The sequence below is a fragment of the Simochromis diagramma genome, unplaced genomic scaffold (genome assembly GCF_900408965.1).
Source record: "Simochromis diagramma unplaced genomic scaffold, fSimDia1.1 OVJJ01000150.1, whole genome shotgun sequence".
In the NCBI taxonomy this organism is placed as follows: domain Eukaryota; kingdom Metazoa; phylum Chordata; class Actinopteri; order Cichliformes; family Cichlidae; genus Simochromis; species Simochromis diagramma.
This window is the reverse complement of record NW_024387083.1, coordinates 1833841-1955833: the sequence shown is the minus strand read 5'-3', so window position 1 is coordinate 1955833 and position 121993 is coordinate 1833841. Positions and strand designations below refer to the sequence as shown.

The following is a 121993-nucleotide window of genomic DNA, read 5'->3' as shown; positions in this document are numbered from 1 at the left end:
AAGGAGAAACATGAAAAATATTCCAGATATTACAATCAACAGGTCTGAAATTCACTGAAGGTTTTTGAATTCTTGATGCAACAGTAGCACCGAGGGCAGACAATGCAGGCAACTTGATGCATGGGGTGCAGCAGTAATGTGTGTGTGTGTGTGTGTGTGAGAGAGAGAGAGAGAGCGTGCATGAGTGTGTGTGTTCAGTCGAGCATGGAGAATGGAAGAAAAGGGTCTGAGGGGCCTAGAGGGAGGGCAACAGACAGCCACGAGAAACTCGGATAAGAGAGTAGGGTGACTTGCAAGAGGTGACATCATCCTTTATTTGAATAATCCCCCAGCCTGGGAGGTGATTGGCTCCTCTTAGAGAAAGCAGAGCTCCTCTGCTGCTATTCACCCTTTTCAATTTCAGTATGGCGCGCTGTCCTGGTCAATGCTGCCTTCAAGGACTCATAGCGAGCTCCTGTTTCTGAGGACGAAAAGAAAGACGTACTGGGAGTGTAAGTTCCTCTTTTCCCTCAGTGAACATGTGGTGTCGGGATGTGCTAGATGTTGCCATGCAACACAGAAAGACCCAGACTCACAGAACGATAGAGAGTAGTACTTTTTTTTTAACATGATGCAGTTTACAATTGATCTTCTTCTTCTTTCAGCTGTTCCCTTTATGGGTCGTCACAGTGAAGCATCTATATCCCTAGCAACCTCCTATGAAGTTTTCCTCTTTTCTTCCTGCCTGGGAGATCCATCTTCAACATCCTGACTTTGTCTCCAAACTGCTCAACAAGAGCTGTCTCTGCGATGTACTGATTTCTAATCCTGACTATGATGCTCACTCCCAGGGAAGATCTCACTATCTTCAGGTCTGCCACCTCCAAGTCGTCCTTCTGTCTTTGTATCAGTACCACCGTCTCCAAACCACTCATCATACCAGGTCTCACTACCACTCACTCACTTTTAAACTTCTCCTTTGACTCTTTCTGCTATCCCTCTGTCACAAATCACCCCTGACACTCATCTCCAACTGCTCCACCCTGCCTGGACTCTCTTCTTCACCTCTCTTGTGCGCAGTCCATTGTCTTGGATAGTTGATTCCAGGTATTTAAACTCACCTATGCTCACTATCTCTACTCTTTGCAGCTTCACCTTTCCATCCATCTCCCTCTCATTCACACACATGTATTCTGTCTGGATCCTACCGCCTTTCATCCTTCTTCTCTCCAGTCCAAACCTCCACCTGTCCAGGCTCTCTACCACCTGTTTCGTGTGTTTCACCATGCTTATTTCTCAATAAATGTGGAATTATACAGTTTCAGTGCTAAGAGCAGGCGTGACATGTCTTCTGTGGGTCTGTGGGAGTTTTGTTAATTCTGTTTGATTACTTTATATCTCATCAACATCATTACAGGAAATCTTTTTTTTTTTTGCTTTGCATTTGTTTGCTCTTGAAATAGTCAATCCTCATAATCAAACAATTTAAAGTTTCAAATAATAAAGCCAATATATGTATCAATAATCCCTGTGAGACAACGTGTCAGCCTTCAGTGTCTTTTAAATTCTCCGTTTTAGACAGGCCTTATCTGCTCATGACTCTTTATGATGTCATAGAGAGTGAGTAATCCTAATATTGTCATCTCAGGCAGGCCTCACCCACCTGCTTGTTCAAACCTACTTTTTAACATGAAGCTAAAACTCTTTTTCAGACTGAACTCAAAAGGGATGCCAGGTATAAGAAAAACTGGGTTTATTATCAGATAACTGCATGGTTGCATGGTGGTGCAGTGGTTAACACTGATGCCTCACAGCAAGGTCCTGGGATGGAGTCCTTTCTCTGTGGAGTTCTCCCCTGTGTCAGCATTGGACCCACCTACCTTGTGACAGCTAGGGCAGGCTCCCTGAGGAGGATGGCTGTAATTATGTTGATCTAGTTTTCAAAGAATAAAAACATGGAGTTAAAAATGAGCATAACAAGTAAAATAACATAAACTAGCTCACTTGGGCTGAATCTATGGTTTGATAATGTCCTAGGATTATCTTGAAATTTAAAAAAAAAAAAAATAATAGTGATAATAATAATAATAATAATACGTGTTTATTATTATTGTTTATTTATTTGGTGATGGTTGTGGATTTTGTTACCCATCGTCAAAAATGGTCTACCTGCTAACCTGCTGCAAACTGAAGCTTTATGTAGTTTATTGTTCTTCGAGACATGTAAATGGTATTCATTTTATTAAGTAGCATTAACTGACGGTAAAACGGCAAAAAACGAAACAAAAATTCAACGATCCCTTCACATTATCAGTATCAGTCAAATATTACGAATTGCTCTAGATACGTCAACAGATTTAGTTTTTTTTTTTATAGCGGGTCTCTCATACGGAAGCCTTTCACAATTCCCACTTTTTCCAGGGGCACATGAAGGCGGCGTCAGCCTTCTCCTCAGCCTGTCCATCCATCCGTTCACCGGTCTACTATCGTGTGTGTGTGTGTGAGGAGCAAAGCCTCATTCTCCTCCTTTCTTCCTTTCAGGGAACGCGCATCACTTGTGAAAAACGGCGCTTGAGACCTAGAAGTTTTTTTTGTCTGACGTCTCGGCTCTATTTGCTCAGCTCTCCCGCGATTTTCCGCCCCTCATTCCCGGTTTCGTTTTTAATTCCCATCCTCACTTTCTGTCGTTATTTTTTGCCGGACTCGAGGATCCAGTCTGGGTGTACCGGCTAACACTTGGGCGTAGCTGGAGAGGATTTTGCTAGCTCGTCGCTGCACTAACCGGTAAGGTCGAGATTTCTTTAGCTTTAGCTAGCATGCTATTGTCAGTCAATAAGTCATGTTTAGCTAATTAAAAGCCACAATTTAAAATGATTTTCTGCCGTCCGTTACGGAGTGTCTGCTCTGCTTACTGTGTTATTACTCGTGTTTTTTATATTAACGCTAAGCAGCGCAGTGGAATCCGGCTTGCTCTTTGTGTGACTGGATTTGCGTCGGAAATGTACAAACGGGTTTGTTTTAGTGTCACTTCATCATTTTTGAGGGCGAGCCGCTCCGTTTCAGTCACTTTGATTCCCGTGCAAAGGGGCTTGATGGGGCGGTGGCAGGCTGCATGGTAGCTTCAAGTGCTCATAGGACCTGTTAGACCAAAGCTAAAAAAAAAGGGAAAAAAAGCTAAATGCCTTTAAATCCACGCTATTGTTTATTTTCATAGTGTTTCCTCTCGCTGTGTGACTGTTTATCCACCTTTTTAGCCTCTAAACTTTCTCTTCTTCTGACCTCTCCTTCCTTCTCCATCCTCCATCGCGGTTGCCCATTGTTCTGTGATGAGCCAACTAGTGTGAGTTGCTGAGCAATGTTTCAGCCGTCTCAGTGGGGGGAAAGAAGCTGGCAGATATCGTGCTAATAAATTTGCAGCTTTCGTTTTAACTCAACAGACCAACTTTGGGCGTATTTGGAGCATGTTAAAGCAAATCTCTGCGCAGATCCTGCAGGGAGAGTGTAAATCTCAGAGAGAGTTTGTGCACAGTCTCATGCTGGCATGTAATCAGAGGTGATTAATGTCACCACCATCACCACAACCTCGTCTCCAAAAAGTGATCAGCTATTGTGGCATAAGGCTGGAGGGGCTCCCTCACTGATTCCTTTTTTTTGTTTGGGGGGGGTGAGTGAGTGCAGCAAGACAGATTAAGCCCCCTCTCTGCTGAACAATAGGGAGGAGAAAACACTGACAGTTCCCAAAGCCTTGCCAAGAGCGTTTAATAAACTGCAAACATGCAAGCATTAAAAATCTTTATCCTCAGCCTACAAGTGTATTCTTTCCCCCAGCGGTGGCTCAGACAAGGGACATAAATTGTCTTGAGCTCTGTGGCCTTGGTGGGCACGGCTTGGTCAAATAATGAGCAGCGATCGACCGTGAGGAAACGCCATCCCAGGGCAACTAATACGGACACTTTTCAGGCTTGGGGTTTGGAGACCCTCCAGGACTCTTAAGTCAGGGGGTGGGCTAAGCCATCCGTGAGTCTGCCGCCCCCCCTTGTTCTCTCTCTGGTGCGTGGATGAGAGAATGGCTGACTCATGGAGTCAGTGGGATGAGGCAGGCAAATGGAGGACAGACATGCAGCCTAATGCAATCATGTGAAATTAAATTTATCTGCCATTGAAAACCACACTCAGCTTTATGAAGTTATTTAAGATGTTTCAGAAAGATTATTACTTGGAGGGTGGAGATTAATGCCAGAGGCATTGTGTTTGTGTGTGTGTGTGTGTGTGTGTGTGTGTGTGTGTGTGTGGAGGGAGATTTGTCAGAAGCTAAACAATGAAACCGATCATTGTAATTAGGAAAAATCTGATGGAGTTATCTACTTTCTTTCTAGTTTTATCTTCTCTGTCTTTGTTTGTATTGCATCTTTTAGAAAATTAACATTTATCCCTCTGTCGTTTGTCTACTTTTGGAGCTGGAATCAAGGGTGTGGGTGTCTACAGTGTTAGCGGTGCACGAGGACTAAGCGTCGCTGTCTCAAATAGTCTCCCATAGCCCGCACCGCTACTACTACTATGTGTCCACTAAATGAAATGAAGAGTTGCTTCAGATTTGTACTTAATCACTTTAAAATAAACCTGACCAAAGTTTTAAATGATAAAATCACCATATGTAACACTAATCACAATGTCTCAGACTGTTTTTTTTTCTACTCTCGGCTTTGTATGATGTCAGTGAGAGCAGGTAGTCCTAATATGGTCATGCTCAGGCAAATAAACCACGCCCATCTTATGTTTTGCCAGGTGCAGCCAATCAAAAGACATCTGCGTTTAAGATAGTGGGAAGATGGCTAAAAGAGCTTTTTTCAGACAGTGGATGAACTAAATAAATAAAAATAAATAAAGCAAAATAAATTTGAACTGTGAATGAGCATACTTATACTAGAGCCCCGTTAACAGGAACCATGTGGTAATGAGATTCATTAGCTAACTTAATGGTTGTAACTCATATCTTTTAAAGAAGGATGTTATAAATGCTTTCTTAGGTCTTGCAGATTCACTGAGAGAAACTGTGCAGTAATTGTTTCTCTCCCCCTGCATTTGTCTGTGCAAAACATACCTAAAATATCTGAAATATGCATACCTGTTTGAGTTTTTTCAAAGAAAAGCTCTTTCATAAGCATTTGTTTCAAGGCCATTTAAATTCTAATGACCTATTTTGCCCTAAGCTGGCCTCTCGACCCATGCCTCGGTCTTGAGAGGGGGAGATGGTTGTTGCATTAATAGACCTGTGTGTCAGCTCGCCCTTAGTCAAAGGCCTGGTGTTGGTGGGTGTGTGACTCAGAATGACACCCCCCCCAGCTCTGAACTTCTCAGCAGTGACAAGGACAAAACTGGCCCTCTGGTCATCGAGCTTTTTTTCGGCCTGAACCCATGGCCCTTGCACTTTATGGCCTCATTAGAAATTACCACTATCGCCCCACAGCTCTCTTTTAATCCATGGCAACAGCTGCACAATAGCTTCTTGTTTGGAGATTATCAAAACACCAACAGAAACAGTATGTTTGGCTGCATTTCCTTTTGTTTGCTGGCTGATTGAGGTTTGAGGAAACCGCCGTGGGCACCGCATTGAATTTTCACAGTGAGGACAAAGAAGAGATAAACTTTGCTGTCGTCTGGCTGCTCTAGCCTTGATAGCAGCCTTGGTTGGTGGTGTCGCAGTTGTCAGGGCATGCAGTTGGCAACTGGCGACGTGGTTTTGAGACTGTATTTGCCAGCAGCTGCAGTAATTTGCTGTGTTTGGGCTCTCTGAATTCCTCTGGTGGGAGGCTGGATAATGGACATGGTTCACAGCCCTGTTGCTAGGCTTCAAGACCAGATTTGTCATTGCACATTGTGTTTGTGGCGCCTTGATTTTTTTTTTTTTTTTTTTTTGCGTTTTGGTGCAATCTGGTCACCGATATAGTTTAAAAAATTGGTCCAGACTGATGGTTGCTCTATCCTTAGTCATCCAATCTCCTCTAACAATTTTGGCTCTGAGATAATGGAGTCAATGTCGTCGTCCATACATCGCCATTGCCGTGTGTTTGTGGCTAAACTGGTCAAGATTATATTAGTGTCTAGCCAGCCTACCCTCACCACAGGCTCAACAGGAATGATAGGCATTTGGGCCTGACACTGGTGCTTACCATAAGCAGCTGTAACAGCCAATTTATTTCTCAGTCATATCAGTTTACCCTGTTGACATAAATCTTGCTTTGCCTTTTTCATTCTTTGCTCTAACATAAATCACCAACTTCCTATGAATTGCTCAAATAAGTGTCTCTGTCCTGGACAGATGTGCCGTTTTAAGGCCAGATGTGTGCTTCTCAGAAGGATGTATTTTGTAGGTGCAGATCAGCCTGACCATGCAACCTGTCTGCCATCCTGCAAGAGATCAGATTCCATCTGGAACGTGCCACGTTCCACTTAAAACGTGACGGCATAATCCTCTTAAGGACAGAGACGTTCCGGTTGTACATTGCGTGCGGAAGTCCGTGTCCCCCCTCTGTAAATCTCAAGAGAGCACCAGAGCCTCTTGGGCAGTAGCGTTTCTGCCCTTCTCTCCAGATGCCTCTGTTCTGGTCTCTTCCCCTGTCTCTGTATCTGCTCTATCTGGTGTCATTGATCCAAGCCACCAGCTGGTCCTGGGCTGGCCTGATCTCATTTACCCCCTGAGAGGAGCTTGTTTGTGGGCAGACGGCCCATTATGGAGATGATCCAGCAGCTCTTCAAGTTACAAATTAGCTTTAGATTCTCTGTTAGGTCCCCCGTCTCTCTCTGTGTCTTTCTTTTTTTTTTTTTTTTTTTTTTTTTTTTTTTTAAAAAGCTGTCCTCTCTAAAACCATGTCATCAACATCTCTCTTATCTCCCAGGGGGAAGCGCTAACAGCATCAGAGGAACCTGCCTCACTAATGCACTTCCTCTGTCTGTGTCTGTCTCCTTCACTGCCCTGGCCATCTGTGGAGTTGCCTGCTTGGCTCCCCACTTTCTCCTGTGCGATCGATATCCACACAGTGGAGCTCTGCGCTGCCCTGCTGGTTGCCCCTGCAGGCGGTGGAGCTTAGCCAGACTGTAGTAGGGCCTTCGCCATTGGGGCCGTTGTTTGTAGTTGGGCTCTGTCTCCACCCTTATTGTTGTGGGGCTGATTGCCCCTCTAGCCTTGGCTCCACACAGTATTGTCTACTTTCTGGGACATACTACGGCCCCTTTAACTGCTTCATATTCCTTCCTTGTTCTTTCTTGCCTGCCTTCCTTGCCCCTCTCTCTGTTTCTGTGGACAGTTTGTGGACAGTTGAAGCTAACTGTTCAAGATTAGCATCTCTCTTTGTCCAGGGTTAATGAGCTCTGTCATGTGTTAATCTTCCTGTCCCCAGGGTGCTGAGTTTCCCTGTACCACACCACACTGTGTTTGCATACTGTGTATATGTTTTATCTCTTTTCTTTGGTGTGTGTGTGTGTGTGTGTGTGTGTGTGTGTGTGTGTGTGTGTTTTTTTTTTTTTTTTTTTTTTAAACTATACAGCATGGACATATTGGGCGCATTATTATTATTCTTTACCCTTTGCTTTAAAATTGTTCAGTAGTTGTTATTATATATATATTTTTTATCACATTTACGACATTAACAAAATATTTTTATAGGCTTGTAAACTCTTAATTCAGTTGCTCACTTGATGACATTGTAAAATCTTAGTGCCCCTGAAGAGTCCTAAGGATTAGTGCCAGCCTTTCTGATCACATGTTTCTGTGATCCAGGTGACTGTCACACAATCTGCTGCTCCCTCTCAGCCAAGAAAAGTAGAAAAAAGACTTGCAGGGTATTTCTCATGCCTCACTTTGTCTCACTGAGCAGCCCAGGGAACAACTGGAAATCACTCGGTAGGAATGACTATACTATACACCATTAAGGAGTTCACTTGACAAGGAGCAAAGAAGGCGATAGGTGTTTATGTTCGCTTTGGTCGTGCCATCTATAAGAGGTAGGTCTGGAGAACTGATGGCATCCACGTCCTTAAAATATTTCTCTTTTAATCGTATTTCCATCCATTTGGGTACATTTTCCATGTGATGTCTGGGAGAAAAATGCTAGATATTTTAATGCCTAGCAAGGGTGTAAACATCATCAAAGGAAAGTGGAACGTAAAGATGCCAGGCTACAACATAAATCAGACTTAAGGTAGTAGAGTACATGACTCTTAGATCAAAAGGAAAATGCATAATACTGCTCTCTTGGATCTTGTGTGCACACAGGAAAAGAGTAAGAGTGCTGCCATGAAATGCTAATGAAAGTCAGCAACTTGTAGCAGGTACAAGGGAACTAAATGTTGGAGATGTTAAGTGGGTCAAATTTGAAGCACTTACCACTGACAGCAAAGGATATAAATTTGTTCTGTGAGAGGTTGGTAAATAGAATAAAGGGTTACAGAGCCTGTAATGTCCACAACCAGCTGGACAATCACAATCAAAACACATATAATGTGATCTAGTTTTGGAGTTTTGGGAATACAAAAAATGTTAAAAGAAGAGAGGAGTTAAAAAAGAAACAAAGTTGCATTATCAGCCAGATTTCTCACTTTGCAGAAGACTTTTTTGGAAGCTCACTGTGTCTCCCTCCTCCCGTTTGGCTGTCTCCTCACTCTGTCTCTCTCCCTGCTCACTCATCCCTCCCACGGTCTGTGGGGAATGCCATGGAGAGCGGCAGGCTTTGTTTGCACTTTATTTGTGTGTGGGACAGAGGCGGTTTTCCTGACCTCATGTTGGGGGTGTTTGAGGGGGGAGGGGAGGGGGGGGGGGGGGGGGGGGAGAGAAAGCTGCGATTAGCATTAAGGTAGCGGCGCCACTCACAGCCATCTAGCTGGATTTATCGGCGTCTCACGCAGCCACTACATTGCATACCTATCAGTTTATTTCCTTCATCCTTATGCACATCCTCATCATGCACATGGGGATTTGTTTGGTATTAATCAGTCTCTTATCTCATGGATGAGCTGCCAGCCATTATGTTCAGTGCTGAAGCTGCGGAAGAGGCAGTCACATGCAACAAAACCAGCCCACTAAGTGGCACAGGCGTGAGTCTGTGGCTGCAGCGATGAAGTGATATAAACTTTAACTTCCGTGTGCCAACTGAGTTATAGTCATAAAGGATACTATAGAGTACCTGCTAGTGTATAATTAAGGAAATATCTCATCTCTGGGTCTGAATCAGTGACTGATGCTGCTGTTGTTAGTACTCTGCCAAGACGTGGCTGAGAGTTGATGAAACATTCAGCAGTCAGATGTCTCTGATGTGCATCGCTGCCAGCCTCCTCAGCATCATTGCTATGTATTTGCTCTTCTCCATATCTTAAACCCACATTCTGTATCAGGGCTTTATTTGTACACAATTGAATCCCTGTCTTATGAGGACTCAAATAACGGCTGGTATGATTTGTACCCAACTAATAAATGAGTTCTTCTACCTCTTATTTTGCATTATTATTATTATTTTTCAACAAAGAAACATATACCAGTGTTACCCACACATATAAGCCCAGATATATTTGCAGATTCACTTTAGTATTTTTCTTGCAAGCAAAAGAATGGCCACGCTCTTTTTTTGAATCTTCATTCGCTTCTAGCCAGTAGTTATCCCCTCTTGGCTGAGCAGTCTCTGTTGTGGCGATCCTCTGTGTCATTCAAGGCGCCGCTCCAGATAGTCTCCCCTGGTCAGATTCCAAGTGCATTGTCCTGGGCCGCAGGTGGCAGTGGTAGTCCTCAAGAGCTTAGTGGCCACTCCATTAGAGAACCTGCAGCAGGTGGAGAACTCGTTCACGTGTCCCTACACTGAGCTTACCAAGACTGCAGAGCAAAACGGAGACCGCTGTCTCCAGCTGCAGTCCTGGACTGTGGTACACCTGCAGGATCAGAGGCTTACTGGAGAGGCAGCTGATTATTGGAGATTTGTTTTTTCCATATTTGTAGTTTAGAACTACACTCTACTACAGACACAACCTAAGTCTCTTGAACCACTATAACTTTTAATGGTATAAAAAATGTTTTCTAAAAAAGTTTGGAAAAGCTAGAAAGACATTTATGGGTTTTATGGAGGATCATGCAAATATCCATTTCAAAGATAAATCCAGTAAATGGAGCCCAGTGTTCGTGATTGGGGATGGAGAGCTGACTGAGGCTACTTGTTGTAATTTAGACTAGGTTGAATGGACAATCTGAGGCACCGTGCCAGCGTGTGGCATCTTGAATGTGTCATTCTCCCCCCTTCTTTGTTTTTTCAGAGAGCAGGAGTTATACGTAACCGTAATTCCATGCCTACGGTCAACCTCATTCGATAATTTCTGGTCGCAGTCACAAGTAAAGCTGCGTCAAGTCTGCATCAGCCCGCTCACCCATGAGCAGTGAGGCTGCAGGCAAGTTAGCCGTAAATTATTCAAGCAGCTCTGCAGAGTTGCGCGCTTTGAAGACAGAAGTTTGGAGCTTTTATGCCATTGAATGTGAAATGCAGAACAGAAGACAACGTTAGATTGACAGCCAAACTGTGTGGCATCATTGAAAATATGAATATGAATTTACTTGATTTTATAAATGCAACAGTAAATCTGCAGTGGGCAGAGGCAGGAGGGGTGTTAAAGAGCACACAGCACTCTCCTTTATCTTGTGTTCGCAGTTTATGGAGACAAAAGCAGGTCAAATCCAGGGTCAAAGGCCACCGTATGCTCATTAAAAACTAGCCCTGACCCACCAATGTCCCGTCCTCTCACTGCTCACCAGAGCTGCTTTGCTTTGCCACCAAAATCACATTGAGGATTATTTTGGTTAATGCTGAGACCATAATTCACAATAATTTAATAGTTACTAAACATAAAAACTGCAGATTTCATTGATTGTTTTCTACTTTCTCCAAATCTTTGACTAATAGTTCTCTTACTGCTCTTTAGGCTGTTCTAAATATAAAGTTAAGTAAGCGGCATAAAGCAAAGATACTGAAATTATATTCATCTTCATAGAGAAAGTAAATGCTAAAAATGAAATAAATTAAAAGATTGATTAATCACATAGATTACAGCTTGAACCATCTATCCTCTTAAAGAGACATCAGTTATGCCTCCAATGATTCGATCAAGCTCAGGCAAGTGCGTGTCAGCGTTAGCAGCGTGCTACATCATCCACACAAGCTCGCTTTTTCTTCTTGCATCTTTTCTTGTGTCTCCCCTACCCCACCCCCACTGCACTCATCACCATCACTGCTTCCTCCCCCCACAATCCCTCCCTTTGACTACTATTTAGAGTATACCCCGAGGAGAGAAGAAAGCTCACAGAATGCATATGTGTGTGTACACAGTTGTGCACTGTGAAAGCAGACTTGTCTTTCCACCACAGCTACTCATACACGCTCTCGGGCAGTTGGTCGGCTTTGGTAAAGGTGGGATGGGGAAGGGGGTGGGTGTGGGTGGGGGTGTCACACTTTGATTTTAGTCTTTTTGTGTAGAATAGGCCAAAAGTCTGCAATTAGACGTGAAGGCAGACCACAGTGCTGGAGCACAGTTGACATTCGCTTATCATTTAGCTTATAAGCGACGCTGCATCTTATTAATTTTAATCTGCATAATGAATCAAAGCAACCCTGCTGTGATTAAGAACATCTCTCTCTTTCCCTCTTCAGTCTTTAAATGTAAGCTGCTGTGTTCCCAATAAGCACAGCTGATATATACACACATACACACTGTAGTAGATCGTAGTCGATGGAATAAAAGCACAAAGATAGGGGTGGGGGGTGGGGTTGAAATACCGGGTTTCCGTTTAACTATGCTGATGACCTGATTATTCACAAATGCCATTTTTGTGTCTAGACAGTCAGAAAAGCTTCGATCCCTCAGCAGAGTTGGATGCCTTCCAGTACTGACAGCTTTGGTCTAAACACTGTAGCGTGGCTGGGATACACGCACAAGTGAGAACACACACATATACGCACACCCTCACACACACGTTTTGTTTATGTCCCAGTGTGGGAATTAGGAAGGGATGATGCCTAGGAGGATGATCTCACCTTGCAGAGCTGGCTGGCCCATCATCAGCTTAAGGCTTATTAAGTGTAATAAAAAAACCAAATAAACAACATAAACAAATATCACAGTTTGCATGAAGGCAAACTTGCAAGAGGCTGGGTGTAGACACAAGGCCCCAAAAACGAGATCAGCTTCAAAAACACCAGCTGATAACAGCGTTGGCAACATTCTGTGTTTATATATACACACACTCGCAGTACACAGAAAACTATATGAGGGATTTTGGACTGTAGTAGCTGAACTTTAAACATGGCCATGAATCTGACACAGGGGTTATCACACCGCCTGTATGTGATGGACGGCCAGGGTGGACCCCGCCTCTCGTCCAGTGAATGGTTATCACACAAAGAATGTGAGCTGTGTGTGTGTGAGGGTGACGATGGGAGGGAGGGAAAAAAAGGAGTCCATTTTTGGTCTTTGCTGATTCCACGCTTGAACCAGTGCATTTGTCTTTGTATTTGTGTGGGTTTCTTTTGTTCTCAGTTACTGCGCAGCTCATCATTGAGGCTCGCAGGGAATTCGGTGTAGGACGCCGCTTGGACGCTGCGAGCATATGACCCACTGCAGAGGCCGACAATCACATTTTTACAAAGTCAACAATGCTGAAAACACAGAGGGTGGACATTTAATGTTTGCTGTGAGATAATCACTCAGACATAGAGGGTGGAGATGTATGTTCATCCTCTGTCGGCAGCTGTTAACTTAACTCTTAACCTTTTTTGGTTAACTGTAAAAAAACAAAACCCCAATAGGACATTTTCAGCTTTCTCTTCATCTGTTTCTGTAATTTTACACATTCATTTCTTACAGCTGAAGTCACATTTCTTTCATTTACTGCAGCACTGTTTCTTTTCATGTCGAGAAACTAAGAAACACTGTTGAGATGACATCTTTTTCTTATATTAAGACATCTCAGCTAAATGTGTAGTTAGATTTCTTTACACTGACAGAAAGGGGAGTTCAGCCAGGATGTGGCCCACCGTGTAAAATGGATTTAACATCCCTGCTTCACTGCATATTTGTTTCTTCAGAGGAGCTGTTGTTTCAGCACTGATGAAAAAGGGTCACAAGTGCAACAAGCCAAGCAGCTAAATTAACCCTTTAAAAAGACTCATCCTTGTTTCCTTGTTTAGTCTTTACATTTGAGCATTTGTTGGTTTAAATCTGTTATATTCTAACCCGGTGTGGTCTTCTGCTGCTGTAGCCCATCTGCTTCAAAGCTCGATGTGTTCAGAGATGCTCTTCTGCTCACCTTGTTTATAACAAGTGGTTATTTAAGTTATTGCTGCCTTCCTGTCAGTTCAAAGCAGTCTGTCCATTCTCCTCTGACCTCTGACATCAACGAGGCATTTTTACCCAAAGAACTGCCGGCTGGTTGCTGCAATGTGATTGGATTACTCAGCAGCTGAACAGGTGTACCTAACAAAATCTCCCTTGGGTATATATTACTATCAATTGTAACTGATGCCTTATTTAGGTAAATAAGAAAAATTAACCTTTTATGTAAACAAAGTTAGACTCAGCCAGCAGCTGATCTAACCCACTCTTTGTGAAGGAAGTAGTTCTTCTGCAGCAGATCCCTCGCCCGCACTCGTGTGCTGCTCAGGCCACGGAAGGTCAGGGCAGCTGATAATGTGCAGCTGCTTCTTCTGAGGTAGTTTGACCAGAAAGTCTCCTCAGATTTAACTGTTTTATGGTGTAAACATTTCACACAGTGCACTGTGCCTAATGTGAAACATTTTTGAAATGGAGCTGACAAAGCCATCTGTCTCAAATCTAAAGACATTACATCTCAGGTCATTGAATACATTCTGTCCCATGTGGGATAAAAATGCCTGCTTGTGTATTATGTAAGATTTCACAGACGGTGTGGGTTCTTGGCACAGCAGCACAAGTGTTAGGGGCAGTTTTACCTAGAGAATGCTCTACCTGATAAACTCAACATAGAAGATATAGGTTTAGGACTTACACTGTTTGCAGGAGGGGAAAAAGCAAGTCCGTCATTATATAATGTAAGAGAGATTATTGTAATCTCATTGTAGCTCTCTGAATGTAAAACCATCTCCAGCTGCTATAGTTAAAGTGCCAGTGAAACAAAAAAAATAATTCCTAGTTGCTTTAGTAAGGCTGCTCGGAGAATGCCAGAATTATGCCTCACAGCTGTACAAATGTGTGTCATCGGAGGAAATGTAAAGCATGAAGTTGGAAAGGAGGTGTTCCTAATAAGATCCTCCGTAGATAAATAAAAAAGGACCAGACCGAATGGAAATCAACTATTATACCCAGCTTGCAGAAAACAGCTGTCCAGTGTTTTGTAACATTATTTTACAAGGTCTGAAAAGGCTCATTTATCACGCTTAGCCTTTAAAATGTTGCCCCCACAGCAACAGGAAAAGTATAACTGCTTTTAATTTAATTAGGCTTAATGAAAACCTGTAATAGCATTAGTGCAATGAAGATGTTTCAGTTGGGAAAGACACGTTAATTAAGGTTGAAATTTAGGATAGTAAAGCTGTTGGAACACATTGAGGAAGACTGTATAGCAGAAATGTTTAAGCTCAAGGGCTTAAATATGGGAAAGTGCACACTGTAGTTTATAAATGAGTTCATATTTCTTAAAATAGTCCAAAAACAACCGAAAAAAACTGAAGCCAAGGAGTTTAAGGGGGAGGAACGTGGCAAGAAAAGGCTGATGAAAAGACAGGTCAAATAAAAAGCAAAACACTAACAGGATACTGGAGTATTAAAGGTCCAGGAGGCAATTTCATTTTGGCAGCAAACTAAACATGAACTCTTAAACTTCAGTTCTGTTTATTTAGCTTCTGGAATCACGATAGTGTATTAATGTGGCCTGGATGCCTCACTCCGTCAGTTTCTCTGAGAGCGAATGGGGGAAAAAACATACATTCTTGCATTGGTTTCCAGCCTGTTTATGCCTACCATTGACTGATGGTCCTGATGACGCAGGGAGGGTGTGTGAGCCAAAGAGCCAGATAGCTGTGAGTACAATCTCACAGCTATCTGGAAACTTGCAGGAGAAAGAGAAATGTTCCTGTGGCTGTGAACATGCACTCAGGATTTATCTCCCTCTATAACACGCACACACAATTTGGAGAGGAGCAGTGAATTGAAGATCATGGCCAGATGCTGTAGTCTGCTGTGGGAAGAGCGGCAGTCAAACATAAACTGCACACCAGAGTCTGAGAAACAGAGAGGAGGAGGGAGTAGTGATTAGATACAGTTTTATTTCCTGGTTCACTTTGGTGTCACGTTAGGTCACAGTGTTAATAGCTATTCCAGATTTGTATTAAAGATTAAGGAGTACCAGTGTGGTGAGTTTGAATAAAATGCTAAAGGGATTAGAGTGTCAAGATCCTGCATTGTGGCTTATTGTTTTTACAATATGTTTCTTCTGTCCCTTTATGTTTTATATATTTCTCATCTGTCATTAGTGGGCCAAGAGTGACAATTTTAATTAGAGCCTGACTATATTTTGGAGAAAATATCTTCACCAATTTTGTAGGTGAAAAATTCTAATATCAGTATCTTTTAGGAGGCTGATATTCGCCTAAAGATGTATCGGTCTGGATCTCATTTTAAGTTTATGATTGGATGTTTTTTGCTGATTTGCACTCTTGGGGTCATTTCTCCTTCACCGTAACCCAAGTGGCCGAGCATCGTAACCCTTCCTGAGTCTGGTTCTGTTGGACGTTTCTTCCTTCCCACTTTTGCCAAGTGCTTGCTCATAGCAGGTCATCTGTTTGTTGGGATGTTTTCTGTATTATTTAGGATCTTTACCTCCCAATATACCTTGAGGTGGCTGACTAGAACTCAATTTGAATTGAACAGATTTTTTTATACACAGGCTTTTGTCTTTTACTTTTTTTAAACAAATATTTTGTTACTTTGTTATTAAAATTGTTACTAGGGAGTGTTTTCTTGCTGATTCTTCGTGTAGTATGTCATGTTGTAGGTCACCTACAATCTTAAATTGAAAATAAAATGGTCTAAAATAACTGCTCTCATATAACAATTTAATAAAGAACCTGATGTCATTACCTGAAGACTTAAACATTCACTTGTCTTTGATATGTCTGGTTGTTTTGTCAGACATATCTAAACTAGCTGTGACTACTTTAGCTCTGTACTTACTCATGGACTTAACTCTGAAATGAAGCCTTGACGTTTGGGTAATGAAACTCTAGATATACAAAGCTGATCACATGGCTTTCTGTTAACAAAGGAACTGCCCAAGGTTAGAAGTGGGACAACTTGAATGAGGTTTTGTTTTGTTGTTGAACAAAATGTGGAAGTGTTCAGTGCAAAGTGTATTGTCTTGCTACTCTTAGCCCCACACGTTATATTGCTATAGAACACTCTTCACCTGTGGAGCAGGGTTTGGAATAAATAACATCAGATGGTTGTTTCTTCAAAGAAATAGATGTTAGGTGCCCAGAAGTTTACAGTTCGACGCCCCTAACACCACTTTTGGTTGTAAGGAAATTCCACCGGTCACCTGACTTAATTATTAACACAGACATATTAACAACATATTGCAATCTGTTTTGGCACAGTCTGTGGCTATGAGCGGAACAACTGTAAACTGGTTGCCAACTTGTTGTGTTGTACACTGACTATAAAGCAAGGTTGCCAAGCACATATATTTTTTATGCAGACTCTATTTGTGGTGGGATTTCTGTTTCAAATCTATAGAGTTCTTGCTGGAGTCTGAATAAAAGTTTTAAATGAGAAAGATTGTGTATGCAGATGAGAAAGGATTTGCAATTTTTGCTGATTTAACACAGTTATCACCATATTATTGCAAACAGATTGTGTCCACTTGACTCCGTTCAATTGTAAACTGATAGCAGACTGACTTTTCTGTCTTTTTGTTGTCTTATTGCCATCTTGACGTACCAAAGTCACTTTGAAGATGGAAGCCAACTATGAGTGGTTACAGGCCTGGTCCCCGTCTTCAAAGCAACCATTTCAGAGGCAACAAGATCACAAGTTTATTGCACACGTTTGCAAATATGTTGTTCATGGCTTGGCCCCCCAACCGCCATTGTAGCATAACTCTGACTATCTAACTGGATCTTGCAGCCAGTCTGCTCTATCAGCTTTGCAAAAAAACCCAAAAACTCTTAGCCTGGCATTTGAATACTGCACATCCACATCCACTTTTATGAATCATCCCTAAAATCTAATCTTAGGCAAAAAAGCAGATTAGGGTTTTTCCTAAAATGTTGAATAAGACAAGTGCGGATGATGAAACCCAAATCTTTTGCTTCAGAGCTCCGTTCCCTGTTCATCACCCACCCTGCCCTTCTGGTAAAATCTGTGACCAACCACCCACATTTTGTGGCATTTAAAAACCTTCCTGTGACCATGAGTCCCTCCCAGCAGCTACCCGTCAGCTCCTTCTCAGCCTGTTTGCTTGTTTTGAGCAGTGGCCTGTTGCACTAGCTGTGTGTATCTGTTCTTATGTGTTGTTTGGGATACACGGATCCTTTTCTCCTTCCCCCTCTGGCCTTGCTCAGCTGCTCCGGCCATCTGTGCAAAACCAAACAGAGAACAGAGGGGATGGAGGGAGAGAGGGAGCAGTTGGGGGGAGGAAGGAAATTGAAGGGGAGTGGGTGGATGGGGGGTATGGTTGGGAGAAAGGAAGGATCAATAGAGAAAGAAAGAAGGCCTTTTGACATTTGAGATTGAGTTTAGGGGATGTGTAGTGGATGACCGAAGATGAGGGAAGGAAAGATGAAGTGAGTGAGGGAATTGTTTCCAGGAAGCCATCGGCATAAAGATGAAGTCTGTCCTCTCGTCTCGAAATAGGAGAGTGAGTGTGCGCATACAAGTTTAGATCAGTGGAAACTGGGATGACTACTGATGTCTGGGTCCTAACGTCATACCAGCAAACATAAGCCAATAGTGATCTCATTTTGTCTTGCGTTTTTTTTTCTTTTCTCCCCATCTCTTTTCTCCCTTTCTCTCTCCCACCTTCTCTTTCTGTTCCCATGCTCTACAGGCCGAGCCTCTTCCTCTGGGCCGGCCTCTGTATTGCCTAAGCGTTTGTCTCACTGCTTAGCCTTCCTCGCAGCCGGCTCCTTGCTCTGTTTGTAAACTTCAGCAGGCCAGTTTCCTGCTTTTCCCAACCCACCCCGCTCTTAAACTTGTGAAGGTCTGTCCTTTTCTGCTGATCCATCCCTGCAAAAGTAGCTGGGGAAAAACTAGATATGTGGACCTATTTTATTGTAGATTGTGACCTTTTTCAGGCCTCATATGCTTCATGTTCATTTATGTCTTTGACTGCTCTGTTTGCATACCATCAGTCAAACTGCCGCCTGCCTTTGGGCTTATTGGGTTTATTGTACTTGCCTTGACCCAGTTAGCAAACACATCCAAGTCTTTCTCCCACCTCGTGTTACTTTTCTTTTTATAACCATTTTAGCCCGGTAGCGGGAAGCAGGCTCTGTTGACTTTTCTCCTCCATTATAAAAGTTGACTGTCTTAACATTTATTACAGGTGGCTTGTACATTTGTGTGTGTGCATGCAAATCTGCATGATAAACATTTTTTTTTTTTTGCACTCCCTTAAATGTACTATCCTAGAAAACTAGTCTTCCACACTAGTGACTTTGATGTCTTTTGCAGTAAGAAAAAACCATCACAGCAACACTGGCCAAGTGTGTCACTGAGCTTTTTCGTGCCACAGAGGGGACCGTTTGCAACTGCAGTGCAGCTGCCTTTGAAATGAATGAAGGCTATTAGTAGAATGTGTTGTTTCTGCAGTAAACATGTTGTTCTGTCCTTCCCTCTATAACTCCTGAGACTTCATGCACATTTTGCTATTAGTTGGTACTAATTTTGTCTGTTTTTCATATTCTGTAGAAGTTTAGTCCCCCTTTATATACTTTAATGAGACATACTGTTCTATTTCTGCACATTTACAGTTTTATTCCACCTCTCTGATACTTATGTAAAAGTATTTCTGAATGTGTGGTGCTGAAGCTCTTAGAAGATATAAGCTTATCCTTTATCTGATTCCTGAGGGTACCAACATTCCTGGGCCTCCATCTATTGATAGCAGCGAGAGCTGTTCATGTCTGGTCTTGCTGCTGACTAACTGAGCTTCTCTGTGTATTCTCTCCTTCCAGACTAACCCTTAACATCTGCAGAACGCATCTTGACCTGTGGCCGTCCCGCGCAACTTACCCCAGTCAGCCCTGCCTTGCAGTGTCAGACCACGGCCATTCGAGGGGAGATGAAGCCGGATGGAGTTGCCACGGCAGCGCTGGAGCCAATGGAAACATTGGAATCCAATCCCGTGAATGATGGCGCACCACCCGGGGACCAGGAGCCCAATCAGGCAGCCAGCGGGGTGGCAGAGGTGATGCCACAGCAGCTGGGGGGTGAAGGAGATCAGGAAAAACCACAGGGAGACCAGGCCAAGGAAACCCCAGCTGCCAAGACCAACAACAAGACCTCGGGAGACCCCAAAGCCAAGAGTACCAACAAGACCGCGACCAAGATGAAACCCGGCAACACCACTCAAAGCAAGGCTGCAACCGGCTCACGGCCCAACACATCGCAGAGCCGCGTCGCAAATGGTGTGTCCAAACCTCAGACCAACGGTGTTGCTAAGAAGACCACGCCTGCAGCGGACAAAAAGAGCACCCTGACCTCAGCTTCGTCGAAAAAACCAACAGGAACTGCCGGCGCCCCAGCCTCCAAAACATTGGCTAAAGTGTCTGAGAAGAAAGCCACGGGGGCCGCTCCTGCCACCAACGGCGCAAAGTCAACCACCGGAACGACAGCAGCCAAAAAGACCCCATCCACAAATGCTAATGGTGTCAAATCCAATACCGCTGCAGCAGCAGCAACTAAAAAGCCCCCAGGTTGGTGAAAATGTCATCAAGATCAGCGTGAAAAGACAAATATAATTCTAGCATTCTAGCAAATGTTTTCAAAGCTCTAATGAGGAGTGCTCATTGTAATGTGATGATATGCATATAGCTGCTCATCAGATGAATTCAGCTCACATATTAGACATGCTACAGTGACTCCTGCTAAACTATAAATGTTTTTGCCCTAGATCCTTGTGACACACTGGATAAAAGCTGTCTGCCTGACCTATATCTGAGGAAAATTATTATTATTATAAACTTCTTTACTACAGCATATAATAATGTTCTTATTGTTTTACACTGCTGTCTTTTTCTTTTTCTTTTTTTTGCTTTTTTCCCCTCCTCTGCTCTCCTGTCCTGTCTCCAGCTCCCAAGCCTGCCTCCACCAAGCCCGGCTCTGTTGCCTCACCCAAACCCGATAAGCCCCCCGTTTCCAAGACAACCAGGTAGGTGTGACATTTGCGTTGGATTGAAGCCTCAGCCGTGCTCAAGTGTGTGAATCTGTTTACACATACAAGCACACACAAAGATACTTTCTGTGCGTTTGTAGATAGCACAGGCTGCTATCTATAACGCAGACGCAGACTCCTCCAGGCAAAAATGTTCAGTGTTCTTTTCTTCCTTTTGAAAACTGCTACCAAATTTCAAAATTTGCTTTAGAACAGCTGCAAATGCAACTATATGACCAAACTGATAAGAGTTGCAGGGACTGAGCTAAGCACTACAAATCTCTTCAGTGCCAAGTGAGAAGCAGTTAGTTCAAAAGGCTTTCACTTGGCTACAGGTTCAAAGAGGGCGCTGTTTAAGAAAGAGCACCCTGGGGGAATCGGGGACAATGGTCCCCCACATACAGGCTCACAGGGGCCGGGCATAAGTAGGCCAGCAACGAGGCAATGTCAGAACAAGCCTTAGAGTAATGCCTTGCAGGCTTTCATCATTATACAGCATTATTAATAAAACAAGTTTGGGGAGGGATTTAGAGAGAGGAGGATGAGCGTTGGGAAGATGAAACGAAGAACAAGATATTTTTCTGGGGGTGTTGTTTTTTTTGTTTTTTTTTTTGTTTGTTTTTTTTGCTCTTTCTGTGTGGCAGTGTGTGCTGTGACACTATGTTTATGTGGAAATCAGATCAACATGTGTTCCTCACCTGAGTCACGCTGTATGCATGGTGCCGAATCCTGAGGTGACTTGGCAACAGACCAAGCGAGGAGGCTGAAGGAGGCCTTTGTCTGACGCCGCGATGATCATGATCAGGCAGAGGAGCCTTTGGGACTCAAGCTGCTCTTTGAATAGCTGATCCTTCTGCCTCGTCTTTGACTTTGTTTGTTTTGTTCATGCAAAGCCTCCTTTTTTTTCCCTGTCGTGTTATGTCATCTTGTTGGTATGTCTGTGTGTAGACCCATTGTTGAGTTCGAAACACCATCTCAAAGAGATTGCACTATTTGGAGTAAACAAATAGCCTCTGAGAGATCGACCATGTAAGCATTCCCAGGAAGATGCTAAAAGTTGGAGATTTTAGAAAATAGTAAATTGGAAAGATATCAAATTAAAAGGAAGGAAATAGCTAGCCTAGCTCAGTTTAGAGGTAATAACCATTCTTGGCCACTAACTCCTCTGAAGCTCACTAATTACAGTATCTTGTTATAACATGTTTTTAATCCACCCAAAAAGCAAGTGTCCAAAAATAGCATCTTAAAAGAGTTCAAACTAGACACAAAGTGCTTAGTGGGCTTAGAAAGCATTAGATCAGGTCGGGGTTAGATGTTTCTTTCTCATATTCTTTAGGCTAGGCTAAGCTAGCCCACTACTTTTTGCAACTTTGTGCTAACATGACGGCGGTAACAGTATATTTAGAAAGGTTAATAACAAGAAAGACCAGCTAAGCTACTTCCTCAACAGCAGAAGGGTCTGTTCACTCAACATCCAGATGAACAGAATCAACTTCATTGGATTTCCTTACCTGAATGATCCAGATAAACCTCTTTATTACGTTTCTTCAATACCAAATTAAGGAATTATAAACAGTCAAATATCATAATTGCTGACATTAAAAATGCTTTTCAGACACACATCTGCTGCTGTAACAGAATGGAAGACAGCCTTTTTAAAGCCTTTTCTTTATATTGGACAGCAGAGGGAAAACAAGAAAGCTGGGAGAAAGTGCAGAGCCATAATAGCCTTACGGTGAGCTATACCCGCTCCCGAAGATGGTCCTTATATGACCGAGGAAAGCTCGATTTTGTTTGTAGCTACCTCCCCTGTTCTCTTCCCTATTAAATCACTGACAGTATGTTATATATTGTATTAATACTATTCACTATACTAACATTTTCCTTCCCAGCACACACTGGTTTGCCAACCACTTTCTCCCACCTGACCCGCAAAGTGTTTTAGATCCTCCCCACCCCCCCCCCCGTCCATTCTCTCACTCTCCCTGTGCCACAGGTAACAGTTGGATTGAGGAGATTACACTCAGATTACAGCTTTATGCAATGGTTGATGTACAAACATCTTATTAAAACGAGTTACACAAGGGCACTTTGATAATCTATATTGCGGTGCACAGTACTCATGTGCAGTGTTTATGAACTGCTCTGATGATTTCATTTCTGTTATACTGACTGGCTCCGTCACGTCCCACCATTGTGCATCAGTCTCCACTCCTTGGAAATATAAAACCATTAAACACACATGAGCACTATCAGGGTTAGGGCTGTATTCAGTAGTTAGTTCATTACCAGTGTTTAATCAGCAATTTATCTATGCAGATGAAACTCACTCGCAGGTGTTTTAGTTGTGCATCACATAACACTTTAAAACATGTAATAATAATTTTACATTAGCTTTAGAAATCTGTAACACTCTATATATGCCATGAATAATAAACAGTAAATTGACACACTGATCACAGGACTAACGCCTTGTGGGTATCTCTAACACGCCAGCAGCTTTGACTAACCAGCTAGTGTTTCGTGGCCTGGGTGTGAGGTCAGGCTCACTGATGAATAATGAAACCTTTATCACAAACCAACAACAAACACAGAGTATATCAATACACAGCACAGACAATGTTATATGTCCCAAAGTAATCCGAATCTTGTCGTTCCCTCCTTTTATTGGGCACCAAACATAACATTATATAGAATTTATTGATTGGTAATAGTTAAAGTGAATTAACTATGAATTTAACATTTATTAATTATTGGGCACTGACTAATGATTATTAGATGCTGGATGATTTTTATTTACTCGCTTACACTGCCGGATCCTTCTCAGATTATTGTCTTTGTGGGATTGTGTGTTGCTAGCTGGGACACTGTAAAGTGCCCAAACTATGGGCGAACGATTTATTATCAAGACTCGCAACACAGTTGCACGTATCCCGCCTCTTCTTTACTTTTTAAAATTTCATTTAATGGCTAAAATCTTTTTTTTTTTTTGCTTTTCTAAAATTGAATTTTGCTTGAATTTAGTAACAGGTTAGCTAATCGTTGTTATTAGCCTCCTGTTCCAGTTGAAAGAAATTTTAAAAATGCATCTGTTAAGCTGATATCTCAGGTACACTCAGGTCAGCTAAGTGCTAATTCGTTGCTTTGTAAAAGTAAGGTTACCAATGACTCACTGCTAGAGATTGGAAGTGGAAATAAACTCACCCGTTTCACTCTTTCCTGTCAACCATAGTGCTCGTGCAGACATCCGCTGTTCAGTCTGTGTCACACAATTAGCATTATAGAGGGTGGATATTGTTACATTAATCCAGCACAGCATTATTAGCTAACCGCCCCACCTCCACACACATCAACCATGTCACGGTTTGAGGCCAGATTTGCCATTTCAGACATTTAAAGGCTGCTCTGTTCCCACTTCGCCTCCATCAGTCATTACAAAGGCTTTGTACCGCAGAGCTGGCAGGGTGAAATCCATTTATTATCCAGCGTGACTTCAGTCTTCATGTCAATCCATGTCAATATCCATGTTTTACATTGAATTCTTAACACATTCTCTGTTATTATTATCATTATTATTATTATTATTATTATTATTATTTGTAAGCATGCCAAGCTAAATCTTTAGCTAATAGCCTGAGTAGGTAACGTGAACACTTTGTTCAAAAGACTGAGCTGAGGTTGTAATTATAGGCATCTATAAGATGCAATATTCAGTGCTATTGGTGCATGTGCTCATGCATTGGATGTGTAGTCCAGAGAAGCCTCCTCCTGCAGTAAATCTCCATGAATCCCCATGAGAGAAGTATAACTATTAGTCACGATTGGCTCTTCTGACAGCCCCTTGTACCCTTGTGGGCATGCTTTGTTAAGTGTGTGTATGTGCATGTCTGCTTTAGTAAATGTGATGTGCTTTGACAGGGCCATAAATTTCAGCTTTAATTAGATTTTGCCCTTTTCCTACCTCACTCACTCCGTAATTCAGGCCTACCATCGGCAGAGTGGGGGAGAGCTCAACAGACACATTAACTGCCACATCAGACGCACTCTCCTCCTCCTGTTGCTGCCGCACACACACTCAAACACATTGGGGCTCTCAATTTATGCAGTGTTACTCAGTTGATTTAATTCCATCCAAAGCAGATTTCACTTATCAGACAAACAGCAAATGCTGGTTCACAGAGTGACATCAATCTATGTAATTTGAGGCCACTTATAAATGTTTTCTTTCTCTATTGAGCTGGAGGGTTTGGGGGTTGTTGTTTTTTTTTGCAAAATTGAGTTACAAGAAAGAGTCCCTGCTGTGTTTAATGTAACTCATCCTTTCCGTTCTCTTTAACCTCGTAATCGCACTCTTAAAGTTACCAGAAAGATGGCTTTGTCAATGAAGATGAAGCCTGTTGTGTCAGCAGTACATCACCAGCATCAAGCTTAAACTTAAGCTAAGCATGTTTGCAATGTGCATGAGTATAGCTACCTGCTCACTTTATAGTATGTGCATGTCTCTGTTTTTCATAAAGGTCTTGTGTCTGGACACTCATTAAATTGTGTGTACGTGTTATATGTGCACCTGCTGTTTGATGCTGATTGCATACAGCATGTAGCATGTGAGGGAAAATATTTGTGTCAAAACACAGGAAGTGGAAATCACTGTTGGATCTTTGAACATTATATTACCTACACATGCAGCAGTGTGTGTGCTAGTAGCTTATGTCCCAGGTTGTGTGCATGAATATTTACCAATTTCTTGCCTCTCTCTTGTTTTGCATTGAGACTTGAGTGTTGGTGTCTAGCATGAAAACCGCCCAATAGGAGACTGCAGCACACTGTGCATTCCCCTTATAGGTGCTTTTGTGTGTGCACGGATGATTGCACTGGAGAAACAGCATGTCATTAGAATGCAGAGCATGTGTTCATTTGCCGATATATTGCTGTGTATGATGTGGACTTAAAGGTGGGGGGAAGGGAGGCGTACGCGTGCGCTCGCTGGACACGTAGTACACGGTCACAGTGACGCCGAGCCGGGTTCTCCCGCTTGCTCTGCCGTCTCTAGCTGCGGCGTAGTGAAGACAAAAATGGTGGCGGTGGAGTATGGATGCTTCGCGATCGCATACGTCACTGATGAGCTCCCGTCACTGCTGCCAGAGATGCATGTCGTGTTAGGGCTCTACATGCAGCAAATGAGTGTTTGAGAAAGAGGCACAGAGGTGGAGGAAGGAGGAAGGAGCAGAGGTTAACTCTGCTTGAAGCAAAAGGAAAGAAATTGCCCTGTTGGAAATCAGAGGACAGATCAAGGGCATTCAGTGCTATATAAATGCACTCAGAGAAGTAGATGTGGTAGCCTTTGAGCTATCAGGGTCTTTTTTTTCATCACCTTTATGCTGCCCACTCAGCTGCCCATGTTCCCACATTAGTCATGGTGTTTTCCTCGCCGATGGTCCCTCGGGGATGATAAATTTTTATTGGAGGGGAATGAATGCAGCCCTCCTCGTCATCTAACAAATTACTGCTGATGTAACGGTCCAACACCGGTTTATGTGGTAAGCAGCAGCTCGTCCCACACAGTGTTCAGCAGTCCGATATGAAGACAAACAACGCACAGCGCAGGCTGTAAATCTTCCCTCGTGCCACGGGTGTGGCCAACCACTCCACGAAGCAGAGTCCCGCTGCCATGATGTTATTAGGGAGCAGCCGCAGAGCCAATTACTAAATGGATTTAGTAATCGGAGGGAGGGACAGAGTATGATTGAATGTGAGGCAGACTTGTTTGTGGGTGTTCCACTCATGATAAAGACATGTGGCAGTTCTTCAAACACTGCAGTTTTTAGTCAAACATTTCAAAGACTAGAGAGGTGATATGTTTTTATCCACCCTGCATCCTGGTTAAACAGGTCAACCACTGGAGATGTTTCCATTTAACCCAGCCTGTATTTATCATGGTTCTGGCAGTTGGCCCATTTTACGAGCACTCTATAAATGACCTTAATGCTGTTACTGTTTAAGGTAGAAAAAAACTGTTTGGGGAGAAGTTGAGCTTTACAGGATTGTTGGGGTATCAAAGTAGCATTTTTTTTCAGCCTGAGTTATAAAATGAGGCCAGATGTCCTGTATGATACTTCTGTGATAAAGAGTTAAACAAGAGGAAACTAGTCTAGTAAGAAAATAGAAATCCACCAGAATTGAGCAAAATCTAACAGACGTGTTAAACACTGTCAACACAAGACAAGATGTGTGGCACTTTGAAGCGTGCATAAATCATTTACAGCTAGCACCGGCAGTCACATCCACACGTGAGCGCAGAATACTTTTGTCAAGTGCTTATACGGCACTTTGCTCTGACGCAGCCTGCGTGAAGTACAACAGCTGATCCGTGGATCAAAGTACTGCAGAACCATCAAGCTGTCGTCTGTGTTAGCTTCCACCTTACTCGTTTGTAACTTCCCCTCAGAGTGTGTGAGAGCTGCAGCGGTGAGTAGTGGCGAGTGACTGGATAACATGTTAGATCTGACATGTATCTGATCCTGTGCTTTCATTTAACCAACTAAGTATGCCGAGAAGTCGCACACATCCCTCACATAAACTGAAGTGTAGTACCCTGCCTGCAGTGATCATTCTCTTCGATTCACATTTAGATAAGGTTTAGATGAAATTTCATCCAGGTTATGAATCATGGAGCCTCAAGGTGCTCATTTCCTGCTGCAGAGCAGTGTAACACCTGCATTGCTTAGGGCTACCCTACTGCAACCTTTGTCTTAAATAAAAACACCTTATTAAAGGAACAAGCGCTCTAAGGAGCAGAGCTCTGATCAGGTTCATTTAATGGAGGGGTTATCTTGCCTCTTTAATTATCACAGCATCATACTTTAATTTATCTGCTTGTCTTTGGAGAAGGAAGCTCGTCTCCACCGTAGATGGCCGTCTGTGCTGCAGGGAAGATGTCTGCCTGCACGGCTGCTTTGCTCCTGATTACTCATTTGCCTCCCCCTTTTGTCGATCTCATTATTTAAATCATAGCCCCGAATCCCGTTGGATCGCAACAAAGCACCACCAGCAGGCAGCCATGTTTTTGCACACAGCAATCCTTTCTCAGCTGAAGTGTCGTCAGTGATCCTCGGGCGTCTTTAAGTATTTTTTACAGCGCGCCTGTAGCAATGAGAGTCATCTGATTTTTCAGCTTCGGTCCATTTCTCGGTGTCGCGTTGAACAATTTGCTTTAGCCCCAATTTATAGTGTTTCTCTGAGCGAGGCCTGTGGTGGGATGAGAACAATAAACAAAGCTTCTTTCCCTTAGCACAAGCTGCCCTTTGAGTTAAATGTAGGCGCATCATTTAAAGACTACAATGAGTCCTGCAGTCTTCTCAGTCATTTGGCTGACAAGAGAGCTTAATTACAGAAGCAACATCACCGTGTTTAGGCTTCGTCACCACAAGCCAAGTTGTGGTGAACTAATCTTGGAACACACAAGATCTAATTCTACTGTGAGATGGAGTCTTACAATACTGTTGGATGTGGAGACGGCCGTGTTTAACAATGAGGAAGGAAATCATGATAATAAATAATCAAAACCAGTGCAAGAACAAAAGAACATAAACACAAGTAAAGAAATACTGATCCAAGTAAATTGGACTGAGAGCCAGTAGATACGCATTACAACTCAACAGAAATCTCCTTCACTGTGTCTGTCTCCATCTCCGTCGCGCCTCCTTCTTTTTCAGTGACCTGGTTAATTTCCAGCGCTCTTTAAAGTCCTCCTGCCTTTTTGGATTATCCACATTCCTTTTATCAGGCAGATTACTGTGAATGCTCTCTCTGAATATCCCATTAGCATACTTCATCTCTAATGCCAGTCTCTATCTCTTAATTCTCCCCATTCTCTTTTCCCTGTAATTCCCATCTTTCACTCTCTAATTCAGACATCATCTTTTTTTTGTCCTGAAGAACAGATTCTAAATTTGAGAGCTTAAAATCTTAGTATCTTACTCACTAAACTGGGATTTTACAGTTGAGATGTGGCTTTTACGCTGCCTCCATAGCAAAATTCACAGCAAACGCACTAGAACGTGAGCAACATCAACTCCCAGATTTAGCAGAAAACAGTCGGCGTCAGACATGCTAAAACAGTGAATCACAGCTCAGAATGATCAGCACGATCCTGACATGATCCAGCAGCCTCACTATTAGTAACACACCTTCACTGCCCCAGAGCTTGCATGATGTGAATCAACTGCAAAAGCTTCTTTAAACCGCTGAGTTCACCACACCCTTATCAGGTTTTCACTCTCATTTCATGTTGCCACACTGTATTCCCGTACATTTGCCAGGCTGTGAATAGCACACGCTACTTCCTCGCCTTTACGAAGTGAGCGTGCCTTTAACATAGCCCGTGCTTCCAGCTGAGGGGAGGGGTGGTGCTGGTGCTGCTGGATTTGGAAGAGTTATATTTGTTCTCCTTTCAGTATTAAAGATTAACATGGTCCCAGCCATCTTCACTCTCCCTCCACCTCCCTCCCGCTGCCTGTTCTCTTTCTGCCAGTATTAACTCAATTCTTTATTTAGAAACAGGCAGTTAGTGTAGCGTGGGCCCGAGAGACTGCACACCACAGCCCTGTCAGGACTACTAGATGTAGGTTACTTCGCTCAGACGTGACATAGGAGCCAGCATCTAGGCCAGGAGAGCCAGAGCAGGCAGAGCTGACGCACGCTGCCCCAAAGAATCACCCCCATGTGAGGAGGGAAGTGGGCAAGGAGGGATCAACTGGGGTCAGTGTGCCTCTCTGGGGCCGCTCTGACTCACCTTCAACAACTTGATTGTCCCTGGAGGAGTTTGTCATGGACTTGGAGTCAAAGTTTTCTTTCATACTAGTCCAGTGGTACTTCTGAGTAAAAGAAACTCATAAAATATGTATGTGGGGTAATCAGGTTGTTAGTTCTTAACTGTTGCAAATCTGCAACGTCTGCCTGGAGAGGGTTAATTGGCACTTTTAGGTTGGTGTCACGTGTTTTCTGACTGCTCCAAAGTTTTTGTCCTGCATCTATAAATAAAAATAAAAACAAATGAAATGAATTTGTGCCAAAGCACCTCAGGGGCTGCCCTGATGGTGCATTACTAGTGTGCCTTTTGAAAATCCTTACAAAAACTGACAGGGAACTAATGTAAAGGCTTTTAAATCAGTACTCAGGCAGCTCTGAATCATTCATGTCTACCCTCCTGTCCTTAAGAGGTAAGTCTCAATAGGTGTCTACCTTATGTGAACCCGTTGACTCATTGAATTTAGCGTTGCTGCAACAGCTAATCAGGTCAGTGCGTTGGCTATTTGCACATGCTTTAATTTATTATTACAGAAGATGTTTGCATTACTCTGCACTTCATTTTTAAAATAGATGGCTAGCCTTTGTTGTCTAGAAAGATTGCAAATCAGCCATTATATATTGCTTTCATTATTAATATTATGTATGTTTAATGTTAGTGTTGTGAGCTATGCAAGCATTGTTGCTTGTGTGTGCTCTTTCTTAAGGTACCCTTTAGCAGTAGAAGTGTCTGCTGCTGACATGTCAAGCTCTTGCTCGCTGTCAGAGCCGTTCTGAAGCACTCGGAGCACAGGGTTGATCAGCACACAGTCAGGGTGAGACTTGATGTTTGCCCCAAGATGTGGGTGACTTTAAAAACTCAAATGCTTGAGTCACTTTCAGTTAATCTCCATTCCCTGAGTTCTGTAACCAGAGGATTCACTGTCTGTTAAATTCATTTCACTGTCGGTCTCATTCGTGATTTGGACATATTGTGTAGTGCAGCTTAGTATTTGCTAACCCTTCTTCTCTGTTATGTCTCTTCAGGCCTACAACCGGCACAACTTCATCCCCTCGTCCTGCCACGGGCTCATCTCGGCCACCTACTAGCAGCAACGCCAAGAGCTCCCCTGCTACAACCAAACCTGCCACTCCTAAAACTCCCTCTGCCGCCGCCAAGCCGGCTACCCCCAAACCAACCTCCACTACCCCCTCTGGTGGCAAACCTCCATCTCAAACATCCAAAACCACAACCCTTGTGAAAAAAGGTAAGGAAAAAGAAATGAGAAAAGAAACACAATAGCATTTGATACCAATTAATAGCAAGTATTATGACTACTAACACAAAAGAAAAAGAGATGTTTTTAAGATGCCAGTGATGAATAAAGCTCTGGATGACGGGTACTTCCATAGTTTTGGGCTAACAACTGACACCCCTTGATTAAAAATAAATAAATGAATGAAAAAGCAGATCTGGAAAAGTTGTGATGGGGTGCTAGTCTGTACAGAAGCCTGCTCGTCGCATTTTGCACCAGCTGCAGAGGAAATGGGACTACCTGTAACAAAACAAGAGTCGAGATGATGTTTCTGACAAACATTTTCCATGCACTAGTAGGTAAACACAGGGGTGAATAATCGTTTTGATAAAAGCTCTGCACTAAATACAGATGAACGTTAATTAATGTCATTAGTAACACCTGTGTTTCCCTGCTGTGCGCTGGGAAAATGGACTTCTGAATGAGTGTTTATTCAGGGATGGTGTGTTAAAGGTCTTTCTCTGTGTTACTGGGACAAAAGGGAGAATAAATAACCACAAAGAGAAAATGAACAATACAACTACTGTTACCATCAGCTGTCAGCCCACCACTGGCATCTGTGCCTTTTAAACCAAAGACAAAGAGGTTTTGGAGCAGTAGCAGAGCTGAATATTAAGACTTCATTCATGTTTTGGGTCAAATACATGACATTGTCACTACCACTTTAGGCATCCACAAGTCTGATCACCAGGTTTTAAATCGAAGGTACAGCTGGGTGTCATCGGTGTAAGAGTGGTAGGAGATCATCTGTTAACATATCATGGAGTGGAGATAGAGAAGTACTGTAGGAGTACATTTTAACTACACACATATGCATGCACATGAAAGGCGTCACAATTCTTAGTCTTAAATAAATAAGTAAATTGTACCGTAAAGACTGTAATTATCAGCAATGGAGCGGCCACTGCAAAATATTCCTCATCCTGTGGACAGACTCCAAGCAGCACCAGTCTGGTTAGAGTGGCCCTCCAGCAGAACTCTAGAGCAAAACAAGACATTGAATTCTGGCTTTGAAACAGGATCAGAGACACTGATACTCGTCACAGCAACCTGTACAGTCTGCCCTCCTGTGACAAAACAGGCTGGTGAGCAGTGGCTGAACTTTAAAAACAGGAGTGAAGTGTTGTCCAAAGTAAAGTGATCACATCATTTCCTCAGATGGATGTAAAAATAAAACATTAAAACATAAAATGTGTTTATGTCTGCCCGCTCTAGTATGTTATAATTATGTGTAAGACTGATATGTGTTTTATGGCTCTGAGATCTCACAATAAATGAATAAATTAATTAATTTCAATTTTATATTCCATATATTTGGCCTGATTACAGTGTTAACTACAGAAAACTCAGTGGTGACTTTGAAGGGATCAATAAAACGTTGTTTGTCTGCTTCCTGTTTACAAGGGGTTCCATAGCAGATGGATCCACATGTTTGATTTAGCAGATTTTTATAGGGGATATTCTTCCTGACACAACCCTTCTAAGGTTTTTTCTTCTGGGTCTTGACTGTACATTATGCAAATGTGTTAAACATTACACTGTGGGTTTAATCATCAATGATGTGTTTTAATTTTCTACAATATCACATTGTTAAACCACCCCTTGTGTGCTTTTGTGCGTTTTTTCTAGATGTCACCAAACCCTCCACGCCAGCAGCCAAAAAGCCTGCAGACTCCCCCCTTACTCGCCCTTCTTCTACAACGAAGTCAGCAAAATCCGAGACTTCCAAGTCCGCTTCAAAATCAGAGGTCACTGCCAAAAAGCCTGCTACTAACAAGCCAGCAGACACCAAAACACCTAACCGCCCCAAAACACAAGAGAGCAAGCCTACACCAGCTAAGACTCCTGGCTCCAAAACCAAGACCTCCAGCCCCAAGAAAACTGTGGGAAGCAGCACACCAACTCCTGTTAAACGCGCCCCTAAAGCTGCCACAGCCGCTGAACCTGAAAAGGAAGTTGCCGCAGCTGTAGCTGCTGCAGCAGCGATTGCTGCCACAGCAGCTGTTATTGCTGCGCCAGAACAACCAGAGCCTCCTGCAGAACTAGCTGTGGAGCCATCCATTACAACTCCTGAAGAAAAATCAGCAGAGCTCACACCAGAACCAGAACTAGTCTGTGCACCAGTGGCTGAATCAGTTTGTGAACCAAAACTAGAACCCGCACGGGAATCCATACCAGAACCCGCCAGGGAACCTACACCAGAACCTGCAAGAGAACCCACACCAGAGCCTGTCAGGGAACCCACTCCAGTATCTGTAAGAGAACCCACACCAGAGCCTGTCAGGGAACCTACACCAGAACCTGCAAGAGAACCCACACCAGAGCCTGTCAGGGAACCCACTCCAGTATCTGTAAGAGAACCCACACCAGAGCCTGTCAGGGAACCTACACCAGAACCTGCAAGAGAACCCACACCCGAACCTGTAAGAGAACCTACACCAGAACCTGTAAGAGAACCCACACCAGAACCTGCAAGAGAACCTACACCAGAACCTGTAAGAGAACTTACTCCAGAGCCTGTCAGGGAACCTTCACCAGAGCCCGTAAGAGAACCAACACCAGAACCTGTACAAGAACTAATTTCACATCAAGAAGAAGAACCATCCCCCGAGGCATCTGTAGATCTCCTGTCTGACCCACCAGCAGAGGAGGAGGCAGAACCGGTCCAGGAAGCAGTGTGTGGTGTTCAGCTCCCTGCACAGATAGATCCTTTCAAATTTGAGGAGCCTGCCAACGACTCCCTGGGTACTACCGTCATGTCTCCTCCTTGTTCCCCACAAGGCCCTGCTTCTCCTGTCAGAGACCAACAGAATGCCTACTCTCTCCTGGGCACCCATGTCCACTCTGATCCCTGGAACATAAACCAAAGCCCAAGCGGTATGATGAACTTCCAGAGAGAAGAGGAACAGTGCCAGCAGTTTGAGGCTCAGGAGACACAAGAGGAGGAAGAGGACGAAGAGCAGGAAGAAGAAGAGAAGGAAAACTTGTTTATGCATACCCCCGCAGCTCCCGAGGCCTTTAATAACACAGTGCAACCTCACTTATTGGGTGCCTCCCCTCTGGATGATTTCAGCCCCAGAGGCCTGATCTCTCCTCATGAAAAGGAGGAGGCCGTGGAAAAGGCTGATGAGGAAATCAACGAGGATGATGATGAGGAAGAGGATGATGATGATGAAGAACAAAGGAGACTGGGCTATCAGCCTTCGTCTTTGATCACTGACATGAGCACGTCTCAGCCCTCTGACGACTTCCAAGTGCGCTCCTCTGCCTTTGGAGGTTCAACAGGGTGGCACGGTGACGACTTGCTGTCTGGGATGGACTCCGAGGATGTGAGCAGCTGCACCAGCAGCCGACAGCAGGGGGTCTCAGACCTTAGTAGCACCCAGCATACCGCAATTCTAGAGGGCACCCAGAGTTCAGATGCCCTGGTTGACACTAGCCTCCGTGGTTCTGAGGGAGATGGTAACCTCATGGGTTCTCCCAATGTGGAAACCCTAGCCAATGAAGAAGAGGACGAGGATGATGAGGATGAGCGGGTGGACGATATGGATTTGAGCTCTGAGAGGGTAGACGAACACCATAAAGTTTTCCAGGAGCAAGGGCAAGATGAGGAAGAGGATGAAGACGTGGAAATGCGCAGTGAAGGAGTGATGGAGAGCTGTGAGAATGAGGATGACTTTAATGAGGAGGCACATTTAGATAACCTCAATCAATCGGGTCCTCCGCCCTCCATCCCTGCATCCTCCTGGGGCCAGACCAACCCCTTCTGTGATACCTGGGCTCAGCCAGCCTCACTGCTCTCCGTCTCCTCCCCCAGCCCTGTGTCCGACCACGGTGCTGCTGAGTCTGAAGCGCCCACCCAGTCTCCTGCCCAGGCATGTTTGGACGTCAGCGCCCCATCCTTTGCTCCTGAGATGGAGCAAGAAACCAACCTTCATCAGTCATCATATGAGGAGACGAAGGGCTCAGTTCTTGCAGAGGCTCCCACCCTACTTGCTGCCCCACCTGTAGGCATGTCCCAGTCCAGCACTCTAAGCGGCACGGCTCTGGCAGCCCAGAGCAGCAGCGAGACAAGCACACCAGAGGAACTCCGTGACTATGACAGCAGCTCTGGAGTCGAGTCCCGCTCTGACAAGCAGCAGACCCCAGTGCCTGCTTCGGTTCAGCCTGACATGGAGCAGGATCTCGGTATTCACTTAGAAAAAGGCGACGGAGAAGAGGAGGAAGCCGAGACGCTGCCCGCCGACGAGGTCCTGGGCACCGGACCCCCAACTGCTCCTGCATCCGCCCCTTCTTCCCCTTCCACCTCGGGAGACGAGGCCAGCGATACAGAAGGGGAGATGCAAATAAATGACCCTGAAGCACCCATGATGGTAGATGAAAGTGCCGGGTTTGAGAGTCCTCCTCAGACGTGTAGCCTGCCCGCTCTCGAGGAGGACGAAGAGGCTGGGGACACACCAGCTGGGGAGGGTGAAGAGGATGGGGGCGGGGCCACCCCTCAGTCAGCCAATTCTGTAGCGTCTTACGGCTTCGACTGCACTACATCCAACTCCAACGCCCACTCCATGGCTGAGAGCTGCGGGAAGAGCCCTGGAATCTTCTCCTTGGAAAACGAGGAGCAGCTGCCAGAGGAGGCCAAAGACCCCTCCCTCATCAAGGAGCTGACGCTGCCATCAGCTGCCACCTCTGCCCTTACAGAGGACCTGCTGGGCAGATCTGTGGATCTGATGCCTTTGGGTCACCCGGAGGACAACCATCCCAGTCTAGATGACCACCACTACATGCTGGGAGGGAAGATTGCAGCAGACCAGCTGGAGGACATCGATCCAGTCGAGGCCGAGGAATCTGGAGGCACCGGCGACAACCAGGCATCCTACTACTCTACCATATCTGATAAGACTGATAGTTTTCTGGCAGGTAACGTATAAGTCCCTCCTGTTACCCCCCGGAATGCACCTTTTCCCTGCAACCCTCCCCCTTTTACCTGTTTTCTTCTTTTGTTTTCTCTCCAATTGGGTTAGATGGTTAGAAGAAGAAAAAAAAGGAGAGCAAGATTGTAGGAAAAAAGATTTTAAAAAAATGAACAAAGGAGAAGGAAAAAAAATGACTGTAGCAATTTTTAAATGAAGCCTCCCTCTTTCATACTGTTATGGTCACGGTTATGAGTGTATGGCTTAACTCCATTTTTCTAGTAGGATGTTCTTTTTAAGTAACCCTGCTTATTCTGTAGCCCCTGATGGGGTATTGACTGATTGGTCCAATGTGACTGAGCTTTTAAACCGAAAAAAGGAAAAGGAAAAAAAAAGACAACACACAGACGGAATAATATGGACTCATTGTGTATTTATCCTACTGTTTTTACCAATCAAATGTCAATGATTTTTGTTGTTGTTTTGTATTTGCTTATTTTTTGGGTTTTTTTGTTTTGTTTTGGTTTCTGTTAAAACCTGGTCCTCCCCTTCCCTGTGTACACACACTCCATGTTCAACAGCACCATAGCGATAGTCGCTTTTTTCTTTTATTTGTTTGTCTTCTGCTTTCAAGACTTTTAGCTATCAAAATAAAGGCTAGATATTAACACAGCAGGTTTCATTTTGCCGTTACGGATTAGTTGAAGTAGGTGTGTGTGCGGGGGGGGGCGGTCAATAGATTGCAGTTGGTGACGCTTTTAATGTGTGCTTCAAGAGGTTCTACTGCTCTTTGCATAGGTTGTTAAGGTATATAACGTGCAGTCACGTACAGTATGTGTTTCAGGCGTTTGGTTAAGTGGCTTCAAGCTTCGAGCCTCAGTTAGCAGATCATTTGTGTTCCAAGAAGAGACTAACGGCTAGCCTTTTTATTCGTGATGAGACGCTACATAATCTCCACATCACAGCTTTACACTCTCTGAAACCTTTTCATAGTGGGCGTTTGGTTTACTATTTCAACAGTATATTGCATGTTTAATTAACAAAGACTCTGTACTACCTGGAAATTTGCAACAATTCTACACTAGACATGATGTTCAGAAATGAATGGTTCACATTAGGTTATCTTTCAAAATTCCATTAAAACATCATTGCAAGGCATTTTTGTTCCTGTTTCCTTTTTTCCCTATGGATCCGAGCATGTCTGAACTCGTCTCCTTGTGTTTGTGTGTGTGTGTGTGTGTGTGTGTGTGTGTGTGTGTGTGTGTGTGTGTGTGTGTGTGTGTGTGTGTGTGTGTGTGTGTGTGTGTGTGTGTGTGTTTATGCAACAGTATTTCCCAAGTGGCGTCTCTTATTCTTCGCCATGGGAACTGCTGTTAAACAGGAAGTGATGTGGCCGTTGTTCAATGGTGTTGTGTCTAGATGGAATTTTGGTCAAAGTAAAAAAGGCGATCCAAGATCTTCAGCACGCTTACACCTTTGTCAACTTTTCAGATCCACCAACACAATGTTCAGCGCACTCTCTCTCTGACAGGCAGTGCTCACTTAAGGTTCTTGTAAACAAACAAAGCTGTTCTGTGAGAGACGCATTTGTCACACCTCAAAAACATTTAAATGGATCTATTATGATTTTCCGTCACATACACACTGTCACACACTGATGGATGTTCATATTAAACATGGCCACAGTATTAAGTATGGTCAGTAGAAGCATTCTAAATACTCTGTTTTCTACTCCTAGAGCTGTATAATAACCTCAAAATATACTTTTCCTTAATATGACCTTAATATGTTCACGTCAGGCTTACAGCTCTGACTTGGCACAGAAGCCCCACCGAAAAGCAGCAGCCAATCAGAAGAAGGTCAGCTTAATGGGACTCCTACACTACAAACAAGCATTTAAGAAGATCGCTTAAAGTTCCTCTTCCTCCTCGTCTTTGCACAAGCACATTGCTACACTTCTTGTCACATTGCCACCATCAGTTGTCACAGCTGTAGTAGCAGATTGTACCCATTGTTTCACAAAGATAAAGGGGCCCAGGCATGAATTCATCGGGCTACCAGTGCTCAAAAACTGTACAGAACACACTTAGCAGCATTTCTGATTATTCTCCCTCCTGCAGTAATGCACAAGGGGGGGGGGCGTCTCTGCTCTTTATTTACATACATGCCAAGAAGCCCCCCACCTCCAGAAAAACCACTTATGATGAACATGACATTAAGTCAGCAGTGATATAAATTGGGGAGGTGGGCTGCAAAGAAGCTTGCAGGTATAAAACAGTTGGATGACTCGTGCTGCTTAAAATGCAGGTCCAGTTTGAGTTTAGCCAATCAGATGCGCAGAAGGGCATGAGGTGAATCTGCATCCTCGTTCGCTACATATGCAGCTATAAATAGTACCATCTCCTCTCTGGTCTGGCCTCGTGCTCTTCCTTGAAACCCTGACCGGAACATACCCCACAGCACACACACTGACACAGCTGTAGCTTAGATGTCTCTAAAATCCCAGCTTTTATCATTTCCTAAACACTAAATTTACATTCATGAGACCATGAACGACTTGATTCAGGTTTGTGCTTCCCTGACTTGGTGATTATACTTCAGTGATTATACCGTTTCTTCTACCGTACACTGAAGTTACTTTTCCACATGATTAAAACCACACATTATCTTGATATGATCAACTTCCTGTGATTATATTTTTTATCAGTTCTATCCCATGTGCCCGTTGTCTGTACTCTACTGTGAATCACATATATGACCACTGTCCTGCATGACAGACATCATGTTCCTGAGAATGACACCTCAAATGTGAGACTGGGATTTTGGTGCAGACTACTCAACCGAGTGGTCCTATATGAAACAAAGGTGTGGCATTAGAGGAAACATGTTGCACTGAGTGTTGTGTGATGTGTTTCATTGTACCGGTTTGTAGCTGCGGTGTTCAGCATCCTCTGTCGCTTTTATTTTGGAAGCCCCTTCCCTTGTTTTTTGTTCCTTTTTTTTTGTTACACCTTTTTGCATTTGTGTCAGATCTCTCCTCCTTCCTGGCCCCTTGTTGTACCACCCATTCTGTTTGATGCATGCATCTATAACGGATGCACCAAGTGATCTTGACTGTCCCACAGGAGATTGGAAGAGATATGAAGTGGATGAAGCTCACAGATGGCAAAAACACTCACAGGAAGACAACCAGAACCAGAACCACACTGCTGCAGCTCCCATAGCGAATGGTCACTACTTGGCAATGGTCCCGGGCAACAGGAGGCCCATTGATCCGACTCTTGCTGCCCATTTTGCCAAAATTGCTCCCCCTCCATCTTTGACCGGTGCTGCTGCTGATGGTCACGCTGGCGGAGAACAGCTGAAGAGGCTGGAGCAACACCAGGAAAAGCTGAGGGAGATGCAGCAGCGCCAGGCGCAGGAGAGGCAGAAGAGGCAGTGGCTGGAGGAAGAGCGTCTGAGGCTGGAGCAACAGAAGCAGCTGGAGAAGCAGCGCAGGGAGCTCCTCCAGCTGCAGCTGCAGCAGCAACAGCAGGAGCACCGCCACCGCAGGCAGGTCCTGCAGTGGCAGCTGGAGCTGGAGCAGCAGTACCGCATGCAGCAGAAACAGATCCAGCAGCAACAGCAGCTCAGGAGGAGCCCGACCGGAGTGATGCTCTCCCCTTCCTCGGGGCTCTGCACCATCTACGAAGCCATGGAAACCAGCGACGAGGAGGACGAAGCCAGAGGGGAGGTGAGAAGGAGGGGGCGGTCCCCCCACCGGCAGCAGCACCTGCGCCCGGTGCCCCCACAAGAACTGGAATGGAATAAGAAGGTGGACATGGTCCAGCAGCTCATCAACCAGACCATGGTGCTGTCTGGTGATACAGACTGCCCTCCGCTCCTCCTCCTCCCTGTGGGGACCGGGGGCACCCTAAGCCCCCTGGAGAGCAGCATGTGGCCCAGTTTGTTTCCCCAGTTCAGCCCTCCTACCGCTACAGTCACATCTGTCAGCAGCTACTCCCCAGACAGCCAGGGCAGCTCCCCAATCAGTGACTGGACTGTGGTCGAGGTGGAGACCCATCACTGAACAAGGGAGGCGGAGAAGCACATCAATAAATCGGTGCAAGGAACAGTTTCACATATTTACGAATATCTGTTTTTAATTTTTGGCACAGGGTTAGGTGAGAAGATTGATACGACTCTCACTGCTGTTCAGCTCAGTCGAGCCACAGTTATTCTAAGAAATTGAAAGCTACTGGCAAAGATGGAGGGAAATGTATCCAAATAAGCTCACAAATAAATCTGTATGGAAGCAAAGCACAAAGACGACAACTGACCTTTATTTGATGGGGTTAAACGGTCCCCTCCTGTGTGATGAACTGCTGACACCAGGATTTGGTGTGGATTTCTGGAGGCTCTGAGTTCATGTGATGAGGTTCACCGATGGGAGGGGCTTGGAACACAAATAGGAGAGCTGCAGGAAGCATTTTCTACATACAGCCACACACCAGAGCCAAAAGGGTGATATTGATCTACTCGTCTAATGCTGTGCCAAAATCTCACGCTGTTATTCATGAGCAGCGTGCATCATACGACTGAACTCCTCTCACAGATCTGATCTGCTTAATTTAATGTGCCATCGTTAATGAAGCCATACGAGAATTTCACGGTTAAGCCGGATACTTGATTTAACCATAAGACCATACCAACCTGGTCTTCAACAGATGTCATTACTTGTAGTAGAACATATTCACTGTAGATGACCCCATGTAATTGATTACTGTAACCCAGACATGCATACTGTCATACTGTCGCCTCACATTAGAGCATGTTCTCCTTACCAGAAGCACTTAACATCTGTCCTCAGCTGTTTTACTCTGAAATGCGCTGGATCTACTTTAGCAGCCCTGTTGTCTCTTGTGTCGTGTGGGTGCAGCGCTCCACTTTGTTGTCTCTTTTGTATCTAGACCAAACACTGGTCGCTCTCTCAAACGAGAGACTGAGCTATGACAAATTGCACTGGTTTTCTACCGTTGTTTATTCGCTGTTATGGTCTTTGCCAAAGTATTTATACAGGTAAGTAGTGTTGTGTTACATAGCCAGTACTGTTGATAGATGAATATTTTTTCTGGGCTTTTACATCTCCCCAAATCCCCATAGTGAAATACCTAAATCGGTGTATTATGTCCCCCTACAAACACCAGTCTCTGCTCAGTGTTACTGTGACTATACTCGACAAGCAGGTTTTCATGGACTTAATAGAGCTGTCAGTCACGGAGGAAGAGGGAGGCGTTAAGGAGAAGAAGGGCGCTCCTTGTTCTGCTGTGAGGGGTGAGGGAAGGCGTACAAGGGTGCAGGGCTGGTTGGCGGGGGGAAGAGTTGTCCTCCCTCACACATTCCGAAGTTATAACCTCATTTCCTGGGTCACCCAGTGTTCAGGGAGTCTCCAAGGTTACAGATGACATCATGGTGGGGGGAGAAGAAGAGGAGATGCGGAGATGAGACAATGCACCCACTCTGAGGCTGTGGGGATTGGAGGGTGGAGGGCAGGCCAAGTACCAACCTCTATATTTCTTTTATTAAATATATTAATATAGTCTGTGAAGAGTTTCTATATATTTCCCTTTGTTATCATATTTTTTAAAAGAGGTGTTTACTTGGATCAGTCAGGTAATGAGAACATAGCAGCCTGTCTGATATTTAAATGTGTTGAGTGAAGAGAAAAAAAGCACCTGTGTTTCTCTTTGTGTCTGCACAAGGTAGGTGATGTCTGTCTGGGATGATCGAAGTGAAGAAACACTGCCACCTGTTGGCAGCACGTGTGGCACACTGACCCATTCTCCCACTTACACAGCCTGTGAATCTCTTGCAGTGACATCATTTAATTTGTGTTATAGCTAATAGGCTTTTCCTTTATCTACTGCTACTGTAAGCAAAGTGCCCGTTTATATGAGTCTGAAGTATCCTAAATGAATATTGTAAAAAGCAGATTATATTTCAAAGTGCACACAGAATATAGTTTTCCAAAAATATTTGTACTACAGCTGGACTATGCATGTGTTATGTGGCCTCTGCTGTCGTATGCTGCTTTCTATCATATCATTAAGAGTTTGTTTTTTCTGAAAAGACCAACATACAAGCAAGCGTAACTAGTGCATGTGTGATTAGAGTAGACTTATATGTGCACCTTTATTGTCAAAGTACAGTCTACTCCGCCTCAAGCCACTTTACACAGATATTTTTGTGTACCTTTGCTATTGAATTTCATATGAATCTATACAAAATTGCTGTTTACATTCTCAGTATTTTGATATTCAGTGTGCGAGTGATCGTCATCCTCTTCTTTAGTACTGGAGAAGCTTTCTTTGTTGTGCCAGTGTTCCAGATCATTTTAAAGTATAAAATGTCAAAACTTTTATGCTTTCAATATTAAATAAAACTGCTTTAAATCAATTGGTTATAGTCTTGTTTTAAAATTCACGTCATTTGAAAAACAAACAATTAAAAAAAACGATGTAAATGAGAAGCAGCTACTCAAAAACACTGAGTCGGATTATTTTCATACAGAAGAGAAGAGGACCTTTGCTCGGGGTTACATGTGTACGGTAGCCAATGAGGGGTTAACTCAATGTACACTCACCAGCTGCTTTCTTCATTTAAGCATTGTTTAAACACTGCAGCCTAACTTAGTATTGTTTTTGACCATGCCCATCTCTTATGACCACAATGTCACGAAGCTAAAATCGCCATAAACTGGTTTCTTGAACACAACAAGTCTCCACGGCCACCAGATCTCAATCCAATGGAGCATCTTTGGGATGAGGTGGAACATCACGGAAGTGCAACAGACAAATCTGTGCTGTGAAGTATTGAAGTGTTTCTGAAAACAAAAGGGAGTCCAACCCAGTACCTGAAGACTGTGTGTACACTGTAGATGGCACATATTACACATATGATTGCACTGCTTAGTGGAAAATATTGTTTTCCATAAAAATCCCAGGTCCAAATATCACCAGTTGTCTGTTCATACAGAAATCTGTATCACAAATAAAATCCAGTTCTACTCCTGCACTCTGAGCTCAGCCATAATCCATCCACAAAGACAGTGTGGGTGTACACAGTCTGCACTCACCCTGTATGTCTCCCTCAGCCGTCTGTTGGGTTTGTTAGACCAAGGTGAGTTAACTCGCTGTGTCATCAAACCCTTTTATAGTTTGTAGTTCTTTAAAGTTGTTTCCATTGTATTTTAAATGTTGCCTCTACTCAGCTACATTTCAGATGCAAAATCACACTTTTTTTCACTACATATCTAAAGTTCAGTAAGTTTGCAGATTAACATGTCAATAAATACATACAGTACGACCTCATTAACTTCTAAACAGAAATAACTATATTTGCTATCTTTTTAATAGGAGTTTTGTTTTGCTGGTATAGTTTGGACCCATTTCGCATCCCGATGGGAGTGATCGCTTTTCTAGGATGCCTGCCATTAATATGACATAAGCGGTTTCTGAAATTACATGAAATGACACAATAAGTAACCATGTCACACATAGCTGGATGGTGTAGTGGCATCTTTGGAACAACAGGTCGAGGTTTGAATCCAGCAAGTCTACCTCACAACATGAGCTACAGTGTGTAACATGAGCTGTGGTGGCTCACACATCAACTAACCTTAACAACGTCTGTGTCAGGTATGTGACAATATAGTGAGATATAGAGGACAATATGGACATAATGATCCACGTGTTACGATTACCACAAGGATCACTGTTGCCTTCACCCTCTACAATTTTTCTAGTTGAACATCGTTTAGCATGCAGGGTCAGAGGTCACATTATTCTCTGAGAGCTGACAGCATAGCTTGACATGGCAGAAAAACACACAGAACAGCATAAATAATAAAAAACCACGCTGGCCTGGTTATTTGGTCCTAAATAAAAAGCGGCATATATACAAAACTGCACTCTTTGGGTACCTGGTTAAAAGTGTTCACTCACAAAGTGTGCATTGTGGTTCATTCATAATAATGTAATGCATGAATAAGAAAGAGGTTCAAAGTTTTTCTTCCTTCTGTCTTCACTGAGGAGATTTGGCTGCACAGTGGTCATATTGTTGCTGCAGTGACATCAAATTCGCAATTCATCATTCATCTACAGCTGTAGTGTTCAGGGTAAGCAGCCCAGTCTTCCCCTCTGGCATGATTTGGCAATGGCACCAGGAGCTGTTTGATCCTGTAGAAGAGAAGGAATGCAATACACTGGTAATACATAAATAAACATAAATGAACTGATAGTTCCTTTATAGCAGCTTAAAGGGCCATTACACTGATTTTATAAGAAGAAGAGACATCATCAGTTTATTTTAACTCAGACCTACACAGTAAGCTGCAGTGCACAAATTCAACAGATCACACTTCATACAGTCACACACTGACTGTATGAAGTTTAGTGTTCCTACAACCAGGTTAGCACGGTGATGCGTTCAAATGTGATCAACAGGTCTCACATGAAAGCAGGAGGGCGCTCGGCTGCCGCAACGGTCTGCGCCTCTTTCCAGCTGCGTCAAGCTGACCAAAGAAGTCCGCAATAACAGCAGAGCCAGGCTGTGCTGGTTTCAAAATAAAATCCCACATGACTTCGCTGCCAAATTAAAGCGTTTGATGGGGGGATTATTTATTAACTGCTGGGACATACAATTCGAAATAAATGCCGTATGCTCCCACAAGAGCTCAAACAGTGATATCTCCTCTTTAGTGTGTTTATGCCGCTGTGTTTAATAGAAGTGGGAGAATCGATCCAAATATTGATAGTGTTGGTATCAGCGCTGGTAATGGCATCGGATTGATACTAGCGTAGTAGGATCGATACTTTGTCTCTATCCTCTAACTTCGGTATGTGGCCCACTGGATTATGTTGAACACATTTATTTTTGGAAATGAAAAAAAAAAAAACTTAAACACGCACTGTGAAAAATGTCTGAGCCTTTTTGTGTTGACTGTCACCTCTATTTTATTTATAGCCCGGAGCAGAAAGGTTAAGTGTTTTAGAGACAAACATACCAGGTTTTCAAAATACACAATAAGCTGAACGGTGTATTTTATTGCGTTAATTATTTATTTACTTGGTGTCAGATCTGTACCACAAATAGCAGTAAAGCACAGCATTAGTGTTTAATGCAGTACTGTCTGTCCTGTGTGACTGGTCTGTTATGTGTACTATTCATTCTCCCTGTGTACTCATACTACTGACTTCCTGTTCTGTGGTGAGTTGGTTAAAAATAAATAAACGCTTGTTTTAATGGTTTAAAAACGATTCTGTGCGTATGCTCCAGTTTCTATACAAATATCACTGTGAGTGTGGCAGCTATAGAAAGTCTCCACACGGTTATTTTAACCTAAAGTTTTGTAAGAACCAAATTTCTTTTGCATTCCGTGCACTGTGCGTGTTATCGCCGATGCGTATTTTATTTTGAAGGTCAGAGCAGGAAGTCCCATTTTTATATTCTCTGTATTCCTTCAGCGCTTGTGTTCCCTACCCAGCAGCAACAGTAACCGGCTCCCAGCTTCCCGCAGAGCCGAGCCGGAGCGCATCGCTTCGGGGAGAAGATGGCCTCTGTTTGCTCCAGGCAGCAGAGCTGGGTGTTTCAGTGAATCCTGGCGGGTGTTGGGTTTCCTCACAGGGCTTTCCTCCCCTGACGATGAGAAGGATCCCCGCAGCAGCGCTCTCCCTCACACTACTCCAGGACAGCCCGCACTGTCTGCGTGATGCAGCCCGGAGTCCGAGAGTTAACGTCCTGCTACCAGGAGGTGATGGTCTGCCCCTCTCTCCACTGTCCACCTGCTTCTCTATCGTTTTTCCAGACGTTACCATGTTAGCATTTTATTCACCCACCTTCCCCACATCAGACTGCGCCTTTACACGGATTATTTTTTTAAACTTATTATTATTTTTACAGGACTTCCAACGTTGGACTCTTTGCATTTATCCACTGGTGCCGCAATGATCCGAGGGCTGTAAAGTAAGACAAACGGTAGCAGAAGTCATCTCATTTGTCGCTGGCATGATGGCCAATCTCAGTGAGCTACAAGTGAGTTTCCAACTTTTCCCTGCTTGCTGTGTGAAAGCTGCTGTGTGCATGCACATGTGTGTTTTTAGCTGACTCCCATCACTACAAGCTCGCTGTATGTGTGGCGTCTGTGATAGCAAATATTACAAACCTTAATGTTTTTGATGCCTGATGATGAATTTGCTGGGGTACATCCACAGAGTTGAGATTTATAAAAGGCACATTTCCAAAAAAAAAAAGTGTACCAGGTAATGCCCACTCACTGCCCAAAATGCTAGAGGCTACAGTTTGCATTATACACAGTTCGAGACAGCTTAATTACATTTAGTGAGAGAGTTAATTAAAAGATTTTATCTCAGCTCAGATGCTGATAGCATCCAGGAGTCGTGTGAGTGGAAAAGCTGAACCAGAGTCAAAGATGGAAATAGTTGCTGTTCATCCACTGAATCGTTTTACTTTTGATCCTTGTTTAAAGCTATGCTGCCTGGCATGGCCTTTTAAAGACCTTCTATTTGGACGATTAGAAAATCAGCACCAAGTCCAGTAAACAATCCACATCTGCAAACAGCTTATCTGCATTTAGTCATATTATTTTCAGGGGGGGGGAAGTGCTGCTCTTTCTACTTCCACTCCAGTTTTACTACACTTCTGATTTGCCAAATTAAGCGGCAGGACTTCCCTCTGTGGGACACAGCAGTTGCCCTCGGGTGGAGTCAGGGGTGGGTCATGGAGGGTGCTGTGGTGTCAGAGCTGCAGGTCTAGCTCGGAGTGGTTGGCTCACAGCTACCCTAGTATCAGTTCAGCACAGGACACCGTGGAGAAGGATGTTAAAAATTAAAGGACGCTTCAGCTCAGCTCTTTCCAGGAGCAGGTTAAGCAGCAGCACTCTGCGGTTAAGAACCCCAGTCACAAAGTTAAACTACTGCAGAGAGCATGTGCAGATTTCTTTGTGAGTATGAAATACTTTTACTTGATGTGGACAGCTGAAATGGCTATAAGAAAGGCTTGTGATTGATGTGTGACAGCGTGCAATTAGAACCACAAAGCACTCACATTTCCTGTTTCTGTACACAAGCATTAACCTGCGCGTGTTTGAGTTGACACCCGTCTTTCCTGTGGCCTTCAGCTGCAAGTGCAAATATGTTTTGTTTTTGTTATGTTTTTTGGGTTTTATTATAAGGCATCAGCAAGTGTTTCTCTCAGAAATCCACTTAGTCAGATCGCAGTCATTATACAGCACTGCTGAATCATTTGTTGTGAGCGAGAGCTCAAGTATTCCTTGACATTTAATGGTTTTTTTCAAGGAGAAGGTTCCTTTGATGTTTACTGGAAAGCACACTGCCTATGTCTGGATCAACAGAAGCAGACAATATGGGCCAAAGACGTTTCAGTTTGCCTTCAGTCATGTGTGCTTTCAGAAGAAGTACCTTACTCAAATTGCCACCAGCATAAAATGAAAATTGCGATTAGAGAAGTAGTTTGCCTTTATGAACTAATTATAACTTTAATAATATATTCTTTATAGCGGTATTAACGCTGGAAGACGGTGGTTTGGTGGTAAAACAGTATAATTTTACTCTGGCGAGTTTGCCAAGTTTTAGTTATCCTGCATTTCTACCATATTTTTCATCCCAGTATTACTATATCGTGACTGCAATGCTTGGAAAAACAACCTGTGTTGGAGTAACAGTAGTAGTGCAGTTTCCTCTGACGTAGGCACAAATGACTTCCTCTTAGATTAAAAAACTAAGGGTCATTAGGAGAAAGACACTATTTCCACCTAATATAACGTAATGCTGATGTGGACTGTAACTGACGATGATCAAAGAAATCATTAATCATTTATGACTTTTACTCAGATATCGACATAGGTATATAGAGACATATTTTTAGTAGCAAACACTCCATTGTTTCTGTGGCATGATGAAGTGTTCATCATTTATCAGTGATTTATTTGATCATTATAATCACCTAACTGTTTTAGTATAGCAGAAAACTGTCGTGCTCGTTAAAGAAGCAATGACTAAATGCAGAAAACAACAGTTCACACACAGGTGTGTGCTACTCCTTTCACAGAATAGACCAAACTGAGTAACCAGAAGAGAAAGTTAAGAGTGAGATGCTGGTGCACTTCTGAAAAGATGACAAGTACATCTGAGTGTTCACTTAGAGTAATCGGATGCTTCACAGGTACTCAAATGGCAGACTTACATGTGCCTGTAAGCCAAATTGTGCTGTTCTGTGGAGGGAGTAGTATGCACTTGTGTAACCCGGGACCTGTGGTTCTCTAAGGAAGTTTCGGGGTGGCTGTAGCTCAGGTGGTAGAGCAGGTCACCTACTGATCGGAAGGTTGGTGGTTTGATTCCTGGCTTCCTCTAGTCTGCATGCCAAATATCCTTGGGCAAGATACTAACCCCAAATTGCTCTCCGAAGCATCCATCGGAGTATGAATGTGTGTGAATGTTAGCTAAAAAAAGCACTTAGACAAATGTGCTTGTGTGAATGGGTGAATACACAAGCTGTATAAAGCGCTTTGAGTGCTCAGAAGAGTAAAAAAGCGCTATATAAGAACCAGTCCATTTAAGAAAGTTCACTTTTAGGTTTTAATCAAACCCCAAAAGGCCAGACACTTTACTTTCCATATATTGTTGTGTCTTGCACATCAGGTTCAGCTACCCTAACATAGAATAGAATAGAATAGAATAGCTCTTTATCGTCACTGTTAGAAGAACAATGAAATACAGTTTGGCATCTCTCTGTAAATCTACAAAATAACACAGATATTTACATTTACACAAGAAAGATATGTACAAGTTATACATGCACATGCGTACGGATACACCCACACATACATACACAAACATACATGCATATATGTATATATATATACGTACACATACATGCCATCTGAGGAGCATAGGTGCAGTGTGATCAGTGATATTGCACATTAACATAATTGATAAAGACATAATGATAACATAATGATAAATGAGCCTTAAAATATAATAAGGCTGCATCAGTGTGTCGCTGGAACAAAGGAATGATGGTTACTGAACTCAATTATTATCTAAATTAACACAAATATTCATGATCACTGATTTCATCAATATACTACTGTCACAGTAATGACCACTGCCCTTTTAAATTACATAAAAATAACTGTGCTTTTAAAAAAATGTAAGTAGCATGAGCAGTAAGTTTTCCCTTTGTTTCCTAAACTTCACACAGAGATGATAACTGACTGGTGACCGGTGCGTTGATGACACATTCAAGCTTATAAAGCCCCCTGACTGAATCCATTATTCCTCCTTCGTAGCCTGGGCTGCAATTGAGCTGTTTCTGTCCACTATGATGAATTCATTCTCCCTGCGTAACAATGACAAACGGCTCAGTCATTATCCCGGCAGGCCAGCAGCAGCAGCGGCACACAGCCAGTGAGCAATGGCTGATTGAGATCAAGGGGCCATGTTGGTAATGATGATAGGACCTGTCAGATTGGACCAAGACACATCGATGTGGTGATTGCGCTCGTTTGATCGCATTCCCCTCCTTTTAGTTCTCCTCAGAATGTTATTAAGGCAGCACTGATGGAAGAATTTGGTCTCACTCTAAAGAAAACAATTAAAATGACTGTTTCTCTCTGAATGAGATCGCGAGATCATGAGAATATAGCTTAACTATTAGCGCGTCTCTGCCATCTCTATCCTGCATTTATCGATTTGCAGCCTCTTTATCTGCTGACCCACCGTCTCTCATCAGATGGCTGTAAGAAGTGTAAATCCAGCTTCCTGCACTGAGCTGATAACATAGCTTGGGAGCTGCTATATACACTCTGTGGCCTCTCCCTCATGAATTCTTTATTTCTGTTGGTTTCCTGCAGTTATTATCTGTACGAGGCAAGTTAGAAGAGTTGCCGCTGCTCCTTCTCTCAGTGTTGTAGGAACGAGGGCTACAAATTACTTTTTTATCGATCATCCAAGAGAGGGGAAGCGGCTCGGTCTTTAATGGCATTTGACGACTTTGAGAATACTCACGTGCAGAAGCGCTGCTAGATGAGGTTGGCTAATGGCAGCACATGTGTCGTAGTACTCGGTGATGTCTTGCATCACGCTCAAAATTATGTGTCCAGCTGCCACTGCGATGGATAATAGGATTATGAGACTGTGGACTTCAACTCTGTCTCTGACCTCCTTGGAGGGTAGCATTAGAGCCCTCAGTCACCCATGCAGGCTCACAAACACATATACAACCACCTCCCCCCCAGCATCCAGCCCCTCCTGCCTCAATCCAGGATTACACTGTGTATGCAGAAATCTGTCTGTCTCACAGGCATGCCAGTCGGCAAGCTTCCTGCTGCATTACAGCTTCTGAAGTATTGATGGACAAATCTTAATGGCATTCATAAATAAAGCCAATAGATGTGTCTAGCAGTAGCACTGCTCATTAGGGTGCAGCTACGAAGTCCCAATTAGTGCCAGAGAGCAATACTAACACCTTAAATGCCAGAGTAGGAAAAAAAATCTGATAAATGTCAGCTAGAATTCATGACTCCCCGTCTTCCAGTCTAATGGCTGCACCTCCCAACAGTTCACCAGTCATGTTTAAATTCAGCCGACCAGTCTGCAAACCAGCTGATGCTGCAGTCACCCGGCAGACATTCAGAGGATTAGTTATCTATGACACCAAGCAAAACTATAACTACAGCAGAAAGACTGGAGAAAACCATCAGCATAGACTGTTGCTTTTTTTCTAAGCTGGTTTGGTGAGTGTTTCAGAGCCTTAAGGGATTGTGGTATTACACGATTGTGCCGCTAAGAAGGACAAGCTGGAGAAACGATGTTAGCGCAGCGTATTGTAAGTTCCTTCTGGAAGTGGTAATGCTGCCAGTATTACCCAAGAACAGGAAGGTCACAAAGGAAGGGAGCCATCAACGCCGACTGGTTGCTAAAGTAGTTTTGTGATGCCAGAGGGCACTGAGGCTGAGGTGAGCTTGTGAAACAGCTTGGACTGTGTTTTTTTTTTTTTTACCTCAGCTTGGCACTGCCAGACCATTCACTGAGGTAAAAAGGAGAAGCCACAAGATAGATAACTCCATATTTTATCATAAAAACAAAAACAAAGAATAAATAAGAAAAAACATTTTCAGTGCAGTTTGTTAAGAAGCTGGAATAATCTTCATCAGTAAATATGAGTTTTTCCACGTGTCATAATGTGTACTAGATGTTCAAATGTCATCTGAATGAGTCTTTTCATGGATTTGTGGTAACATTATTTCCTTAAACTGTGTCCGAAGTGATGAAGCTTGAGCTTAAGATATGATAAATTAGTAAACCATTTGTTGTCCTCAGACAGCAAAATCAGATGTATAGTACTTTTTTAACCTAATTATTGTACTGCAGGACAGGAAATACAACACTGAAGAAGGAAATTACGTAGGTAAAAATTATTTTTACTTTTGACCATATGTGGTCTGGCCCTTTCTCTGTGTATGGTTTTGTCACTGATGCCGGCTGCTGCACATTCGTTCACATTTAGAACAAGTTTATACTCGGGGGGGCAACACGGCCAGCAAACACCACATCCACCACAAATATTAGATGAAGAAGCGCTGTTAACAAACACATGCTTGACGTCCCTGTAGCTGAGGTGAAGTCTAGACACATCCCTAGCTACACTTTAAACGTGTATTTTTTTAAAGTTAGGGACAATAATATTGGAGACCATAAAGACTGAGTTGTTTTGTAGTCCTCCTCCAACCTCAACAGTCAGATGACCCCCAGTGAGCAAGCGCTTATACTGGGAAGAGAAAAACTCCAGGGATGGGCAGCCATCTATGTATAAGCACCACTTTGCCTTCATTTTTCAAACTACTTGAAAGATATTTTCATTTTTTTGTAGCCAAATAAATGTATCAGTTTTATGTACGAAATATCTAATCCTGGTCACTTCCACTGGACTTCCACATAAAGTTAAAACTGGTCATCTTTATTGGCCAGTCCTCTCTCTTGTACTTGATATTGATCCTGTGGCTTTATTAATAATGTTGTTAGTACAATGCAATTTTAAACTAGAGCCATTTGCTAACAGTACAAGGATCAAATCAGCTAGGGGTCTGGAGTTAAAGCTCATTTTCAACATCAGATTGACTGATTAAGATCTGATTGTTTGGGGGATTAATCAATAAAAGAAAACAGACTTGGGGCATCAGCAAGCTTTTAAAAGCGTACGTTTTATTTCAGAACACTCAGACTTATTTCACTTAAATCATGACAGCACATGGCAGCTGGACGCCGAGACCTTTGTGTTGCAAAATGACGTACATGGTAGAAACGATGAAGTTGCCACATGCTAAAGTAAAGAGAAAGAGGAACCTGTACTATGTGACCTGATTGTGGTTACACTTGAGGCAATAAGATGAGCTGCCACGCTACCGTGCAGAGGTTATGTGATAGCCGGTCTGTAGCGCTGCAGGGGTGGTGTTGGATTTAAGATGCTCGCCACGCTGAGGCTTCGTGGGAACAGCAGCGTGGTCGGCCATGATGTCGCTTGCAACAGCGAGCTGTCTGTTCTGTCCACCCAGAGGCCGTAAAAGTCTGAGAGAAGTGGAACAAAAAATTCTGTTATTACCTTCTTGAGAGGGAGCGACAAAGGTAGTAACTGCTTAGCCCGACAACAAGCCCACCCTTCAGAATGTAACCCAAACTGCAGCTATTGTTAGTAAAGTCTCTGAGGTTGAATTGCTGGAACAGTGGGATACAGAGGAACAAAAAGCACCCAGGTGCCATTGTTAGTTTGGGCTTTCCCCCCCCCCAAGATATCAACAATGCACGGGATATGATGAAAGCTGTAACTGGAGAAGCATAAATAGTCTTTAATGAAGAGGGAAAGCCAACAGAAGACAGAAAAGAGAAAGCTTGACTCATAGTTCTGGTACTGAACTAGCTGACAGGCTGCACCAGCTTTGATATGGATACGTATTGTGATATGCTACGGGCAGTCTCGGACTTTTATGATCCCTGGCTTGACCCTTTTCTTCCGATAAGCTCCGACCAGCAGTACTACATTGTATAAAAGAATTGCTGTCACATGGCTCTAACTTTTATATTTTTCTTCTTATCAACACACATGCTGAAATTCCAGAACCAATAATAAACTGATTCTACAAGAAGTGTTATCAGTGTATCCAAAACCTGTGTCCCCACAGACCCTCACTTTTCCAAGATGCACTTCTTGATTTGCTGATAGACTGCAAACAGGTGGTTATGTGGTGATTAGTAATGATAGAAAGTCAGTCATATTCAGCAACTTCAAGCTGCTGAAATGGACTGGTACTTTAGAGCAGTTTTCTACTCTAGCTGAGCACTTATACCCAAAGTCTTTTTCACCCATTCATACACACATTGGTACTGTGCTTTCATTCTAAGGTTCATGCACAAACTCACTCCAGTGGAGCTGCATGCATCAGGGGGACTTGGTATTCAAAGTCGTAATCAAGGACACTTCGACATGCAGATTGGAGGAGCTAGGGATCATACCACGACCTTTCAATTAGTAGACCCGGCTTAACCTCTTGAGCCACAGCTGTAGCGTGCCGGTGTTGTGAAGTCGGTCTCGAATACATTTTTTTCTCATCTTCACAGTGAGTGATTGAAGTAAATACTAATGAGAGCACAGGATCCTTTTGACTGACGTATAAACCGCCCATAAGATGGGTTTACTAAACAGTAGGACTTTTTGAGCTTTTGGTAGAATGATTTAGCATTATTGTTTGCATCATTAGCATGGCTGTGAGCATGGTTGGACTGCAGTTTTTCGGCTCTTCTGCATTTTTTTTTTTTAGCTCTAGTGGTTGCTGGTCAGACGTGCTACTTTAGAAATATGAACAGTGTTTTATTTTGAGTCATATCCACACATGCTTATCTGCTGCTGGTGCATGAATCCACATCTGAAAATAGTCCCTAGATAATGCTTTGTTAGCTATTTTTTGAGCCTTTTTAAAAGTGAGGTTCATGCAGTGCTCCTAAGCATATTGAATAAGTAAGTACTAAGTATTCCCTTGCAGGATTGCACCGTTGCATAACCCCAGATGAGCAGCAGAAAAATCAAAGTGCCACATCATGTGCAGACTACTCTCTGCAGACTACTTTGACCTGATGAATGGGGTCTTGTTTTCATTAGCCATTATAGTGCAACCAAGATCATACAAATCTGCAAACATTTCTGCATGTTTGTTTTTTCCTCCCGCTCCAAGCACTTCGCTGTCATAATCAACAGCATCAGTAAAGAGGGATAATCGTCTGCATTATAGAATGGACCTCTTATCCCCCTCAGTCCTTCTGCCATAATCATTTTTAATCTTCCTCGTCCATTACCATCATGCCGGTTCAGCCACTCCATTACACAGTGTGTCTCTTTCCGCTCCCTTTGTCCTCTGATAATCACTGTAGGTGACATGTTAGCATATTGAGTAAAGCATGTGTCACAAAGCCTGTTGTTGACCCGTTAGATTCAGGAGCAAGAGGCCGGAAGACGCTGCGGGATGACATCTTAATAACCTCAGATTTAAAACACATGATTTTCTGATGAAATCTCTCATGGACATCCATGCATGATTTACACAACATCTGAGTTTGGATTTATACCAGGAAGTTGGGGGGGAGGTGGGGGGAGGAAGTACAGTACAGTAATGGGGCAAATCCTGCAGCAGTTGTAGTTCATTCATGTTTTAGGCTGCGGGATTCCTGTGAGATTTCAGTTATGGAGCATCCACAAAGAAGCACTAAGTTGAATTTCTTAAAATCGAATCTGCAGGAAGTTACTTCCTGCTAAATGGGGCTGTACCATCTACCTGTGTGACTTTAATCTATAGACCGAATCAGCTTTTTATTTCGTCTCCCTTCAGGCTTCTGTCTTTATGCACATTACCTCACTTCCTACAATACCTGATATCACATGCCTTTTCTCCTTTGTGACCTCCCCTGCGTTTTCTCCTATTTTGAGAGCTCTTAATATTCCATATATTTTCAGTCTTTTTGAGTGTAATGCACCATACGTTCCCATACCCAACTTGAAATCAGTTTTAAATATGGAGAAAGGCATGGAGTTAAAGCAGTTCTGACTGCAAAGTGCCTCATGGGTTCTCCTCTGAGTAACACCCTTATGCAGGCTGACTGTTGTAGGTCAACAACTTTGTTTTCTGCCTTTTTTATATGCAGGTGCGTCTCAGTGGTGCATTCAGGGAAAAGTGGGTTATGTCTGTTGCATTTATTTCCACTGACCTTTTTTACCTCTCAGCCAGTCAGGGGCTGCTCTTTAAAAAACATACTGAATAGGCTAGCCTAAAAGCAAATAACTACAAATCTCCAAAAGCAAAGCGTTTGTTCGTGTACACCAGGGGTCAAGCTCAGCCAGCAAGCTGCATAATACCATCTCATGTAAGCTGATGGCTCAGCCGATACCCTTCTGTGTGTATTATCAAGGTTTTGCAGACACGTGACCACTAAACACGTGACACTAACTTGTCTGCCATGTTGGACATGTGACGATCATAGTGGCAGCATAGGCTCAAGTGAAGCAGGCCAAAATCATACAGACGTAGAGACTGGTCTGCAACTACCTAGCAACCACTAGCTGTAAAGCAACTTGTTGTTGCTGGCAAACAGTTGGGGAAGGCACTAGGAAAATTATGCCTCTGTTGCTGGGGCTATAGCAATCATTTTCATTTCATTTTCCCCAACTGGTTGCCAGCAACCACAAGTTGCTTTACAACTAGTAGTTGCCAGGTGGTTGCAGACCACTCTCTAGGTGTGTGTCATACAGACCTAGAGACTGGTCTGCAACCACCTGGCAACCACCACCCAAGTGAGACAAATGAGTATTCCCCAACCGATAGTCAAAAACGTATTTTGCTGCGGTTGTAGTTTGAATGCAAGGGATGGTCTTGAAATACTGTCCGAGCTGTTTTAAAACTGCGAAAAGTGCAACACAAACCAGAAATGGAGACTGTTTGTCTTCAAAGGAAAAATTGTGCCTTTTAAACACGTTGGCTACAACATCTCCATTTTCTATTCGCTTTGCACTTTCTTACGTTTTTCTGCCACACAGCTAATAGGTAGAGAGCAGACAAACATGAAAAACTACAAGCACATGTGGAAATGTGCTAGCAACAAGATCAACCGTCAGGAACCACTGCAAGCCAGTTTGGAAATGCTTATTTCTGCCTAGCAATCAGTGGCGTTACCGTGTCAATGTGGTAGACAACTCTTGAGCAATGAATGTCACATATATGACCTCAAATCTCATGTACGGGTTGCTGCTTTAGCTGATTCAGCATGCATACAGCTTTGCAAGCCACTTTACAACCCGCTTACATACGAGCTCCTCTGATTCATGTCCTTTCTTACTTAGTTAACGCCAAATCTGTCATCACTGGCCCTCTACTCTGTAAGGGGTGGTCTTGATGTATAACTTCCCACAAGTAGGGATGCACCAATCTGGGATTTCGATCAGTCTGATACAAATTTAAAAGACCGAATTGGTTAAACAGTGGGTGGAAACCACCTGTTCTATTCCCTCGGTTATTCTGTTTTCATCTCACCACATTATAGCAGCAGCTAGCAGGAGAACTAACAAAAGGTCAGCAGTTTGGAGGTCTTTTAAGCCGGCTATACCAAAAGATTTTCTGCAGTATGCAGCAGAAAAGCTTCAGTGACAATGACAATGCTTTCCTCTCTTTCTCACGCTCCTGCTGTTCAGTTTAGCACTTATTAGGAAGGTGTTATTGTGTTATTACCGTAACATAGCATGTCATCATCAGAAACACTCAAACTTAAGTGAGTGTGTTTTTGTGAGAGGAGGTTCCCTCAGTGCGTGTCTAGCATGACCATAAATAACAGCAGTATGCAGTAATGACTCACACTGAGCTGAAATAAGATTGATGCAAATAAATGCGGTAAATAGTGTATTTTTTTTAAAAATGTGCCCTGCTCCTTTTGTCATTTATTATTTATCTGAGAAGTTCAATAAATTTCTGTTTTTGGAAGTATTATTTCATGCATGTTAATGACATATAAATATACTACATAGAAGCAATGTTTAAGATGATGTTGCCTTGCACACAAAATTTAATATAAGGTTGGAGTAAAATGGACTTAAAAGAATGGTATTTTTGGAAATAGTCACAATCCTTCAACTGTGTCATTTTTATTTCTATCTTATCCTTAAGCTTCTGTTACATGCAAGACAGAGCCATATTAATTATGAGAACTGTGGAGCTTTTCCCATTCGGGGTTTTATGCTGTTTTATTCCTGAGGAGCCTGAACAGAGCGCCTGTTTGTTGCAGGAGAGTTCACAATGGACAAAGCTAGGAACACAAACACATTAGTGTTTACTGAAGTCTCTTGAGAAGATAGACTCTTTCACAACGATGCCGTGCATGTCGATCAGCTCCTCCCCGGCTGTGAAGGCAGATGTGCACTCGGACACGAGACGCTTTTTTTGTGACCTAAACCGGAGCACATTTTGTCTCCTGTCTGCTCAGACGTGGCAAATCTTCTCCCCTCATAAACGTGAATTCAGTACAGTACAGCACATATACGTACAGCAGTGTTACACTTTGTAAAAAGGAGATTTGGCTAGAGAATTTCCCTGGAATATGAGGGATTTTAGGGATTAACAGGCAGCACACAGACACAGTCCAAGGTACATTCTGTAAGCAGTTAACTCATTCATAGAGGGCAAGAGTTTAAATCCCAATACAGATTTTATAACAGCTGGGAATTTGGCTGAAATAATTTTGTGATTTGTTTGGTGTATGTTTTCCTGGTCTTAAAACGGAACTGCAGTGATTTAGTATTTCACTGCGATAAGGTTTGTGCATTTCCGAAAAACAGATTAAATGAAGAATATTTGATATTTAAAATTGAGCATGACTGTATGTTTCCCAATTTCCTTGGCAGCCTTCTTGCATGGTAAAACTCCATGTGTTATACTCTGCAAAGCCAGCTATTACTATGCATGCTCTCTGTTAAACGTAAAAGGAACTTTTTTTCATTTTCCTCCTAGAAGATGAAGAGATTGACACCTACTAAATGACCTAGGAGCTTATATAGCGTCTACACAATAGAGGCCAATTAGTTTTAGAGAATCATCATATTATTTACTGTTTAAACATAGGTTACATGTGGACCAACTTTTTTGAAACTGGGGTTGTATTGAGTCATAAATGCCAACAAAAATGCTCATATTGCTAAGTGTAAGTCAAATTAGAAGGGTAATCACTCATCAAAGAAATATGGGGGCAAAAAGAAAATTGTCTGGATTGGGAATAGCGGCGGTAATATCTTCACAGTGGGGAGAAAATTTGATTCAAAATGTATAAATGTTTAATTGCTTGACCAGCAATATCTTTAAGGGTGACGTACCACGATTTGAAAGTCATGTTTAGTCTTGTGTAATGGTGCAGAAACACAATTGCAGAGTTTAAAACTGATGGTGATGAAGAAAAAACCTAACCTTCCATTCTCCAGACAGTTGATAACAAGCTAGTTAATACAGCTACAGCTGGTTCTAAGCTAACATTATGCCCCTCAATGGCTCGAGTATCCTGAAAATCAAACTTTCCCTCTGATAAAGAATTTGATTACATTCTCACATCATATGACAGGTTTATTCACTAAATGTCCATGTCCAACAATTTTCAAAGAAAGTTTCACTGACAGCAGCTAACAGAATCTAATAGCAGCTAACAGAATCTAACAGCGGCTAACAACAGCTAACAGAATCTAACAGAGGCTAACAGAGGCAAAGACAGCATTAATAGAAATGTTAATAGAAATGTTCAGGATATCCTCAACTCATCTCAATATCACTTTCATCGGTCAGAAGTGAGCTTCACTGACTCATCTACTTGTATGGACTCCTCAGCGCCCAATTTAGCTAGGATTATGTACTTAACCCTTTAAAACTGGTCGGAGCGGGCACGCTCCGTTTTGCGTAACTATTTTTAAATCCCGGTAGCCCTGTAACCACGTAAACTAATTACTAAAGCGCAATTATTGTTTTTGCATATGAAACCGGAGGAGTTGTACTTACATCTTATGCCATCAGCTTGTCCTAGGTCACGGTTTCCTTCCACATATAGCTTTGCAAAAATTGCATAAAAAGCACTTGCAGCAACAAAAAAATAATATTCCAGAAACACGCTTTGCCGATCCGATCAGCTGTTCATAACACTTCCTATGTTGGAATAGAGGTCAGCGTGAACTATCACGTGTCCGCCATAACCTGCCCGAAACCGGAAGTGACGTCATTTTCGCAGAAATGTAGTTTTTTTACCATCAAGGCCTTATAAGCCTATACTTTTTTTTAAATTATGTTTGACTTTATGACTTTCTGTGTCATTTCTGGGATGCTTAGAAGTCAAATTGCACTGCTGGAAATAGTTTATTTTGATGTACATGCTGTTTTCTTTCCAGATTTGCATTATAGGATTGGGGTTTTTTTTCTGCAGTATATAAAAATTGGTGTATTTCAAAAATAAAACTATGAAGATACTCAAAATAAATTTGCTGTGGTTGGAAACTATTTTGTGCAACTTTTTTGTATTTACAGTTTTAAGGGATAAGCCTCTTAAATTTCTCTAACTAGAAATATATGTTAAAAAAACAAAAACGATTTTCAATTTTTTTGTAGTTTATTGCACTTTTTTGCAATTTATGTAATTACTATGCACTTAATGCATACATATTATTAAAATTTGGGCTATCATGGTTGTATTGATGTATAGTAACTTGCTCCCAAAAATGGCACTACAGCATGTAAAAATATAATATAAGCTCTGGCGGACTTGGTTCTATGGTAGGTCTTAAAGGGTTAAATTGCGATGGGTAAGAAAACATAATTCAGTTGTCTGCAATCTGCAATGCATTGACAATTAATGATACTATTTTGCACCCTGTTACTTTAATGTCTTAAAATGGCCAGGAATGTAATGTAGATGAATGCAGGATAAGTGTCTAAGTTGGGGGGGCTTGAGATTCCCCATTATTTCTGGTTCTGTCGTATTTATTACCACTTTATCCCCGTGCAATGCAAGAAAACAAAATGCAAGACAAAAGCTAAAATAAGCGATTGATCTGTTTGCTGTAGCTTTTGGTGGACAGAATGGCATCAGTCACATCAAAGATCATACCTAACTCTACTGCTCGGTAGTAAAACTAGGCTCACATAGGAGTCGGCTCAGTCTCGCTGACTGTAACAGTGTCCTCAAGTTAACTTTGAAGCCCAAAAGCAGACTTCCCTCTGATCTGCTGTGCCAACATCATGCAGAGCAACACTTCCTCCTCTTAGTACCCTCAACATCCAACTGACATGGTCCTTTACAGTGCTGTTTTATTCATTACCAATCAGTTACAGTACATTAGGCCTGTGTGTTTGTGGATGTGAGTCTTGGAAATGAGAGTTAATGTATCTTTGTGGTCGAGCTTGTTCAGTGTTTTCTGTTGGTATCCATTGCCTTGTTTTATCTGCTGGGCAGAAGTGTGTTTGTGTGTGTGTGTTTGTAAGTGCAGGGATTAATTGGAATTCTCTGTTTAGTCCACTTCTGCTCAGGTGAGGTTTATCACACTACAGACGTTCTTTAGAAATGGCCCGCATCTGCACATAATAAAATTGACAACATGACCTTGCATTTCACTTTTAACCTTTATGAAAGAAAATGAATTTTCCTCAACTTCCAACAAATCCCCCTTTCAGGGACAAAAACGCCTCCTCATGCAAAACGCGGCTTAGGGTTCATTTATTAAATTATTCATAACTTGATTCAGGTAAGAAAGTCCATTCCCAAGCCTCCTCATTACAATTGTTGCCTGTGAATTGCAGGTGTTTGTGAGCGAGTGAGTAATAAAATGAGTGCTCACAGAATGAAGCATTCCCTGACCGCCTGCACTTCCAACAAAATGGACCTAATCTCTATTTTTAGCTCCAGGCGAGTTAAGATGAGTTGACAGGCCATTAAAACTTAATCAAAGGGATAGCTTTCTGTCACCCACCGGCGTCACCGGGCAGCCTCTGTTACCAGAGATATGTGCACGATGGATGGACGGTAAGCTTAAGAGAGGTAGGAAAGAGGGAGCAACACTATTATTATTACAATAGGTATAAAGCAAAGAAAATACAGACAGGCCAAGACAGAAGGGGTTGGAGAGAGAGAGAGATGAAGATAGCAGTTGGGAGTTGTTTTGTTCCACACTTTGACTCTTATAGGCTTGTTTCATCTAGAAACAATTCCAACTGTAGCCGGTGGTCCTTGTTCTTGCTGGATGAGCAGCTGATTGATTGAAATCTGCCATGATGTGGTGGGAAAAACATAAGACTAGAAGATCCAGGGCTAGCCAGCAGTGACTTAACTTTAAAATAAAATCAAGGAGGACTAAACACTAGTATTTTAATTATGGATGGAATTCCTCTCTCAGATTCATAATCTCGTCCTATTATATCGCCATGGCAAAGTCTATGTGGAGTATTTTCTTATCTAATCAATTCACAGATGGAATGTAAAATTTATACAGTGTTTTAATCTCATTAAGCCAGGATGATGTTTTCGATGTCAGACTTTTGTCTGAGCATCTGTCTAAGGCCTCCAGTCCCTGGCAGCCCTTCAATTTGCCAGGGGTGCTAAGACTCCCCAGGCCAGTCATGAGAAGATCAGCAGAGACAGTTGGATGAAAGGCAGGGTCCAGGTCACGGAAAAATACCCTGCTCTGAACACACTGTCATTGTTCAGAAAGGCTATGGATAACAAGCAGGTGTTGATCGTTGATGGAGGACAAGGTGCCAAACAAGGAAAAACTGAGTTAAACTGTTATTCTTTCATACAGATATTTGTGTCATCAAGTTTATCGATTCAAACTCATCAAGGGTCATGCTGAATACCAAGATAAAGTTGTTATTTTTCTCAGTCTGGTTGCTGCTGCTGTTCACAGCCTTCTTTCACTCTCTAAACAGTGAGTACATGGTGGCAGGGAAGCAAGACTTCTGCTCAGGCAGTAAAAGCCTTAAAATTTGTCATGAGGTGTTTTTTCCTTTTTTAAAAAGTTGCTATAAACAGTTGTTAAAATGATAAGTTAACAACAGTTTAAAAAAAAATCGAGTTGAAAGCTTCCTGTTTTTACACAGTGGAGATCCAGTCTGCATCACAGATGCACAAGTGCAAGGGGACAGAGCCGGACTTCTGTAGAGCGATCTAAAAATAGCGGCCCGACTGGACATAGTGTACGGGGAGAAGATTTTGAAGGAGTGCTGTATTGTGTTTTACAATAGAAAAAAAAAACCTTGGGTTTCAGAGGGGTGTAGTACGAAGCAAGATGAATGGGTTAGCAAGTTATGCCGAGCTTTCTGTCACTCTCTTTTTATCTGGCGAAATCACTACGGTAACTGATGCTGAACATGCTGGGGGAATGGATTTTATATGGGCAACTTGAAACAAATTTCACTTTGATCTGCCAACAAAGTAAGACAATTTCCACATGTCCTTTATTAGGCTATGGGATGGTAACATTAATGTTTAAATATATATCCCGTTTAAAGTTTCAGAGCTCTTAGAAATGAACAGCAGCACAGAGAGTGAAAGTTCTTTACAGATTTTCATCAATATGTCGTCATAATAATCTCCGAGAGGTCTTCAGAGGTCAGAGGTCAAGTTTTGTGAAAATGTTGTTAACTTGATAACTTGTGAAAGACACCACCGAGGATTTTTAAATTCATATTATATGTATCTGTTAAAAATCTCAGACAAGTTTGAATCTCAGTGACTTTGACCTTAAGGTCAGAGGTCAAGAAAATCCTGTGAATGCAATAGCCAATGAAGGAAGTCACCAAGGATTTTCAAACTGGTACATTATGTGGATCTCCTTGGAGGCTGAGGGTTGGCACTGTTGACTGACAGTAATTTTATGTTTTAATTTTGAATCCAAATCAGATGAACTGACTGTAACTTTAAGAGCGAAGTGATATGATCTTAGTTCCTGATAATGTGGTCAGTACACTTTTAGCAGCTGCACACCCTGCGATTTCACAGACACAATGAGACACAGTTTTGTGTTGACAGGCTTCAAGATAGTTTGAGATCAGTTTGGAAATTTTCACTTTCATTGCTGTCGAATTAATGATGACATCTCAGCCATATCTGTAGAGGTGAGAGACAGCATGGATGCATGGGGGCTGCTATCTCCGCAGCTACCAGTCCACGCAAAACACCAGCCACTGAGAGTGACAGCTGCCTGGTAAGGAAATGTTTTATTACCCACACACAGATATGTTTCACAGTGTGGATATCTGTTATCAGAACATTTCTAACTGCCTGTGCTTTGCATAGGTTGGCATAACTTCATCTTATTTCACTTCCTATTCCCCTTGCTGTAAAATGCGGGAATATGAAGAACTGGATGTGCTTTGGTGCCTCTTTAAATGCCACACTGTGTGTGCTTGTTGGTTCCCTTCTCGTGTCTCATGTTGTTGCAATGGTGGATACACGGTGGCCAGAGAGGGCTATCTGCCGCACAGTGAGGGCTTGGAAGGTCAGTGCCACTGCGCTGCTGAGCATCTGAGTCAGATAAACCCATGACCTGCTTGTCTCTCGCTGGCAGGAAGAGTACAGAAGTCAGGCAGCAGTGAGACCATCTATTGCCCTCAGGAACAGCCGCGATCAGTCAGTGCTGCTGATGTGCGATCACTGCTTGTTCGTGTATGGGAAGTGGCTGCTCAGCATTTTTGTGCCATCTTCAAATAGACTTGCAGGCAAAGTCCATCTCCGTGCACAGGTTTTTGATATCCATGGCTTAGTGTTCAAGTGAGAAGAGTTTGTTTGCTTCAGCCTTTATCCCAGGGAATGCAGATCCATCAGCTTGTCCTTTGACACATCCCTACTCACTTAGAGGTTTATTTTCTTAATCCAACACTTTTTCTGACAGTGTCTTATTATCTATGCAGAAATTCTGACCTGGATGCATAAAAATGTGTGTGTATCATAGTTCCATATTCACGAATATGCCAAAAATACACAAGAACTTGCTTTGGTAGTAGACTCTATCACAACAGCCTGTCTCTCAGCTATGGGGACTCGGTAGCAGGAAGCAGAGTGACTGTGAGCTCTCTCAGTTACAAAACCACTTAAATGTGTGTGTGTGTACAGAGTGCATGACGCCTCAGTCTCTATCTGGCAAAGAGCAGAACAGGAAGCAGCGAGGTGGGGCTCGGTCTATGCCGTTCTTTCTTCCTCTCCTCCACCTTGTTCACTCGCTCCAGATTTAGCCTGGCTTTTGATTCCTGGCGGGAAGGACATCCTGGATTTGGGGGAGGCAGGAGTAGGACTTTGTGTTGTCTGATTGGTGCTGCTGTCAGTGCTGGGTGTGTGTATGTGTGTGTGTGTGGTGGCCCAAGAGCAAAGCCGGAGGGAGGCCAAAGATGGCCAGTGAGGACTGTGCATTGGAAGACCTGCCACGGGATCAGTTGATTGATAGCCCTGAGCAGGGTGATCCAGAGTCTTCGGTAGGCCACTGTGGCCGGAGCAGGCCTCAACACCGCCGCTTTCTTTCCCTGCGTTACTGTGGCCCTTCTCTTTTCTGTCAGTTTCCTCGTTCATTTCCTGTAAAAACATCTACTGTCTCACAGCGAATCACTTGTGAATTTTGACTGCTGTCCACTGTTGTGATTTCACCCTGCTGCCTGATTTGTCTTATACCTCACTCCAGAGGTTCTTTGTTGTAAAACACCAGGGATTAAGTTGTATTGTGTCGAGCAGGACTACGTCAGAGTGCAAACTCTCCCTTCCTGCAGTTCATGGTTGCTCCGCTTTCTTTTCTGCCATGAATGGCCGCTGCTGGCGCGCTCATGCTGTTCAGGTCTGCCACATCATCAGCGATGTTAATAATATACAGCAGTATGCATCCATCGTACATGCCTACTTCTGTATACGTGTATAAAAATAGTGCATCTGTTGTTCTTCTAGACCAAGCAAGATAACATAGTTGACCTTTTTCAACAACAAGTGAGACACGCTCAGTTTGATTGCTTCAGAGCTGTGCAGTGACGTAACATTGCATTAAATCTGCAGTTAAAATCCCACAAGCCCTCGGCCTGTGCCATGTGGTTTGGTTGTCGTGCATTGTGTTGCCGATGGATTATGGCCTAATGAGAACAGTGCTGTAGCCGTAGCCTGTGTGTGGCTGGATGGACACGGAGACCTAAGCGGCTGTAATCAGATCCGCTAAGCTGGATAGCTGGCTGCACAGTGCAGGCAAAGGCCCTGAGCAGCTCGTCTTTTAACTCCAGCACAGTGGAGCTGAGAGCCCTCAGATGTTACAACAGTTTTTAAAGAATTCACTTAGTTTGATCTCGGTTTTGCTGTTTAAAAATGTTTTGTTTCATTTTTAGTGTCATCAGGTTTTATTTGGTTTTATGGGCTGCATCTATAAAGGGTAAGATAAAAGATGTGCCAAACACAACTGACACATCTCCCATGTCTCCTCATGATGGTTGCATTGACAAATTTGACCAAATTGCCAAAGACGTTTCCTGTAGTTTGAGTTTGCTGGAGATTATCTGACGTTCAGGAGTGGAGCCACACCACAAAACGCTTCACTTCCTGTTGTATGCCTTTAAATGCTTACTTTCCGCTTTCTTCATGTTGGCAGAAGAGGGTTCAGTTAGTATCTCTGAACTTTTTTCCAGCCAACTTCTCCTATTTTTAAAGTCTACTGTGGATGCATCAGTGCCCATTCCCATCTGCTGCCATAAAGGTTTAGCTCCACGGATTCACAGGTTCCTTCTGTCTACCTTCCATGCTCAGCTGTTGGTACACATAGAAGTTCTTCCCCATCAAATAACTCTCGCCTGCTGTCTCCAGTTAACTTCCAGTCGCCTGTTCATCATCATCATACTGAGTTCGAAATATGAGCGAAATCAACCGGCTTAAATCAGTTTAAACGCAGAGGTCAAACTCTTCTTTGGAGCCGCCAGTCCTCAGTGAGGCCTTTCCCAAACTGGTAACCTCTAGCGTAGCTTGTTTCTTTATCAACATTTTTATTTGCATTGGCCTTGTGGTCATTGCACGTGAAGCTGGTTTTAGTGCGCAATATCATTAGTTCATTTTTGCTTTATCTGGTCTTTTCTTTCTATAAGAAAACAGGCAAAATACAGCAACTGTGAACTGCCTGCTTTCTTTTTCTTCTTGTGGCCATTTCACATGTTGGCTATCTACTGGCGTTTGACGGTCAGCTTTACTGGGAGACAAGTTACACGATGCGTTGATGAAGGTGTAGCCTGTAACAACTGATACAGCTGTTGTCAACAACTTTTAAATTAATCCATGCACATAATTTAAAAGAGCAGGTTAATTATGCTTTCCCTTATTTTCTGTCAAGCGTATATGTTTTTTAAATGAACGATGCCCATGTTAAGCTCCCATGTTAAAATGTCCAACTTCAGTAATGAAATAAGCATTTTTATAGGTTTACTTTAGTGGAAGAAATAGAAATGCCTGCTAGAAATTCTTTTAAATCTGTATAGCCAGTTAGCTGCAAATTATTATTATTATTGGTAACTCATACATTACAGCCACCTTGTTAAATTAAGGCTGTCTGTTAACATTACAGATGGCCTGATAATATTTGTTGCCTAGCTCTTAGCTAGCTTTTCATTTTAGCCATAGCCACTAGCCACTAGGTTAATCGTAACTTAGCGGCTAATGTGGTACCGGGTATTTGCTAAGAGTTAAAAAGCTAATGAGAACATTTGTGGCAGCCAGGTAAACGTTTATGATAACTGTTTAATATTTCTGGGTTGTTTAAAAGTTGTTTTAAACAACTTAAGCTTTAGCTTTATTGACCTCCTCATAGAGTGTTGTTCTGTGCTGTGAACATCTACTACAGCTATGTGTTCAGCTGCTAGCTAGGGTTAGGGCTGTGTGCCTGTCTGTCTGCAGGGTTTTTTAGTAAAACTCAGTGTCACCCATAGCTGTTGTTGCCTTTTGGAACAGCTTTAATAAAATTATGTTAAAAATATTAGAGATTTCTCACGTGACATCATGCACACGAGTTGCTTACCATACTGGACATGATATTTTGAGGTAAAAATATGTATTTCTTAACTGATTGGCGAATGTGTCCTTGAGGCTGCTAGTTATCACTAGATGAAATTGGTCACAAAGAGGGTCCTCCACCAAAAGCATCCTTATGATTGCCTTGGTCAGTATCAGATTGGCATGGTTGCCAGCAGTTTGGATAGAAGTTGTCAACATGACTGCAAATACTTGCTGAGAGAAACTGAGAGAAACACAGTTACTTGAGAAACTGTGACACAAACCAGAAATGGAGAATATTTGTCTTCTAAGTAACAATTGTGCAGCCAGTACTGGAAGGTGCATCTTTTACTGTGCCAGCAAACATTTTCCGTTTCCGTTTTGTGTCACACTTTTCACAGTTTCACTACTGCTTGGAGAATAGCTAGTAAGTGCTTGTAGAAAACTTAGTATGTTCAAACTGTGGGTGACCACAGCAGTCTGCTACCGATCAAAGCAATCACAGCTGGTTGGAGATACACAGTTTTCCCTAGTTACCAGTGGTTGTCAGGAGGTCACTGACTGCTCTCTATATCTGTTTTCCTGAGGCTTTAGCAAAGGATTTCCCATCAAGGTCCTGCAAACACTCAGCAACTGGTCGTCGGAATATTCATTTTTCCCTTACGACTGGTTGCCAAATGGTTACTGACTGGTCTCTAGGTCCTAATCACGTGACCCTACATTGCCGTCATGGTTGTCAAACATCCAGAATGGCAGAAGAGTTAATGTCAGATGGCTAGCAATCACATATCTGCAAAACGTCAGTCTAAATTCCTGCGTGGTTAATTGTACAGTCCATTCAAGAAGTTTTTAGTTTGATTTTGTGAGTAAAACTGTGTTACTTTGTACTATTCCTAGCTAATTTTAGCAGGTATCTGATTGTGTATTGTTCAAACATAATCTATGGATGCAATTTGGTAACCAAGCTTGTTAGCATTAGCTGCTAATGTAACATGTAACACAGGAGGGTCCAACTCCAGTCCTCAAGTGCCGGTGTCCTGCAGGTTTTAGATGTGTCCTTGATCCAACACAGCTGATTTAAATGGCCAAACTACCTCTTCAACATGTCTTGAAGTTCTGCAGAGGCCTGTTAATGAACTAATCATTTGAGTCAGGTGTGTTGACCCAGGGTGACATCTAAAACCTGCAGGACACCGGCCCTTGAGGCCTGGAGTTGGACACCCCTGATGTAACGTCTTCCTCCTTTCTTTTACATCTTATTGTATTCTCTTCTGATCAACACAGTCCGTCCACCTTTTGTTCAGACTTTCTGTTTGAGACACACAGAAAGTTGGCTTGCAGAAAAAAGTGCTAAAACAGCTTGTTTCTGACATAGGATTAACTGCTGGGCTGCACCAAGGTCCAGTATAAGAAAAATAAGGATGATTATTAACTGTTAATCATGTAAAACTGTTTTATTAGCGACCAAGAAAAAAAAATGATGCTGGAAATAAGCTCAAATTAAACTCTTGTGCACCTGGTGATATTCTGTTTTTTCCTCTACTAAATATTGCATCTCATGTATGCTTACTATTATGTTTGCTTACTAGTGACCCGTCCAGAAGGAGACCCTGATTGATTTTAGTTTGCATTGTTGCTGTTTTAATCTTCTGTAATCTGGTTAGTGTTGATCAGCAGGAGAGCTGATGTGAGCACTCAGCTCTTTACACACTTAAGTGCTGCCTCTGCTTTGATGCTGCTTCACCACGTCAGCTTGGCAGGTCTCAAATGTTCACGATTCTCTCACAGACGTACAGTTTTTCTCTCCTTTTATCCTGCAGTGCTTCATTTTGTCAAATATGTGCAAGGTGACTGTTTCCAGCTTTTACTGTCATAACCTCAGCTTTGCTCCGTCACCCTGCAAATCAGTTTCTTAGGTCAAACTGAATAATCCTTCTCATAAACAGCAACCTAAATATAGAACCTTTTTTTCATGTTCTTGTGGGAAATCACCTTTCCCTTCTCTTTAGGCTCTTTAACAATAACAACCATCTCCTTTTTTTTCCTTTTTCAGAGTGACACAGACAGGCTGTCAGTGCTCCAGCAGCTCGGTCTGGACCAAAACTCAGACTTTTCAGACTCCAGTGTGCAGCAGCGGCTGGATGAGCACCGCGAGAAGATCCGCAGAGAGATCCGCAAGGAGCTGAAGATCAAGGAGGGTGCAGAGAATCTGCGCAGGGCCACTACCGACAAGAGGAATGCCCAGCAGGTGGACTCACAGCTCCGCAGCTCCAAGCGGAAGCTTGAGTCACTCCAGGCTCAGCTCCAAGAGCTGGATGCTCACATTGTGGTCAAAGGCCATGAAGAAAACAAAGGTACAGTGCTTTACTGTATCTGATTTGGAGCATACATCACATGTTGCCTGTGCTGCTGGAGGCCTTTTTGTGTTTCCTCCTTTTAGATAACACTGAGATGTTAATAAGGCACGCTGGAGCTTTGAGTTAAATGCTTTAACATACCAACATGCTCATAGTATCAGTGCTAATGTTTAGCAGGTAAATTGTTTGGCACCAGGGGTTCCATTCCTGTTTTACCAAATCAGCACCTTTCCATACTCATATTTCCACATGGTGCTTAACAATTATAAAACAGTTGTGAAACTAAACTAAGAAATGAACAACACCTTAATCGATCTCCAGAACTGTAGTTATGATGTGATGATAACATAAGCCTGAGTAATGCACCGTTTCAGCTATAAGGTGCATTACTCAGCTTTAGGTTTTTTTTCCTAAAAAAAAGTCAGGAATTAAAAAAAAATCTGTTAGCTTTAGCTGATTCCTGCTACTAGATTTATGCTTCATAAAACACCGATTGGAAGGAGCCAGGAAAGGTGGTTCGGGCATCTGACAAGGATGCCTACTGGGCGCCTCCTGGGTGAGGTGTATGTCCCACCTGGAGGAGGCCCCAGGGGAGACCCAGGACACGCTGGAGGGATTATATCTCTCTGCTGGCCTGGGAACACCTTGGTGTTATCCCCGGACAAGCTAGAGGAGTAGACCAGGAGAGGAAGGTCTGGACTTGTCTGCTTAGGCTGCTGTCCCCACGACCCGGCCCCGGATAAGCGGAAGAAGATGGATGGATGGAAAATACCGATCTGAAAGTGTCTTTATATATAAACTTTACTCACTTGTAACTGAAACCTGATGCCTCCTTAGGCAGGAAATATGTAAAAACATATAAATGTCTTGTGTGTTGGCCTTTTATGGAGTAAAACAAGTAAAAAACAAACAACCAAAAGAAAACCTACACACAGTTTTTAGCTTCATGTCCGACCATTTGACAGAAGTGATGTTTGAAAGACTGCATCAGAAGCAACCTGACCTCCTGACCCGACTCTCTTTCTGTTACCAGATTCAAATAAGTCTCCAGGACCCGTCAACCAGACGTCCACCAATCAGCACCGCATAGCTGCTTTGGAGCGGCAGCTGAACATTGAGCTGAAAGTCAAACAGGGAGCAGAGAACATGATTCCAATATATTCCAGTGGCGGTACCAAGGTAACTGAACTAGCACAACCACCAGCAAAAGTCTTACTCACTATGTTTACTGTAACCTGCACCTTCCAGTGTTCAACCTGTGACATGATCTCTTGTCACTTTTCAGGACAAGAAGCTTCTCCAGACAGCTCAGCAGATGCTGCAGGACAGCAAGACAAAGATCGACATCATCCGCATGCAGATCCGAAAGGCCATGCAGGCAACGGAGCAGTCTGAGGACAACCAAAGTACCTATCGTGCTTTTGTCTCATCTTTCAGTTTCTCCTTTACTCCACCTGTCAGTCTTTCAGCTTATAAACACTGCATATTTTATGATACGGGCGGATCAATTCTTGGTTCAGAACTTCACAGCGTATAGTCTTCCAGTCAAAAACACACACTCATACGCGCACACACACAAGCGCAGTGTCCATTACAGCCCCCTCACTCTCTCAGGTTAGAGTCTTATTGATGTTCCTGCATCCCCTTGATGTTGCCCAACAACTAAAAGCCATGGCTCATTTAACAGAGGTTAGAGAGCAGGCCGGGCAGATGCGGGGAGCCAGGAAGGGAGTGAGCCTGAAAGGACTGAGTCAGAGATGACAACAGAGCGAAGCGCTGGGAAGGAAGGAGTGAGAGATGAAAGAGAATAAGCAGGCAGGATAAAACAAAGCTCAGATCAGCAGCGACGCTAGATAGGACACCAAGCTCGCTGACTTAAAGACACACACTTCGATTGGGAAGATGTTTTTTGTTTTGGTCTGTGCCACTTTTCTTCCAGCGTGTTGCTTCTTCAGCTTTTTTTAAAACTGCCAAGTTTGCCATTTTTATGTTAACGCGGATCACATGACTGTTGGTGCATAAATGCAGTCACTCTTGAGGGTATTACCCAACTTTCCAGTTCCTCTCAGCTCCGTAGAAGTCTTTGCATTTAAGCTTTAATGTTTATTTTACACGCTCACTCACAAGGACCTGCGCACAATGTACCCAGCGTGTCAGCTAGCTGACACGGTGGAGCGTTTACTGGCGCCAGAAATGAGTCAGATGTTTCTCCACAAGTCGGCAGCGACCTCAACCAGAGATAAAAGAGGCTTTAAATGAGGCAGACAAAAACACAATGTCAAATGAGTACTACGATACTACAGAACTTTTCTCTTGGAAAAACTTTCTGTACCGCTGTGACACATGAGACAAAATTATCAAATGTTACGTGTCTGTGGGGGGTATCTGCAATCTCATGAGCCTTTCACCTCAGATATTTCCACAGTAGTTTTGTGGGATTAAGGTCAGGACTTTAAGCAAACTTTAGTAGAGCAACTTGTGTGTTTAGAGATTGTTGTCTTACTGGCTGAGAAATCCATTTTGCTCTCATTCATCCACACAGCATTGTTTAAACAGCCTTCATCTAAATGATCTGCAGATCAAATGATCTACAGATCATTTAGCCTTCATTCAAGCAAGCTAGCATGGTTCCTTAATGAGAGTAGTGCTTTGTGCTTGCAGACCTGCAATGCACGCTGTTCGTGTTCAGTGATGATGATGGTGGCCTCATAAACGTGACAGATGTCTTTTATCCTCTTGGAAGCTACCCAGGCCTTAACACTCCTGGCTAATTAGCTAATCATTGCTAACTGACCGGTTTGCAGATTGTGGAGAGTTACAGTGCTCTTACACACATTCTTACATCTGACTGGTGAGGATCAAATTCGTGAGATATGCTTCTGTAACCGTCTCCAGCTTGATGAGGATCAACAGCCTGTTCTTTAAAACCCCACCACAGAGGTTTAAGCCTGGGGTGACCAAGTGTAAAACATCTTTTGTTTGTTTTATGTCTTTAATTAGATTTCTCCTGCAAATTTTGGTTTGTGTGGAACTCTCACAGTGTTTAAGGTTATATTTATGAGCAAATGGAAACAAAGGGTCCAGTGTATCGTTGGAAAAAAGCCTCGTAACACTTTCTGTTTCTATGTCGTATTTAGTCATTTTTGCCCTTTGTTCATGTTGTGTGCTGTTCACACCTTGTCCCAGGTAAGCCGGACCTGTGTGGGGCGGAGCTGCGTGTGGAGGAGCTGTGGCATCACTACCGTGTGGAGCACGCCATGGCTGAGGGAGCCAAGAACATGATGCGACTGCTGGGTGCGGGAAAGGTCCAAGATAAGAAGGCCATTGCTGAGGTCAGAGAGGAGATGGTTGAACTTTATCTGGGTCAGAGATCTACAGTCCTGGCAGTATCATCTGTTTTAAACCCTAAAAAGTTTCATTTGCGTCTCTCCTTTGGGTAGATGGAATAGAAAATGCTGAGTTCTGTGCTGTATGTTGTTACCGTTAAACAGATCCAGGCTAGCTGCTTCTCACAATTACCAGTCTCAGATGTTAGTCCAACAATGCTAACCAATTACTAGCTGTACCTTTGTCGTGATATCAGTCACGTATCTCTCTGAAAGAAAGTGAAAGAGTCATAACATTTGTTCCTAAATACTGAGCCAATCCTTAAAGTCTCAGTGTTTCTCTGGAAAAGGCAGAAGCAAAAACCTGTACTTTTATTGGTGCAGACACATCCACATAATCCAGAGTAGTCATTTCAAAGAGATTTGGTTACATTTTCTAATTCTGACTTTTTTTTCCTTTAAGCATTGCTAAATAATGTCAGTTTAGCCTCCTCATTTTGCAAGAAAAATAGGAAGTGGATGCAGCAGTTTATTGAAGCATCCAGTGAAACCATTTCTTATGAGGCTTCAGTGAACAGTTGACGGTTCAGCCGAAAGCCCGTTTGACCCACAGACCTGTTAATCTCTCAGGTCCCGGTTCAGCTCTTTGCTGGATTTTTCCTGTTTTTTAAGGACAAGACTTTCACCATTTACAAGAAAGACGTTAGCACAGGACAGTATGTTTAAAAAAATCTGAAATCTGTCTCCAGTCTCACAGCTTTGTATTCTTTCTGCGCTCCGCAGGCTCAGTGTGGTTTGAGCGGCTCGTCCCAGCGTCTGGACCTGCTCCGATGCTCTCTGGAACAAAGACTGCTGGAGCTGCCTGAGGATCATCCCAAAGCCTGCCTCATCAAAGAGGAGCTAGTGCTGGCCTCCTCCTCAGCTTTCAGCTCCCGTCACAGCACCCCATATGTCCATAACCAGTACAGCACCCTGATCAAACCATCACCCCTTACAGGTAGACAGAATAAATAGGAGAATAAAACAGCTTTCAGCATATTCAGTCAGAGTTTATTATTCAAAAACGTAAGGTTAATTCCTCTTTGCCTTTTCTTTTCAGGCAGTCTTCAGGTTCGTCTTCTGGGCTGTGTGGGACTGCTGGAGGTCGTCCCAGGGAGAAATAGAGGGACCCCTGTCGTTCTGCCTTCTTACTCCACACCAGATGGACGCTCCTCATTCAAACTGAGCGGCCTCTACAGCCGGAGCACCAGCAGCATGAGCCTCAAGATCCCCAGTAAGAACGAGGACCTCTCGTGTAAGTGTTCCTGGTCTTTTTTTCCCATTGAATTAAGCTCTAGATGACTGTAGTAACTAAAACAAATTGACACTTGAGGCTTATAATTTAATAAAATGCAGCACCCGGTTGGCAGTCGACATTTTTACTTAGTGTTTGTGTATCTTTAACAGCGGAAGTGAGCGCCGTGCTGAAGCTGGAGAACACAGTGGTGGGTCAGACAGCTTGGAGAACAGTTGGAGAGCAGGCCTGGGACCAGACCTTCACTTTAGAGCTGGAAAGAGTACGACAAAGCACACTCTCAATCTGTTACACTGTCACAGAAATACTGTGGTTCTAGCCTAAGCTGTCAAGCAGTGCTTTTCATGGGCTTTTACATTAGCTACAGTGCATTTGATGGGTTGTTACCCAGAAAAATACCTTCATTTTAAAGTAGAGCAGAGATTTTGTTTTGTTTCTTTTCACTTGGATTTGTTTCCAATTCCTTACTTGGTTTAAATTCACACATTTCCCCTTCAGTATCATCTTCTAGCGCAGCGGTCCCCAACCCCCGGGCCTCGGACCGGTACCGGTCCGTGAGTCGTTTGGTACCGGGCCGCAAGAGTTGAGGCTCAGGTGTGAAATGTATGGTTTTCAGGGTTTTTATCGGTTTTCAGCGTTATTTTGTTATTGTTTTTATCGTTTACTCGGTTTTCCTGGGTCTTTTCACGTGTGTTATGAATAAATCTTCTTTTTTTCGGTACCGGTACTAGTTTTATTTTGTTGTATTTATCCGCGACACCTTAAAGGCCGGTCCGTGAAAATATTGTCGGGCATAAACTGGTCCGTGGCGCAAAAAAGGTTGGGGACCACTGTTCTAGCGCACTACTGGACGATTTCCAGCACAGCTGCTATATATAAATCTCTCCCTGGAAGTCTTGCCCTCTTCGTCCTTGTGCCTCTGTGACGCCCACTGGATCTCCTCCAGTGTGTCAAAATTATGATCATTCAACCAGATTTACATTCTGGTGGGGAGGAGGGAGTTGTCCAAGTCACAGAAAGGCAAATCTGGCGAGCAGAGGGGCGTTAGGAAGATAGTGAAGAAGATTGTGTTGTTCTGCATTGACAGCCTGAATCTGGGGAGCAAATTCGCAGTGCACAACCACGATGAAGAAACTGCCTGTTAAATGTTTACACTGTCACTGAGCTGCAAATGTCGTTCCTATAGCGATAACCAAGCATGAGCTTAGATCCTGTTTCTCACGGTTTCCCTGAAGCAGAACTGCGGACTTGTTTTTTTTTAATGTATCGAAGCAATCGAATGTTCGTGTTTTGTGATTAGTCCAGGGAGATGGAGATCGCTGTGTACTGGAGAGATTATCGCTCCCTGTGTGCTCTGAAGTACCTGAAGCTGGAGGATTTCCTGGACAACCAAAGACACCAAGTCCAGCTGGAACTGGAGCCACAGGGGCTGCTGCTGGCTGAGGTACTGGGCAGACACATGCGTGAACATTACAGCTCCCTTTTAGTCTCATCAGAACCTCCTCATCATTCATATTTGCCTGCAAACACTAAAACACAAAAGTACCTAAAAAACACAGTCGCTGTGTTTTTTTTTACCTCAGGCGCAGACTAGAGTTGTAACGTGTAACTGTGCATGTTTCAGGTGACCTTCTTCAATCCAGTCATAGAGAGAGGCCGAAGACTCCAGAGGCAGAAGAAAGTCTTTTCTAAGCAGCACGGTATGCTCCAGTGTTCACACACAACCTTTTTATATCCACGTTTGGACTTTAAAATCTTTTTCCCAGCTCGCTGCTTTTCTTGTTTCACATTTTTTTTGACAAGCGGATCAATTTTTAGAGCTGTGTAAAACAACGTGTACGTGCTCTGCAGCGCCATCTACTTGTGGAAAAAGAGACTTGAATCCACCAGTGAACAAAAGAATGAGAAGCGTGTGTGTGTTAAGTCACCACCGCTGGCTTTATCGGTCTGTGACTGCGATCTGTCATTCAGACATGGATCTTCTTTGCATGATTGCTCCTCACGGCTTCATTCAGACGTACTCAGAACACACTGATGGAAAGTACACCAAGTGATGCATAATGCACGAGGTCAGAGTTTTCTTAACTGCAGCTGTTTTTTGGTAGCTGCCTTAATAATTAGAGAGGTTATAGGGATACATCCATAACTGTCTTGGCAAAATAAAAAAGCTTAGAGATCATCTTTGTGAAGTAAAGATCTTGGTGTCATTTGCTGTTAGACATTGTCAGCAGGTCGGGGATAATTAATTTTTGGTAATTAATAATGTTTTTCTGCGTTGCATGCAAATGTGTGCAGCCCTTTCACTCTGGAGAAGATAATGAGAGGTTTCTGTCATCTGATGCTGCAGAATTGTAATAAATGCACAACAAAAAGCTTCCTGAAGCAGCTCCTATTAATGTTAACTGGGATTATTGCCAGCACTGGTGAGCAGTGGTGAAGATTTTATGCTTCAAAATTTGACATGAGCATGAGAGGAGGTTTTGGAGAGGTCTGTATGTACCTCCAACAAAAACTTTAAACTGTCTGTTTTGCTCTCTTTGAATTTTTTTTTTTAGTTCAAAAGCCTTTTTGAACACAAAGAGGAAAACTTTGAGCATGTTGTCAGATTAGTCGGAGGCTTAAAGTGAGTGTGTCACATGGCAGGTTTTTCCCCTGTTTAAAAAGTTATTGTTAGCTAAGCTGACAACTCAGCATGTCGGAGAGACAAGTGCACAACTGTAATTTCCCCTCAGTGACTCTGAGTGACTTTCTCACTTGTGCCATGTTGAAAGTGATCATTACTGCATGTTGTTAGGTCTGAGCGGGTTGCACATTCACACATTCAGATGTCGTTGGGTTAAAAGGAAAAGGAATGCATGTCTTAAAAAATTATTTGGTATAGCTCAGTGGATAAAGTGGATCGGCCACTATTTGCAAGGTGAGCAACTCTAGCACCTTTGTGTCCCTGTGGTCGCAGCAAAGTCTTTCCTGAGCCTGGTTCAGCTGGAGGTTTCTTCCTGTTAAAAGGGAGTTTTCCTTCATTTGGGCTTTCTTGGGGTTTTCTCTTTATCATTGTTGGGTCTTTACTTTACACTACAAAGCACCTTCAGGTGGTTGTTGTTGTGATTTGGTGCTGTATAAATAAACTGAATTGCTGAATGATACATACATCAGTTATTCTAAATTAAGATATTATTTTACTCGCTTCAAGCCTGCTGCATGTGAAGTTTTGTTTATAAAACCACAGGAGTTGAAATAATATCATCTGTTTAATTTACGAGACGCACATTCTAAAGATAAGATAAGATAAACCTCTTTTAGTCCCACACGTGGGATCTTTTTTTTTATCACAGCAGAAAGTACAAGTTAAAAGCAGTAAAAAATTAAGAAAAAAAACTCACATGAAAAAGTCACATGCAATAGAGTCACGTCATTTGACAGCTGAGCTGAAGCTGAAGAGTTTCTTTTTCATATTTGGCAATGTGTACGTTTAGGTAAAGCTTTCCTGCGGGCCCGTCAGATGAACGTGGACATCGCTACCTGGGTCCGCCTGCTGAGGAACGTCATCCCGAGCGGAAGCAGCGCGCCCAGTTTCACAAGCAGCCCGCTCACAACCAGTGCAGGGTATGTAACTAATGTGTCTGCAGGTGAACTGAAATGCATATGGTATGCCTTAATGCATTTCAGTTATTAATTTGGGATATGTTTATTTTAAGTCGTGGTCATTGATCAGTGTAGAGCTGATTAAAGGAATCAATATCTGACCACTTTGGATCAGTTGCTAATGGGTGGTGGATCTTATGTAGCTTTAAAGAACTTTTTAATGTCTGCCATTATTTATATTTTTATATTGTCATTATTATTATTGTTATTATTGCATCATTTAGACAGCGTGAGTTACACCTGAGCGGGTATTCTTGAAGTTGAGTTTATTGTTGGCGGTGTATTCATTTTCATTTTTTACCAGTAAGTAAATACCGTATTTTTCGGATTATAATGCGCGCTGTCGATGAACGGGTCTGTTGAATTTGTTGAATTCTCTCGCAGCTGCTCTGTTCCCATGTTGTTGCAGTATTGTGGATGGATTATCTCAGTTGTTCTCCTGACTGAAGTTTGGTCCGTTTACAGCATCCTGCCATGCGATTGCATTTGTCCCTAACCATCGGGAAACCTCACATGAGCTTTTATTGAGTGGAAAAAAGTTAGCATTCATCTGTTTTCATGGCTGCCTGGATGTTAAACTTAATTGTTACACCTGGTAAAGCAGATGATTTTATTAAAGATGAAAGAATTTAGACAGTTTTTAACTCTGTGATGCCGCAGTGTTCATTTGACTTTGGGACCTGAAACGGATGGAGTTTTGGACCCAGATTACTCCGCGAGGGTCCTGACTACGGTAGCCGTAATGCTCCGACAATCCATCAAGCGGTGCAGCTTCATAGCTTACCAAAGTCCTGCTAAAACATTTTTTGACAGATTTTTGAGCGCCGTGTACCACATAAAATCGGTCCGACGTCAGTAAGCGCAACCAGAATTCATACATAAGGCACACTGTCGATTTTTGTGAAAGTTAAAGAATTTTAAGTGCGGTTATAGTGCAGAAAATACGGTAATGCTTTTATTTGTGCCTCCACAAAGTTTGATTTCTTTTTTCTTTATTTTGTGCACTCTGCAGGGAAATCTCAGTGGAGAAGCTAAACCTGGAAACTGACCATCTGGTAAAACCTGAAGTCAAGACAGATGTAGTGGACTCACCTGCTCCCGTGGTGAGTGAGATGCAGAGATTCCCTTGGGGGAAAAGATGGGCATCTTTATACTATCACGTTACCATTTTCCTGTTTTCCTACCTGCAACCTCTGTCTTGAAAACAGTGCTCCCTGTCATACAGGCTGCCTTCCTGTGGGCTGCAGTGAAATCTAAGACCGGCCTAGCCGGGGCCTGAGCGGAGACAGAAACAGAAAGAATGAATAATTAGCCAAATGGAGAACTGAAATCTCAGGGAGACAGCTTTAATGAGACATAATTGGATGGAGGGGAGCTTTAATTTGATCAAGTCCAAATCTGTGTGATTTTCCCAGTGTGAAGAACACAGTCTGCAGAGGGTGATAGTGTGGGAGTGAAGAATAGAGAGGTGGAAAATAGAGGAGCTGTGACAGCGAAGCAAAGAACCAACTGAGCCTGAAAATTAAACTTATTTCATTTTCACTTACTTATGAAAGGGAAACAGTTATTATTAAAAACAATGCAGTTTAGTAAGAATACAAGGAAAAGAATTTTCAGGAACTGCTTTAAAGATTATGACGATTATCAAAAATACACAGTTTATTCTGGTTTAAATCCAGAGACATTAAATCATTTAATTTATTTAAAATTGCATCACATAAGTGAATAGGCTAATGTCAAACATAAGGCCCGGGGGACAGAATTGGACCGGCAGAGATTCTAATCCGGTCCACTGGAAAGATTTGGAAAAAGTAAAGGAGTGCATAGATTTTGAACTTTTAACTATATATTTATAGTTTGCAGCTTTTTCTACTGATTAAGATCTCCTCCACGACCATTTGTGAAATACCAAAGTAAATAAGGAGTAGATTAAAAATTAAATGGCAAAAACTTTCCTCTTTTTCCAGTATCTGCTGTATCTACTGTAGAAATGTTCTACTGTAGAAAAAAGGGACATTATTAAAAATACAAGACTGTCTGGGCAACGAGCTACCAGACCTTTTTCTGTTATTTTAGCATGTGAAAGAAATTTAATTTGATTTATACAGTGCTAAATTACAACATCAGTCATCCTGAGGCGCTTTATCTTGTAGGCTAGACCCTACAATAATACATAGAGAGAAAAACCCAACAATCATATGGCCCCCTATGAGCAAGCACTTTGGTGACAGTGGGAAGGAAAAGAAGAAACCTCCGGCAGAACCAGGATCACCGAGGGGAGGGGCCGTCTGCTGGGAACGGTTGGGAGAAGGAAAACAGGATAAAGACATGCTGTGGAAGAGAGACAGAGATGAATAAGAAGTATGATTCAGTGCAGAGAGGTCTATTAACACATAGTGAGTGAGAAAGGTGACTGAAGAAGAAATACTCAATGCATCATGGGAACACCCTTCCTGTTCTTCCTGTTAAAAGGGATTTTTCCTTCCCACTGTTGCCAAGTGCTTGCTCATAGGGTGTCGTCTGAGTTTTCTCTGTCTTATTGTAGGGTCTTTACTTTACATTATAAAGCACCATGATCCCTTTAAATAATATTACATTATTACAGGAACTAAACAAGGAGACAAAATATCATCTTTTCAAATATAAGCATTAATTTGGTGATTTCATTCCTTGCATTCTAAATGTAATATTCCAAATTATACACTTTATGCAACATGGCTTGTCAGTACACTGTATACCAGCAGAGCTAGTGTGACTTTAAATATAAGAGGCCAGGGAGGAAGACAGACAGATTTAGACAAGCAGAGAGAGAGCCAGAGGGGCCCGTGGCAGATGGCGTGTTCAGCGGGGTTGAAGTATTATGAGATTAATTACTCTGATGTTTTTTAGACAACTAATTAGCAGTGAGAGGGGAGCGAGGAGGACAGGGGAGAGGGGAGGAGCGAGGCTGTCGGCCAACAGGGGGATCTGACCATCCGGCTCGATGAGCATCACTGACTGATTGTCTGCTTCTACAGATGTTCTCCATCATTTTGGCCTCTTTTTGCTGTATTCCCTTATTGGTATTATCTCCCCCCTGTGTCTCTTGTCATTCAGTATGCTGGTGTTTCACATTTCCCCTCCCCTGTTATCACAGGAACAGACGCCGGTCATTGAGCCTCCGTCCAAACCAGAAGTCCCTGTTCAGGAGACGCCAGTCAGATCACAATCCCACAACTCTTTAAGCAGGTGCAGAAATAGACAAAGATCCTTATCTCTCTCTGTCTCACACACACACACACACACACACACACACACACACACACACACACACACACTTGAACCCACACCTGAGCATGTCTTTTGCAATATTGCCAGCACAGCATGACACCAGGAAGACACCCCCTCACACAATATGGCCATATTTCGTAACCTCTTTTTTTTAACACCTGATTTTAACGCGGAGTCATCATTAATATGGATTACTGCATATGTCACCCCAGAATAAGACATGCTTTACTGTGTTAGACGCTAAAACGCAGAACAAAAAAGCGAGTTTCTGGTGTATGTAACAGATTTTGTTGAACGTTATGAAAGACATTTATTGCATTTGCTGTATAATAGTAATTTCCCTCTCTCAGGCCCAGCAAAGGACCTCTTTCCCTGCAGGACTTCAAGCTGATCGCTGTTCTCGGCAGGGGCCACTTCGGGAAGGTACTGTGTTTCATTTTCAAAATGATAAAATACACATCTGTTGTGTAAATAAGTATTTTAATATTAGCAGCCTGTCAGTAAACACAAGCTCCATGCAGCTCCATGCAGCTCCATGGAGCATTATAGCCTGTTTTAGCTCTGTGGGCCTCATTCAAGTGGGCATGTGAAATAACTGTTTGATTGATGAAACGTGCACACTGAACAGTTTTATTCTTTCCATCATACATTTGGTATTAGATCTCGGTATTACACCCCCTATGAGCTTTGAGTTCTAGGCTTTTTCACAGAATCCAACCGACTTGTGAGTGGCAGATCATACCTACTAATCTTAACCAGTATATCAGCTGATCTTAGCTATATATAACTATATATCTGTATCTATAATAACTAAGATCTGTTGATGTAAATAGCTGAGAACGTTTTCATTTATTACAGCAGATAAATGAACATTTAAAAATGATAGAAGAGATGGGGGAAGCACCCTTTAACCGTTTTACGAGTGTTGACTTTGCATTATTTGTCCACCAGGGGGCACTTTGTAACTTCCTTATTGGCAACAGGTGTTTGGAGCCACAAACAAAATTACCTGCTAATCTGAGCGGAATCGGGGAGAATATAAACTAGTAAATAAATAACTACCCATAAGAATTCTCAGTGAAATCTGTTTATGTTTCATGTGTCTGTAAGACAAAACATTTTGGCATTTCCTCAGCCAGCCTGGACATAGTTCAAGGCCGTTCTAAATTTAGTTGCAGAGTACAAAGATATTCTTGTCAGAAAATACTGATAAAGCTCAAATTTGTCCATTCATACTGTTGAACGAAGCCCAAGGAACACATAAAGAGCTGCAATCAACCAAATAAACCACCACCACCAAAGCGCTATACAAATACAGGCTATTTTAACATACTTCCCTAAATACTCACACTTACTGCAAAAATACCTAAAATGCAGGGTTGCTCCAAGTTCATATTTATTGAAAAGAAAAATGCTTTAGGTTTCAGGCTGAGGCAGGTTGGGTAGGAGGGAGAGTACTGAGTTCTTTATTAGATATGCTTTTTGATCACAAAGACAAAATTACAGAATTACACCTGCCTTCTGTTACTTTTTTCCAGTTCATTTCCATTAGCAGAGAGTTACTCAACAAAAACTCTGAAGTGATTAACAAAAGCTTTTGTTGGACTCTTCAGGTGCTGCTATCGGAGTACAAAAAAACAGGCAGCCAGTACGCCATCAAAGCCCTGAAGAAAGGAGACATCGTCGCGCGTGATGAAGTGGAGAGGTAGCTGTGCTTTACCACCTTAACCACATCTCTGCTGCACGACAAGAGCTCATTCACCTCATAATTACACAATGATTGTCTCATGTGCATCCCCCTTCCTTCCCCGTCCCTCCCCCTTTCCTCTGTCTGTCCGTCTCCAGTCTGATGTGTGAGAAGCGGATCTTTGAGATCGTCAACGGCTCCCACCATCCCTTCCTGGTCAACCTGTTTGCATGCTTCCAGACGCCAGAACATGTGTGTTTTGTCATGGAGTACACGGCAGGAGGAGACCTCATGATGCACATACATGCAGACGTCTTTTCTGAGCAACGTGCTGTGTGAGTTCTGCTTTGTCATGCATGTATACCTACACATATCTACAGGAGCTGCTCGGCCATGGAAACCATGCCATGAAGCTCCCGGCACACAGTTTTGCCGCTGATGTTAATGTGTACGGAAGTTTGAAGCAGTTTTTGAGTCAACAGAGCGTCTGTCACTTTCACGCACTGCAACTTTGTGTAGTAGGCTCCTTTGTGGCTGAGCTTCTGTGGGTCGTAAATGCTTCCACTCTACAATAACACGGTTAATTGTGGGATATGTAGGCGGGACGAAATCTGACAAACCGAAGCTTGAATTCAACGAGCTCTTTAGTGTGACTCATTCTTTCATGAATGGCTCGGTGCGCAGACTTTATACACCTGGAGGAATGGGACTGAAGTCTTGCTTCACACTTTTCTTCTGCGTCTCTTGCTTTCTGTCGTCTGTACAACAGGTTCTACTCTGCCTGTGTGGTCTTGGGTCTTCAGTTTCTTCATGACCACAAGATTGTGTATCGGTGAGTGTTTGTATCGCCTCCGTCTTTGCATTCCACACGTAACGCGTTTCCTTTCTCTTTGAAGTAGTCGACATAAATCTGATTCCTTTTCTTCCATCAGGGATCTTAAACTGGACAACCTGCTGCTGGACACTGAGGGTTATGTTAAAATAGCTGACTTTGGGCTTTGTAAAGAAGGTGAGTGTTCATCATATGCTGATCACACTGATCCTCTGTTCCCTTCTGTTTGGTTAAATCTGACTCAACCCTCACACGTTGGTCACCCTTTGTTTCTTTCTTTTCTGAGGCATGGGTTATGGAGACAGGACCAGCACATTCTGTGGGACTCCTGAGTTTTTGGCCCCAGAGGTGCTCACAGACACATCGTACACCAGGGCAGTCGACTGGTGGGGCCTCGGGGTGCTCGTGTATGAGATGCTGGTGGGAGAGGTGAGAACTAGTCAGTCACCACATTCACACAGAGGCCATTTTCTCCTGACGTTGCTCTCACCCATGTGATTGTTGTTAGGGTAGAAAGGGTAAATGATCCTTGTAGCGCTGACCCAAGCTCAGACGCAGAGGATCAGATGATCCCCGATTCCCAGAGTTACATGACTTTCTACCTTCTGAGCTTCCCACTGAGCATGACAGGAGTGGGGAAAAGGTTGTGTAAATGTCATGAATACCCATCTTTCTTCGAGCTTCTTGTCTCCTGCCTGGATGTCAAATAAAATGACAAAAAATGAAACACTAACACTGAAGATGCCATCTTTAGGTTTCATAAAAAGTCATGACAGGGGCATGTTTACTGTTTCTAACACTTTAAAACGTTTGATAGCAGATGAAGCTGTTAGCTTAAGGCTTGAAAGCAGAATATTTTCTCTTTCGTGCTTGATAGGGACTTATACATCATATCTCCAAAAGTTGATTCTGTTCATCGGGACGTAGCACTTTCAGTGGGAAAAACGTTTCGTCACTCATCCACGTGATTTCCTCAGTCTCAGTCTCGGTCTTCAGTCTCTTGAACAGAATCAACTTTTGGAGGTTTACTTACCTGGATGATTGGGCATCAAGACTTTTTATGTCATAGTGCAGCAGAGGTAGTCAGTGGGTGATTAGGCATCCAAACTCTTTAGTGCTGTAACATGGTCTGGTTATTGTCTTACTTAAATAAGGATGGTGGCTAAGCTGCTTCAGGTGTATTGTTATGCATTAGAAAAATGTTCTACGTCCTGGGCCTTCTGACCTCAAGTAATCACATGATAGGGTGGGGTTACAGTGAGTTCACCCCAAACCTTGGCTGATTGTGACCTATACCCATTTTCACACCTTGGCTCGTGGGGTTAGGTAGAGGATCATTAGGGGGTCCATTCTCCCTCTCGGGGGGGACACTCCCACAGGGCTTAAATCTGTGACTCTCCACCATTTGACCCTAGAACTGAAGAAGCTTCTCGGATGAGAGGTGAAACGTCTTTAAGTTGCTTAAAGACGTTTCACCTCTCATCCGCTTTGAAAGAAAAGTCCAGATGCTTTTCTTTCTAAGCTCCTTAAAAGAGCAGCTGAAATATATAAACTCCATGTTTATTTATCTTAATAATGAATCATTAATTTAATTTACACCCGTCATGTAAATTTCATTTGACCAGGTTCCATTAAATGTAACATTTTTATTGTACTCGTGTACCAACATTCTATGAAAAATTTACATATAATCAAATTACTTAAAGTCAGCATTTTGTCATTAGTTACAGTGTAATACCACTGTAACTAATGATGAGTATGCTACAGAATGTAGTTGAATAAAACGTTATATTTTACAGATGTGTAATGTATAATGTTTGTTTCAGTCTCCTTTCCCAGGTGATGATGAAGAGGAGGTTTTTGACAGCATAGTGAACGATGAAGTCCGCTACCCGCGCTTCCTCACCACTGAGGCCATCGGCATCATGAGACGGGTCAGACGATGCTTTCTTAAAGTTATTTTGGGCTTTTGTGTATTTCTAATAATAATAATAATAATAATAATAATGGATTGCATTTATATAGCGCTTTCTGTTTGATTTTTAGGAAGGTTTTGATATGTCTTCACGTTTTTTTGTGCTCATAAGTGACATTTTTGTTTTTTTCTAGCTGTTGAGAAGAAATCCCGAAAGACGTCTCGGTTCTGGAGAAAAGGATGCCGAAGAGGTCAAAAAGCAGCCTTTTTTCAGGGTGAGCATTTTTTCTTTCATATTTTTTTTTTCCTTGGCGAGAACATTGATTGACAGCTACCTAAACCTAAATCCCATTCAGGTAATGGACTGGGAGGCACTCCTGCAGAGAAAAGTCCCGCCCCCGTTCGTTCCCAACATAGTGGGGAAAGAAGACGTCAGCAACTTCGACGAGGAGTTCACCAACGAGCCTCCCGCCCTCACGCCGCCCCGCGAGCGCCGAGCCCTCTCCCGTAGGGAGCAAGATTACTTTAAGGATTTTGACTACGTCTCTGACCTCTGCTAGGCTCCGCGGTCAGAGGTCAAAGGGTTATTAGCTCCCCACTGCCAGCCACAGACTCTGAGAGGAGACTGAGAAGTGAAAGGCTGCTGTAAAAGCACAGAGGAACTTGATGTTGCTGAGAAGCGAGGAGGACTCTCTTCTCCGCGTGCTCACGGTGAGACGAAGCACTGGCCGGGCCGAGCGTCAATGATTGCGCGTTCCAAACACAGGCAGTGACAAACAGACTGTCTTGAGGGTGGGGGGGGGGGGGGGTCACGAGAAGAACTGAAGATAATCCAGGTTATCAGATCCTGCTGTTTGTTTGAAACGCTCACAGAGCCTCAAAATCACAAAGAGTGAAAAAAATGTGATGATTCTGACAGGAAGCGCTCTTTTTTTCCTGCATTTGCTACACTCTGTCGTCCCTTTATCTCTGCTGTCTGTTGCTGCTACAGTGTGTGTTTAGCCATGTGCACTGTCCTCTGCCTCAGTCATGAATGTATCCACGTGATCCGCAATCGTGCACCACCCGTACATTACCACCCGGGGGAGCCAGAGGAAAGAGGGGCTCTCTTCTTTTGATTAAGCCAAAGAAAGGCAGGAGCAAGTGGAGGGTCTTGCTCAGTCGTCTTTGTGTTGCATTCCCACCGACTTTTGGTACAACACAGATTTTTGACTCCAATCGTTTTTCAGAGACAGGAAGCTTTTACAATTTTTGTGATTTTAAAGTTTTGTTTTTCCCTCATCTGTGTTTCTTCCTCTGTCATTTGCTGGTGAAATGTGTTGACTCAGTAAAAATGTGAACCCAAACTTTGGAAAATTTGGTGATTTAATCCCCCCCCCCCCCAACAACACACACGTCTGCTGTATATTCTTACATCAGCAAATTGTTCGCACACGCATGTGAGCGATAAAGGAAACCTATCGGTCCGGATAGAAGAAATGATTTGAACTCCAGGTTCCTCAAAGAAAATGTTTCTTTACGATAGGTTTGTGGTTTTATATTAAACTAAAAATAAACTCAAAAAGAGGTGTGAAGAATTTGTTTTGTTTAATTAAAGAAAAACAAAAAAATAGACAAAAACCTGAAAAAATGTTTTGAGCCTACAGAATTAAGATAAACTTGGAATAATCAGAAAGTGTGTTTGATTTTAATTCTATATCAGCTTAGTGATATTTGTCAACAAGCCTCAGGAAGCTTCAGTACAAACAGTTTGTTAGGCTAAAAGTGTTTGGTGTTTATCGTAATACCTGAAAACCCCCGTACTGTAATAAATAAAAGGACTAAAAGTGGCATTAAAATGAATAAAAACCAAATGGAAATGTTTTAAACAATAAGTAAAATGAAATAAAAATGAAAACTAACAATGTAGCTGAAAGACCAGTCCAAAGAGTTTGCGATGGCGCAGATGTATCCAGAGTTTCTGTGATTGCTTTAATTGAAAGGTGATTTGCAGGAGAGCAGCACACAGATGTGCGTGTAATTTCTTTCTTGTGTCGCACTGACCCCACAGCATTTTGGATTTGGGGAGTGGATCAATTATCCCTGCTCACTAAGGCCTAGATGGAAAAAAAAACAAACAAACAGGTAAAATGTAAAAGGATGACTAAACATGTCTGAGTTACTCAGGGTCCCAGCTGGTATCATTATTGGTGCTTTAAGGGAACTATTATGCAATTAAAGTACACAGACACAGATCATGTTTAAAAATTGCACTTTATTTACTTGCAGCCTGTCACTAAACCACAGTTTGTTCCCATTTATTTAGTTGACTCTCAGATAAAACACTTTGACAGACATAAAATAGGATTTTTGCACCAACAAGGTGATTTACAAAGAGGTCGGCATGGTGTGCAGTCTGTTCTTAAAAAATCTGAGGAAACTAGACAAGTCTTTTAATACTGTAAATCTTGTTACTGTGACATCTACAATGATATGATGAGAATCTTTGTATTTTGATTGGGTACAGCCCCCTGATTCATTTCAGGTTTACTTAATGGGCTGTATATAAAAAGAAGGATGTAGACAGTGTAAAAGTCAGAGAAATGCACGATCTGCAGTAATCTGTTTGGGTTTTTTGAAACTCTACATCATGAGGTGATATTTGATTTTCCTCCACGACTCATCAGGAAAGCTTTAAGAGAGAGGGAGCTGAGGTTTTGTGTTTTCATCATGCAGCCAGCTGAGTCTCCCCTGCTGACCATTAGAAAGACATTAGGTTTCAGGCACATCCATGTCGGCTTCACATTTCAGAAGATATGCCCATTTGTTAAAGCACAGTTTAAGATTTTTGTCTCATGCAAAACTTTGGTATTTGGACTGTCTACACGTCCATAACAACATGAAATCACGCCTGATTTCTTTGGCTTTTCTGAAATTTATAACAGAATTATCTCCTTGTTTAGTTGTTGTGCTCACAACTCTACAGCTTTGGTGCAGACTCCCTTTCCCATAGTAACATTTTTGGCCAGAAGGCAAAAAGCCTTTATACTGCCTATTCAACACCACACTGCAGGCTCAGCAGTGAGAGTGGGGAGACCAAAGATGGAGCTAAAAACTCTGTGCACGCAGTTCTTATGGTCTTCAGGTGAGCAAAATCACAACCTCGACAATGTATGCTCACTGTTATCACTTCTTTCCACTTTGAAAGCCAAGAAAAAACAAGATCTTACAAGCCCCTCCCATCCACACATAAAATAGATGATGAAGCTCTGACAGGCTGCTTATTGGGGAGAAGCTGCTGTGGGCTTTCACTGGTTTGCTATCATGTTTTCTTTAGAAAGGTGTTTCAGAGGTTCAGATAAGAAGACACACCAGTTAATGTGTGTGTTTGTGTGTGTCTGGGTTGTTTTTTTTTAAAATACCCCACCACCCTCCACCCCGCCTCCCGGTATCACCCTCACATTTCCCCTGCCAGTCAAACTTCTGAGGTCCACCCTGGTCCTCCTCTTTCCCTCCTCTTCCCTCCTTCTCTCCCTCTACTCCTCCTTCCTGTTACCATCTACGTTTGGAGACGTCTCCAGAGCCTTTTATTCCTCTCCTCGCCGTCTCTCTCTCCACTCTGTCACACCATCCCGCAGTCCCTCCCATTGCCCCTTCTTTACAGCTGCCCACCCCCCGACACCCCCTCCCCTTCGGCATTACTCCATGTGTAAAATGAATTTCACCCGGAGAAATCTATTTCTTACAAGACGCATCTCAGCGGGCTAAAGATGCCCGATGGCCCGCACAGCTGAGAGTTGCGCTTTTTTTTTCCTTATTCTTATTCTGTATTTGGTCTGTTTGACATGTTGAGGGTGTGTGATAGTGTGTTTAGGAAATGAGAGGGGTGTGTGCAGAGTTGTGAATACAGTGAAGTCTGAAGCAAACAGCTGGACCAGCAGTCAGACTGTACCTTCGAGGAGCCGCAGGTGAGTGACTGTATTCACCCCAAGAGCGCAGACCGCTGGAGGGGAGAGAGTTTTTAGGAATCCTGCAATTTCCTGAAGACTCGACTAGCACGACTTATCTGTCCGGAACTTTCTTGGAATTTAACAGCGGCCACAAAAATACAATTATGAGAACACCAGTCTCCATGTTTCACTATCTTAAAGCATGAATCAAGTTAGCAGCTCTCACACAGACTGCAGAGCGCGTGTTTGTTCTGCTCAGGATGTTTTGCATGATTTCCTGAGCAGTATGGACTGGTTCTCAGTAAATTCGTGGACCATGCATGGATCAGACTGATGCTCAAGCACGTTCTGCTCCATGTCAGCGCATTTCTGCGAGCAAAAAGAAAAAACAAGCTGAGCAGAGTAAGTCAGGGGTCAGTGCACTTAAGTAAGAATGGTTTCATAAAAGCTTTGATTTAATAAATTTGACGAAATTCTTTTATATTATTTAAAAGACTTTTTTATTGTGACAGTTCATTTTGTAAAACTCTTTCCCAGAGGAACATGTTTGGTTGATTGGTTGTTAATTATTGCTATTAAATGTTTGGTTTTTTTTAACTGACACTTTATTAGGTACACCTTTCTATTCAGCAGCTTTCTGCAGCAGTTTTGGGTCCATATTAATTTGATAGCATCAAACAGCTGCTGCACATCCATGATGTTACCTGATGGTGTGTTATCCCCATCAGCTGATGGGTACATTAACTCTTTATCCTTGAAAGCCTACTAAGAGTGACCCTTGAATCTCTTTTCTGACCCGGGCAGTTTCTGTTATAGACTGTGCTTGCATCAGAAATTATTGAGGGTGGTCTCTGCTGATGCACCTAAACTTGGAAAAACACATTAACTATTCTCATGTTCATCAAACAACATCTTTGTTTATATTTACTAAGGTATCAAAACTCATCATTAAGGGTACAGATGAGGTCCTGTTTATGTGGGAGAGAGTTGTGCATTCAGAGATGCTATTACACATGCCTTGATTGTAAAGCGTGGTCGTTGAGTTATTGTCGTCTTCAGCTTGAAACATTCTAGCTATTCTCCTCTGATCTCTGACATCAGTGAGGCATTTTCTCCCTGAGAGCTGCCGCTGTCTCTTTCTCGAACCATTCTACATAAATCCTAGAGATCATTGTTTGGGGAAATCCAAGCAAAATATCAGTTTTTGAAATACTCAAACCACACTGTCTGGCACCAACAACCATGTCAATGTTACATCAGTCAGGTTTCTCCCCTGGTCTGAAGCTCAGACAATGTCTACATGCTTAAATGTGAGTTGTTGCCATGTGATTGGCTGATGAGATATTTACATTAATGGCCAGTTGAACAGATGTCTCTAATAATGTGTCCAGGGGGAGTATATCAAGGTTGCTTGTTTTTTTCAACCAACAGTCCCTATTTTGATCATTACTAATCAAACTTATCTGAAGCTTTTCTGCTCTGGCGAAAAACAGGCATACTGAGATAACTCTGAGTTAAAAATCACACATAAACTGCATGTTTGATTGTGTTTTTAAGGTGTTACACTAAAAAAGCATTCGGTCAGTCTGGTGAAGCAGTTGTCATGATGCCTTCGCTGTCTGGTCTTGGATGGACTTTATTCCTTCTCTCTTTCCTCTTGGAGCACCCAGAAGGTAAGTCCAACGACACCCAGCAGGAGACAGCAAGAGAAGTATTTATCTTCTAGACCAGCAACAATGAGGATTGTGTCGTGAAGACATAGCGAATTGTAAATGTGGTATTTCCTGTGCCCAAGTCAAAGGTCTTTACTTGAAGTGTCAGAATGAAAGTGAAAGTTGCTACATAGTTTTCTCTTGGACAAGTTCCCACCCACCCCCAGGCGGGGATTTGAGCAAATGTAGAAACATCAGAGTACTGTATCACCCACACATTAGAGGGAGAGAAAGGAGGAGAAGAAACGCAATGTTTCACAATGAAACTCAGCGAGGCCTGCATGGGGAAGCACTCATGTCTCATGTTATTTGTTATTTTACACAGTGATCACGCTGCTGCAGCAGATATGAATGTACTTCCTGTGCATATATATTTCAGGTTTAACACATTTTGTAGTGATGCATGCACTGTTCCTCTCCAGCTCAGAGTGGGGAGCTGCACTGCTCAGTGGCTGGTCCAGTGGGCGCTCGACACCCTGTTCAGGGTCTGCTGGAAAGGTTCGAGGCAGGCCCCGGCTGTGCTGCTAGAGAACGCGGAAACAAGGAGACTCATGTCATTGCATTAAGAAGAGTGACCAACAGCCCAGAAAACAAGGTAGCCGGCTAACGATTACTTAGCAAAAACCAAGGACCCCGGCTTCAGGAGCAGGGGGGCTTTTATTTGAGTCCGGGTTTTAGCTTTAAAGTTTTGACTCAAATAGGCCGTAAGAAAGCTGGAAAATGTGATTCCAGTCACTTGCTGATCAATCAGTCTCATTGATTGTAAACTATGAGCAGAAACACACATGAACAACAAGGTTTCTTTGCCAAATGCTTTCCTTTAAAATGTGATGATAATGTTTAGCTTTAAACATCTCAACTATCTCAAATAAGCTTTTTAAATCCATTTAATTCCCTTTATATCACAAAGACATTACCTACAGAATTTCACTGTAGCACCACTGAGCTGATTCTGTTATAAAAAGGTAGATTTTATGGGAAAACATCAAAAATAAATAAATAATAGCAAGTCTCAGCATGATCTTGTGGACATTTCTTTATAATAAAAGTCACAACAGTCTTGAGTGAATTTCTTTAAATATGGTGCAAACTCTCACTGATTATTGATGATGATAGTTTTATTTATATTGTGTGAAATTACATCTACAGTCGGCTCTTTGTATGGGAAGCTAATGACCCTACAAAAATACAGAGAAAACCAACAATCAGATGACCCCCTTTTGAGGAAATACTTAATGACAGTGGGAAGGAAAAACTCCCTTTTAACAGGAAGAAACCTCTGTGACTTGTTGGGGGAAGGAAGAGGGTCAAAGTTCCATGAAACCTCCTGTAAGTCTAGAATGACTAATTATGATAAAAATGTAACTGAAATGTCAAACACGATGATGAACAGACGATTATTTGTGCAAAAGATCACAGGCTTAGTACACTGTGACACTGGAGATACTATACTCCCTCCCCCTTTTATTAGGTACATCTTGCTACAACTGTGTTGGAACCACCATTGCCTTTATAACTACCTCTCTTCCTTGAGGCATAGCTGTAGCTGTAACAGGGGGCTGCAGAGATGTTGATCCATATTGAGACGATAGCGTCACACAGTTGCATCACTGATTCCACCACATCCCAAGGGTGATCTTTTGGATCGAGATCTGTGACTGCAGAGTCCACGAGAGTGTAGTCAACTGACTGCCATGTTAAAAAAAACACAGCTTGAGATGATCTGAGAGGAAAGAAATAAATATACTGTAAGTAGTTGTAAGACGTGTGGCTTCTGGGTAATTTAGCGGGAAAACAAGCTACACTTACGCTGTAAAATGAGGAAACCTCGACTCTTACAATAGAATTATTTCTTCTTTCTTGTGAAAACTTGAATTTCTACCCCTTTATTCTACTGTATCTGCTGGGAAGCCTTTGTAGGTACATATAATTACACTGTTAGTTGTGGGTCATATTATAAAGTGCTACCAAACATTTTAAGTAGCGTTAGCTTCCCAACCAAAAATGCTGAAATGTATTTAATTGCTCTAGCTGCTTACACAGGCACACAAATACAAGACTAACAAATAAGTTTTATTTTATTCTATTTGTTACATTTTTATTTGTACAAGTGCTGTAAATGTGTTTGGTGTATTTTAACTTAAGTTTGCTACATGTGGTTAGCTTTGGAGCTACCCTAACTGTCTGAAGTGTATTTATCCTTTAAAGTGCTGAACGTACAGCGGACTGCCTTTTCCTCTCCTCCCTATAGGTGACAGTGCTGATGAAGCCTCTGTCTCTGTCTCCTTCTCCTATGAGGGTTGTCCACCTAGTGCTCATCTCCAAAGTCCCAGTTACCTGGTGGTTGGAGGCCGAGAGACTGCCCTCCAACCTCCAGGTCCTGGTGCAGGTCAGTCATTGTGCAGAAGAGCAGTTTTGATTGAGTGCACTCTGCAGTTTCATTCATTATATATTTGCCTTCAACTGCTAGGTGTCCTCAAACGCCAGCGTACAGTCCAGCGCCCTGCGTTTGCACGTCCAGACGGTGCATTCATTGCCTTTTCGTCCCCGTGCGCTGCATCGCTGGGTTCTGAAGCATCATGGCAACCTGTCCTCTCTGACACACTCATCACATGGCAATCGAGTCTACCTTCAACTGGGAGAGGGTGAGCCACCAAATCCACATTCCTGTGCTCAAAAATCGAATTTAGTGGTGATTTTGTATTTAAGCTTTGCGGTTTTTATACACAAAAATATCCACAAATGAAAAATAGTTTACGGTAAAATAAATAAATGATGAATCCAAACATCTGCAAACATCTGATGGCTTATGAGTCAGATGAGTCATTTCCCGTCTTGCTTCTACCAGACTTTTGTATTAGGTCAGCTTCCATTTCTAAACTTTCTCTTACTTTGTCTCCATATTACAGATCCAAACCTGCCTGCTGTGTGTCAGCTGCAGTCCATGTTCATCTCTCGCAACTACATGACCTCTGACTTGCAGCCACAGGAAGTGCACGGTTGTGCCCACTTGAATGTAGGCGGAGCTAGCCCTGAGGTCCACGTAATCAAGCTCCATTCATCAGGCTCAGGCCTCTGTGGGTGAGAACAAGCAACCACTTGATGTCCTGGCAAAAGCAGAAATTAGAATCTATCTACAGCCACAAAGCCTGTATATAAATGATGGTAGCCAATGTTTTCTGTTTCACTGTTTGACATTTTTTATTTTAGCATTTTGGGTTTTTCCATCTTGCTTTTTCTAGGCAGAAATGATGATATTTGTCAGTAGGGGTGGATATCGTCACTGATTTCTACAACTGATTCAATTCTCATTCACAAGGTCCCAATTTGATTCAATTTTGACTCAGACATATTATAATATTATAATTCTGTATTATTCTGTAATATTATAATTATAATTCATATTATAATTCTGATCATTTATCAGTACATATCCATATTTTTATATCTATGTATAAAAAGAAAGCTGATACTTGTGAGACTTCATCAGAGATGTAAGCATCGTGTAAAAGTAACGGAGGATAAAATACAGAAAAACATGATGCAGATTTTCCTGGCCTGGCTTTTTATGGCAGATAACCGCCTTAAAAATATTCTGCAGAAAATTAAAAGATGAAGAAAACCGTGAATCAAGATATGAAAATTACCTGATGTAGGCTGAGCAAAGTTACAGAGGTTTTATTAGAGACACAGCTAAGCGTTTTGCAATTTGGCATATTTTGTAAAAGTTTAAGTTTCTTTGGTATGAACATCAGAAATTAGGCTTTCTTGTCGGAGGTTATTTTTAAGATAAAACAAAAAGCAATGTGCAACAGCGCTGAACAAAACAGAGGACTGGTGCATAATAAGGAAGCGAATAATGCAGAAAACCAAGATTTGAGATGGGAAACGGTTCTTGAAGTACACTGAGGGAGAGAAAGCTATGCAGGAAGTGGGATTTTATCGTAGTGGAAGCAAAACAGCAAAAGTAAGAGGGAATTAGTGACGATGTTTGTCAAACGTGAAGCGTAGTTTTGATCTTTTGCTGCTGGTTCAGCGACAAAACCTGCAGCATCAGAATCTGTGAGATGTCGGCTTTCAGCACCGTCCGTGTACGTGACGTCGGTTGAACAATCTTTGTGTTTACGTCTTTTTGCAGAATCTGTTTCTGCTCTCGTTTGCTGTTTTAACTGTTTGGTGGTCGCTGAAATTGTTTTGTGGGATTCTGGTGTTTCTGGAAAAATACATTCATATTTAAAAATCGATTCAGGATTTCATGAAGCGATATTGCTTTACTCACGCTAAAATCTATTTGAATCAAGGAAATCAATTTCTAAACCCACCTCTATTTGTCAGGTATCTTTATCAAGCCTGGTTATGAGGCTGCATTACACTGCTACACATACCTGCACATTGGTTAACAAAAAAGAAAAACACTTCAGAGTGTACAGTATATTAGTACAATGAACCACAAAGTAACCCTTAATATTATTATCAGATAATTCACCAACAGCACAAACACAAATTCCGAGATGATTAAACATGCAACTAATTTGCTGGTAATACCTGAAATGAGTAAAGAAAATCAACAGCCTATTTATGCAAGATAATTCATAATTTTATTGGGGGCTTATATTGGTTGGGTCTGATTATTGGGGGGGGGGGTCATAACCCCCCTAACCCCCCTGAAACGCCCCTAATAATATAAAGCTTAAGCCTTAATTCAATATAAAAAGCTCAGTTTAAAATGTATTCACCCATCATAGAGTAGTTATGAAGGGTACTGAAACTAGTTTAAAGTTGGATAATTTGACATAGAGCAACTCTAGAGTCGCCCCCTGTGGTGATTCAATGAACTGCATGGTTTTTTTTCTGTACTACTTCAATTATTTGGCCCCAGATGATGCCGTTTGGGTTAAACGTTGTTTTCTCTGTCCACTCTTCTTCAGCTCCATGCAGGTAGAGGTGACTGTATCGCTTGTGCCTCCAGTGGCTGACTCAAGAGCGCACAAGATTGTGTTGATTCTCAGCAGCTCTGTGCCCGTCAACTGGGCCATTACTGCTCATGGCGTCCAGGGTCGCATCTCTGTTCATGTAAGGGCATCGGCTGCCATTTACATCACCATCGTGGTGGAATTTGTTTTGTTTTTTTAACACACAGCTAACAGGAATCTAAGGCTACAAATCATTCTCATTGTGACCAAATCCAAAAAGAACTGGTCCTAGCGTTACTGGCCATAGTCTAAAATACTTTATTGTATTGCTCTGTGCCACAGTGTCCTTGACTCTACTTGATCTTTACTTGTATTATGCTTCATCTTGCTGTCTACACAGTCCTCCAACAGCGTGTCTCCACCCTACCCACCTGAGCCTGGCCTAACAGTGGCCAGCACACTCGACCCTGACCTGTCTAGCATCTCGGACCTTCTCCTTTGGGCCCGTGAGAGTGGCTTCACCACGGTGACCTCATACACTGAGGCCGACCTGGCCAATCACTTTGTGATCCGGCTGGCTGAGGGAGAAGCAGGTCGGGACTCTTCTGTGTCTGAACCAACACGTTCTCACTTCCAAAGCGTAATATTTTACGCTACATGACAAATCGTCAACATGTTACGCTTCCGGGCACCCAACACGTCCCTTAATGACAAGATCGGAAAAAATGAGGAAACATGAGAACCTTTTGGAATCAATCTACACATGTTCGTTCATTTTGCTTAAATCGCTTTGGCAAACACTATTTAACACCATTAAAGTGCTGGTTAAGGTTAGGGATGGCTGGAACGTGTAGTACCGCGGGACCGTAATTCTACTGGATTTCACCCATAACCCGGCGCGTAGCATAAGAACGCAGAAGGTCAACTTTCGCGTTCCTCAGGAACGCCGCAGGACGTGACAAATCGTCAGGATGTTACACCTCAGGAGTGAGAATGGGCTGTATAAACTGAACATTTGAATTTCGTTTTTTCACTCAAAAGAAAGTATATATCATTTGTTTGGTCTTTTTTCGTTTAAATTATTCCATAGTATTTACTCATAGTATTTATTCCATATAGTATTTACAGCTGAATGAAGGATTTTGATGTTTGAGTGAATGGTTGTATCTCTTGATCTCCTCTCTGTATCACAGGTAAGTTTGCAGTGACGAATCCACTGGTTGCAAGGCCTCCTGAGGCAGAGGAGCGCAGGTTGAGGCAGTGGCTGAATGGTGGCAGCAGAGCAGGAGAAGGCCGGGAGGGTTTCACAGTGAACTGTGAGGGCGGACGCCTCAGCGTGACGGTGGACAGAAGCATTCTGCAGGTCTTAACTTTTTTAAAATCTAAATTAGAAGCAGCGACAAACCTAAAGCAGCTGTTCACACTGTGATATTCTGTAGTGCCTCACATCAGTGCTCTCTTTCAGAACTTGTCTGTCCCGGTGGCTGCCGTGACTCTGCGTGACCTGACTTGCCAGGCTGAGTCCAATGGGAGCCATTTCCTTTTAGTGTTCCCAGTCATTTCCTGTGGGACAGAAGGCCTGCTCCTGGGAGAGCCTAGAGGGGTGCAGTACAAAAACATGGTGAGATAAGACATTTCAACAACAAGAAAACATTGAAACTTTGGAGAATTTTCTGTCTTTGTTTGTTACTTGAACCTTAACTTTCCTCTCTATATCTTCTGTCACACGAGGGAAAGAATGATACAGATCTTGTCTTTGAAAAAAATCTGCATCGCTGTGGATGTAATTCAAAACAAGCTGTCAAAAAATAAAGAAATAAATAAATCTGAAGGGAGGAAACAGGACAAACAGGAAAACGTTCAGAACACAGTTAGGAAAGCGTCTGCGTTCAAAACAAAAACAAATGTCCTTTACTCATGGTACAGGAAAAAAAGGCATGTGGTGCATAACAGCCACTTGAATTTGCGGTAAGTGGAAGTTGTCCTGGTAAGACTTGCGACCCCGGTCATTGTGACCAGAACATTACTGAGGTCAAGCCTAAAATGGGTGTTTGCGCAGAGGCAAATTAAGTGAGAGCAAATGTCCCCTCAGAGGCGGGAGGCTGGATGGAAACATGATTGAAAAACAGACAAACAACACAGGCTTAAGGCAACTGTGCTGAAGCAGTGAATTCAAATTATGTCCAAATGCTGAACCCACAAGCTGAACCACATTTATTACTGTAGAGGTAATGATGACGCTGGAGCTGGTGAGGCTGACTTGGCTGGAGATAGTCAGGCAGACTGCGGGTTAATGCAGGTGAAGAGGCAATCTGGGCCAATTTGAATTCGGGCAGGGAGGCTGAAAAGCTGATGAAGCAGGTGAGCGAGCTTCAGCTCATCCGTCCTTGTGTCTCTTCCTTAGCATACCATACTTTAAAAACAACACATGACCCTGCTGTACAGCAGAAATATAAAAAATACAATAAGAATAATAAATACAATAAATAAATAACAATAAAATAACTTGTCAGTTACCCACTAAGTCAAAGGCCAGCTAATAAAAATTAATTAAAAATGAGTAAAAACAAATTAAAAACCAGTAAAAAGATTTTAAAATAGATAAAATAGATCCTAAATTCAATTGGAAGCCAGTTTAAGGAGGCCAGAAGCAAATTAATGTGCTCAAATGTTCTTTTACCAGTTAAAAACCATGCCACAGCATTCTGCACCAGTTGCAGGAGTGACAGAGGGCCCTGGCCAACCTCTATTAAAAGGTAGTTGCAGTAATCCAAGCGTGAGGTTATAAAAGCATAGATGACAGTTTCCAAGTCAGGCCTGGAAAGAAAAGGCTTAACCTTCGACAGACGTCTGAGGTGATAGGATGAAGATTTCACCACCCCATATACGTGGCCATCAAAACTAAGTGCAGAGTCGATTTTTACCCCAAGATTAGTAACCGAGCTCTTCAGGTGAGGAGTCAGAGCAGCAAAGTCAACATCTGGGGTACCAGAGGAACCCAATGTAGTAATTGCTTCCATTTTACGTTTATTAAAATTTTAAAAAAATTTTTTAGAGCCATCTATGACTTAACATCGCTAAGACAATCAAACAGGAGTCTAACCGAGGAGCTATCAGAGTGATTGAAAAGGTAGATAAAGCTGGCAATCGTCAGCATATAGATGAAATTCAATTTTTTGTTTTCAGAAGATCGCACCGAGTGGCAGGAAAACATGAAAACATTAGTGGCCCAAGAATAGATCCCTGCGCTACACCCCATGGCAGAGGGGCCACAGAGGATGAAGCCGAACTCAACTTAACGCAAAAGCTCCTGTTAGAGAGATATGATTTTATCCACAAAAGTGCCGGAAATTTCTACACAATGCTGTAGTCGAGAGATCAGCAGGTCATGTTGCACTGTGTCAAATCAGCAGTCATATCCAACAAAACAAGAAAGACATGTTTAACCTTTATGAGAGCTGTCTCTGTGCTGTGAAATGGCTTAAAGCCGGCCTGAAGAGCTTCTGGGATTTGAAAATCATTTAGACAGTCAATCAGATGAGTGTGAACAATCTTCTCCAGGATTCCTCTTCCTTGCATTTGTTCTAACAACCTTGCTGGGAGGGCGAGACAGAAAAGATGAGAACGTTTAGAACATAGACTGCAAATATTAGAGGGATGTACCTTAAACCTGTATTAATTTTAATGGACAGCAGGGGGCAGTTCTTCTGGTTTTCAGAAAAGTTTGGTTGTGTAGAAGTCTGTGGGAGAACATCCCTCAGCTTCCTCCATCTACTTTACGTTCTTGATCATGACACATATAACCTTCTTGCTACGTTGATGAAAGTCACAGAAAAATTAATGGGCCTTAAAGAAGACTAAAGGTTGTAAACATGAAAATCTTGATGTCAGGTTTTCTCAAATGGGTTGGCCCAAGATCACTGAAGCAGGGGTGTAGCTGAAGAGAGGGGTCTGGGGTACCTGCACCCCCAACATTTTCAATGTACTCTTTAGCGCAACTATGTTTGAAAATTCAGTAGATCTGTCCTTAGTTATAGTCACTTTAATCTGCAAATTATTCAACAACTTTTGTTACAACTCTCTCTGAAAGACGTAGCAGGTTTTTATACTGACCAATCATTAGTGCCTCATCAGAGTAAAAATTTAGAACAGAAACAGAAAATAGCAGAGGGCATAAAACTAAGCTTACACACCACAGGATGAATGTAATTTATACATTATGATGGTATTGATACTATTTGTATATTTTATCATTTTTGTGTGGAAAACACCACCTGAAAGACTCATTTTCATAGTGGAAAGATATGCCCCAGGAAAAGGAGGCTGAGAGTGACTCTGAGTTTGATTTCTCTGTTTGTCCTTTTTGACCAGCTGTTACTATGGAGGGACAAACCTCAGACCATCCTTTCACTCAATGAGACTGAGAAGTCCAAAGGTCCACTTGGCATACGTGTGAGACGTCTGTGTGTCTGTTTACACTCATCTTATATTTTACAGTTTTCATGCAAGATTTTTCATACATAACCTTGCGCTGTTTTCTTTCAGTTCAGCTGTTTTTCTGCTGTCCCTGGCCCTCCGAGCAGCGCTGCTGCTAATGAGAATGTAAACACTGTGCAGACAGAACTGGTCCCCTGGGTGCCAGAGGGCTTGTGGCCCACCCCAGACTTAAGCCACTTCCCAACACCCAGACACAGATCTGGGCCTGTTCTTCTTTTGCAGCTTTTTGTCACAGACAGCTACGAGCAGAGGCGGATTGGTCCGTGTGTCATCACCGCTGACCAGCGTGTCTATGTCCAGGTCTTTTTCATGTGTTTTCTCTGCTTCGATTTGATATTGTGGTGTAAACTGTCGCACTAACTTCTTCACAGCTTACTTTTTAAAATACATCTAATAAACATGAAAGCTACTTAATTATAACTATGATATATTCTGCATCATTTTTTTCTGCTGCAGATTTCAGCTAAAGCACCTCTCGCAGATGTCGTGGAAGTGAAGTCATGTGTAGTCTCTTCTTTCTCAGACCCCAAAAAATCGCCTTTCTGGACTGTGATAAGTAACGGCTGTTCCTCTGACCCCTCACTGACCTTCAGTGCGAAGTCAAAACATGAGCAAGAGGAGACTGAAGATAACATTGAAGCAGTAGAGGAAACGGAAGAGACAGAGGGCCTGGGAAATGGCAGAATTGATCAAACAGGTGAAAAAGCAGAAAGTGGAGGAGGGAGAGACAAGAGGACCATGAGTGTGAGAGAGGAGAAGGAGATACAGCCCTTAAGATTCAGCTTCATTCTACGACCAGTTTATAACGACTCAATGCAGTTCCTCCACTGCAGCCTGCGCCTCTGTGTCTCTGACACAACTAGAGGGGAACCCATGAAGGAAACTATAAAGAATGACTGTCAGGGCAGGCCACGCATGCCTCTGCTTCTATCTAGATCACCCGGGCATCAGGTAAAAAAACCCAGAAGAAATAGCAAATAAATCATCTTGTCAAAAGCACTAAGATGGAGCAGGGAAACTGTAGCTTGGTCATTTGTATAAAGTGCCTGTTAGGCTCCTTGTGGAGCGTTTGATGAGAAGATTGATAACCATTATGTGTTTGAAAGCTCACTGAGAAACCTAAAGCCAGGAGCCAGTTAGCATACCTAGTCTTAGATTTTAAAAAATGTAGGTAAAGTGAACCGTGTTAGCCTTCACACCAAGCTGTGTAAGAAAGTAGGTCAGCTTTATTTAAAACAATAAAGAGCCAAATATTTTCTAAAAACACGTTTGAATGTGCAACCTTATATAATAGTTTTGTAGTAGAGTCATGGTAAACACCAGGACATCGTTTTTTATATCAGGGGAATTAATCTGGTCCTTCTCAGGTCCTAAAGTTAGATAAACTGCAAAAGTCCCAGGATCTACATCTCGGACTCTGCAGGACTCAGTTAGCATGTTAAATATTACAGTTCACGGCAGTACAGTTAGAAAAAGACTGAATAGGTGTGACCTGTTTGGAACACAAACATGGCAGAATTACTTGGATTTGAAAATTTGTATCTGAACAAATTTTCTGGAAAATTGTCCTTTGGAAGGACAGGAGCAAAGTGGAGATGTCTGGTTATAATGCACAACACCGTGTTTGGTGAATACCAAATGCCTCATGATTTGGGTTTGTTTTCCAGCATTCTGTAGTTACTGAGTTAACCATGAACTCCTCTGTATCCCAAATTGTTCTACAGTAGGCCATCTGTTCAACAGCTAAAGCTTCACCCAGACTGGGTCATGCAACAAGACAATGATTGCAAGCACAGCTGCAAATCTACTACAGAGTGGCTGAAAAAGTAAAAAAAATCAAGGTTTTGCAACTGCCCGCTCAAAGTCCAGACCTCACCCTGGCTGAAATGCTGTGATGGGGCCTTAAGAGAGCTGTGCATAAATCAATGCCTGCAAACCTCAATTAACTGAAGTAACTTTGTAAGAATACAAAAAACATATTATTATTATACCAGACTGCCTTGAGGCAACTGTTTTGATATGACACTATATAAAAATAATTGAATTGACTTCAAAAGGTGATTCCAGAAGCTAATGAATTATGGGATATACTCACACAGCTTCAACATTTAATTTTCTAATTTTTGTTGAATAAATAATGACACAGGTTCATGTCTTGTTTTGTACTTCTGAGGTTATATTTACCTAATTTCATACCTGCCAAGGACCAGAGTATGTTTAATATACCCTGATATATAAAACCTTAGAACTGAAACGGTTTAGTTTCTTTTTAAAATTACTTTATTATGATTTATGCTTTTTAACACTTACGTTTTCCTCTGATATCATGGCACTGGAAGGTGAAGCCAGTATAACTAAAGCATAAACCTTTTCCTGTATTTCCACTTCAGTGTGAGATCAGAAACCTCTCCAGACCCATGGTGGTCACCCACCCGATTAGTTCACTGTCACCTAAAATGTGGAACCCTACTGGCCAAAGAATCAAGAGACTCAGCGTCACTCCGTTGGCCAGACCAGAGCCGGAGCACAGCAGTGAGTATCATTTACTGTATTTTGGTGATGTTACTGTCTTTGTCTTTAAAATATATCACCCTCTGACTCTAGACCTGGTGGTGGAGACTGGACCAGTGATGGGACTCGTCTTTGCAGCCTTTGTAATGGGTGTCGGTCTGATGGGGGGGTTGTGGTTCATCTATAATTATACAGGTAACAAAGGCAGCTTGTGCGTTCTCTGTATGTTGTCATCTTATCAAGTTTCATTTAAATACAGGTTTATACACCAACTGATCCCAGACTATTCTATGAAAGTCTATGAAAGAAACAGCAGCACAGGAAATCATATCTTTAGTTATTTTCACTTATTTATATCAGATATCAGCAGTAACAGAATTATCATTGTATTTCCTGATGATCAGAATCTAAAACATATTTATTGTGCACTGCATTGTTCATTTGTGTACCTCACATATTTCACATTTTCAGTTTGAAGGCACAGAAATTAAAGCATATCAATCTGTGGATGTATTCACGCTGCTAGAAACTTCCAAATTATCATAACTTAAATTTGCATCGTGTGCTTTGAACAGAGAGCAGTTTTAGCAGTAAACCCAAATTCATTTCAAAGATGGAAAACAGGATACACCTTATTATCTGCATATTTTCTGTATTATTCCACAGCGGAGCGGCCAGCATCTCATAGAGATCATCTAACAGACCAGACTCATGGAGAACACAACATCTGGAACCCGCCTTCAGTGTCTGATCAGTCCTCGAGCTCAGTGTGAGGTAAGAGCTGATGGTGAAGGTAACTCAAAGGGAATGTGTTACACTGTGTCAAGCACACATTTTATTACTGTTACATTTTGTGAACATATTCTGATTTCACTGAACAGGTTGCCAGATCATGGGAGGGTTAACACAGAGAGACACTGATCCATATTTACAGCCAATCTAGAATCAACAGTTAACCTACATTGCTGTGCTGAGGATTTGGGTCAGCCTTAATTTCTGTTATTGTGCAGCAATTTGATGAAACGCTTGCATGCATGGAGATGCTGTATTTAAGGAAAATTCCATAATTCCATCAATTTTGACAATATCCTCCACACATCTGGCTTAAATGCACCTCCAACCACGACAGAGCCTCCGCCGTGTTTTACAGATGGCTGTGGCTGCGTTCGACTTGTCCAGTTGCCTCAATTTTTTTGAGGACACACTGCACACCATACTGAGAAATCCCAAGTATTTGTCTGATACCTTTTTGGGAATGAGCTTGTTAGTGCAAAAATACAATTTCATGGATATACTTCACCACTTTAATAAGACCACTTGTTATTTTAGGGTGATGACTGAACCACCATTAAAGTGAAAGCAGTGGCATTTGGTAGCTTATAAACTCTAACTATGTTTCACTTAAAGAAGTGTGGATCTACCGCCGTGCCGTTGAACTGTACGTCTTACTCCAGCTGGGCTGCAAAGACCTAATGTCAAAGCTGTGCATTTAAAATAAACTGTTGTGGTTAGAAGCGCCGTCGTTTCCAGAAAATATATCAGCATTATGTCGAGCACCTGCAGATTTCAACTTTGATATGCCCGATAGGTCTGAACAGTGTTATTCTTTTATCTCTTTCTCAGGATTTCCTCCTGCAAATCTGAGAACGGAGAACTGGGACAGAGGTTTCAACAACTTCTGTGTGTGCAGCTGCCTTGTCTCTCTCTTTGTGTGTGTGTGCGTGCATGTGTGGGCATTTCTCCTCACGAGTACGGCTCGTTGCCGTGCATCCGAAATGTAAGAGGCTGATACTGTATATGCTAAAGTGAATACAGCGCCGCTTATTCATCGCAGCGAAGAGTCAAGAGTTTTGACTCAAAGTGAAAAGGAGCTTCTTTGTCTTGTGTGGTGTTGTCAACCATTCGATGCAGAGTCATTTCAAAAGCAGCAGCGAATCATCACATGTGGAGGCACATATATGAATCTGACAGAACCTAAACATGGTCGAGCGAGTCACTCTGAAACCACGTTATTTTTTTTGCCCGTACAGAGCGAACGCGAGGTCAAAGATGAGGTCACAGTGTGCCTGTCTGAACAGTCAGCTTTTTACACTTGTTTTCACTATTTATGTTGTGAATCAGCTGGATGTTAAAACTGCGTTTATCTGTGTGCGAAATCTTTTGTGTATGTGGGAAACATAAAACGTATTAAAGCTAAAATCTGTCTCAATCTTTCTCTCTCGTGTCTCAAAAAAATGTAACCATCTCAACAGCATAACCATAACGTCAAAGTCATAGACAAAACATGCTTAGTAAAGCTTAAGGGAAACATGCCGTGGCTGATTGTTATCTTTGGGTTTGAAGTAACAAAAGTAACACCTTTCACACAATCGTGCTGATTTATTTTGAAAGGTGCAGTAACCTTAATTTTGTCTTTGAAAACTGAGAAGTGCTGCTGGGCTGTTTCGCAGCTCAACCGGAGACGGAGCCATTGATGTTTACATCCTGCAGTCATCAAAGAGATGTAGACAGCATCTGGGTGTGAAATGTATCTCTGTGCATTGCTCAGGGGTTCAGACTGTGGCAGTTACCGTGCAAAAAAGACCAGACTTGTTTCTCCATTTTTGATGTTTCAGTTCAAGAAATGATCGATTTGTTGTGGTACTGTGTTCTGTGTTTTGGACCTTTTAAATCTTGTTAAATGTATTTTTTGATTTGGAGTTGGTTTTCTTGTTTAGTTCTTGTGACTAGAAATGGTAGAGTTTGGTCATTTCCCTGCTATATTATTCGAGGTCTTTAGGGTTACTTTAGGGTTATGGGTTTATGTTCCCGCTCCCATGATCTGGTGTCTGTGGTTTGTTGCTTGGTGTCCCCTCCCGTCTGTCATGTCTCTCGCCCTGTCTCTCACGGCCTGACTCTGTGCTCTCCACGTTCTTCTCCCTGTGTTTCATCCTTTGTCTCCCCCAGTCTGTCGTGTGTTTCCATGTTTTTTATCCCCTTGGTGGGCGTGCTACTTCCTGTTTTGGCAGTCCCTCGTCTCATGTTTGTGTTCAGTTTGGTTTCCTCTGTCTTGTTATTCCTAATTTGTCCCTCCTGTGTTCCCACGTGCCGCCGCTTTCCCTAATCACCCTCACTGTGTCAGTTCCTCTTTGTCCCTCGCCGGGACGTCAGTTCACCTCCCTCCATGTTTCAGGTTCCATGTTCTGTGTTCCTAGTGTTTACTTTTGCCCAGTTTAGTTAGTCTGAGTCTCCTTTTGCCTTTTGTTTTGTATTCTTGTTTGGTTTTTCACCCATCCTAAATAAACATCTCACTGTTAAGTCCCATCCGTCCTGTCCTCTCTCCAACACCATCTGCACACGCAGAGGATGACACTATCAAGCAGCAGGGAAAAATGGAACGCAGTAACTTAACAGTATTGCACTTATTGGAAAAAGTCTAATTGGTAACACTTTATAATACAGTCAGTAAATTAAGGGTGGATTTTCCCTTTCATTAAATGGAATCTTGATGTATTTTATTTGAAATTATAATAACTCAGTGTATTAACCTACTGATTCTTAAAGGTAGGCACACTAGAATAAGGGGGTAACAAGTCAGGTTTTTACAGGAAACAAAGCAATAATGATACTGTAACTCATTTAAAGTGGACCAAATTCTTGGAACTTTACAGCGAAGGAGACAGAAATGACATCGAAGTAGTTTTAAGCACTGTGTAATATCTTGATCATTTTCTTGAAAAGCATCTTCCATTGTACGCTTTCCTTTTTGGGACACAGGCTGAATTAGGGAGCGGTTTAACTTTGCCTAATTTTCCAGTGTTTGACAGGAAAGCAAACACTCATTTTCAAAGTTATGTTTAAACAGTCATAGTGAAAAAAGTTAGACTTGGCTCTTGGTTTTATCGTTACAGGATCATATAAGCCTGCAAATTTCAACTGTATTTTTGGTAAGTTGGAAAGGTAGATCAGTCCTTGTCACATTTATAGTGGTAAAATAAAAGGACAGTTGAATAATTAAACATCCATCATCCACATCAACATAATGAATATGAAATAAAGATGTAAAGAACATAATAACTCCATAATATGGCCCAAGCCTTGAAAAGGACAGCATATTTTAAGATTGGAAAATATTGCTTATTTTTCCCAAAATTACCATGAAATTGCTCGCTATCCAGAATTCATTCACAATATTTACATCTGCTTAAAATTACTTAAATTTACTTACAGTATAATAAACTTTTTACCGCCTTATACCAGTGTCACTGTCTTTAAGCTTTTGTAGCTAAATATAATTAGATTGTAGTTTTAAATAAAATACACTGAAATTACATTTAATTACAGGGGACTTAAGCTCTCAGTCTACTTTGATATTTATTATTGTCTGATTTGATACATTTAAAAATAATAATACGTGATTAACGGAAGACTGACATGGACAGGAGCTGTGTAGGGACAAAGACTCAGCAGCTCTCGTTTCATGTGATAAAGAAAATGGTTTTAATGATGGTAGCCTCCTTTCATGTCTTATGGTCATAGTTTAAAGCACGACATCACAGGAAAGCAGCTGCATAGAAACATTGACATTTTGATATGAAAACGCACATTTGCAATTCAGCCCAGCAGCCTGTGTTATAAATATGTGTCTCATATTTGTAACTAAACTGCTGAACCTGCTGACATTTGGGTGGGATGTGATCATTCTTAAACTTGAACTCTGGGTAGATCTTCAGTACACTTTAATACACATGTGCTCACATAAGCACGGCCTGTCTTGGAGCTACCTGCTAAGATAGATGGCTGGTTGGTGTAGAAAGAAAACAGTTCCTGTGTGATTTTTGTTGGTTTTTCTTCTCAATTAGCCATTGCTGCTGCTTTAAACTGCAAGACACCAATTACTTCAATTAGCTTAAAGATAAGGCACACAACTCTGCGGCTGATATACCAAAACAGGAAGGATGTCTTTTGTTCTTTTTTAAGCGACTGACCACTTTAATGTAACAATATTGCAACTTTAAACACTTTTACCAAATGTGCTGTTGAAATGGTAACAAAGTGTTTTTATTTTATTTTTATAAAGCAAATTCAAACTAGACTTCATGTGCATGCAGTAGTCAAGGGGAATCCTGTGAGTGATCACCGTGAGTCATCTGTGTCATGACCCAGCAGCAGGACATTAAGCATGCTCTTCAGTCAGTAATGGGACAATCACGCACAGGCGCACGTATATTGCAATGGAAATAACATCTCATTACCTTCGGAACACGTTTGCTTTGCAAAAAATCTTTAGAAAATAACCTTATCATCATTTGTGAATGACTTTTGGGAGTTTTAATCAAAGATGTCCCTGTAGAGTTCTTCAAGCAAACCAGTCTGCCTTTATTCCCTTCTAAGCATGTTATTACTAAAAGCATATTTTTCAGACTTTTACATTTACAACAGATGTCACCCTGCCCACTTTTACTTTCTTTGCTTCATGGGCTCAGGTTTGAGTGTACATGTCCCCGTAACCACACTGCGTCTCTTGGTGGCGCTGTAGATCAACCCTGCGCTGGAAGCTGAGCTGACAACGGGGGCAGCTGAACGGCCGATAGCTGCTGTGCTTTCGGCTGTGGGTGATGAGGTTGGAGCTTTGGCTGAATCCTTTACCGCACACCTTACACACATGCGGTTTCTCACCTGAGCAGATGAGGGAAAAAAAGGGGGCAGGAGAACTTTTTTTTTTCAGAGCTGGAGCATTTAAGAGCAAGGTTTAAATCAAACTGTTGCGTTCACCCACCTGTGTGTATGAAGGTGTGTTTCTTCATGTCTGACTTCTGGTGGAACCTTTTGCCACAGTACTGGCAGGGGTAGGGTCGAGTGTCTGAGTGGATGAGGAGGTGGGTTGACAAGGTGGACGAACGCTTGAACACCTTTCCGCACACCTTGCAGCCAAAGCTACGCTCCTGCACATTTATACACACAAACACACAGCTATTAAGAACCATGTTGATTAGCTTGGTTCAGCTTATTATGAGTCTGAGTATTATCAGGCTACTGTACCTTAGCTCTACCATAGCTGCTGATTGTTCTGAAGCCAAAGGGCATGTGGGAGATGTCTGTGGCCGTGGGGGATGTTGCCAGTGGAGAAGAGAAAACATTACAAACCTGTAGACCACCTCCTGGTATTAAGACTTCTGAAAGGGACTGTGGGAGGCAGACAATGAAGAAGAATACTAGTGAGAAGCTATTTAAATAAGGGGAATTTAAACAGCTCATCAGTATGGAAAATTGCTTTGTATCAAAACGCCATTGCCTTGGAAATACGATTGCAACAAGTAATCAGTGTCTAATGTTAGTGTACTGTTGCATTTCATTTGTTCGATCCATAATAAAACAACGAGAGGCACTTGTAAGCAGATTTTGGCACCGAGGGCAGAGCTGGGCTGGCTGCTTCCTTCTCGTCTCCAGTCGTTGGGTTATAACTTACCTCATCTATCTCATTTCCCAAAATGTCAAAGCATTCACAAAACATGATGAGCTACAGCTGTGCCAATTCTCCAGTGGTGCTCAAACAGTGTGCACAATCATTTAAAAGTGCAATTGTTTTTGTGAGTAACCAAAGTAAATGGCAATATTCCTTGCAGGCTGCATCTGACTGGCGCATGTAGGTTGATGCAATATTGCATGAACTGTTACTTTCAGCTTTCTAAGCATGCTCTGCAAACACTGCACTCACTCTTCGTTTGTTTCCAGATGGCGCCTGTTAAAGCACCTCGATTGTTTAAATTGAATTTCATCTTCAGCAAAACATTTGAATAAAGGTAATAAAAGGTCTTTTCTTAATATTTGGAGAACACGCGGGTTAGGCGTCAGCCAGCTTTGCATTAATTATCTATTATAATAAACCTTTTGTATTTGCGATGCTGCTAGAAATCACAATAAATAGTTAAAACTTGTGAACACATACCGCTGTTATAAGCAAATGTGTCATCTGTTCAATAATAAGATGTGCCAAAAATACATTTGTCATATTTAGAAATTATTATAAAGATCCTCAAATATTCCGTATCATTCTGTCCAGGAGGGCACTAGCAAATATTTCCAGCTCACACAAACAGGGTCAACAACAAAATCCTGTTTTGTTTTGTTTTTTAATCTTTTATGTCTTTTTATAGACTATTGAAATCAGTGTGAGCTCAAAAATCCAACATCAGCTCCAGTTAGGAAACAGGACAGCTGATTACAAATGATGTTCAATTTAAACAGCATAAACGTTTTTTAGACTGTCATCGATGCTGATTCAAAAAGCAGAGAGATTTTTCTGGATATGAGCTTCCAACTTAGCATACAGCTTATGATCGTATACGAACGCGTGCATTCTAAATGCAAACAAAACTTTCTTATCAATAAAGTTTTAGAGAGATCAGGACTCATTTCAAATTCCTCCTCATGAGAACGCACAGACAGATGAAGCGGTTCAGAGTATTCTCTCCACTTGTGATTTCTTTTTCTCTGTGACACTGATAAGAACATCAACAGCAAAGACTAATAATTCTCACAACCCACAGGCCTCCTACCTTCTCGCACAGCGGGCAATCAGTGACGGGGGATTTGAGGTCAGTGTGCGATGTGTGGTTGACTAACATGAAGACCAGTCTCTCCAGCTCTCGCTCTCTCTCAGATGCTTGGTGTCTGTCTGCCAACCACGGCGAGACCAGCAGAGGAGCATTTATTTTCTCCAAGGGGGCTTTTTTTTAAGAATGAGAATACAAATGTCATTAGTTCATTGATGTGTGAATCATTCTGAACCATTTTTGCATTTCATTTTGTGGCTTTGAGTACAAGAAAAACAAAGAACTTTGGTGTAACCGGAATCCGTTTGGTATTGTTTTAAATAACAAGCCACATTGACACACATTGCGTATTTACTGTGGTAGTATTTCAAGCTCAGGTATACACAGACATACACAAACAATGCTAGAAATATTCATACCTGAAGGCCAACGGTCCTGCGTGGGGTCACTGTGAGAGCGGACCGCCACCCGACTCCACGGCAAGTAGGCTTCGGCCGCAAAATCTTTGACCCCATAGATGGGGGACGAAGGCTGCGCAGCATCTTCAGGACGTCTGCCGTCCCTTCCAGCCACTGGCACCTCAGCATCTCTCTGGGATAGGCACTGCTGTCTAAAGGCATCCTTAGACGGGCTGAGGAGGTGAGTCCTTTTACTCTTGACGAGGAACGATCTTGGCATGGCAGAGTGTCGACTGAACTGATGGGAGGCAAAAAAAAATCATGTATCAGAAAGCTGCAGGAGTCTGATAAGCCAACTCTTTCATGTCACTTTTAGAGCCTCGTGCACTTAGATGTCGTGCACCTGTACGTGTTCAGTTACAATGCCAAAGCTTGAGGTTTCCTTAAGAAATACAGCCTGCCACCTGCACAAAGCCCTCAGTGAGGATAACCCTGTTGTGGTGTCATACATCTTCTAAACTGACACTTCTGCTACTTTTTATACTTTTATTTGAAGTGCAAACAATATATTTAGATGTTCTCTCTCTTTTTTTTAAGAATAATAACAGCAGCGGCGCCATTAAGGATTTTGACCTCGCATGTTGACTCGCACGTTTTCAAAATGAAACAAGTGCGTACACAAAACAACTGATTCATATTGTGACCGACCTTTTTTGTTTTAGTCACCACATAAGGGGCGAATATTTGTAGCTCTGAAATTTAGCATTATAAAATTTCATTTATTGAACAAGGAAGAGAAGATCCTGAAAATGAAAACAGAAAACACAACTAGGCGAGGCAACAGCATGGATGTAAAACTAGTTTATTTAAACTTGCTAAAAAATGTTGCCTCTAAATCTTCCGCTAGCTTTAGCCTGAGTGACAGTAGGTAACAATATTTTAACCTCGCTATCTACTGAAATAATATCCTGCACAAATGTCACAGTGCACCAGATGATTACATTTGTCATGTTTTAGGTGCAAATAGAAATGTGTAAAAATATAGCTGAGATTAACTATGACACAGTAACAAGTGGATACCAGATAAATTGCTCTTCTTACCTCTGTATTGCGCAGCTGGATGTTGAGAGTGTTTCTTGTGTCCTTGTAGTTGACAACGTCCTCTTTTCACTTTCTCACACCCATCGACTGATGACATGACACAAAGAGATTTGATTTGATTTTGAAAGGCTGCTGAACATTGTTTGACTGGAGGCACGAGGTGGCAAAATGCCCTGACCCGTTCGCATCTATTAGTAAAAAATGAGTTATTTTCACTGTAAGCATCTTTTTAACAGCCAGTTTTATAGGAGTTTTTTGTTTTTGTTGTTTTTTTTTACCCCAATAAAATACAAACCTAAACAAAAATAAATAAAGAAATAAAAATGTAAAATTATAAAAGAAAGGGTTGATCAGCTGGTGTCTTGGGGCTATCAGTTAAGTTGTCATGATGCCAAAGTCACGATGAAACCTTATTTAATGTGGGAGAAATTTGCTTGTGTCACTGCTGGATTTAATGACTATATATGTGGGCGTACTTGTAAATACACCAAGCATTCTCTGGAAAGTTTGAATATCTCATTGTTCTCATGTGAACATCTGAACCTTTACTTCTGAGACACTGAGGTAGCAGTTACACAGTAGACCTACCTGTCGTGTGTATGAGCGTGTGGGAGTGTTTTATGTGGTGTCCCCCTATCCCACACAGTTTTAGTTTATATTTTTATTTTTTATTCTTCCCTAAATTATACCTGAACCCATACAGCTAACATTTTCAGCCTTAAAAAACCTTCCATTACATGGTATAATCGTACACTTTATGTGTAATCATATATTTTTTAAGTAAGCTACACTTTGTAAATGTTTAGAAGGAATTAATCATGTAAATAATTAATAAATTATGTTGTAAATAAAATAAAGGCAAAATAGCTGAGTCACTGTGTCGCTTATTCAACTTCCTTCTTCTTCTTCCAAAGACAAGACGCACCCCCGCCCATCTATACAGTTACCAGAATTAACTAAAATAACCAAAGTAACAAGTTTGAAAGAGGTACTAGAGGCGATTTGTTTTTAAAGCATTGCAAAGGTTAGTCGAAGTAGAAGTGAAAAAAGGGTTTTCACATTGTTATCATGCACCAAATCTCTATCTATGTGTTTCGGTGCTTCTTCATGAGACGATTCCTCCTAGACCAGCAGGAGCTGAGCAGCCAAACTTGGCAGTCTTCTACGTCTTTAGACTCCAGAGGGTTCTCATCTACATCAGCTATGTCATCATGTTGCTTGGCAATCATCTGATCCATTTTTTTTTACCATTTAGACACTCCTACTGTTTTAGTTTCATATCCACAAAAGCTGAATTATGCAGGATATATTATGACACCATCTCGTTGCCTAGCATTCACCTAGCAACTGGCTAAAATGACTTGTTTTTATCATATAAATTGCATCTGCTGCCCCTGTTTTTTGTGTTTTTCTTTGTTACTTGTCTCAGTTTGCCAAACGCCTGAACAGGCCAAACTAAACTGCAGCATGGAAATGTACAAGTTCTTATAGTTTACAAATACCCCAACATTTGAACACACTTTACAAACATGTGACATTTTTGGTGTAAAAATGATCCCAAATTATATTAATTATGGTTCTCAGAACCAAATCTACAATCTACAAGAAAAGTAATAAATAAATATGCATATATATGGCAAAGGCAAAAACTAGTGCTTTTCACTGTACATCAAACACAGCCTACCTTCCTTGAATTGAAGGGGAAGTACTTTACCCTTTATGTACCCAGCACAGCATAATCTATGTCTGCTTTTCTCTAAAACGCTTAAAGAAGACTGGAAAAAAAATAATCTACTTTATCTGTACTGATATCACAGAAATCAGTATCATAAACTAATCAGTTCTTCATTTATCTTGATCATAATAAAAATACCACGTCTGATAAAAACACCCTCCCAGGGAAGATCGGGCTTATTTCGAGTGACAGAAGAGAGAAAAACATTAACCAATCAAACTGAAGGCACAGACAGAAATAGATCAGAATTTCACAGCTCATTCTACAGCTTGCATGTGCGAATGCTAAGCAAAAGCGGAATCTCTTGAATCTTTGCCCAAATTTTAGCCCCAAAAATGTTCAAACCCCTTGACTGACAGCAGAAAAATTCTTAAATTGTACTACTTACAGGCTTCAAGATGTTACTATTCATAAAAAACACTTAGAATCAGCATATGTGCAGATGGCATGTAAGTTTAGTAGAAGCCACAGCACTTGATCAAATGCAGATTATAATTAGCCCAGATGTTAGCTTGCCCTGTTTGTACAGCTTTTAACAGCGTGCCCCCTGTGGGCATGACGAACTCTCGGCTGTTTCTCTGAAACTTACTTGGGAAAAGTACCACACTTTTCATATCTCATAAACTCCACACGACCTCTCAATTTTACACTATTGCTTATCATTTTACAAGATGAATACCCTTGTTTGTCTGGAAATGTCAGCCACAAAGAGTAATTAAATGTACAAGATGAAAACATCTTCTATCATCTATCCTATCTACCTTTGTATCTAAGGTATGTTAGTCACTGCTTAAGAGTTCGACTGTCATTAACAACAAAGAAGACTTTGAAATTTCTTTGACTTTTTTGACTTTTTTGCCAAATTGTCAGCAAAATTGTCAGAATTCCCCGCTGCAAGTTCTCACTGACACAACTGGAAAAAATGGCATTTCTGAACAGATATCTTCTGGAGCCCGAATCTGACCTCAGACTGAAATCAAATCAAAGGCACATGAACTGAAACCAACGCTTTTCTCCGTGTGGCTGTATTTTTTGCAAGCAACTCATCTGACTCCTGGTGTGAGCAGCACAAACTGAAGCTGAGTTCCCCTTGATGTGCACAAAGACAGGCATGTCAGAGCACTGTGGTTGATGTGGTGGGGGGCTGGCAACCTTTTCCCAGGGGCTTTCAGGGAGAGCAGACGAGAGGAGTGCAGGGAGCCGAGACGGGCTGGTGGGTTCGGTGGGTTTTCAACTTCATTTGTTTTGGGGGGTTCAGGGGCTGCTCGTTCCCCCGATGGTGGCAGAAAACTGCCTTTCTAGGAACCTGAAACCTGAAGCAGAGCGAGGCAAGAAAAACAATTGTAGGCAAAAGTTCATTTTCCTTTTGTTTTGATCCAGATGTTTACTCGCTGTGATAGTCTGGAGTATAGTACTTTATATTTTACTTGTCCTTTATTATAAGGTAAACATGACATAAGTACTACAGTACCTCAAGTGACTACACACACACACACACACACACATACATATATAGTCTCATTACATGTGGTATAAAACTAGCATTATAGCATTTCACACAAAGAACATTATACCAACAGTCACGCCTGGTGCTGGTAGTGTGATGGCAGACTGGGGTTTCAGTATCTGGATGACTTTCTGTATTGATGGTACCATGAATTCTGTTCTTTACCCAGAATTTATCTTTCTATGTGATTTTTTTTTATTTTCTCGTGTTAGTCTTTTAGTTAATCTATTCAGCGGTGTGTCCATTTTATACTTCCCTTGTGAGAAACTTCAAATTAACTCTTACTTACATTTCCTTGCTCCAGTTTCTATCCTTGCACTATCATACTCTCCCCTCTATCATCTGTATGGCACAAGTCGGGATACCAACTTTCACGTTTTGACAGGATACCTCAGGAGGTTCATTGTTGTCAACAATGGCGAAAAGCCTGGTGTCAGTAGATGCAAGCAGAAAGGCTGGTCCAGGATGCTTTGGTTGCAGAGGCTGGGGCTGCAGAGGGCAACAGGCAGCTCTGGAGGCTGGGGTTGAGGCTGTGGCCTGGTTGCCCTCACCCTCGCAGCTGGGACAGGTGTAGTGTGCTCAGTCTCTGGGTTTGCCAGCCCACATTCAGTCTCTCACTGGGACCTAGCAGCGAAACACTCTGTGGGCCCAGTGCTGACTGACACAGGTACAGAAACAATGTGCACCTAGCAGCTCTTGTCTTTAGTGTCTCCAGTCTTTGTGTTAATCAATCCAGGACGGAACCTCAGAGTGGACCTAGCATTGATTGCGCTCAGAGCTAGCCACAGCCTGGTTGACTGACCCAGGTGGGAAGACCTTCGGTGCTTGGCTTCTGCTGCAGTGTTCAGGCTTACCGAGGCGTTACCAGCGACCACATTTGCTCTTTGAGGATGGCAAAACAGATAAAGCAGGCTCAGAAAGGTGGCTAGCTATCACTGCAGCTGGTGGGTGGTTAGCTGGAAACATTAGACAGGGGAAGAAATGATGGCAGGAAAACTGAAACTCAAGGGATTTAATTAATTACGGAAGATATTTAATAATAAACAGAATCTGAAAGTTGAAAAAGATAAAGACAGGGTCAAAAACCCAGGACCATCACACATTCATGCTCAAAAACTCTCTAATGTGCCTGAATTAAAGCAGTTGTGCAAAGAAGAGTGGGCCAAATGTCAGTATGTGTTGCTGGAGGATGCAAGGTACAGACGCAGAGGCAGATGGAGGCTAACAAAAGGCGAGCCCGTTATTGAACTGATGAAAAACCAACATGAGACAAAACAGAAATCAAAACAGAACCCAAGTTTGAACCAATAAACTGACACAGAGAGACACATCGGTACAAAGACCATGGGACAAAATGATGCTGGTGAACTGAACATTACGCTCTGGCAAAGACGATACACAGGGGAGAACGGGGCAGAGAGGAAACAGGTGGGAAACACAGCGAGAGCAAATCTGGAATAATGAGACGAGGGAAGCTAAACTCAACAAAACACACAAGGAAAAAGAGACCTTCACAGTAAAACTGGAAACTTGATAGTGGACAGAAATTAAACGTGGAGACAGAATCAAAGACCAGACAGTCATGGGGATCTGACTGAGGGAACAAAGAGATCACAAAGGGTAATAACTAAATATTACATAACCAAGAAGGTGAACCAGAACATAAACAGAGCCCACAGAGGATATAATAAATGCTTAAGGAAACTATCAGTCATATTAATATACACAGAAGACCCAAATAAAAACATAAGAGATTCTCAAAAAGTCAAGGAATCACAAAATTCATTAAGAAATTACAAACACAAAAGCCTGGGTCCATGACCCGGGAATGCTAACATAAAATTCCTCTGCAGACCGTTGGAAAGACCCATCGCCAGATTCACTGTAGTTCTTACTGCAAAGGGTGGCACAACCAGTTATTACGCTTACAGGGCAAATACTTTTTTACACAGGCCCAGGGTAGGTGTAGCACACAGACCCCAAACACACACACACACACACACACACATTTGGATTCTGTCCTTATTTATATTTCCATGCACACACACGTTGGAGGTGTTTGCTCCGTTCTGTCACACTCCGACTGTCACTCTCTCAGTCTTAGTCCAACTACCCTCCTCCACACCCCAGCAGCTACTAAAACAAGGGAAAGAGGTCATTACACACGCACATACAGTATGTGTGTGTGTGTGTGTGTGTGTGTGTGTGTGTGTGTGTGTGTGTGTGTGTGTGTGTGTGTGTGTGTGTGTGTGTGTGTGTGTGTGCTGTCTCTCTGTGTTAGCCAGAACCATGAACTTGGATTGGATAAGCAGAAGAGAATTAATGGATAGATATTTAGCAGCATAGTTCCCAGAACTCTTTCAAAACAGATACTACTTTATGAAATGTTTTACACCAGCTATTTATTTTATGGGTCAGTTTTGTATAATTAGACACCACTGAAAACACTTGGATAGTGTCCTCTGTGACCTTAAAAGCCATTTAAGCGATATTTTTCTAAGATTTGTATTTCTGCTACATAGGGGAATAAATATTGTAATTAATTGGTCACATGGGTAAAATCAGTACCACAAAAGGGAGAACGCTGAACAGAAAGTTGCGTTTTGGGTGCTGATGTCATCCATTTGGTTTTATCACATGGTGGTTGCAAAGTCTCTGATAGTGATGATTTAAGTAAACACTTAGCAGTGAGATAAAATGCAAGAACAACAAGTGACAGATTATTCTTCAGCTTAATCTAGCATGCAGTTGAGCTCCATCATTAATTATTATACATCAGGTTGACAGTGCACCAATAGTAAATCCATTATATCCTTCAAAGTTGCACCAGACCATGTGAGAAAAGTCAGCTGTGTGAGCAACACCTACATCAGGTTAGTCGAGCTTAAAAACTACAGCTTAAGATGGATCACTTTCCATAATATGTGATGTTCAGAGCCACTGAGCCAGACAGCACATCTCAGTGATGTTTCTGGATATTCTGCATATGCAGCAACTTAATTACGAAACAGTCTTTGTACTTTTTTATAACTGGCAAGAACAGAGTGGGTGTATCTAGCACATTTAATGACATCATTACTTCAAATGAATCGTTATCGACGATCAAAGGAAGAGAAGATTCACGTTATCAGGCAGCCTCGAGGTCAGCCTACAGTCTCGCTGCTGTTTATCTGTGTAGCTGCTGTGGCTGGTGGCTTGCAGTGGTTTCAGTCAGGGGACTTGACGAATGAAGCGCTATGCCACTTTCTCACGGCCAACAGCTTCTCTTGTGTCTACAGTTTACCCCCACCCACCCGTTTTACACTCATTTCCTCGCAACTTTTTCAACTTTCTCTCACTCTGGTTGGCAAAAAAGCAAAGGTTATGGACAGTTCAGGAGTTTCTTTTTTAGCTGAGGGGAGGAAATCGTAAAAGTTTAACAGCTTTGTGAGAATTTGATGCCGATGTTGGTAATGTCCTGAGTGTGTGTCAAGTAAGCGCTTCGTCAAAGTACGAAGCGCTATATACAGTAACATAAAAGGGCGCAGCAGTGGCAGGAAAAACACCAGATGTGCTTTACGATATGATGCACTTATGTTGTGTAACACTGTATCTATAGCCATGGGAACTGGTTGCTGTAGCTCTCAATATTATACTATATTACAGGGCCATGTACAAAAGCAAAGCCACAATACTTCCAACCAGGCCTGTGCCACCCACTGAACAGGAAGGAGGTATTTTGCTGAGGTATTTTCTTTCTGTGTTACCGCTTATCACATCCTCCTACTCTTTTCAATCAATTGCTGTCAGATTGAAAATGCCACAGATTCAATTTAAAACCAAATTTTCACATTTTTTCCATTTAACAAATTACTGAACCAGAAGAGTTTGTAGTCTTACCACCCAACTCAGCGCCACTAAACTAACTATAGCTGCCACTACTCTGTGTAAGGAGGACAAACAAATTATGGTAACTATGACAATATTGGAGACAGAAATTTTCTCAAATTTAGCAAGCAAATGGGCATCCCCACTCCTACACATTCATCCAACTGAGATTTGCGTGACTATGACAGAGCAGGGTTACAGAAAGGTAAGGGGGTGTGAGAACTCATCAATGACAAGGTACCCAAGACAGCTGCTGCCTACATCCCCAGAGAGACTCTAAATATATAACCACAAGCTCTAAAAGGAAATAGACCTGTGATTACAGGCATACCAAAAAATTTATTATCTGGGTTTTTCCAAGTCTTAAAGCTATCTATGTACAATCTTAGAGTATATTACACCGTCTCTATTTCTTTAACAAAAAACCAAATGCAAAAGCACTGCAAACCATGATTCGGCAGCTTGCAGAACCATCTTTAGCAGTAATACATTTTCTGTGTATCTTTATGAGTCCCATGAATCATTGTGGAGGAGTTTTGGCCTGCTGTTCTTTACAGGTTTGCGGGTATTTGTTTATGCACAGCTATCTTAATGTCCCTGACTTTGAAATGGCTGTTGCAACACATTGATGCTTTTCTTTTTCAGCCATTCTGTGGTAAATTTGCTCCTCTGCTTATTCTTGTTACATGACCCAGTTTTAGCCAAGCTTTACCGAGCCAAGCATTTGACTCGAGAATACTTTGGTACACAGAGGAGTTCATGGTTTTCTCACTTACAGCAATGTGCCCAGGTTCATGTGGGCACCTTCTCCACTTTGGTTTCATCTGTCCAAAGAAGTCTTGTGGTTTGTTCAGATGCAGCTTTGCACAGCTAAGCTGTACTGCTGTGTTCTTTTTAGAGAGAAGAGGCTTTCTCTCATACTTGCTCAGTCTTTTTCTAATCGTGGTGTCATGAACTTTAACATTTAAAATGCTGACTGAGGCCTGTGGACTCTGATATGTAGCTCTTTTTTTCTTCTTCTTTTTTGAGCCTTACATGCAGGGCTGGATTGGTAAAATGACATACTGGTAATCTGGCTTAGACGTAGTTCAAACTAACTTTTTTTCTTTGTCGATATAATCATACAGGCTATGGGGCAGCTTTAATGGCCACTCCTCATGGTCCATTAAACATGGATCCTGGAATGCCTGGAACTGTCCACAGTACCCTAAAAGCCTTCATCAGGAATTTGATGGGGATGTGGCGGACAACACTAGAGGCCAACTTCAAGCCAAAAGCACAAGTGACCATCGAGTGCTGGATTACCAAGGAGATGCTGTCCCTGCTGATGTTCTGCACAGGCCTGGACCCCACCAATGGATACCTGCTACAGAATGGAGCAAACATCAGTCACCTCCTCTACATGGATGACAACAAGCCGTATGCCAGGAGTGAATGAGACATCGATTCCCTGATCCATACCACTAGGATCTATAGCAATAACATTGGAATGTCATTCAAGGTGGGAAAGTGTAGTCGGATGGCAACAAAGAGAGGGAAGGTAGTCAGAACTGAGGAGATTGTACTAACAGAAGGCAGCACTGCAAACACTGAGACAACAACACGTACCTAGGAAAGCTGCAACACCACATAAGCAAGTCCTGAGGAGTCAGCTGAATGGGAAGAACAAGACCTGGGCAATCACCACCTACACCCTGCCAGTCATCAGATAGCCCACTGGGATAATACGCTGACCAAAGGAGGAGACAGAAGCCACTGCTGAGTGGAAGGAAGGGCTAGTGAGTATCAGAACCACTTTCCAGGACAAAACAGCAAACATCCATGAGTACATCAGGAAAATGGCCAAAACTGATCATGCCCTTAGTGAATACCTCAGGCAGCAGAAATTTGAGAAAGAAGAGGAGCTAGAGGAGGAATTGTCATGAAATGACAGGCCCCTGCACGACATGCATCGGCAGATAGAGGAAGTGGCTGATACTGAGAAATCCTGGACTGAAAAACCGCACAGAGGCACTAATCCTGGCAGCACAGGAACAAGCTCAAAGCAGAAGCTCCAGCAAGGTTGGGGTCTACCACACCAGACAAGACCTCAGCCACACCCTGTGCAAAGACGCTCCGGAGACAGTCCAGCACATAACACCAGGGTGCAAGATGCTAGCAGGCAGAGCATACACCGAACGCCAAAACCAAGTTGCTAGTACAGTATACAGGAACTAGCATTGTTTTCATTACTGACACTGGATTGCCCAATGAACTCTCTCTCCTACTTTCCTTCTGCGAGAAAAAGAAACTAGAATTCCCCTTCAGCTACACCATCAGTGGTACCACGAACAAAAAGTAGTAAAATGAGTTCAATTATTCTTTGCAATGCATTTTTAAAGAGAAAATAATGTGATTAAATACTGTATTTCTCTCTTTTTTTGCATATACATCATTAGCTTTGCTGTTTTGACCGATCATGGTGGGCAGCCTGGCTCAAAACGCCAGGGTTGGGGTGATTTTGCTGGGATCTGGCATCTGTCCTGAACATAGAATGATGGACTTCAAATTGTTTACACCTCATATACCACCTTTCCTAGATTGATGGACAGCAACAGTTGCTTATTTAGGGTTACTGCTGGTGTCTTTCCTCCTCGCTTTTGTGTTAACAAACACCTGAAAGCTCCAGACCAGCAAACAACCAAAGTGTCAGCTTTTATAGAGGTGCTCACACTTGGCGATGATCAGTTAATCAAGTGATTTGTAGCACCTGCCTGTTTCTTGCCCTCCTAATTCCTATTAAAGAATTAAGGGTGTGCTTATTTATTCACACGTGCGCCTACATTTTTTCTTAGTGTTTGTTAGATAAATAAACAAAGACACGGTATAATATGTCATGCTTTGTGGTTCATCAAAAGTTGTATTTATGTGATTTTAAGACTTGCTAAAGAGCTAAATTATTTTTATTACATCCTGATACATAAAGTTCAGATTGAACAGTGGGTGTACTTTCTTTGTGTCTTTTTAAAAAGTCTTGAACATTTACAGAAAGGGCCTGGCTTCTGATAATAAGTCAGCTACTAATTCTAATAATTCCATCGGAGTTACAGAATATTTACCATAAACTCGCCATCATTGTGAAGGGTGTCTGAGCTGTTTGCTTGTGATTAAAGCTGTTAGCCATTTGATGTGTGAGGTTTGTTGCAAACTTGTGATGTTTTTTCATGACATGGTCGTGTGAATCCTGTCACCTAACTCAACCCCACCCAAAACATCCCTGCCTATGGGCAAGGGTGTGTGAGTGCGTCACAGTGTGTGTGTATATTGCAGTTGAAAAGGTGTGAAGCCGCAGGGTTTAGAGCACAACTTTGAAACCGAGGGTGTTTATAGGATAGCAGCCCCTTGTAATGTTCATCGCACCACAGCCCTGCTTTCT

The 121993-nt window shown here is 42.3% G+C and overlaps 5 protein-coding genes and 1 long non-coding RNA gene across 11 annotated transcripts; 4 read left to right on the top strand and 2 right to left on the bottom strand.

The window, feature by feature from the left end:
* The first annotated feature begins 2415 nt into the window (after positions 1–2415).
* Positions 2416–36581, top strand: wu:fb95e10 (flocculation protein FLO11). 2 transcript variants are annotated; one of them, XM_040045762.1, is made up of 5 exons: positions 2416–2763; positions 19215–19955; positions 20332–20410; positions 30245–30465; positions 32143–36581. In XM_040045762.1, exons 2-5 carry the CDS (start codon positions 19322–19324, stop codon positions 35439–35441), a joined length of 4233 nt encoding a protein of 1410 aa, XP_039901696.1. In that variant the 5' UTR covers positions 2416–2763; positions 19215–19321; the 3' UTR covers positions 35442–36581. The 2 variants fall into 2 exon arrangements, with proteins under 2 accessions (XP_039901696.1, XP_039901697.1); XM_040045763.1 differs by lacking the exon at positions 2416–2763 and adding an exon at positions 11492–11942.
* Positions 36582–36693: 112 nt separating this feature from the next.
* On the top strand, positions 36694–41858 carry LOC120742481 (putative uncharacterized protein DDB_G0268364). Its single transcript, XM_040045810.1, has one exon. The coding sequence runs from the start codon at positions 38500–38502 to the stop codon at positions 39490–39492; it is 993 nt and encodes a 330-aa protein (XP_039901744.1). The 5' UTR covers positions 36694–38499; the 3' UTR covers positions 39493–41858.
* A 3081-nt stretch (positions 41859–44939) lies between these two features.
* pkn1b (protein kinase N1b) lies at positions 44940–85665 on the top strand. 4 transcript variants are annotated; one of them, XM_040045772.1, is made up of 23 exons: positions 44940–45213; positions 45363–45494; positions 68604–68904; positions 69941–70086; positions 70193–70313; positions 72094–72239; positions 73017–73230; positions 73333–73527; positions 73680–73789; positions 74828–74971; positions 75152–75227; positions 77001–77130; positions 78182–78272; positions 80306–80397; positions 80790–80862; positions 82053–82144; positions 82285–82461; positions 82896–82958; positions 83059–83135; positions 83245–83387; positions 84785–84892; positions 85068–85148; positions 85230–85665. In XM_040045772.1, the coding sequence occupies exons 2-23, from the start codon at positions 45468–45470 to the stop codon at positions 85431–85433; spliced, it is 2811 nt and encodes a 936-aa protein (XP_039901706.1). In that variant the 5' UTR covers positions 44940–45213; positions 45363–45467; the 3' UTR covers positions 85434–85665. The 4 variants fall into 4 exon arrangements, with proteins under 4 accessions (XP_039901706.1, XP_039901707.1, XP_039901705.1 ...); XM_040045773.1 differs by having other exon boundaries at positions 44940–45277; XM_040045771.1 differs by lacking the exons at positions 44940–45213; positions 45363–45494 and adding an exon at positions 59313–62756.
* A 2572-nt stretch (positions 85666–88237) lies between these two features.
* On the top strand, positions 88238–106156 carry engl (endoglin, like). Its single transcript, XM_040045778.1, has 17 exons — positions 88238–88820; positions 90360–90475; positions 90937–91109; positions 92766–92903; positions 92985–93159; positions 93424–93595; positions 95443–95587; positions 95828–96020; positions 96621–96790; positions 96893–97048; positions 99799–99879; positions 99973–100224; positions 100381–100875; positions 102315–102456; positions 102529–102630; positions 103102–103209; positions 104059–106156. Exons 2-16 carry the CDS (start codon positions 90406–90408, stop codon positions 103206–103208), a joined length of 2571 nt encoding a protein of 856 aa, XP_039901712.1. The 5' UTR covers positions 88238–88820; positions 90360–90405; the 3' UTR covers position 103209; positions 104059–106156.
* LOC120742498 lies at positions 94356–102482 on the bottom strand. The gene is made up of 3 exons (XR_005697880.1): positions 102472–102482; positions 95900–95910; positions 94356–94541 (listed from the first exon to the last, which is right to left on the bottom strand). It is a non-coding gene; the product is annotated as an uncharacterized LOC120742498 (long non-coding RNA).
* Positions 106157–106603: 447 nt separating the features above from the next.
* Positions 106604–111730, bottom strand: LOC120742485 (zinc finger protein Gfi-1b-like). Of its 2 annotated transcripts, XM_040045815.1 has the most exons (6): positions 111470–111730; positions 110390–110666; positions 109974–110143; positions 108457–108600; positions 108194–108359; positions 106604–108093 (listed from the first exon to the last, which is right to left on the bottom strand). In XM_040045815.1, the coding sequence occupies exons 2-6, from the start codon at positions 110646–110648 to the stop codon at positions 107897–107899; spliced, it is 936 nt and encodes a 311-aa protein (XP_039901749.1). In that variant the 5' UTR covers positions 110649–110666; positions 111470–111730; the 3' UTR covers positions 106604–107896. The 2 variants fall into 2 exon arrangements, with proteins under 2 accessions (XP_039901749.1, XP_039901750.1); XM_040045816.1 differs by lacking the exon at positions 111470–111730 and having other exon boundaries at positions 110390–110862.
* Positions 111731–121993: the final 10263 nt, after the last annotated feature.

What these genes read in the sequence shown, in the direction of transcription:
- wu:fb95e10 (XM_040045762.1), top strand. Translation starts at nt 19,322, where the DNA reads ATGAAGCCGGATGGAGTTGCCACGGCAGCGCTGGAGCCAATGGAAACA. An exon ending in CCCGTTTCCAAGACAACCAG is followed by an intron (nt 20,411 to 30,244) that starts GTAGGTGTGACA and finishes ATGTCTCTTCAG; the next exon opens with GCCTACAACCGGCACAACTT. An exon ending in CACAACCCTTGTGAAAAAAG is followed by an intron (nt 30,466 to 32,142) that starts GTAAGGAAAAAG and finishes CGTTTTTTCTAG; the next exon opens with ATGTCACCAAACCCTCCACG.
- LOC120742481 (XM_040045810.1), top strand. Translation starts at nt 38,500, where the DNA reads ATGCATGCATCTATAACGGATGCACCAAGTGATCTTGACTGTCCCACA.
- pkn1b (XM_040045770.1), top strand. Translation starts at nt 63,937, where the DNA reads ATGGCCAGTGAGGACTGTGCATTGGAAGACCTGCCACGGGATCAGTTG. An exon ending in CAAACCATCACCCCTTACAG is followed by an intron (nt 73,231 to 73,332) that starts GTAGACAGAATA and finishes TTTTCTTTTCAG; the next exon opens with GCAGTCTTCAGGTTCGTCTT. An exon ending in CCATCGGCATCATGAGACGG is followed by an intron (nt 84,893 to 85,067) that starts GTCAGACGATGC and finishes GTTTTTTTCTAG; the next exon opens with CTGTTGAGAAGAAATCCCGA.
- engl (XM_040045778.1), top strand. Translation starts at nt 90,406, where the DNA reads ATGATGCCTTCGCTGTCTGGTCTTGGATGGACTTTATTCCTTCTCTCT. An exon ending in GGGTGCAGTACAAAAACATG is followed by an intron (nt 97,049 to 99,798) that starts GTGAGATAAGAC and finishes CTTTTTGACCAG; the next exon opens with CTGTTACTATGGAGGGACAA. An exon ending in CTAGATCACCCGGGCATCAG is followed by an intron (nt 100,876 to 102,314) that starts GTAAAAAAACCC and finishes TTTCCACTTCAG; the next exon opens with TGTGAGATCAGAAACCTCTC.
- LOC120742485 (XM_040045815.1), bottom strand. Translation starts at nt 110,648, where the DNA reads ATGCCAAGATCGTTCCTCGTCAAGAGTAAAAGGACTCACCTCCTCAGC. An exon ending in GCAGCTATGGTAGAGCTAAG is followed by an intron (nt 108,360 to 108,456) that starts GTACAGTAGCCT and finishes ATAAATGTGCAG; the next exon opens with GAGCGTAGCTTTGGCTGCAA. An exon ending in ACACACCTTCATACACACAG is followed by an intron (nt 108,094 to 108,193) that starts GTGGGTGAACGC and finishes TCATCTGCTCAG; the next exon opens with GTGAGAAACCGCATGTGTGT.